General features: G+C 41.5%; 11 protein-coding genes, 1 long non-coding RNA gene and 3 pseudogenes across 14 annotated transcripts; 4 read left to right on the forward strand and 11 right to left on the reverse strand.

Annotated features, from left to right (window-relative positions):
- Positions 1-11,965: 11,965 nt before the first annotated feature.
- LOC106592463 (E3 ubiquitin-protein ligase TRIM21-like) lies at positions 11,966-14,249 on the reverse strand (annotated as a pseudogene). Its single transcript, XR_014392115.1, has 2 exons — positions 14,102-14,249; positions 11,966-13,844 (listed from the first exon to the last, which is right to left on the reverse strand). The product of XR_014392115.1 is annotated as an E3 ubiquitin-protein ligase TRIM21-like (transcript).
- A 3,818-nt stretch (positions 14,250-18,067) lies between these two features.
- LOC106592461 (choline transporter-like protein 1) lies at positions 18,068-18,939 on the forward strand. Its single transcript, XM_014183811.3, has 3 exons — positions 18,068-18,130; positions 18,305-18,442; positions 18,650-18,939. The coding sequence occupies exons 1-3, from the start codon at positions 18,068-18,070 to the stop codon at positions 18,902-18,904; spliced, it is 456 nt and encodes a 151-aa protein (XP_014039286.3). The 3' UTR covers positions 18,905-18,939.
- Positions 18,940-26,060: 7,121 nt separating this feature from the next.
- Positions 26,061-28,352, reverse strand: LOC106602569 (E3 ubiquitin-protein ligase TRIM21). Its single transcript, XM_014195271.3, has 2 exons — positions 28,199-28,352; positions 26,061-27,941 (listed from the first exon to the last, which is right to left on the reverse strand). The coding sequence occupies exon 2, from the start codon at positions 27,937-27,939 to the stop codon at positions 26,305-26,307; it is 1,635 nt and encodes a 544-aa protein (XP_014050746.3). The 5' UTR covers positions 27,940-27,941; positions 28,199-28,352; the 3' UTR covers positions 26,061-26,304.
- A 5,439-nt stretch (positions 28,353-33,791) lies between these two features.
- Positions 33,792-34,707, forward strand: LOC106602570 (choline transporter-like protein 1). Its single transcript, XM_082973895.1, has 3 exons — positions 33,792-33,898; positions 34,073-34,210; positions 34,418-34,707. The coding sequence occupies exons 1-3, from the start codon at positions 33,836-33,838 to the stop codon at positions 34,670-34,672; spliced, it is 456 nt and encodes a 151-aa protein (XP_082830021.1). The 5' UTR covers positions 33,792-33,835; the 3' UTR covers positions 34,673-34,707.
- A 7,129-nt stretch (positions 34,708-41,836) lies between these two features.
- On the reverse strand, positions 41,837-44,124 carry ro52 (52 kDa Ro protein). Its single transcript, NM_001140573.2, is given in 3 exon segments — positions 41,837-42,943; positions 43,412-43,715; positions 43,973-44,124. Coding segments are annotated over 2 exon segments (1,167 nt in total). The 5' UTR covers positions 43,714-43,715; positions 43,973-44,124; the 3' UTR covers positions 41,837-42,078.
- A 4,448-nt stretch (positions 44,125-48,572) lies between these two features.
- LOC123742555 (choline transporter-like protein 1) lies at positions 48,573-49,428 on the forward strand. Its single transcript, XM_082973788.1, has 3 exons — positions 48,573-48,605; positions 48,829-48,966; positions 49,174-49,428. Exons 1-3 carry the CDS (start codon positions 48,573-48,575, stop codon positions 49,426-49,428), a joined length of 426 nt encoding a protein of 141 aa, XP_082829914.1.
- A 3,230-nt stretch (positions 49,429-52,658) lies between these two features.
- Positions 52,659-55,143, reverse strand: LOC106602567 (E3 ubiquitin-protein ligase TRIM21-like; annotated as a pseudogene). Its single transcript, XR_014392116.1, has 2 exons — positions 54,978-55,143; positions 52,659-54,570 (listed from the first exon to the last, which is right to left on the reverse strand). The product of XR_014392116.1 is annotated as an E3 ubiquitin-protein ligase TRIM21-like (transcript).
- A 608-nt stretch (positions 55,144-55,751) lies between these two features.
- Positions 55,752-60,614, reverse strand: LOC106602568 (E3 ubiquitin-protein ligase TRIM21-like). The gene is made up of 2 exons (XM_014195270.3): positions 60,455-60,614; positions 55,752-60,057 (listed from the first exon to the last, which is right to left on the reverse strand). The coding sequence occupies exon 2, from the start codon at positions 60,053-60,055 to the stop codon at positions 58,424-58,426; it is 1,632 nt and encodes a 543-aa protein (XP_014050745.1). The 5' UTR covers positions 60,056-60,057; positions 60,455-60,614; the 3' UTR covers positions 55,752-58,423.
- A 15,523-nt stretch (positions 60,615-76,137) lies between these two features.
- Positions 76,138-79,175, reverse strand: LOC106602571 (E3 ubiquitin-protein ligase TRIM21-like). Its single transcript, XM_045716654.2, has one exon. The coding sequence runs from the start codon at positions 79,173-79,175 to the stop codon at positions 77,544-77,546; it is 1,632 nt and encodes a 543-aa protein (XP_045572610.2). The 3' UTR covers positions 76,138-77,543.
- An 11,664-nt stretch (positions 79,176-90,839) lies between these two features.
- On the reverse strand, positions 90,840-92,252 carry LOC106602523 (zinc finger protein RFP). The gene has a single exon (XM_014195200.3). The coding sequence runs from the start codon at positions 92,250-92,252 to the stop codon at positions 90,849-90,851; it is 1,404 nt and encodes a 467-aa protein (XP_014050675.3). The 3' UTR covers positions 90,840-90,848.
- Positions 92,253-103,787: 11,535 nt separating this feature from the next.
- On the reverse strand, positions 103,788-105,411 carry LOC145850374 (E3 ubiquitin-protein ligase TRIM21-like; annotated as a pseudogene).
- A 1,043-nt stretch (positions 105,412-106,454) lies between these two features.
- LOC145878619 (uncharacterized) lies at positions 106,455-107,043 on the forward strand. The gene is made up of 3 exons (XR_014392117.1): positions 106,455-106,589; positions 106,716-106,796; positions 106,927-107,043. It is a non-coding gene; the product is annotated as an uncharacterized LOC145878619 (long non-coding RNA).
- Positions 107,044-118,634: 11,591 nt separating this feature from the next.
- Positions 118,635-120,951, reverse strand: LOC106602565 (zinc finger protein RFP). Its single transcript, XM_082974220.1, has 2 exons — positions 120,796-120,951; positions 118,635-120,523 (listed from the first exon to the last, which is right to left on the reverse strand). Exon 2 carries the CDS (start codon positions 120,519-120,521, stop codon positions 118,905-118,907), a length of 1,617 nt encoding a protein of 538 aa, XP_082830346.1. The 5' UTR covers positions 120,522-120,523; positions 120,796-120,951; the 3' UTR covers positions 118,635-118,904.
- Positions 120,952-125,430: 4,479 nt separating this feature from the next.
- Positions 125,431-133,659, reverse strand: LOC106602566 (pleiotropic regulator 1). Its single transcript, XM_014195268.3, has 15 exons — positions 133,518-133,659; positions 133,087-133,193; positions 130,340-130,470; positions 130,170-130,223; positions 129,755-129,848; positions 129,384-129,477; positions 129,114-129,215; positions 128,759-128,851; positions 128,188-128,337; positions 127,967-128,068; positions 127,760-127,862; positions 127,372-127,480; positions 127,067-127,206; positions 126,236-126,429; positions 125,431-126,005 (listed from the first exon to the last, which is right to left on the reverse strand). Exons 1-15 carry the CDS (start codon positions 133,524-133,526, stop codon positions 125,946-125,948), a joined length of 1,542 nt encoding a protein of 513 aa, XP_014050743.1. The 5' UTR covers positions 133,527-133,659; the 3' UTR covers positions 125,431-125,945.
- A 3,856-nt stretch (positions 133,660-137,515) lies between these two features.
- On the reverse strand, positions 137,516-142,615 carry fgg (fibrinogen gamma chain). Its single transcript, XM_014195266.3, has 9 exons — positions 142,461-142,615; positions 142,285-142,332; positions 141,608-141,791; positions 141,121-141,205; positions 140,593-140,723; positions 140,000-140,133; positions 139,535-139,719; positions 138,349-138,626; positions 137,516-138,048 (listed from the first exon to the last, which is right to left on the reverse strand). Exons 1-9 carry the CDS (start codon positions 142,521-142,523, stop codon positions 137,861-137,863), a joined length of 1,296 nt encoding a protein of 431 aa, XP_014050741.2. The 5' UTR covers positions 142,524-142,615; the 3' UTR covers positions 137,516-137,860.
- Between the last annotated feature and the right edge of the window lie 1,564 nt (positions 142,616-144,179).

A 144,179-nucleotide genomic window follows, 5' to 3' on the forward strand; every position in this document is an offset into this window, starting at 1 on the left:
TCAGTATCTGGTGTGGCCACCAGCTGCATTAAGTACTGCAGTGCATCTCCTCCTCATGGACTGCACCAGATTTGCCAGTTCTTGCTGTGAGATGTTACTCCACTCTTCCAGCAAGGCACCTGCAAGTTCCCAGACATTTTTGGGGGGAATGGCCCTAGCCCTCACCCTCCGATCCAACAGGTCCCAGACGTGCTCAATGGGATTGAGATCCGGGCTCTTCGCTGGCCATGGCAGAACACTGACATTCCTGTCTTGCAGGAAATCACGCACAGAACGAGCAGTGTGGCTAGTGGCATTGTCATGCTGGAGGGTCATGTCAGGATGAGCCTGCAGGAAGGGTACCACATGATGGAGGAGGATGTCTTCCCTGTAACGCACAGCGTTGAGATTGCCTGCAATGACAACAAGCTCAGTCCGATGATGCTGTGACACACCGCCCCAGACCATGACGGACCTTCCACCTCCAAATCGATCCCGCTCCAGAGTAACGCTCATTCCTTCAACGATAAACGCAAATCCGACCATACCCCTGGTAAGACAAAACCGGGACTCGTCAGTGAACACCTTTTGCCAGTCCTGTCTGGTCCAGCGACGGTGGGTTTGTGCCCATAGGCAACGTAGTTGCCGGTGATGTTTGGTGAGGACCTGCTTTACAGCAGGCCTACAAGCCCTCAGTCCAGCCTCTCTCAGCCTATTGCGGACAGTCTGAGCACTGATGGAGGGATTGTGAGTTTCTGGTGTAACTCGGGAATTGTTGTTGCCATCCTGTACCTGTCCCGCAGGTGTGATGTTTGGATGTACCAATCCTGTGCAGGTGTTGTTACACGTATTCTGCCACTGCGAGGACGATCAGCTGTCCATCCTGTCTCCCTGTAGCGCTTATCTTAGGCATCTCACAGTACGGATATTGCAATTTATTGCCCTGACCACATCGGCAGTCCTCATGCCTCCTTGCATCATGCCTAAGGCACGTTCACGCAGATGAGCAGGGACCCTGGGCATCTTTCTTTTGGTGTTTTTCAGAGTCAGTAGAAAGGTCTCTTTAGTGTCCTAAGTTTTCATAACTGTGACCTTAATTGCCTACCGTCTGTAAGCTGTTAGTGTCTTAACAACCGTTCCACAGGTGCATGTTCATTAATTGTTTATGGTTCATTGAACAAGCATGGGAAACAGTCTTTAAACCCTTTACAATGAAGATCTGTGAAGTTATTTGGATTTTTGCGAATTATCTTTGAAAGACAGGGTCCTGAAAAAGGGACGTTTCTTTTCTTGCCGAGTTTATGTGAGAATTCCTCTAAAATGTGGTCCCAGAAGCCACTCAAAGATAGTGCATGACCCTAACATGTGTCCAACAGTCGCTGGACTCAGGTGGCATCTCAAACACTTGGGGTCCACATTTGGGTTTATTTTTGCCAGTCTGTCATTTGAGTAATGGAGATGGTGCAAAACTTTAAACTGAATGAGCCCATGCCTTATGCAAAATGATGAGGTGTGGATACGTTCAATACTTTGTTGCCATATATTATCGCGTAGCTCACCACCCATGACTTGCTCCCATGCAGATTTTGTATTTGCCAAGGAAGGCGGATTAATGTTCTGTATTATGTTGTATAATTTGGAGATTGTGCCCTTTAGATACAGGTTAAGACCTAAGTACGTCTCAACTAGACACTGAGTGTGCTCTAGTGGAAATGAAGGAAAATCTTTTTAAGTAAAGCTGCGAGTTTGCAGATATCTAAAAAAGTGGGTATTGGAATATTATGGTCAACCCCTCAGGGTATCGTATGAGACAAATGTGTTATTAACAAATAGATCACAGAAAAACACCAGACCGTTCCTATGCCAGAACTGGAAAGCTGTGTCAATCTGTGATGCTGGGAAGAGATGATTAGATGTTAATGGAGAGAAGCCGCTTGCTTGTCTAAAGTGATTTCGGAATTGGGACCAGATTTTATTAAGAGAGTTCTTGACAATGGGATTCAAAACATGGCTGCCAAGGTTCATGGACAGTGGGGAGCACAGGAGCGAGACAGGAGAAGTTGGAAGGCTTGGCTGTAACTCCATGATGGCCCAAGTTGGACCATCCTTGTTTTCAAATGTAGAAACCCAATAAACACATTTAGATATATTTGCTGACAAGTAGTAGTGTAAAAATTGGGAAGGCCCAGCCCGCCTGCGGGCCAAGGTCTCTCTAGATATACCTTTATCATTCGTGGATTTGACTTATTCCAAATGAAGTTGGAAATGTAGCTGTCCAGTTGTTTGAACATCGACTTTGGCAGAAAAATGGGTATCATTTGGAATAAAAGTACAAAAACCTAGGTAGTACAGTCATCTTAACAGAATTAATGTGACCTGCTAATGAAATGGGAACAGACGACCACCTTATGAAATCCTGCTTAGTGCGCTCCAGGAGTGTACTGAAGTTATGTTTAAACAGAGCCTTAAAAGAGCGCGTGACCTTTATCCACAAATTAGTAAAGACCTGATGCTCCACCAAAAATGGGAAGTTGGCATACCCAATTCCTTCTGCTAACTGATTAATCGTGAGGAGCATGCTTTTTGTTAGGTTTAACATAGAATCAGAGAATGTCCCAAAACCTTGTAGCATGTCCAAGAGATAGGGTATAGACTCCACAGGGTTAGAGATATATAAAAGATGATTGTCTGCTTATAAGGACACCATCTGAGTTATGTCGCCCCTTAGTATTCCTTTACTCTCTTTACTCTCTCTCCTCTGCCCGCAGGGCGATTGTCACAAGTGTAGAGAGGAGTAGGCAGGAGGCAGTTGCAGGTTTAGAACTACTGAAATATATCCATGCACAATCTATAAAAGCGGGACAAAACCCAAAGTGCAAAATAATAAAGTACTCAGGAAATAATAGTAGGAGAGATTCCTCTCAGGAAAAACAAGCAACATTTACAATGACTGACAAAGACAAATGACAGAGGGAGTATATATACAGTGATAGAGTAGGGATTGGAACCAGGTGTGTGTAATGATGATGAGACAAGTCCAGGGTTGATGAGTGAAGGGCGTTTGCCAGCAACAGGTTTGGCAGCAGCTAGAATGTCGGAAACGCAGAACGCCTGAGCTGAACAGGAGGGGGAGCCAAAATGAAGGCTGGTGTGACAGTACCCTCCACCCCCACCCACCCCAAAGACACAGTGCGGGTCGGCGGGACGACGCCTGTGGAAGTCCCGAATGAGAGAACGGTCCAGGTACGTCCTGCGCCGGAACCCATCACCGCTCTTTGGGACCGTACCCCTCCCAGTAAACCAGGTACTGGAGAGACCCCCCATGATGCCATGAGTCCAACAGCCTGCGGACGGAGTACACCGCGGCCTCCTTGACATCCAAGGGAGGGGGAGGTGCATTGTGGGGTCCAGCACTAGCCCAGGGACCAGATGCCACCGACCTGAGGAGAGATACATGAAATGAGGGTGAGATACGGTAATTGATGGGGAGATGTAATCTGTACGTCACCTCATTGACTCTCCTCAGGACTTTGAACGGCTTGACAAAACGTGGGCTCAGCTGCCGGCAGGGCAAGCAGAGGGGCAGGTCCTTCGTAGAAAGCCAGATCCTGTCACCGGGGTGAAAGACCTTCTGCCGGAAGACGACGCGCTGGAGACGTGTGTGCGCTGTGTTCCATAACTCCTCAGCGCCGGAACCAATCATCCTCTGCAGGACCCTCGATCTGACTCCGGTGCCAGGGTGCCAGGGCTGGTTGATAGCCTAGAACACACTGAAAGGGTGTGAGGTTAGAGGAAGAGTGACGGAGGGAGTTTTGTGCATATTCTGCCCAAGGCAGAAACGCAGCCCACTCCACCGGCCGGTCCTGACAGTAACAACGAAGGTACCTACCCAGTTCCTGATTTACCCTTTACACCTGCCCATTTGATTGGGGACGGTTCCCGGAGGTGAGGCTGACCGTGACCCCCAGTCGTTCCATGAAGGCCTTCAAGACACGGGAGGTGAACTGAGGACCACGGTCAGTCATGATGTACTCTGGGATCCCATAGTGCAGGAAGACGTGAGAGAAGAGAGCCTCTGTGGTGCATGACCATAGGGAGACCAGGCAGAGGAATAAAACGACAGGCTTTGGAAAACCGGTCCACAACGACCAGGATGGTGGTGTACCTCTACGAAGGTCTGTGACAAAGTCCAAGGAGAGATGGGACCAGGGTCGTTGTGGAACCGGCAGTGGGTGGAGTTTGCCATAAGGGAGGTACTAGGTGCTGCTCACATAAACCCGGACATCCTGGGCCAAGGTGGGCCACCTGTACTTGGTGGAGAGACAGACGATAGTACGGGCTATACCCGGGTGCCCCGACACAGATGCTGTGTGTGCCCAGGCGAAGAGACTGTCCCGCACATCAGAAGTTTGAATTTGAGTCCCTGGTGGTAATTTCCACGACACTGCGCCATTTTGTAATTGTTTATTGTCAGTTCGTCATTTGTGTGTATTTTACAAGCATAATATTGCAATTCAATCTATCACTCTCTCTATCTTTGTCTCTTTCTCTTTCCTCTTTTTTCCATTTCCCACCTTCCTTTCTCTCCATCTTTTCCTTCATATGTGTGTGTCCAGGTACTGACCGTCTCCTGCACGGCGTTCGCCGGTGTGTTGGCGCTCAACTACCAGCGGGACTACATGGTGTAGGTCCTGTCCCTGCTCATCGTCTGCCGGTTCTCCTGGCTGGTGGCCTCCTGTCTATCTTTGAGATTGTGGTTGACGTGTTCTTCCTCTGCTTCGCGGTGGACACCAAGCACAATGACGGCAGCCCCGGCCGAGAGTTATACATGGACAAGTCCCTCATGGTGAGGGAAAGGGAGGCAAGGCTGCATGGGAGGCTATAGGTGCGTCCCGATTCTCCACCTGTCATGGACTTAAAAGCAATGGATTGGGGTAATCATTTTCTAGAGGGAGTTTCCGCCATTGTTAAATTAATGTTGTGCTCACTTTGGGGAAGGGTGGAGAATCGTGACGCAGCCTTATATACACTACCGTTCAAAAGTTTGAGGTCACTTAGAAATGTCCTTGTTTTTGAAAGAAAAGCTCATTTTTTGTCCATTAAATAACATAAACTTCATCACAAATACAGTGTAGACATTGTTAATGTTGTAAATGACTATTGTAGCTGGAAACGCCTGATTTTGTTAATGGAATATCTACATAGGCGTACAGAGGCCCATTATCAGCAACCATCACTATTGTGTTCCAATGGCATGTTGTGTTAGCTAATCCAAGTTTATCATTTTAAAAGGCTAATTGATCATTAGAAAATCCTTTTGCAATTATGTTAGCACAGCTGAAAACTGTTGTTCTGATTAAAGAAGCAATAAAACTGGCCTTCTTTAGACTAGTTCAGTATCTGGAGCATCAGCATTTGTGGGTTCGATTACAGGCTCAAAATGGCCAGAAATAAAGACCTTTCTTCTGAAACTCGTCAGTCTCTTCTTGTTCTGAGAAATGAAGGATATCCCATGTGAGAAATTGCCAAGAAACTGAAGATCTCGTGTAACACTGTGTACTACTCCCTTCACAGAACAGAGCAAACTGGTCCTAACCAGAATAGAAAGAGGAGTGGAAGGCCCCGCTGCACAACTGAGCAAGAGGACAAGTACATTAGAGTGTCTAGTTTGAGAAACAGACGCCTCACAAGTCCTCAACTGGCAGAGGCGACTCCGGGATGCTGGCCTTCTACGCAGAGTTCCTCTGTCCAGTGTTTGTGTTATTTTAACCATCTTAATCTTTTATTTTTATTGGCCAGTCTGAGATACGGCTTTTTCTTTGCAACTCTGCCTAGAAGGCAAGCATCGCGGAGTCGCCTCTTCACTGTTGACGTTGAGACTGGTGTTTTGCAGAGTACCAATCCATTTATATATGGCGAATAGCGTTTTTTGCACATTTTAAACAGAGCTCACCTTGTTATCTCGTCAACCAACACGCTTTTCACATTATCTTTTCTCTCTCTCTCTCTCTCTCTCTCTCTCTCTCTCTCTAGGAGTTTGTAGAGAACAGTTGAGAGAGAGATGAAGTCCACAGTGAGTTAACCGAACTTTTACAACAGAGAATTCATTCATTTACCTCCATAATCTAGAGTCATGTACACAAAATGATGATGCTGATGAAAACAATAGTAAAGATTAACACTCCATTTGTTTATTGTTGTAGACTCATGGAGGAGGGACTTTTGCTTGAAAAACCAAACCTGAAGACAGAAACCAAAAGCCATTCCAGAGGTTTTCTTGAATCCATGTGCAATCACTCCAGTCCCAGAGACTACAATATTTTTGATAACCTGTTTATTAATTTATGGCACACTTAGTTTAAAAAAAAAAGCACGATTTGTTTTTGTAACAAATATTTTATGTAACATAAGTACATCCGTCAAGAATATTGTAGTATAGTTTGGTGCTATTTTATAGGCTGTAGAGTTGATGTTTTTTAGTTAAGCTTTTTCTGGGTCAAAGTACTGTGAGAGAATATTCAAATGCATTCCATGTCACCACTGTTATTTTGTAAATACTACTACGGTACACTACAAGTGTTTTGTATCTCAAATGACTTTTGGGATTGTGGTAATGATGATCATGGTCACTTCTTGTCTTGTATTTGTACATCTAATACAATTTTGAGAAATACAACTGACTAGCATAACAGAAAAGTTCTTTCATGGACATTTTTGAAAGTTTGTGATTTGTGATTTTTTGATTTGTGAAAAGGTGTTTGTCCTCGCCTGTTAACAGGATAATTTTACTACAGTGGATGAAATATGAAAGAGCCATTAACTCTGATGAGGAAGTTATTTATTAGTTGAACATATTAAATGCACGTCCTACAAGTGCTTAGTTTGCCTTATGTCAAAGGCAATGAATGATCATAACTGACAATCCCAAAATGATGGCTTGAGTTTGTAATACTCTGTAGAAAAAGGAATTGCCTAGAAGTGTATATTTATTCATAAATGAAAGCAGAGTTCAACCCAGAATATGTTTTATAACATTTTAATGCAGAGGACTTCATTGATCTCGCCTGATGCGGTTGAACCAATGGAATAGTCCCTAAAGTACAGACCCCGCCCATCTGGCACTCCATACCGGCTCAATCAAACGGCAAAAGTATTTGAAAGAAAACAAATACTATTTGAACCCAGGTTTGTAATGTACCACTTATACTATTCCAACCCCTCTTTTCCTGTACCCTGTGTTGAACATCAGGAATAAACCTCAGCTGGCCCTGACCCCATATTTCCTCTATGATGCATCTGGCCCACTACAACCTGGGCAACGTGGCCAAAGGCGCCTTCATCATCACCTTTGTGAAGATCCCTGGCCTCATCCTCACCTATATCCACAACCAGCTCAAAGGAAAAGTATGTCCTTTATTACATTCCCTGTCATAGACCAATAACCATCTCAAAGGCAAGTATTTTCTCACATTCAACTACATCCACGGTCAGGAGGAAAAGCTTTATTTCCAATAGTTCCAAGTGGTCAAAATCATTTGTTTTTGAGACAGTGGGTGACATCAAAGCTGTGTTGTATTCATTAGGTGTATCTTAGCAAATTTTCAAAGATGCATTATGGTACATTACAAGCTCAAAACATGTTTCAACACAAATGACAATTTAGGACAATAACCAAAAAATTATTCTCTCTCCATCGTTTAATCAGCCTGTGTGATTGACAGGAGAGATGATGAGAGGAGCCGAGTTTTTTCCATCATCATTATTACAGGGGACGAAGAAGGGAAAGAGTTTATCTTTAAAGGTGCAGACAGTGAAATAGTAGATATGAGACCTGGCCTCCACATCATAAAAGGAGACCAGACCCTCCTCATAATCCACAAACACCCCCACCTTCTGGGGCTTCTTTCTCAGGAACAGGATGACTTGGGGGGAGGCACAGGCTGTGTATTGATTCCCATCCATTAAGACCAGTGTCCAGACTCCATATTCAGGGCTAGGTGATACATACCCCTTCCTGTCAGTGGACTCTCTGACCACTCCTAAAGTCTATCTAGCCTTACCCTTAACCGTCACCTCATAGTAAAATCTCCCTGAGGAGAAGCCATCCTTTCCAAGGACAATTAAATAGTGATTCAACCTTTTTGGAATGTCAGGAAGATTCTGTTCTGTGTCTCCACATCTTACTTGTTTCCCATCCTTAGATAGGATGAGTTTGGGATGTGCTGTATCAGGGTACAGAGTCACATCCACCGCATACTGCTGAATCCTCTTCAGTTTGACATCAGGCAGATTCTCCATCTCTTTATTCAGTGTCTCCTCCAGCTGAGACACTGCTCTCCTCACAGTCCCAACACACAGATCACTGTGAACACTGATCTCAGACCAGTTCTTGGTGGGTGGAGGGGTAAACACTAGTGATGGGTAGTTCTGGAGAAGTTGGAGGTGGTCCTCAGTGTGTGAGAGCTGCTTCAGATCAGTGCTTCTCCTCTTTAGCTCAGTGATTTCCTGCTCCAGATCTTCAATGATCCCTTCAGGCAGAACAGTTGAAACTGGAGCAGCAGCACGGCCAGGTGGACTGGGGACAGCAAGGAGTCATCATGCCAGGTAATCCTGAGGCATGGTCCTAGGGCTCAGGTCCCCCGAGAGAGAGAAAGAGAGAAAGAGGAAATTAGAGAGAGCATACTTAAATTCACACAGGACACTGGAGAAATACTCCAGATATAACAGACTGACCCTAGCCCCCCGACACATAAACTACTGCAGCATAAATACTGGAGACTGAGACAGGAGGGGTCAGGAGACACTGTGGCCCCATCCGATGATACCGGACAGGGCCAAACAGGCAGGATATAACCCCACCCACTTTGCCAAAGCACAGCCCCCACACAACTAGAGGGATACCTTCAACCACCAACTTACCATCCTGAGTCAACATGCTTTTGAGGCATCAGAGAGAATGCTAAAATGTAAAGTGCTTTAGGTGAAAGATACATATTTCACACACTGTGCATCTCTAGAGTAAGCATGTGTCCCTCATCCATTGGTCTAAGTAGGCCTACTGTGCTCCCTGGGAAACCAAGCCACACACAGCGTATGCATTGTCTAAGCCACATTCTCATACTACCTACCTCTTAAAAGACAACCATCAGGGGATACAGCCAACATTGCCAGAATGTCCTAACTTTGCCTGTGTCAACTGCATTCTATCTGGAGAGGAGAAGATGCCATCTCATGTGATGCTGTCATACCAGTGGCACGACCAGGCCCTGGTGGAAAGGATCTTTGATCGTCCCTAAGAAGACGGCCTGCCAGTGTGGATGGATGTTGAAAGAGGGGTGACAGGGAACATCAATGATGTGAAAATATGGCCCTGTGGATCAATCAATCATATATAATGCAGACAGTGTAAAGTGATATTGTCCAAACATGTGTGTAAAATACAATCGGTGCACATTAGGCTCAATCAAACACAAATAGTTTTATTAGAAAACAAATATGTGAATCCAGGAACCCTGTCCTCACCCACATCCACAACCAGCTCAAAGGAAAAGTATGGATTTTATCAAATTGACCCACATCCACAACTAGCTCAAAGAAAAGTATGTATTGTATGTACTTGCACAGTATCAACACCCAGCTTAAAGGCCCTGTGCAGTCAACATTTTAAATCCAGAGGAGCAACTTCGAGAGATTTCCAAAAGGCTTGCGAAACAGACCAAGTAGACCAGGCCGGGGTTTTGGGTTTGAAAGTCAATGAGGGAAGTGAACAATGCTTCCCTACCTGTCCATTTTCTCTAACTCTAAAGTCACAACCTCGATTCACACCAATGTCTTCAGTCTTTGAACATGTTATTGCTCCAACCTCGTGAAAGTGACAAATTGACACGTTTTCATTTGTCAAATACAACTTCATATCGAAGGACTGCCTTTGATTTTACGGCCTCCAAAGGCGCAATTCGGCACGAAACGACCGGTAGACCTGATGACGTGCTTCTACACTGTGGATCTGATTAGCTAGCCAACATCACCATGATGTCGCCTACAAGTGTGACGGGGATTTCATTGGAGAAGCAGTTTCTGCCTATCTTCATACTCTACTGTCTTTGCTAACATAGTAAAAGTGTGAAAGAATTTGATCAGTGTTATTTCCTGATAGTTTCTGGTTATAAATACAATCTACACAGGACCTTCTAATCAGCAGGTGTTGCATGGGTGGACTTATAGCCTGCCTGGTGACATCACCAGCCGATATAAATTAATAGACCAATAACAGAGAGTTACAAACCTCTCTGCCAGTAACAGCTAGATTTCAGGTTACATCTCCCTCCCATTAGGCCCTTCCAATTAGGTCCCTCACTCAGACCACTCCCAGACAGTCCTAGCAAAATTCTTGATTGAGCAATCGTTTTTTTGCTAAATATAAATAAATAAATATTTGTTTTACCATTTTATTGGAAACTATTACAGTAATGTTATCCAGCAATGATTTGATATTGAGATGAAAACGGCTACATTGGGCCTTTAAAGGCACAGTATGTCCCTTGTCATATTCAGTGTCTTAGATCCAGAGCCAGCGCAAAGGCTGAGTATGTCCCTTATCACATTCACTTAGATTATCAATAACCAGCTTTAAGGCAGACTAAGTCCCTTGTCACATTCATCCACAAACAGTTCAAAAGCTTAGTACGTCCTTTATCATCAACTAGATTCAGCAGCGGGACATTTTGTTTTCAGTGGATGGTTGAGGGCCAGAACATAATTACACATAATTTCTAGATTGTACATTTTTAGAATGGGTGGCCAGTAATAATCTGGTCCTGATCATCTCTAAAACTAAGAGCACTATATTGGGTTCAAATCATTCCCTAAATTCTAGACTTCAGTTGAATCTGGTAATGAATGGTGTGGCTGTTGAGCAAATTGAGGACATGAAATGACTTGATGTTACCTCATGGTAAAAACATATAGATTCAATGGTTGTAAAGAGGGGGAAAGGTCTGTCCGTAATAAATAGATGCTTTGCGTTTAAGACACCACACTCCACATAGCAAGTTCTGCAGGCTCTAGTTTTATCTTATCTTGATTAGTGTCTAGTCATATGGTCAAGTGCTGCAAGGACGGACCTAGTTTAGTTGTAGCTGGCCCAGAATAGTGTGGCACGTGTTGCTCTTCATTGTAATCAGAGGGTTAATATTAATACTAGGCATGCCAGTCTCTCTTGGCTAAGAGTTGAGGACAAACTGACTGCATCACTTCTTGTTTGTATAAGAAACATATGTTGGAAATTCCAAATGGTTAGCATAGTCAACTTATACACAGCTCTGACACATACACTTACCCCACCAGACGTGCCACCAGGGGTCTTTTCACAGTCCCTAGTTCCAGAACAAATTCAAGGAATCGAACAGTATTATACAGAGACATGAATGTATGGAACTCCATTCCATCTCATTAGCCCAAGTATTGAAGAGCAAACCTGGTTTCAAAAAACAAATAAAGCAACACCTCATGACACAACGCCTCTCCCCCATGTGACCTACTTTTTGTGTGTATGTAGTGACATGTATATGTAACTGATAGATGAGCATTAGATGTTAATATTTTAAATGTATGTACATTTTCAAGTATTTTGTCTGTAATGTATTTTTTGTTATGTGTTGGACCCTAGTAAAACTAGCTGTTGCCATTGACGTCGGCTAATGGGGATCCTAATAAATTAAATAAAAAATGACTGCACAAAGCACAAACAGATATAACATTTGATGGAAACGTAATAATTTCAATCCTTGCTTACATTTGTATACGATCACGTGTCTCTATTATGCGTTGGAATACTTTGGAACAGGTTTCCAAAATGTAAATAAATTGGAGATTATTTCCTGGTGTTTTTACACTCTTATATGTCCAACACTTGGTGAACCCTGCTTTAAAGGAAAATTTTCCCTAAAATAATTGTGGGTAAATTATATAAATAATCAAAGCAACATACCTTGTATAACTTTTATTTAAATTCATTCCAGTTGATAGTCTTCGTTTTCAGCAAATACAAGCATTTATTATCCGTGGTTTAGATGTACAAAACAGTTTCCATTTTCATTTGTTGATACTATTTCAGAGGACATCTGTGGATATTCTAATCGTGTGCCATGTCACATGAATAAATATACTATTTTGTAAATATATTGATATATTTCATGATTTGTAAGTTATAAGTTAGTTCCATTGTTTAATCAGTGTGTGTGATTGACAGGAGATATGATGAGAGGAGCTGAGTTTTTACCATCATCATTATCACAGGGGCTGAAGTATGGGTAGAGCTTCTCAGTGAAAGTGCAGCCAGTGAAAGAGTAGATATGAGACTTGGCCTCCACATCATAAAAGGAGACCTGACCCACCTCATAGTCCACAAACACGCCCACCTTCTGGGGTTTCTCTATCAGGGAGAGATAAACTTGGGGGGAGGCACAGGCTGTGTACTGATTCCAATCCCTCAGGACCACAGTCCAGACTCCATCCTCAGAACTAGGTGATATAATCCCCTTCCTGTCAGTGGACTCTCTGGCCACTCCTAAATCCCAGTCAGTCTTCCCCTTAACTGTCACCTCATAATAAAATCTTCCTGAGGAGAAGCCATCCTTTCCAAGGACAATTAAATACTGATTAAACCTTTTTGGATTGTCAGGAAGATTCTGTGGTGTATTTTGAAGTCTTACTTGTTTCCCATCCTCAGACAGGATGAGATAGAGATTTGCTGTATCAGGGTCCAGAGTCACATCCACTGCATACTGCTGAATCCTCTTCAGTTTGACTTCAGGCAGCTTCTCCATCTCTTTATTCAGTGTCTCCTCCAGCTGAGACACTGCTTTCCTAACAGTCCCCACACACAGATCACTGTGAACACTGATCTCAGACCAGTCCTTGGTGGGTTGAGGGTAGCACACTATGGATGGGAAGCTCTGGAGAAGTTGGAGGTGGTCCTCAGTCTGTGAGAGCTGCTTCAGATCAGTGCTTCTCCTCTTTAGCTCAGTGATTTCCTGATCCAGTTCTTTAATGAGCCCTTCAGCCTGCCTCTCTACTGCTTTCTGCTTCTCCTCAATCACCTCAATCAGTTCCGCCTGGCTTTTCTCAATGGAGTGAACCAAAGCAGTGAAGACCTGTATGCTGTCTGCTCTCTCCCTCTCTGCATCTCTCTTGCTGAGATCTACTGAGAGTTTGATCTCTTTAACCTTCTTCAGTCTCTCCTGGATTATCTGCTGCACTTCTGCCTCAGTTTTCCCCAGCTGAGCCTTCCTCTCTCCACACTCTTCCTCTATAGGGACAGTGTCATGAGTCTTGTGGTCTGCTTGACACACATGTTTGACACACACATGTCTGGTCAGTCCTACAGAACAGCTCCAGGAGTCTGTCATGCTTCTTGCAGATCCTGTCTTCCAGGTTCTCCACAGGGTCGACCAGTTTGTGCCTCTTGAAGGCTGGGGCTATATGATGAGGATCCAGGTGAGTCTCACAGTAAGAAGCCAGACACACCAGGCAGGACTTCAGGGCCTTGCGCTTCGTCCCAGTGCAGACGTCACAGGGCACTTTTCCAAGTTTGGCAGGGGACTCATCTTTGCCTCTGTCTCTCAAGCTTTTAAAATTCCCTACAACTTCTCTTAACATTGTGTTGACACGAAGTTTAGGTCGTTTGGAGAATTTCTCCTTACACAGCGGACAGTGACACAGGTCCTTGCTATTCCAGTACTTTGTGATACAGTCAATGCAGAAGTTGTGTCCACAAGAAGTGGTGACTGGCTCAGTGAACACATCCAGACAGATAGAGCACAGGAACTGCTCTTCAGACAGGAGAATACTGGAGGAAGCCATATCTAGACAAAGGTGGAACTATAAATTATTTCCTGGAATGATTCAGCTCTTGATAGTTTCAGTGCCACTGTCAACATGGCATTTAGAGACACTAACCAATGTTGATTAAAGTTGTTTCACCATACAACATACAGTTTAAATTAGTCATGGTACAAAATTAAGTTAAACATAGGTACTGTAGTCGATAAAGCAAACAAGAGAATACAAGAATTCACACAGTAGAATGTATCTTCACCTGCCCTTGTTAATCTCTACTCACCTGTATCTGTGTGTGTGAAAGAGTGTGGGCGCTTTCTCTGATTTTTTAGTACTATATAGTGTAGTATAAAAAAAAGAGCTGCCTTAGCATTTGTTTCAGAAGAGTTAGAACGTTTGCTTGTGTGCGCAACATACAGTACGTCTACACACTTCAGTTTCACTTCAGTAAAGTGATGTTGACATGCTGCTCCCCACCCAGTGCGAATCTGTGCTCTGGAACAGAATTAACCCTTCACATGTCTGATCTCTCTTCATTCTTGATACATTCTTGATACAAAAGTGTGAATCAGAAATGCTAAACAAGGAATTACTGCAGATGTATTGAAGTTTTTCTTTAAAGACATCAACTACAATAGAATTCACAGGGGATAAACAAATACTGTCAGTCTAGGTACTTATATTTAACCTTTATTTAACTAAACAAGTCAGTTAAGAACAAATTCTTACTTACAATGACGGCCTACCAAAAGACAAAAGGCCACCTGCGGAGACAGGGGCTGGGATTAAAATGTGTAAATAAATTAAATGTAAATATAGGACAAAACGTACATCACGACAAGAGAGACAACACAACACTACATAAAGAGAGACCTAAGACAATACCATAGCAAAGCAGCAACACATGGCAACACAGCATGGTAGCAACACAACATAGCAACAACATGGTAGAAACACAACATGGTAGCAGCACAAAACATGGTACAAACATTATTGGGCACAGACAACAGCACAAAGGGCATGAATGTTGAGACAACAAACAATACATCACTCAAAGCAGCCACAACTGTCAGTAAGAGTGTCCATGATTGAGTCTTTGAATGAAGAGAATGAGATAAAACTGTCCAGTTTGAGTGTTTGTTGCAGCTCGTTCCAGTCGCTAGCTGCAGCGAACTGAAAAGAGGAGCGACCCAGGGATGTGTGTGCTTTGGGGACCTTTAACAGAATGTGACTGGTACAACGGGTGTTGTATGTGGAGGATGAGGGCTGCGGTAGATATTTCAGATAGGGGGGAGTGAGGCCTAAGAGGGTTTTATGAATTAGCATCAACCAGTGGTTCTTGCGATGACCAGTTTACAGAGATGACCAGTTTACAGAGGAGTATAGAGTGCAGTGATGTGTCCTATAAGGAGCATTGGTGGCAAATCTGACGGCCGAATGGTAAAGAACCGCTCGAGAGCACCCTTACCTGCCGATCTATAAATTACATCTCTGTAATCTAGCATGGGTAGGATGGTCATCAGAATCAGGGTTAGTTTGGCAGCTGGGGTGAAAGAGGAGCGATTATGATAGAGGAAAAATCTAGATTTAACTTTAGCCTGAGAAAGCTTGTTGGACACTAAGAAAGCTTTGTTGTAGAGCATTTAACACAAAATCCGGGGAGGGGCCAGCTGAGTATAAGACTATCATCTGCATATAAATGGATGCTTCCTACTGCCTGAGCTATGTTGTTGATGTAAATTGAGAAGAGTGTGGGGCCTAGGATCGAGCCTTGTGGTACTCCCTTGGTGAGAGGCAGTGGCTTAAACAATACATGCATGTTTTGTTCAATCAAGTTCATATTTATATCAAAAAACAGCTTTTTACATTAGCATGTGATGTTCAGAACTAGCATACCCACCGAAAACTTCCGGTGAATTTAATAAATTACTCATGATAAACGTTGACAAAATACATAACAATTATTTTAAGAATTATAGATACAGAACTCCTTTATGCAATCGCGGTGCCAGATTTTAAAATAGCTTTTCGGCGAAAGCACATTTTGTAATATTCTGAGTACATTGCTCGTCCATCACAGGCTAGCTATTCAGACACCTGCCAACGTCGGGGCTCAATAAACTCAGAATTACTATTAGAAAATTTGGATTACCTTTGCTGTTCTTCGTCAAAATGCACTCCCAGGACTTCTACTTCAACAACAAATGTTGTTTTGGTTCCAAATAATCCATAGTTATATCAAAATACCTCAGTTTTGTTCGTGCGTTCGGGTCACTATCCAAATGGTAACGTGCGAGCGCATTTCGTGACAAAAAAATGTCAAAATATTCCATTACCGTACTTAGAAGCATGTCAAACGCTGTTTAAAAGCAATTTTTATGCTACTTTTCTCGTAAAATAGCGATAATATTCCAACCGGGCAACGTAGTATTCATTCAAAGACTGAAAGAAAAAAATAGAGAAGTCTCGTGAATGCGCATCTGAGTCTCACTGTCCCCAGGCTGACCACTTACAAACTCTGCTGCTGTACTTTGCCCAGAGACAGCAGACACCCCATTCCACTTTCTGGCGGGTTTAGAGAGCCAATGGAAGCCTTAGAAAGTGTCATGTTACAGCACAGATGCTGTATTTTTGATAGAGATGCAACAGAAGGACAACAAATTGTCAGACAGGGCACTTCTTGTATGGAATCTTCTCAGGTTTTGGCCTGCCATATGAGTTCTGTTATAGTCACAGACACCATTAAAACAGTTTTAGAAACTTTAGAGTGTGTTCTATCCAAATCTACTAATTATATGCATATTCTCATTTCTGGGCAAGAGTAGTAACCAGTTTAAATAGGGTACGTTTTTTTATCCGGCCGTGAAAATACTGCCCCCTAGCCCAAACAGGTTAAACAGCAGATTTTCTGACTTTATACATACATAGAGGAAGTTAGCAAACTAGGCCAAAGACCCCTCAGATACACCAATACTCCTTAGCCGGCCCACAAGAATGGAATGGTCTACCGTATCAAAAGCTTTGGCCATGTCAATAAAAATAGCAGCACAATATTGCTTAGAATCAAGGGCAATGGTGACATCATTGAGGACCTTTAAGGTTGCAGTGACACATCCATAAACTGAGCGGAAACCAGATTGCATACCCGAGAGAACACTATACGAGAGCCAGTCAGCTTGATTATGCGTGTGCTGAGCCTTTTGCCAAATGCAATTCTTGAGGTGGAGTAACTCTGGAAGATCACGGTCGAACCAGGGGCTGAACCTGTTTTTAATTATAATTTTCTTTACGGGGGCGTGTCTGTTAACAATACCACTGAAAATATTTAAAAAAGAAGGTCCAAGCGTCTTCAACAGAGCTGATTCTAAACCATTTTACAGAGGCCAGTTCATGGAGGAAGGCTTGCTCATTAAAGTTTTAGAGCAAGCGTCTATGACAAATCAGGACAGGTGGTTTCACTGAGCAGCCATTACGAACACAGGCTGTAAAACAGTGATCACTAAGGTCACTACAGAAAAAAACAGACTGATACCTATTAGGATTATTTGTGAGGATAACATCGAGGAGAGTAGCCTTTTCTGGGTGTTTGGAGTCATACGTGGTGGGATTGGTAATAATCTGAGAAAGATTTAGGGAGTCCCATTGCTGTAGGACTTGGTCAGGTGGTTTAAGCATGTCCCAGTTTAGGTCACCCAGCAGGACAAATTCATACTTAGTGTGAGGTACAATTGATCATTAATGAACCTTTTACTGCAGTGGGCTATATCAGGGTCACAGAGTTATTCTTGGTAGACTTAACAAATCTTCTTTGAAACAAAAGTATACACCTCACACACATGGTTATGGGCTTAACAAAAATAATACACTTATACCATGTCAAATATAGAGTTGAAATGTAATACATTTTGAGTTTACATTCCAATATTACACTTTATATACATCACAGAAGACTGAAATATAACAAAACTGTTTGACATAGAAAAACCAGAATTTCGGCTTATTTAAAAAAATAATGTTTATTCATTCTGAAATTCTGAGAGATATTTATAACATTCCACCCATGAAGCCATTAGGTAATTTGACTGCAGGAAGGGCTACATTAGCAGCATGAAATATCCCAGATTGTGCCTTTAAATATACACATTTTCACGTATGACAACTACCAGTTTGTCAAGTCAAGCCAGACAATGGGTGGAGAACTAAAGCTCAATGTCTTTACTGTTTGTAGTTAAATGACTGTACTCGCTGTATGCTGAAAACCTGCATCTGCTGCTTGTGGTGCCTGAAGAAGTTTCTAATGTACCTGAATCAAGTAAGTGTTCGATCAGAATCAGATTGATTGTCATCTGAGATGTTGATTATTCTTACTATTACACGTAATATCATTGACAACAATCTATTTGATAAGCGAGACTCATTCCAAGATGACAGCAATCACAAATGGCTATTGATGATACTTCTGTCTCTTTGTCTGTTTTCACCACAGAACGCGTACACGGCGACAGGTTTCAACATCAGCAGTTTCTGTATGTCGACATGTGACACCTTCATCCTCCTGGTAGAGAATGCCCTCAGATTGGCCACCATCAACACCGTGAGGGACTTTGTCCTCTTCCTGGGAAAGGTAACGGCCGCACAGCGATGCCAATTTTGGATTGTTTATTGTCAGTTCCTTATTTGTGTTTATTTTTCTAGTATAATAATACTAATCGTTGTCTCTCTTTTCTCTATGTCTATCTTTCTTTCTCTTTCCTCTTTTCTCCCTTTCCCACCCCCCTTTCTCTCCATCTTTCCTTTCATCCATGAGTGTGTCTGTGTGTTGTAAGTCCAGGTACTGATCATCTCGTGCACGGCGTTCGCTGGCGTGCTGGAGTTCAACTTCCAGCGGGACTACACGGTGTGGGTCCTGCCCCTGCTCATCATCTGCCTGTTCTCCTGGCTGGTGTCCCACTGCTTCCTGTCTGTCTTTGAGATCGTGGTAGATGTGCTCTTCCTCTGCTTCGCCGTGGACACCAAGAACAACGACGGCAGCCCCGGCCGTGCTCACTTTGGAAGAAGGATGGAGAATCGGGACGCTGCCTTATAAATGCAGAGGTGGAAAAAGTACCCAATCGTCATACTTGAGTAAAAGTAAAGATACCTTAATAGAAAATGACTAAAGTAAAAGTGAAAGTTACCCAGTAAAATACTACTTGAGTAAAAGATAAAAGTACTTGGTTTTAAATATACTTAAGTATCAAAAGTAAATGGAATTGCTAAAATGGATTTAAGTATCAAAAGTATAAATAATTTAAAAAAAATCCTTATATTAAGCAAACAAGACGGCACAATTTTCTTTATTTTTTTATTGATGGATAGCCAGGGGCACACTCCAACACTCAGACATAATTTACAAACAAAGAATTTGTATTTCGTGAGTCTGCCAGATCAGAGGCAATAGGGATGACCGGGGATGTTCTCTTGAATAGTGTGTGAATTAGACCATTTTCCTGTCAAAATGTAACGAGTACTTTTGGGTGTCAGGGAAAATGTATGGAGTAAAAAGTACCTTATTTTCTTTAAGAATGTAGTGAAGTAAAAGTAAAAGTTGGCAAAAGTATATATAGTAAAGTACAGACACCTAAAAAAACAACTTAAGTAGTACATTAAAGTATCTTTGCTTAAGTACTTTACAACACTGTATATATGTCTCTGTTCCATTATCCACACTAGCATTCCAATGTATCACACTGTACATTCTTAGTGGTTTGTTAATGTGGATAATGGAACATAGCCTTTGTTTTTACCGAGTACCACTTTTACTCCATTTCCAAATGGCGATTAGCGTTTGTGCACATTTTACACCAAACTTACCCTGTTATCTCACTCTTTCTCTCTCCCTCTTTAGGAGTTTGTACAGAACAGTAAGAATATGGCGGGAAGGGATCGGCCGGAGGCAGATGGAGACGGTCGTGAGATGAAGCCCATGGTGAGTTAAAAAAACTTTTCCAACAGAGAATACATTCATTTACCTCCATTATCTAGAGTCAGATTTCATATTTTTAACTAGGCAAGTGTGTTAAGAACAAATTCTTATGTACAATGGCAGCCTGTGAACAGTGGGTTAACTGCCTTGTTCAGGGACAGAACAACAGATTTTTACCTTGTCAGCTCAGAGATTGGAGCCACCAACCTGTCGATTACTGGCCCAACACTCTAACCACTAGGCTACCTGCCGCCTCGGATGTAGGTGAGGATATACCCAAAACGATGACGCTGATGAAGACGGTAGTAAAGTTTAACACTCCATTTGTTTATTGTTGTAGACTCATGGAGGTGGGACTTTTTCTTGACCAAACCAGAAGACGCAAACCAAAAGGCATTCCAAATGTTTCCATGATATTACACCACTTCCAGGGACTACAATATTTTTGGTAACCTGTTTTTTAAGTTATGGAACACGTTACATGAAAGCTTTGGATTTTTTTAAAAGCACAATGTGTTTTTGTGACAAATGTTTTAGCTAACAGAAGTACATCCATCAAGAATATTGTTTGTGTAGTTTCATGCTATTTTACAGGCTGAGAGGTGATGTTTGTAAGTTAAGCCTTTTGAGTCAAAGAATTGTGATTGATTTTGAAAATGCATTCCATGTCATCACTGTTATTTTGTCACCACTACCACGGTACACTACAAGTGTTTTGTATCTCAAATGAATTCTTGGATTGTGGTAATGATGATCATGTTCGCATCTTGTCTTGAATTGGTAAATCTAATACAATTTTGACAAATATAACTGACTAGCATAACAGAAACGTTCTTACATGGACATTTTTTTAAGTTTGTGATTTTTGATTTGTGAAAAGTTGTTCGTCCTCACCTGTTAACAGGATCATTTTAATATGGTGGATCAAATATGAAAGAGCCATTTACTCTGATGAGGATGTTTTATATTAGTTTAATATATGAAATGCAGGTCCTACAAATATTGAGGTTGTCTTATGCCAGAGGCAATGAATGATCATAACTGACAATACTTAAATTGTGGAAACATTGGGTCATTACTGCTTATTGAGGTGTAATACTGCATCGATGAACAAAGGGATCGTATATGACTATCTCTATTCCCTTCATACGTTTTAATCAATCGTATTTTTGATAACATTTTTGTGCAGGGTAATAAAAGAAAGGAAAACAAGCTATGTCCATCTGTGTTTGTGAGAGTTGTGAGGCAGGAGAGGATCCGTTCAATGGGGGACATGGGTTTGTGTCAGGATGTCCTAAAAACAATATATATATAATATATATATATATATATATATATATATATATATATATATATACCCACCCAACAAAACAGTATATTTAATTAATACTATTAAATATTTGTGTTAAATAGGATAGTTTTCAGTCTGTAATAATTATGGGTAAATTATATGAATAATCAAAGCAACATAACTTTAATTCCAGTTAATAGTCTCATATCTACTCTTTCACTGGCTGCACCTTTACAGAGAAACTCTTTCCATACTTCAGCCCCTTTGATGATGATGATGGTCAAAACTCAGCCCCTCTCATCATCTCTCCAGTCAATCACACATGCTGATTCAACGATGGAAAGGAAATGGTTTTTTCCAGATATTTTAAAATGCACATTTACAAATTGTAAACATACTGACAGGTCACATGATTTGAATATCCACGTTGTCCTCTGAAATTGTATCCTCAAATGAGAATGTAAAGTATTCTGTATATCTTAACATGGATAATAAATGCTTTACTGTTTGTAGGAAAATGCCTGTGCTCGCTGTATGCTGAAAGCCTGCATCTGCTGCTTGTGGTGCCTGAAGAAGTGTCTAATGAAATGCAGGTCCTACAAATATTGAGGTTGTTTTATGTTAAAGGCAATGCATGATCATCACTGACAATCCCTAAATTGTGGCAACATTGGGTCATTACTGCTTACTAAGTTTGTCTCTTTCATATATTTTATTGGAGTTTATAAAACATAAATGCAGGACATAACAAAACATGCCACTTGGTGGCAGACAACCCACACAGCATCCATAAACAACAACAGATAAAACACTGACAGACAATTGACAACAAAAACAAAGAGCAATAATGGTAATACAGTTATGGTCCTTTACGATGCCAAGACTGCGATCTTGAGCTTTGGTTAAAATACAATCAAATGGGTGCATCGTTCCGGACCTGAATAGGGCGTAAATTCCTTATTTGTGGCAACATTGGGTCATTACTGCTTATTGAGTTTGTAATTCTGTATTCATAGAACAAGGGACGTCTAAGCCACAAATTCCCCCTTTGCTGTGCACATTACCATCATCAGTCAAATCAAATCAAATGTATTTATAGAGCCCTTCTTACATCAGCTGATATCTCAAAGTGCTATACAGAAACCCAGCCTAAAACCCCAAACAGCAAGCAATGCAGGTGTAGAAGCACAGTGGCTAGGAAAAACTCCCTAAAAAGGCCAAAACCCAGGAAGAAACCTAGAGAGGAACCAGACTATGAGGGGTGGCCAGTCCTCTTCTGGCTGTGCCGGGTGGAGATTATAACAGAACATGGCCAAGATGTTCAATTGTTCATAAATTACCAGCATGGTCAAATAATAATAATCACAGTAGTTGTCGAGGGTGCAACAGGTCAGCACCTCAGGAGTAAATCTCAGTTGGCTTTTCATAGCCGATCATTGAGAGTATCTCTACCGCTCCTGCTGTCTCTAGAGAGTTGAAAACAGCAGGTCTGGGACAGGTAGCACGTCCGGTGAACAGGTCAGGGTTCCATAGCCGCAGGCAGAACAGTTGAAACTGGAGCAGCAGCACGGCCAGGTGGACTGGGGACAGCAAGGAGTCATCATGCCAGGTAATCCTGAGGCATGGTCCTAGGGCTCAGGTCCCCCGAGAGAGAGAAAGAGGAAATTAGAGAGAGCATACTTAAATTCACACAGGACACTGGAGAAATACTGCAGATATAACAGACTGACCCTAGCCTCCCGACACATAAACTACTGCAGCATAAATACTGGAGACTGAGACAGGAGGGGTCAGCAGACACTGTGGCCCCATCCGATGATACCCCCGGACAGGACCAAACAGGCAGGATATAACCCCACCCACTTTGCCAAAGCACAGCCCCCACACCACTAGAGGGATACCTTCAACCACCAACTTACCATCCTGAGTCAACATGCTTTTGAGGCATCAGAGAGAATGCTAAAATGTAAAGTGCTTTAGGTGAAAGATACATATTTCACACACTGTGCATCTCTAGAGTAAGCATGTGTCCCTCATCCATTGGTCTAAGTAGGCCTACTGTGCTACCTGGGAAACCAAGCCACACACAGCGTATGCATTGTCTAAGCCACATTCTCATACTACCTACCTCTTAAAAGACAACCATCAGGGGCTACAACCAACATTTCCAGAATGTCCTAACTTTGCTTGTATCAACTGCATTCTATCTGGTAGGGAGAAGATTCCATCTCTTGTGAAGCTGTCATACCAGTGGCACGACCATGCCCTGGTGAAAAGGATCTTTGATCGTCTCTAAGAAGATGGCCTGCCAGTGTGGATTGATGTTGAAGGAGGGGTGACAGGGAACATCAATGACGTGTAAATACGGCCCTTTGGATCAATCAATCATATATAATGCAGACAGTGTTAAGTGATATTGTCCAAAAATGTGTGTAAAATATAATCGATGCACATTAGGCTCAATCAAACACAATTTTTTTTGTTTTTTTTAAACAAATATGTGAATCCAGGAACCCTGTCCACACCCACATCCACAACCAGCTCAAAGGAAAAGTATGGATTTGATCATATTCACCCACATCCACAACTAGCTCAAAGAAAAGTATGTATCGTATGTACTTGCCCAGTATCAACACCCAGCTTAAAGGCCCTGTGCAGTCAATATTTTAAATCCAGAGGAGCAACTTCGAGAGACTTCCAAAAGGCTTGCGAAACAGACCAAGTAGACCAGGCCAGGGTTTTGGGTTTGAAAAGTCAATGAGAGAAGTGAACAATTCTTCCCTACCTGTCCATTTCCTCTAACTCTAAAGACACAACCTCAATTCAAACCAATGTCTTCAGTCTTTGAACATGTTATTACTCCAACCTCGTGAAAGTGACAAATTGACACGTTTTCATTTGTCAAAAACAACTTCATATCGAAGGACTGCCTTTGATTTGACAGACTCCAAAGGCGCGTTCCGGTGCGAAACGACCGTTAGACCTGATGACGTGCTTTGACGCTGTGCATGAGATTAGCTAGCCAATGTCACCATGACATCGCCTACAAGTGTGATGGGGATTTCTATTGGAGAAGCAGTTTCTGCCTATCTTCATACTTTACTGTCTTTGCTAACATAGTAAAAGTGTGAAAGAATTTGATCTATGTTATTTCCTGATAGTTTCTGGTTATAAATACAATCTACACAGGACCTTCTAATCAGCAGGTGTTGCATGGGTGGACTTATAGCCTGCCTGGTGATATCACCAGCCGATATAAGTTAATAGACCAATAACAGAGAGTTACAAACCTCTCTGCCAGTAACAGCTAGTTTGCAGGTTACATCTCCCTCCCATTAGGCCCTTCCAATTAGGTCCCTCACTCAGACCACTCCCAGAGATTCCTAGCAAAATTCTTGCTTGAGCAATCGTTTTTGCAAATATAAATAAAAAAATATATATTTGTTTTACCATTTTAATGGAAACTATTAAAGTAATGTTATCCAGCAATCATTTGATATTGAGATGAAAACGGCTACATTGGGCCTTTAAAGGCACACTACGTCCCTTGTCATATTCAGTGTCTCAGATCCAGAGCCAGCGCAAAGGCTGAGTATGTCCCTTATCACGTTCACTTAGCGTATCAATAACCAGCTTTAAGGCAGACTAAGTCCTTTGTTACATTCACCTACATCAACAAACAGTTCAATAGCTGAGTACATCCTTTATCATCAACTACATTCAGCAGCGGGCCATTTTGTTTTGAGTGGATGGTTGAGGGCCAGAACATAATTACACATAATTTCTAGATTGTACATTTTTAGAATGGGTGGCCAGTAATAATCTGGTCCTGATCATCTCTAAAACTAAGAGCACTATATTGGGTTCAAATCATTCCCTAAATTCTAGACTTCAGTTGAATCTGGTAATGAATGGTGTGGCTGTTGAGCAAATTGAGGACATGAAATGACTTGATGTTACCTCATGGTAAAAACATATAGATTCAATGGTTGTAAAGAGGGGGAAAGGTCTGTCCGTAATAAATAGATGCTTTGCGTTTAAGACACCACACTCCACATAGCAAGTTCTGCAGGCTCTAGTTTTATCTTATCTTGATTAGTGTCTAGTCATATGGTCAAGTGCTGCAAGGACGGACCTAGTTTAGTTGTAGCTGGCCCAGAATAGTGTGGCACGTGTTGCTCTTCATTGTAATCAGAGGGTTAATATTAATACTAGGCATGCCAGTCTCTCTTGGCTAAGAGTTGAGGACAAACTGACTGCATCACTTCTTGTTTGTATAAGAAACATATGTTGGAAATTCCAAATTGTTAGCATAGTCAACTTATACACAGCTCTGACACATACACTTACCCCACCAGACATGCCACCAGGGGTCTTTTCACAGTCCCTAGTTCCAGAACAAATTCAAGGAATCGAACAGTATTATACAGAGACATGAATGTATGGAACTCCATTCCATCTCATTAGCCCAAGTATTGAAGAGCAAACCTGGTTTCAAATAACAAATAAAGCAACACCTCATGACACAACGCCTCTCCCCCATGTGACCTACTTTTTGTGTGTATGTAGTGACATGTATATGTAACTGATAGATGAGCATTAGATGTTAATATTTTAAATGTATGTACATTTTCAAGTATTTTGTCTGTAATGCATTTTTTGTTATGTGTTGGACCCCAGTAACATTGACGTCGGCTAATGGGGATCCTAATAAATTAAATGAAAAAATGACTGCACAAAGCACAAACAGATATAACATTTGATAGAAACGTAATAATTTCAATCCTTGCTTACATTTGTATACGATCACGTGTCTCTATTATGCGTTGGAATACTTTGGAACAGGTTTCCAAAATGTAAATAAATTGGAGATTATTTCCTGGTGTTTTTACACTCTTATATGTCCAACACTTGGTGAACCCTGCTTTAAAGGAAAATTTTCCCTAAAATAATTGTGGGTAAATTATATAAATAATCAAAGCAACATACCTTGTATAACTTTTATTTAAATTCATTCCAGTTGATAGTCTTCGTTTTCAGCAAATACAAGCATTTATTATCCGTGGTTTAGATGTACAAAACAGTTTCCATTTTCATTTGTTGATACTATTTCAGAGGACATCTGTGGATATTCTAATCGTGTGCCATGTCACATGAATAAATATACTATTTTGTAAATATATTGATATATTTCATGATTTGTAAGTTATAAGTTAGTTCCATTGTTTAATCAGTGTGTGTGATTGACAGGAGATATGATGAGAGGAGCTGAGTTTTTACCATCATCATTATCACAGGGGCTGAAGTATGGGTAGAGCTTCTCAGTGAAAGTGCAGCCAGTGAAAGAGTAGATATGAGACTTGGCCTCCACATCATAAAAGGAGACCTGACCCACCTCATAGTCCACAAACACGCCCACCTTCTGGGGTTTCTCTATCAGGGAGAGATAAACTTGGGGGGAGGCACAGGCTGTGTACTGATTCCAATCCCTCAGGACCACAGTCCAGACTCCATCCTCAGAACTAGGTGATATAATCCCCTTCCTGTCAGTGGACTCTCTGGCCACTCCTAAATCCCAGTCAGTCTTCCCCTTAACTGTCACCTCATAATAAAATCTTCCTGAGGAGAAGCCATCCTTTCCAAGGACAATTAAATACTGATTAAACCTTTTTGGATTGTCAGGAAGTTTCTGTGGTGTATTTTGAAGTCTTACTTGTTTCCCATCCTCAGACAGGATGAGATAGAGATTTGCTGTATCAGGGTCCAGAGTCACATCCACTGCATACTGCTGAATCCTCTTCAGTTTGACTTCAGGCAGCTTCTCCATCTCTTTATTCAGTGTCTCCTCCAGCTGAGACACTGCTTTCCTAACAGTCCCCACACACAGATCACTGTGAACACTGATCTCAGACCAGTCCTTGGTGGGTTGAGGTGTGCACACTATGGATGGGAAGCTCTGGAGAAGTTGGAGGTGGTCCTCAGTCTGTGAGAGCTGCTTCAGATCAGTGCTTCTCCTCTTTAGCTCAGTGATTTCCTGATCCAGTTCTTTAATGAGCCCTTCAGCCTGCCTCTCTACTGCTTTCTGCTTCTCCTCAATCACCTCAATCAGTTCCGCCTGGCTTTTCTCAATGGAGTGAACCAAAGCAGTGAAGACCTGTATGCTGTCTGCTCTCTCCCTCTCTGCATCTCTCTTGCTGAGATCTACTGAGAGTTTGATCTCTTTAACCTTCTTCAGTCTCTCCTGGATTATCTGCTGCACTTCTGCCTCAGTTTTCCCCAGCTGAGCCTTCCTCTCTCCACACTCTTCCTCTATAGGGACAGTGTCATGAGTCTTGTGGTCTGCTTGACACACACATGTTTGACACACACATGTCTGGTCAGTCCTACAGAACAGCTCCAGGAGTCTGTCATGCTTCTTGCACATCCTGTCTTCCAGGTTCTCCACAGGGTCGACCAGTTTGTGCCTCTTGAAGGCTGGGGCTATATGATGAGGATCCAGGTGAGTCTCACAGTAAGAAGCCAGACACACCAGGCAGGACTTCAGGGCCTTGCGCTTCGTCCCAGTGCAGACGTCACAGGGCACTTTTCCAAGTTTGGCAGGGGACTCATCTTTACCTCTGTCTCTCAAGCTTTTAAAATTCCCTACAACTTCTCTTAACATTGTGTTGACACGAAGTTTAGGTCGTTTGGAGAATTTCTCCTTACACAGCGGACAGTGACACAGGTCCTTGCTATTCCAGTACTTTGTGATACAGTCAATGCAGAAGTTGTGTCCACAAGAAGTGGTGACTGGCTCAGTGAACACATCCAGACAGATAGAGCACAGGAACTGCTCTTCAGACAGGAGAATACTGGAGGAAGCCATATCTAGACAAAGGTGGAACTATAAATTATTTCCTGGAATGATTCAGCTCTTGATAGTTTCAGTGCCACTGTCAACATGGCATTTAGAGACACTAACCAATGTTGATTAAAGTTGTTTCACCATACAACATACAGTTTAAATTAGTCATGGTACAAAATTAAGTTAAACATAGGTACTGTAGTCGATAAAGCAAACAAGAGAATACAAGAATTCACACAGTAGAATGTATCTTCACCTGCCCTTGTTAATCTCTACTCACCTGTATCTGTGTGTGTGAAAGAGTGTGGGCGCTTTCTCAGATTTTTTAGTACTATATAGTGTAGTATAAAAAAAAGAGCTGCCTTAGCATTTGTTTCAGAAGAGTTAGAACGTTTGCTTGTGTGCACAACAGACAGTACGTCTACACACTTCAGTTTCACTTCAGTAAAGTGACGTTGACATGCTGCTCCCCACCCAGTGCTAATCTGTGCTCTGGAACAGAATTAACCCTTCACAAATCTGACCTCTCTTCATGCTTGATACATTCTTGATACAAAAGTGTGAATCAGAAATGCTAAACAAGGGATTACTGCAGATGTATTGAAGTTTTTCTTTAAAGACATCAACTACAATAGAATTCACAGGGGATAAACAAATACTGTCAGTCTAGGTACTTATATTTAACCTTTATTTAACTAAACAAGTCAGTTAAGAACAAATTCTTACTTACAATGACGGCCTACCAAAAGACAAAAGGCCTCCTGCGGAGACAGGGGCTGGGATTAAAATGTGTAAATAAATTAAATGTAAATATAGGACAAAACGTACATCACGACAAGAGAGACAACACAACACTACATAAAGAGAGACCTAAGACAACACCATAGCAAGGCAGCAACACATGGCAACACAGCATGGTAGCAACACAACATAGCAACAACATGGTAGAAACACAACATGGTAGCAGCACAAAACATGGTACAAACATTATTGGGCACAGACAACAGCACAAAGGGCATGAATGTTGAGACAACAAACAATACATCACTCAAAGCAGCCACAACTGTCAGTAAGAGTGTCCATGATTGAGTCTTTGAATGAAGAGAATGAGATAAAACTATCCAGTTTGAGTGTTTGTTGCAGCTCGTTCCAGTCGCTAGCTGCAGCGAACTGAAAAGAGGAGCGACCCAGGGATGTGTGTGCTTTGGGGACCTTTAACAGAATGTGACTGGTACAACGGGTGTTGTATGTGGAGGATGAGGGCTGCGGTAGATATTTCAGATAGGGGGGAGTGAGGCCTAAGAGGGTTTTATGAATAAGCATCAACCAGTGGTTCTTGCGATGACCAGTTTACAGAGATGACCAGTTTACAGAGGAGTATAGAGTGCAGTGATGTGTCCTATAAGGAGCATTGGTGGCAAATCTGACGGCCGAATGGTAAAGAACCGCTCGAGAGCACCCTTACCTGCCGATCTATAAATTACATCTCTGTAATCTAGCATGGGTAGGATGGTCATCAGAATCAGGGTTAGTTTGGCAGCTGGGGTGAAAGAGGAGCGATTATGATAGAGGTAAAGTCTAGATTTAACTTTAGCCTGAGAAAGCTTGTTAGACACTAAGAAAGCTTTGTTGTAGAGCATTTAACACAAAATCCGGGGAGGGGCCAGCTGAGTATAAGACTATCATCTGCATATAAATGGATGCTTCCTACTGCCTGAGCTATGTTGTTGATGTAAATTGAGAAGAGTGTGGGGCCTAGGATCGAGCCTTGGGGTACTCCCTTGGTGACAGGCAGTGGCTTAACCTCTCCAGGGGAGGTGGGACGAAATCGTCCCACACTATTCAACAGCCAGTGAAAAATCAGAGCGCCAAATTTAAAACCACATAATGTCATAATTCAAAGTTCTCAAACATAGGACTATTTTACACCATTTTATAGATACACTTCTCCTGAATCGAACCACGTTGTCCGATTTCCAAAAGGCTTTACAGCGAAAGCAAAACATTAGATTATGTTAGGAGAGTACATAGACACAAAAATCCACACAGCCATTTCCAAGCAACTAGCATGCATCACAAATACCCAAAACACAGCTAAATGCAGCACTAACCTTTGATGATCTTCATCAGAGAAAATATTTTCTATTTTACACCATTTTAAAGACAAGACTCTCCTTTATCTAACCACATTGTCCGATTTCAAAAAGGCTTTACAACAAAAGCAAAACATTAGATTATGTCAGGAGAGTACCGAGCCAGAAATAATCACACACCCATTTTTCAAGCTAGCATATAATGTCACAAAAACCAAAACCACAGCTAAATGCAGCACTAACCTTTGATGATCTTCATCAGATGACACTCCTAGGACATTATGTTATACAATACATGCATGTTTTGTTCAATCAAGTTCATATTTATATAAAAAAACAGCTTTTTACATTAGCATTTGATGTTCAGAACTAGCATACCCACCGAAAACTTCCGGTGAATTTACTAAATTACTCACGATAAACGTTGACAAAAAACATAACAATTATTTTAAGAATTATAGATACAGAACTCCTTTATGCAATCGCTGTGTCCGATTTTAAAATAGCTTTTCGGTGAAAGCACATTTTGCAATATTCTGAGTAGATAGCCCGGCTATCATGGCTAGCTATTTTGACACCCACCAAGTTTGGCACTAACCAAACTCAGATTTACTATAAGAAAAATTGGATTACCTTTGCTGTTCTTCGTCAGAATGCACTCCCAGGACTTCTACTTCAACACCCAATGTTGTTTTGGTTCCAAATAATCCATAGTTATATCCAAATAGCTCCGTTTTGTTTGTGCGTTCAAATCACTATCCGAAGGGTGACGCGCCGGCGCGTTTCGTGACAAAAAAATTCAAAATATTCCATTACCGTACTTCGAAGCATGTCAAACGCTGTTTAAAATCAATTTTTATGTGATTTTTCTCGTAAAATAGCGATAATATTCCAACCGGGAGACATATCCGTTCAAACACTGAAAGAAGAAAATGGAGTCATCACATGCACGCGTGCGCCATTGCCATTGTTCTCAGGAGTACCACTCTCCTAAACCCATACTGTTTTTCGCCCAGAGACTGCAGAGTTATCATTCCACATTCTGGTGCCTTCTGAGAGCCAATGAAAGCCTTAGAAAATGTCACGTTACAGCAGAGATCCTGTATTTTCGATAAAGAGGCTACAGAAGGCCAAGAAATGGTCAGACAGGGCACTTCCCATATAGAATATTCTCAGGTTTTGGCCTGCCATATGAGTTCTGTTATACTCACAGACACCATTCAAACAGTTTTAGAAACTTTAGGGTGTTTTCTATCCAAATCTACTAATTATATGCATTTTCTAGTTTCTGGGCAGGAGTAATAACCAGATTATATCGGGTACGTTTTTTATCCGGCCGTGAAAATACTGCCCCCTATCCCAAACAGGTTATACAATACATGCATGTTTTGTTCAATCAAGTTCATATTTATATCAAAAACCAGCTTTTTACATTAGCATGTGATGTTCAGAACTAGCATACCCACCGAAAACTTCCGGTGAATTTACTAAATTACTCATGATAAACGTTGACAAAATACATAACAATTATTTTAAGAATTATAGATACAGAACTCCTTTATGCAATCGCGGTGCCAGATTTTAAAATAGCTTTTCGGCGAAAGCACATTTTGTAATATTCTGAGTACATTGCTCGTCCATCACAGGCTAGCTATTCAGACACCTGCCAACGTCGGGGCTCAATAAACTCAGAATTACTATTAGAAAATTTGGATTACCTTTGCTGTTCTTCGTCAAAATGCACTCCCAGGACTTCTACTTCAACAACAAATGTTGTTTTGGTTCCAAATAATCCATAGTTATATCAAAATACCTCCGTTTTGTTCGTGCGTTCGGGTCACTATCCAAATGGTAACGTGCGAGCGCATTTCGTGACAAAAAATGTCAAAATATTCCATTACCGTACTTAGAAGCATGTCAAACGCTGTTTAAAAACAATTTTTATGCTACTTTTCTCGTAAAATAGCGCTAATATTCCAACCGGGCAACGTAGTATTCATTCAAAGACTGAAAGAAAAAAATGGAGAAGTCTCGTGAATGCGCATCTGAGTCTCACTGTCCCCAGGCTGACCACTTACAAACTCTGCTGCTGTACTTTGCCCAGAGACAGCAGACACCCCATTCCACTTTCTGGCGGCTTTAGAGAGCCAATGGAAGCCTTAGAAAGTGTCATGTTACAGCACAGATGCTTTATTTTTGATAGAGATGCAACAGAAGGACAACAAATTGTCAGACAGGGCACTTCCTGTATGGAATCTTCTCAGGTTTTGGCCTGCCATATGAGTTCTGTTATAGTCACAGACACCATTCAAACAGTTTTAGAAACTTTAGAGTGTGTCCTATCCAAATCTACTAATTACATGCATATTCTCATTTCTGGGCAAGAGTAGTAACCAGTTTAAATAGGGTACGTTTTTTTATCCGGCCGTGAAAATACTGCCCCCTAGCCCCAACAGGTTAAACAGCAGATTTTCTGACTTTATACATACATAGAGGAAGTTAGCAAACTAGGCCAAAGACCCCTCAGATACACCAATACTCCTTAGCCGGCCCACAAGAATGGAATGGTCTACCGTATCAAAAGCTTTGGCCATGTCAATAAAAATAGCAGCACAATATTGCTTAGAATCAAGAGCAATGGTGACATCATTGAGGACCTTTAAGGTTGCAGTGACACATCCATAAACTGAGCGGAAACCAGATTGCATACCCGAGAGAACACTATACGAGAGCCAGTCAGCTTGATTGTGCGGGTGCTGAGCCTTTTGCCAAATGCAATTCTTGAGGTGGAGTAACTCTGGAAGATCCCGGTCTAACCAGGGGCTGAACCTGTTTTTAATTATAATTTTCTTTACGGGGGCGTGTCTGTTAACAATACCACTGAAAATATTTAAAAAAGAAGGTCCAAGCGTCTTCGACAGAGGGAATCAAGCTGATTCTAAACCATTTTACAGAGGCCAGTTCATGGAGGAAGGCTTGCTCATTAAAGTTTTAGAGCAAGCGTCTATGACAAATCAGGACAGGTGGTTTCACTGAGCAGCCATTACGAACACAGGCTGTAAAACAGTGATCACTAAGGTCACTACAGAAAAAAACAGACTGATACCTATCAGGATTATTTGTGAGGATAACATCGAGGAGAGTAGCCTTTTCTGGGTGTTTGGAGTCATACGTTGTGGGAATGGTAATAATCTGAGAAAGATTTAGGGAGTCCCATTGCTGTAGGACTTGGTCAGGTGGTTTAAGCATGTCCCAGTTTAGGTCACCCAGCAGGACAAATTCATACTTAGTGTGAGGTACAATTGATCATTAATGAACCTTTTACTGCAGTGGGCTATATCAGGGTCACAGAGTTATTCTTGGTAGTCTTAACAAATCTTCTTTGAAACAAAAGTATACACCTCACACACATGGTTATGGGCTTAACAAAAATAATACACTTATACAATGTCAAATATAGAGTTGAAATGTAATACATTTTGAGTTTACATTCCAATATTACACTTTATATACATCACAGAAGACTGAAATACAACAAAACTGTTTGACATAGAAAAACCATAATTTCGGCTTATTTAAAAAAAATAATGTTTATTCATTCTGAAATTCTGAGAAATATTTATAACATTCCACCCATGAAGCCATTAGGTAATTTGACTGCAGGAAGGGCTACATTAGCAGCATGACATATCCCAGATTGTGCCTTTAAATATACACATTTTCACATATGACAACTACCAGTTTGTCAAGTCAAGCCAGACAATGGGTGGAGAACTAAAGCTCAATGTCTTTACTGTTTGTAGTTAAATGACTGTACTCGCTGTATGCTGAAAACCTGCATCTGCTGCTTGTGGTGCCTGAAGAAGTGTCTAATGTACCTGAATCAAGTAAGTGTTCGATCAGAATCAGATTGATTGTCATCTGAGATGTTGATTATTCTTACTATTACACGTAATATCATTGACAACAATCTATTTGATAAGCGAGACTCATTCCAAGATGACAGCAATCACAAATTGCTATTGATGATACTTCTGTCTCTTTGTCTGTTTTCACCACAGAACGCGTACACGGCGACAGGTTTCAACATCAGCAGTTTCTGTATGTCGACATGTGACACCTTCATCCTCCTGGTAGAGAATGCCCTCAGATTGGCCACCATCAACACCGTGAGGGACTTTGTCCTCTTCCTGGGAAAGGTAACGGCCGCACAGCGATGCCAATTTTGGATTGTTTATTGTCAGTTCCTTATTTGTGTTTATTTTTCTAGTATAATAATACTAATCGTTGTCTCTCTTTTCTCTATGTCTATCTTTCTTTCTCTTTCCTCTTTTCTCCCTTTCCCACCCCCCTTTCTCTCCATCTTTCCTTTCATCCATGAGTGTGTCTGTGTGTTGTAAGTCCAGGTACTGATCATCTCGTGCACGGCGTTCGCTGGCGTGCTGGAGTTCAACTTCCAGCGGGACTACACGGTGTGGGTCCTGCCCCTGCTCATCATCTGCCTGTTCTCCTGGCTGGTGGCCCACTGCTTCCTGTCTGTCTTTGAGATCGTGGTAGATGTGCTCTTCCTCTGCTTCGCCGTGGACACCAAGAACAACGACGGCAGCCCCGGCCGTGCTCACTTTGGAAGAAGGATGGAGAATCGGGACGCTGCCTTATAAATGCAGAGGTGGAAAAAGTACCCAATCGTCATACTTGAGTAAAAGTAAAGATACCTTAATAGAAAATGACTAAAGTAAAAGTGAAAGTTACCCAGTAAAATACTACTTGAGTAAAAGATAAAAGTACTTGGTTTTAAATATACTTAAGTATCAAAAGTAAATGGAATTGCTAAAATGGATTTAAGTATCAAAAGTATAAATAATTTAAAAAAAATCCTTATATTAAGCAAACAAGACGGCACAATTTTCTTTATTTTTTTATTGATGGATAGCCAGGGGCACACTCCAACACTCAGACATAATTTACAAACAAAGCATTTGTATTTCGTGAGTCTGCCAGATCAGAGGCAATAGGGATGACCGGGGATGTTCTCTTGAATAGTGTGTGAATTAGACCATTTTCCTGTCAAAATGTAACGAGTACTTTTGGGTGTCAGGGAAAATGTATGGAGTAAAAAGTACCTTATTTTCTTTAAGAATGTAGTGAAGTAAAAGTAAAAGTTGGCAAAAGTATATATAGTAAAGTACAGACACCTAAAAAAACAACTTAAGTAGTACATTAAAGTATCTTTGCTTAAGTACTTTTCAACACTGTATATATGTCTCTGTTCCATTATCCACACTAGCATTCCAATGTATCACACTGTACATTCTTAGTGGTTTGTTAGTGTGGATAATGGAACATAGCCTTTGTTTTTACCGAGTACCACTTTTACTCCATTTCCAAATGGCGATTAGCGTTTGTGCACATTTTACACCAAACTTACCCTGTTATCTCACTCTTTCTCTCTCCCTCTTTAGGAGTTTGTACAGAACAGTAAGAATATGGCGGGAAGGGATCGGCCGGAGGCAGATGGAGACGGTCGTGAGATGAAGCCCATGGTGAGTTAAAAAAACTTTTCCAACAGAGAATACATTCATTTACCTCCATTATCTAGAGTCAGATTTCATATTTTTAACTAGGCAAGTGTGTTAAGAACAAATTCTTATGTACAATGGCAGCCTGTGAACAGTGGGTTAACTGCCTTGTTCAGGGACAGAACAACAGATTTTTACCTTGTCAGCTCAGAGATTGGAGCCACCAACCTGTCGATTACTGGCCCAACACTCTAACCACTAGGCTACCTGCCGCCTCGGATGTAGGTGAGGATATACCCAAAACGATGACGCTGATGAAGACGGTAGTAAAGTTTAACACTCCATTTGTTTATTGTTGTAGACTCATGGAGGTGGGACTTTTTCTTGACCAAACCAGAAGACGCAAACCAAAAGGCATTCCAAATGTTTCCATGATATTACACCACTTCCAGGGACTACAATATTTTTGGTAACCTGTTTTTTAAGTTATGGAACACGTTACATGAAAGCTTTGGATTTTTTAAAAAGCACAATGTGTTTTTGTGACAAATGTTTTAGCTAACAGAAGTACATCCATCAAGAATATTGTTTGTGTAGTTTCATGCTATTTTACAGGCTGAGAGGTGATGTTTGTAAGTTAAGCCTTTTGAGTCAAAGAATTGTGATTGATTTTGAAAATGCATTCCATGTCATCACTGTTATTTTGTCACCACTACCACGGTACACTACAAGTGTTTTGTATCTCAAATGAATTCTTGGATTGTGGTAATGATGATCATGTTCGCATCTTGTCTTGAATTGGTAAATCTAATACAATTTTGACAAATATAACTGACTAGCATAACAGAAACGTTCTTACATGGACATTTTTTTAAGTTTGTGATTTTTGATTTGTGAAAAGTTGTTCGTCCTCACCTGTTAACAGGATCATTTTAATATGGTGGATCAAATATGAAAGAGCCATTTACTCTGATGAGGATGTTTTATATTAGTTTAATATATGAAATGCAGGTCCTACAAATATTGAGGTTGTCTTATGCCAGAGGCAATGAATGATCATAACTGACAATACTTAAATTGTGGAAACATTGGGTCATTACTGCTTATTGAGGTGTAATACTGCATCGATGAACAAAGGGATCGTATATGACTATCTCTATTCCCTTCATACGTTTTAATCAATCGTATTTTTGATAACATTTTTGTGCAGGGTAATAAAAGAAAGGAAAACAAGCTATGTCCATCTGTGTTTGTGAGAGTTGAGAGGCAGGAGAGGATCCGTTCTATGGGGGACATGGGTTTGTGTCAGGATGTCCTAAAAACAATATATATATATATATATATATATATATATATATAATATATATATATATATATATATATACCCACCCAACAAAACAGTATATTTAATTAATACTATTAAATATTTGTGTTAAATAGGATAGTTTTCAGTCTGTAATAATTATGGGTAAATTATATGAATAATCAAAGCAACATAACTTTAATTCCAGTTAATAGTCTCATATCTACTCTTTCACTGGCTGCACCTTTACAGAGAAACTCTTTCCATACTTCAGCCCCTTTGATGATGATGATGGTCAAAACTCAGCCCCTCTCATCATCTCTCCAGTCAATCACACATGCTGATTCAACGATGGAAAGGAAATGGTTTTTTCCAGATATTTTAAAATGCACATTTACAAATTGTAAACATACTGACAGGTCACATGATTTGAATATCCACGTTGTCCTCTGAAATTGTATCCTCAAATGAGAATGTAAAGTATTCTGTATATCTTAACATGGATAATAAATGCTTTACTGTTTGTAGGAAAATGCCTGTGCTCGCTGTATGCTGAAAGCCTGCATCTGCTGCTTGTGGTGCCTGAAGAAGTGTCTAATGAAATGCAGGTCCTACAAATATTGAGGTTGTTTTATGTTAAAGGCAATGCATGATCATCACTGACAATCCCTAAATTGTGGCAACATTGGGTCATTACTGCTTACTAAGTTTGTCTCTTTCATATATTTTATTGGAGTTTATAAAACATAAATGCAGGACATAACAAAACATGCCACTTGGTGGCAGACAACCCACACAGCATCCATAAACAACAACAGATAAAACACTGACAGACAATTGACAACAAAAACAAAGAGCAATAATGGTAATACAGTTATGGTCCTTTACGATGCCAAGACTGCGATCTTGAGCTTTGGTTAAAATACAATCAAATGGGTGCATCGTTCCGGACCTGAATAGGGCGTAAATTCCTTATTTGTGGCAACATTGGGTCATTACTGCTTATTGAGTTTGTAATTCTGTATTCATAGAACAAGGGACGTCTAAGCCACAAATTCCCCCTTTGCTGTGCACATTACCATCATCAGTCAAATCAAATCAAATGTATTTATAGAGCCCTTCTTACATCAGCTGATATCTCAAAGTGCTATACAGAAACCCAGCCTAAAACCCCAAACAGCAAGCAATGCAGGTGTAGAAGCACAGTGGCTAGGAAAAACTCCCTAAAAAGGCCAAAACCCAGGAAGAAACCTAGAGAGGAACCAGACTATGAGGGGTGGCCAGTCCTCTTCTGGCTGTGCCGGGTGGAGATTATAACAGAACATGGCCAAGATGTTCAATTGTTCATAAATTACCAGCATGGTCAAATAATAATAATCACAGTAGTTGTCGAGGGTGCAACAGGTCAGCACCTCAGGAGTAAATCTCAGTTGGCTTTTCATAGCCGATCATTGAGAGTATCTCTACCGCTCCTGCTGTCTCTAGAGAGTTGAAAACAGCAGGTCTGGGACAGGTAGCACGTCCGGTGAACAGGTCAGGGTTCCATAGCCGCAGGCAGAACAGTTGAAACTGGAGCAGCAGCACGGCCAGGTGGACTGGGGACAGCAAGGAGTCATCATGCCAGGTAATCCTGAGGCATGGTCCTAGGGCTCAGGTCCCCCGAGAGAGAGAAAGAGGAAATTAGAGAGAGCATACTTAAATTCACACAGGACACTGGAGAAATACTGCAGATATAACAGACTGACCCTAGCCTCCCGACACATAAACTACTGCAGCATAAATACTGGAGACTGAGACAGGAGGGGTCAGCAGACACTGTGGCCCCATCCGATGATACCCCCGGACAGGGCCAAACAGGCAGGATATAACCCCACCCACTTTGCCAAAGCACAGCCCCCACACCACTAGAGGGATACCTTCAACCACCAACTTACCATCCTGAGTCAACATGCTTTTGAGGCATCAGAGAGAATGCTAAAATGTAAAGTGCTTTAGGTGAAAGATACATATTTCACACACTGTGCATCTCTAGAGTAAGCATGTGTCCCTCATCCATTGGTCTAAGTAGGCCTACTGTGCTACCTGGGAAACCAAGCCACACACAGCGTATGCATTGTCTAAGCCACATTCTCATACTACCTACCTCTTAAAAGACAACCATCAGGGGCTACAACCAACATTTCCAGAATGTCCTAACTTTGCTTGTATCAACTGCATTCTATCTGGTAGGGAGAAGATTCCATCTCTTGTGAAGCTGTCATACCAGTGGCACGACCATGCCCTGGTGAAAAGGATCTTTGATCGTCTCTAAGAAGATGGCCTGCCAGTGTGGATTGATGTTGAAGGAGGGGTGACAGGGAACATCAATGACGTGTAAATACGGCCCTTTGGATCAATCAATCATATATAATGCAGACAGTGTTAAGTGATATTGTCCAAAAATGTGTGTAAAATATAATCGATGCACATTAGGCTCAATCAAACACAATTTTTTTTGTTTTTTTTAAACAAATATGTGAATCCAGGAACCCTGTCCACACCCACATCCACAACCAGCTCAAAGGAAAAGTATGGATTTGATCATATTCACCCACATCCACAACTAGCTCAAAGAAAAGTATGTATCGTATGTACTTGCCCAGTATCAACACCCAGCTTAAAGGCCCTGTGCAGTCAATATTTTAAATCCAGAGGAGCAACTTCGAGAGACTTCCAAAAGGCTTGCGAAACAGACCAAGTAGACCAGGCCAGGGTTTTGGGTTTGAAAAGTCAATGAGAGAAGTGAACAATTCTTCCCTACCTGTCCATTTCCTCTAACTCTAAAGACACAACCTCAATTCAAACCAATGTCTTCAGTCTTTGAACATGTTATTACTCCAACCTCGTGAAAGTGACAAATTGACACGTTTTCATTTGTCAAAAACAACTTCATATCGAAGGACTGCCTTTGATTTGACAGACTCCAAAGGCGCGTTCCGGTGCGAAACGACCGTTAGACCTGATGACGTGCTTTGACGCTGTGCATGAGATTAGCTAGCCAATGTCACCATGACATCGCCTACAAGTGTGATGGGGATTTCTATTGGAGAAGCAGTTTCTGCCTATCTTCATACTTTACTGTCTTTGCTAACATAGTAAAAGTGTGAAAGAATTTGATCTATGTTATTTCCTGATAGTTTCTGGTTATAAATACAATCTACACAGGACCTTCTAATCAGCAGGTGTTGCATGGGTGGACTTATAGCCTGCCTGGTGATATCACCAGCCGATATAAGTTAATAGACCAATAACAGAGAGTTACAAACCTCTCTGCCAGTAACAGCTAGTTTGCAGGTTACATCTCCCTCCCATTAGGCCCTTCCAATTAGGTCCCTCACTCAGACCACTCCCAGAGATTCCTAGCAAAATTCTTGCTTGAGCAATCGTTTTTGCAAATATAAATAAAAAAATATATATTTGTTTTACCATTTTAATGGAAACTATTAAAGTAATGTTATCCAGCAATCATTTGATATTGAGATGAAAACGGCTACATTGGGCCTTTAAAGGCACACTACGTCCCTTGTCATATTCAGTGTCTCAGATCCAGAGCCAGCGCAAAGGCTGAGTATGTCCCTTATCACGTTCACTTAGCGTATCAATAACCAGCTTTAAGGCAGACTAAGTCCTTTGTTACATTCACCTACATCAACAAACAGTTCAATAGCTGAGTACATCCTTTATCATCAACTACATTCAGCAGCGGGCCATTTTGTTTTGAGTGGATGGTTGAGGGCCAGAACATAATTACACATAATTTCTAGATTGTACATTTTTAGAATGGGTGGCCAGTAATAATCTGGTCCTGATCATCTCTAAAACTAAGAGCACTATATTGGGTTCAAATCATTCCCTAAATTCTAGACTTCAGTTGAATCTGGTAATGAATGGTGTGGCTGTTGAGCAAATTGAGGACATGAAATGACTTGATGTTACCTCATGGTAAAAACATATAGATTCAATGGTTGTAAAGAGGGGGAAAGGTCTGTCCGTAATAAATAGATGCTTTGCGTTTAAGACACCACACTCCACATAGCAAGTTCTGCAGGCTCTAGTTTTATCTTATCTTGATTAGTGTCTAGTCATATGGTCAAGTGCTGCAAGGACGGACCTAGTTTAGTTGTAGCTGGCCCAGAATAGTGTGGCACGTGTTGCTCTTCATTGTAATCAGAGGGTTAATATTAATACTAGGCATGCCAGTCTCTCTTGGCTAAGAGTTGAGGACAAACTGACTGCATCACTTCTTGTTTGTATAAGAAACATATGTTGGAAATTCCAAATGGTTAGCATAGTCAACTTATACACAGCTCTGACACATACACTTACCCCACCAGACGTGCCACCAGGGGTCTTTTCACAGTCCCTAGTTCCAGAACAAATTCAAGGAATCGAACAGTATTATACAGAGACATGAATGTATGGAACTCCATTCCATCTCATTAGCCCAAGTATTGAAGAGCAAACCTGGTTTCAAATAACAAATAAAGCAACACCTCATGACACAACGCCTCTCCCCCATGTGACCTACTTTTTGTGTGTATGTAGTGACATGTATATGTAACTGATAGATGAGCATTAGATGTTAATATTTTAAATGTATGTACATTTTCAAGTATTTTGTCTGTAATGCATTTTTTGTTATGTGTTGGACCCCAGTAACATTGACGTCGGCTAATGGGGATCCTAATAAATTAAATGAAAAAATGACTGCACAAAGCACAAACAGATATAACATTTGATAGAAACGTAATAATTTCAATCCTTGCTTACATTTGTATACGATCACGTGTCTCTATTATGCGTTGGAATACTTTGGAACAGGTTTCCAAAATGTAAATAAATTGGAGATTATTTCCTGGTGTTTTTACACTCTTATATGTCCAACACTTGGTGAACCCTGCTTTAAAGGAAAATTTTCCCTAAAATAATTGTGGGTAAATTATATAAATAATCAAAGCAACATACCTTGTATAACTTTTATTTAAATTCATTCCAGTTGATAGTCTTCGTTTTCAGCAAATACAAGCATTTATTATCCGTGGTTTAGATGTACAAAACAGTTTCCATTTTCATTTGTTGATACTATTTCAGAGGACATCTGTGGATATTCTAATCGTGTGCCATGTCACATGAATAAATATACTATTTTGTAAATATATTGATATATTTCATGATTTGTAAGTTATAAGTTAGTTCCATTGTTTAATCAGTGTGTGTGATTGACAGGAGATATGATGAGAGGAGCTGAGTTTTTACCATCATCATTATCACAGGGGCTGAAGTATGGGTAGAGCTTCTCAGTGAAAGTGCAGCCAGTGAAAGAGTAGATATGAGACTTGGCCTCCACATCATAAAAGGAGACCTGACCCACCTCATAGTCCACAAACACGCCCACCTTCTGGGGTTTCTCTATCAGGGAGAGATAAACTTGGGGGGAGGCACAGGCTGTGTACTGATTCCAATCCCTCAGGACCACAGTCCAGACTCCATCCTCAGAACTAGGTGATATAATCCCCTTCCTGTCAGTGGACTCTCTGGCCACTCCTAAATCCCAGTCAGTCTTCCCCTTAACTGTCACCTCATAATAAAATCTTCCTGAGGAGAAGCCATCCTTTCCAAGGACAATTAAATACTGATTAAACCTTTTTGGATTGTCAGGAAGTTTCTGTGGTGTATTTTGAAGTCTTACTTGTTTCCCATCCTCAGACAGGATGAGATAGAGATTTGCTGTATCAGGGTCCAGAGTCACATCCACTGCATACTGCTGAATCCTCTTCAGTTTGACTTCAGGCAGCTTCTCCATCTCTTTATTCAGTGTCTCCTCCAGCTGAGACACTGCTTTCCTAACAGTCCCCACACACAGATCACTGTGAACACTGATCTCAGACCAGTCCTTGGTGGGTTGAGGTGTGCACACTATGGATGGGAAGCTCTGGAGAAGTTGGAGGTGGTCCTCAGTCTGTGAGAGCTGCTTCAGATCAGTGCTTCTCCTCTTTAGCTCAGTGATTTCCTGATCCAGTTCTTTAATGAGCCCTTCAGCCTGCCTCTCTACTGCTTTCTGCTTCTCCTCAATCACCTCAATCAGTTCCGCCTGGCTTTTCTCAATGGAGTGAACCAAAGCAGTGAAGACCTGTATGCTGTCTGCTCTCTCCCTCTCTGCATCTCTCTTGCTGAGATCTACTGAGAGTTTGATCTCTTTAACCTTCTTCAGTCTCTCCTGGATTATCTGCTGCACTTCTGCCTCAGTTTTCCCCAGCTGAGCCTTCCTCTCTCCACACTCTTCCTCTATAGGGACAGTGTCATGAGTCTTGTGGTCTGCTTGACACACACATGTTTGACACACACATGTCTGGTCAGTCCTACAGAACAGCTCCAGGAGTCTGTCATGCTTCTTGCACATCCTGTCTTCCAGGTTCTCCACAGGGTCGACCAGTTTGTGCCTCTTGAAGGCTGGGGCTATATGATGAGGATCCAGGTGAGTCTCACAGTAAGAAGCCAGACACACCAGGCAGGACTTCAGGGCCTTGCGCTTCGTCCCAGTGCAGACGTCACAGGGCACTTTTCCAAGTTTGGCAGGGGACTCATCTTTACCTCTGTCTCTCAAGCTTTTAAAATTCCCTACAACTTCTCTTAACATTGTGTTGACACGAAGTTTAGGTCGTTTGGAGAATTTCTCCTTACACAGCGGACAGTGACACAGGTCCTTGCTATTCCAGTACTTTGTGATACAGTCAATGCAGAAGTTGTGTCCACAAGAAGTGGTGACTGGCTCAGTGAACACATCCAGACAGATAGAGCACAGGAACTGCTCTTCAGACAGGAGAATACTGGAGGAAGCCATATCTAGACAAAGGTGGAACTATAAATTATTTCCTGGAATGATTCAGCTCTCGATAGTTTCAGTGCCACTGTCAACATGGCATTTAGAGACACTAACCAATGTTGATTAAAGTTGTTTCACCATACAACATACAGTTTAAATTAGTCATGGTACAAAATTAAGTTAAACATAGGTACTGTAGTCGATAAAGCAAACAAGAGAATACAAGAATTCACACAGTAGAATGTATCTTCACCTGCCCTTGTTAATCTCTACTCACCTGTATCTGTGTGTGTGAAAGAGTGTGGGCGCTTTCTCAGATTTTTTAGTACTATATAGTGTAGTATAAAAAAAAGAGCTGCCTTAGCATTTGTTTCAGAAGAGTTAGAACGTTTGCTTGTGTGCACAACAGACAGTACGTCTACACACTTCAGTTTCACTTCAGTAAAGTGACGTTGACATGCTGCTCCCCACCCAGTGCTAATCTGTGCTCTGGAACAGAATTAACCCTTCACAAATCTGACCTCTCTTCATGCTTGATACATTCTTGATACAAAAGTGTGAATCAGAAATGCTAAACAAGGGATTACTGCAGATGTATTGAAGTTTTTCTTTAAAGACATCAACTACAATAGAATTCACAGGGGATAAACAAATACTGTCAGTCTAGGTACTTATATTTAACCTTTATTTAACTAAACAAGTCAGTTAAGAACAAATTCTTACTTACAATGACGGCCTACCAAAAGACAAAAGGCCTCCTGCGGAGACAGGGGCTGGGATTAAAATGTGTAAATAAATTAAATGTAAATATAGGACAAAACGTACATCACGACAAGAGAGACAACACAACACTACATAAAGAGAGACCTAAGACAATACCATAGCAAGGCAGCAACACATGGCAACACAGCATGGTAGCAACACAACATAACAACAACATGGTAGAAACACAACATGGTAGCAGCACAAAACATGGTACAAACATTATTGGGCACAGACAACAGCACAAAGGGCATGAATGTTGAGACAACAAACAATACATCACTCAAAGCAGCCACAACTGTCAGTAAGAGTGTCCATGATTGAGTCTTTGAATGAAGAGAATGAGATAAAACTGTCCAGTTTGAGTGTTTGTTGCAGCTCGTTCCAGTCGCTAGCTGCAGCGAACTGAAAAGAGGAGCGACCCAGGGATGTGTGTGCTTTGGGGACCTTTAACAGAATGTGACTGGTACAACGGGTGTTGTATGTGGAGGATGAGGGCTGCGGTAGATATTTCAGATAGGGGGGAGTGAGGCCTAAGAGGGTTTTATGAATAAGCATCAACCAGTGGTTCTTGCGATGACCAGTTTACAGAGATGACCAGTTTACAGAGGAGTATAGAGTGCAGTGATGTGTCCTATAAGGAGCATTGGTGGCAAATCTGACGGCCGAATGGTAAAGAACCGCTCGAGAGCACCCTTACCTGCCGATCTATAAATTACATCTCTGTAATCTAGCATGGGTAGGATGGTCATCAGAATCAGGGTTAGTTTGGCAGCTGGGGTGAAAGAGGAGCGATTATGATAGAGGTAAAGTCTAGATTTAACTTTAGCCTGAGAAAGCTTGTTAGACACTAAGAAAGCTTTGTTGTAGAGCATTTAACACAAAATCCGGGGAGGGGCCAGCTGAGTATAAGACTATCATCTGCATATAAATGGATGCTTCCTACTGCCTGAGCTATGTTGTTGATGTAAATTGAGAAGAGTGTGGGGCCTAGGATCGAGCCTTGGGGTACTCCCTTGGTGACAGGCAGTGGCTTAACCTCTCCAGGGGAGGTGGGACGAAATCGTCCCACACTATTCAACAGCCAGTGAAAAATCAGAGCGCCAAATTTAAAACCACATAATGTCATAATTCAAAGTTCTCAAACATAGGACTATTTTACACCATTTTATAGATACACTTCTCCTGAATCGAACCACGTTGTCCGATTTCCAAAAGGCTTTACAGCGAAAGCAAAACATTAGATTATGTTAGGAGAGTACATAAACACAAAAATCCACACAGCCATTTCCAAGCAACTAGCATGCATCACAAATACCCAAAACACAGCTAAATGCAGCACTAACCTTTGATGATCTTCATCAGATGACACTCCTAGGACATTATGTTATCCTGTTAGGGACAGATGTTCCGCTAGCGGAACGCCTCACCAATATCCAATGGTATAGAGTGGCGCGAATTATAAATACCCCAAAAATGCAAAAAAAAAATATTTTCTATTTTACACCATTTTAAAGACAAGACTCTCCTTTATCTAACCACATTGTCCGATTTCAAAAAGGCTTTACAACAAAAGCAAAACATTAGATTATGTCAGGAGAGTACCGAGCCAGAAATAATCACACACCCATTTTTCAAGCTACCATATAATGTCACAAAAACCAAAACCACAGCTAAATGCAGCACTAACCTTTGATGATCTTCATCAGATGACACTCCTAGGACATTATGTTATACAATACATGCATGTTTTGTTCAATCAAGTTCATATTTATATAAAAAAACAGCTTTTTACATTAGCATTTGATGTTCAGAACTAGCATACCCACCGAAAACTTCCGGTGAATTTACTAAATTACTCACGATAAACGTTGACAAAAAACATAACAATTATTTTAAGAATTATAGATACAGAACTCCTTTATGCAATCGCGGTGCCAGATTTTAAAATAGCTTTTCGGCGAAAGCACATTTTGTAATATTCTGAGTACATTGCTCGTCCATCACAGGCTAGCTATTCAGACACCTGCCAACGTCGGGGCTCAATAAACTCAGAATTACTATTAGAAAATTTGGATTACCTTTGCTGTTCTTCGTCAAAATGCACTCCCAGGACTTCTACTTCAACAACAAATGTTGTTTTGGTTCCAAATAATCCATAGTTATATCAAAATACCTCCGTTTTGTTCGTGCGTTCGGGTCACTATCCAAATGGTAACGTGCGAGCGCATTTCGTGACAAAAAATGTCAAAATATTCCATTACCGTACTTAGAAGCATGTCAAACGCTGTTTAAAAACAATTTTTATGCTACTTTTCTCGTAAAATAGCGCTAATATTCCAACCGGGCAACGTAGTATTCATTCAAAGACTGAAAGAAAAAAATGGAGAAGTCTCGTGAATGCGCATCTGAGTCTCACTGTCCCCAGGCTGACCACTTACAAACTCTGCTGCTGTACTTTGCCCAGAGACAGCAGACACCCCATTCCACTTTCTGGCGGCTTTAGAGAGCCAATGGAAGCCTTAGAAAGTGTCATGTTACAGCACAGATGCTTTATTTTTGATAGAGATGCAACAGAAGGACAACAAATTGTCAGACAGGGCACTTCCTGTATGGAATCTTCTCAGGTTTTGGCCTGCCATATGAGTTCTGTTATAGTCACAGACACCATTCAAACAGTTTTAGAAACTTTAGAGTGTGTCCTATCCAAATCTACTAATTACATGCATATTCTCATTTCTGGGCAAGAGTAGTAACCAGTTTAAATAGGGTACGTTTTTTTATCCGGCCGTGAAAATACTGCCCCCTAGCCCCAACAGGTTAAACAGCAGATTTTCTGACTTTATACATACATAGAGGAAGTTAGCAAACTAGGCCAAAGACCCCTCAGATACACCAATACTCCTTAGCCGGCCCACAAGAATGGAATGGTCTACCGTATCAAAAGCTTTGGCCATGTCAATAAAAATAGCAGCACAATATTGCTTAGAATCAAGAGCAATGGTGACATCATTGAGGACCTTTAAGGTTGCAGTGACACATCCATAAACTGAGCGGAAACCAGATTGCATACCCGAGAGAACACTATACGAGAGCCAGTCAGCTTGATTGTGCGGGTGCTGAGCCTTTTGCCAAATGCAATTCTTGAGGTGGAGTAACTCTGGAAGATCACGGTCGAACCAATGGCTGAACCTGTTTTTAATTATAATTTTCTTTACGGGGGCGTGTCTGTTAACAATACCACTGAAAATATTTAAAAAAGAAGGTCCAAGCGTCTTCAACAGAGCTGATTCTAAACCATTTTACAGAGGCCAGTTCATGGAGGAAGGGTTGCTCATTAAAGTTTTAGAGCAAGCGTCTATGACAAATCAGGACAGGTGGTTTCACTGAGCAGCCATTACGAACACAGGCTGTAAAACAGTGATCACTAAGGTCACTACAGAAAAAACCAGACTGATACCTATCAGGATTATTTGTGAGGATAACATCGAGGAGAGTAGCCTTTTCTGGGTGTTTGGAGTCATACGTTGTGGGAATGGTAATAATCTGAGAAAGATTTAGGGAGTCCCATTGCTGTAGGACTTGGTCAGGTGGTTTAAGCATGTCCCAGTTTAGGTCACCCAGCAGGACAAATTCATACTTAGTGTGAGGTACAATTGATCATTAATGAACCTTTTACTGCAGTGGGCTATATCAGGGTCACAGAGTTATTCTTGGTAGTCTTAACAAATCTTCTTTGAAACAAAAGTATACACCTCACACACATGGTTATGGGAAAAACAAAAATAATACACTTATACCATGTCAAATATAGAGTTGAAATGTAATACATTTTGAGTTTACATTCCAATATTACACTTTATATACATCACAGAAGACTGAAATATAACAAAACTGTTTGACATAGAAAAACCAGAATTTCGGCTTATTTAAAAAAATAATGTTTATTCATTCTGAAATTCTGAGAAATATTTATAACATTCCACCCATGAAGCCATTAGGTAATTTGACTGCAGGAAGGGCTACATTAGCAGAATGAAATATCCCAGATTGTGCCTTTAAATATACACATTTTCACGTATGACAACTACCAGTTTGTCAAGTCAAGCCAGACAATGGGTGGAGAACTAAAGCTCAATGTCTTTACTGTTTGTAGTTAAATGACTGTACTCGCTGTATGCTGAAAACCTGAATCAAGTAAGTGTTCGATCAGAATCAGATTGATTGTCATCTGAGATGTTGATTATTCTTACTATTACACGTAATATCATTGACAACAATCTATTTGATAAGCGAGACTCATTCCAAGATGACAGCAATCACAAATTGCTATTGATGATACTTCTGTCTCTTTGTCTGTTTTCACCACAGAACGCGTACACGGCGACAGGTTTCAACATCAGCAGTTTCTGTATGTCGACATGTGACACCTTCATCCTCCTGGTAGAGAATGCCCTCAGATTGGCAACCATCAACACCGTGAGGGACTTTGTCCTCTTCCTGGGAAAGGTAACGGCCGCACAGCGATGCCAATTTTGGATTGTTTATTGTCAGTTCCTTATTTGTGTTTATTTTTCTAGTATAATAATACTAATCGTTGTCTCTCTTTTCTCTATGTCTATCTTTCTTTCTCTTTCCTCTTTTCTCCCTTTCCCACCCCCCTTTCTCTCCATCTTTCCTTTCATCCATGAGTGTGTCTGTGTGTTGTAAGTCCAGGTACTGATCATCTCGTGCACGGCGTTCGCTGGCGTGCTGGAGTTCAACTTCCAGCGGGACTACACGGTGTGGGTCCTGCCCCTGCTCATCATCTGCCTGTTCTCCTGGCTGGTGTCCCACTGCTTCCTGTCTGTCTTTGAGATCGTGGTAGATGTGCTCTTCCTCTGCTTCGCCGTGGACACCAAGAACAACGACGGCAGCCCCGGCCATGCTCACTTTGGAAGAAGGATGGAGAATCGGGACGCTGCCTTATAAATGCAGAGGTGGAAAAAGTACCCAATCGTCATACTTGAGTAAAAGTAAAGATACCTTAATAGAAAATGACTAAAGTAAAAGTGAAAGTTACCCAGTAAAATACTACTTGAGTAAAAGATAAAAGTACTTGGTTTTAAATATACTTAAGTATCAAAAGTAAATGGAATTGCTAAAATGGATTTAAGTATCAAAAGTATAAATAATTTTAAAAAATCCTTATATTAAGCAAACAAGACGGCACAATTTTCTTAATTTTTTTATTGATGGATAGCCAGGGGCACACTCCAACACTCAGACATAATTTACAAACAAAGAATTTGTGTTTCGTGAGTCCGCCAGATCAGAGGCAATAGGGATGACCGGGGATGTTCTCTTGAATAGTGTGTGAATTAGACCATTTTCCTGTCAAAATGTAATGAGTACTTTTGGGTGTCAGGGAAAATGTATGGAGTAAAAAGTACCTTATTTTCTTTAAGAATGTAGTGAAGTAAAAGTAAAAGTTGGCAAAAGTATATATAGTAAAGTACAGACACCTAAAAAAACAACTTAAGTAGTACATTAAAGTATTTTTGCTTAAGTACTTTACACCACTGTATATATGTCTCTGTTCCATTATCCACACTAGCATTCCAATGTATCACACTGTACATTTTTTGTGGTTTGTTAGTGTGGATAATGGAACATAGACTTTGTTTTTACCGAGTACCACTTTTACTCCATTTCCAAATGGCGATTAGCGTTTGTGCACATTTTACACCAAACTTGCCCTGTTATCTCATTCTTTCTCTCTCCCTCTTTAGGAGTTTGTACAGAACAGTAAGAATATGGCGGGAAGGGATCGGCCGGAGGCAGATGGAGACGTTCGTGAGATGAAGCCCATGGTGAGTTAAAAAAACTTTTCCAACAGAGAATACATTCATTTACCTCCATTATCTAGAGTCAGATTTAATATTTTTAACTAGGCAAGTGTGTTAAGAACAAATTCTTATGTACAATGGCAGCCTGTGAACAGTGGGTTAACTGCCTTGTTCAGGGACAGAACAACAGATTTTTACCTTGTCAGCTCAGAGATTGGAGCCACCAACCTGTCGGTTACTGGCCCAACACTCTAACCACTAGGCTACCTGCCGCCTCGGATGTAGGTGAGGATATACCCAAAACGATGACGCTGATGAAGACGGTAGTAAAGTTTAACACTCCATTTGTTTATTGTTGTAGACTCATGGAGGTGGGACTTTTTCTTGACCAAACCAGAAGACGCAAACCAAAAGGCATTCCAAATGTTTCCATGATATTACGCCACTTCCAGGGACTACAATATTTTTGGTAACCTGTTTTTTAAGTTATGGAACACTTTACATGAAAGCTTTGGATTTTTTAAAAAGCACAATGTGTTTTTGTGACAAATGTTTTAGGTAACAGAAGTACATCCATCAAGAATATTGTTAGTGTAGTTTGATGCTATTTTACAGGCTGAGAGTTGATGTTTTTAAGTTAAGCCTCTTGAGTCAAAGTATTGTGATTGATTTTGAAAATGCATTCCATGTCATCACTGTTATTTTGTCACCACTACCACGGTACACTACAAGTGTTTTGTATCTCAAATGAATTCTTGGATTGTGGTAATGATGATCATGTTCGCATCTTGTCTTGAATTGGTAAATCTAATACAATTTTGACAAATATAACTGACTAGCATAACAGAAACGTTCTTACATGGACATTTTTTAAAGTTTGTGATTTTTGATTTGTGAAAAGTTGTTCGGCCTCACCTGTTAACAGGATCATTTTAATATGGTGGATCAAATATGAAAGAGCCATTTACTCTTATGAGGATGTTTTATTTTAGTTTAATATATGAAATGCAGGTCCTACAAATATTGAGGTTGTCTTATGCCAGAGGCAATGAATGATCATAACAGACAATACTTAAATTGTGGAAACATTGGGTCATTACTGCTTATTGAGTTTGTAATACTGCATCGATGAACAAAGGGATCGTATATGACTATCTCTATTCCCTTCATACGTTTTAATCAATCGTATTTTTGATAACATTTTTGTGCAGGGTAATAAAAGAAAGGAAAACAAGCAATGTCCATCTGTTTGTGAGAGCTGTGGGGCAGGAGAGGATCCGTTCTATGGGGGACATGGGTTTGTGTCAGGATGTCCTAAAAACAATATATATATATATATATATATATATATATATATATATATATATATATATATACACACCCAACAAAACAGTATATTTAATTAATACCATTAAATATTTGTGTTAAATAGGAAAAATCCCCGTATCAGCCCAGGGTTCAAAGTATTTGTTTTTCTGTGAAATTCGTTAGCTGCACTTGATTGAGCTCTCCTGATGCAACAGAAGAAATGAAATAGTCCCAAAAGTACAGACTCTGCTCATCTGGCACGCCATACCTACTCAATCAAACGCTCAAAGTATCTGAAAGAAAACAAATATATTGTGAACCCAGGTCTGTCCTGTATGAGTTTGTCTATTTCTAACTCTGATTTTCATGTACCCTGTGGTGGACATCAGGAATAAATCCCACCTGCCACTGACCCTCATCCTGTCGTCTATGCTGCGTCTGGCCCACTACAACCTGGGCAACGTGGCCAAAGGCTCCTTCATCATAACCCTGTTTAAGATCCCTGGTCTCAACCCAACCTACATCCACCACCAGCTCAAAGGAAAAGTATGTGTTTTATCAAAATCACTATCCTAAACCAACAACCTACTGAAGACAGGTTATATTATATTCACGGTCTTGGATCCACAGCCAGCTCAATGGAAAAGTATGTCCTTTATCGAAGTGCAGAACTGTGTAACCAGCTCGAAGGCTGAGTAAGTATTTTACCACATTCACTTATACAGTAGCAACAACAAGCTAGAACGGGTAATCTGTAGTTTCAAAATCCATTTTTGGACTTCTAAATGAATGATATACACCTATTGATTCTTGAAAAATATGACTTATAAATGCCTCATCAGCTTAGTTCAACTGTCACACCCCATTTGATCCCAAAATGTAAGCTTGTTTCTCTCCAAATTTTGTGAACATTTTAAATGTAAAAATAAACTGTATTGCCTCAAAACATGGTTAAAACTATAATTTTGATATAATGGATGGTCAGTCCTTGCATCCATAGCTCTGTCTATTAATCTGAGAGTGGTTAATTATATCCAGGCACATCCCTCAGCTTTTTACCAAAGCACTTTGTTACTGTTTCAACGGTGGATTTGCGCTTTAAAGTCCTTTGTCACATTCACCTACATCCAAAACAAGTTTAAAGGCTGAGTACGTCCTTAATCACCACATTCACTTAGAGAGAGAATAAGAGGTTGAGAGAAACATTACATTCTCATTTGAGGATACAATTTCAGAGGACAACGTGGATATTCAAATCATGTGACCTGTCAGTATGTTTACAATTTGTAAATGTGCATTTTAAAATGTCTGGAAAAAACAGTTTCCTTTCCATCGTTGAATCAGCATGTGTGATTGACAGGAGAGATGATGAGAGGGGCGGAGTTTTTACCATCATCATCATCAGAGGGGCCGAAGTATGGAAAGAGCTTCTCTGTAAAGGTGCAGCCAGTGAAAGTGTAGATATGAGACTTGGCCTCCACATCATAAAAGGAGACCTGACCCTCCTCATAGTCCACAAACACCCCAACCTTCTGGGGCTTCTCTCTCAGGGAGAGGAGGACAGGGAGGGAGGTGCAGCCTTGGTACTCATTCCCATCACTTAGTATCACAGTCCAGAGTCCATGTTCAGGGCTCAATGTGATAGTCCCCTTCCTGTCAGTGGACTCTCTGGCCAGTCCTAAACTCCAACTAGTCTTCCCCTTAACCATCACCTCATAGTAAAATCTTCCTGAGGAGAAGCCATCCTTTCCAAGGACAATCCAATACTGATTAAACCTTTTTGGATTGTCAGGAAGATTCTGTGTTGTTTCTCCAAATCTTACTTGTTTCCCATCTTCAGACAGGATGAGTTTGGGATGTGATGTATCAGGGTCCAGAGTCACATCCACTGCATACTGCTGAATCCTCTTCAGTTTGACTTCAGGCAGATTCTCCATCTCTTTATTCAGTGTATCTTCCAGCTGAGACACTGCTCTCCTCACAGTCCCCACACACAGATCACTGTGAACACTGATCTCAGACCAGTCCTTGGTGGGTGGAGGGGTGCACACTATGGATGGGAAGTTCTGGAGAAGTTGGAGGTGGTCTTCAGTCTGTGAGAGCTGCTACAGATCAGTGCTTCTCCTCTTTACCTCAGTGATTTCCTACTCCAGCTCTTTAATGAACCCTTCAGCCTGCCTCTCTACTGCTTTCTGCTTCTCCTCAATCACCTCAATGAGCTCAGCCTGGCTTTTCTCAATGGAACGAACCAGAGCAGTGAAGACGTGCACGCTGTCTGCTATCTCTCTACCTACATCTCTCTTGCTGCGATCTACTGAGAGTCTGATCTCTTCAACCTTCTTCAGTCGCTCCTGGATAATCTGCTGCACTTCTGCCTCAGTTTTCCCCAGCTGAGCCTTCCTCTCTCCACACTCTTCCTCTATAGGGACAGTGTCATGAGTCTTGTGGTCTGCCTGACACACACATGTTTGACACACACACGTCTGGTCAGTCCTACAGAACAGCTCCAGGAGTCTGTCATGTTTCTTACAGATCCTGTCTTCCAGGTTCTCCACAGGGTCAACAAGTTTGTGTCTCTTTAAGGCTGGGGCTATATGATGAGGCTCCAGGTGAGTCTCACAGTAAGAGGTTAGACAGAGCAGGCAGGACTTCATGGCACTGAGCTTCTTCCCAGTGCAGACGTCACAAGCTACTTTTCCGGGTTTGGGAGGGGACTCATCTTTACCTCTGTCTCTCATCTTTTTAAAATTCTCTACAACCTGTCTTAACGTTGTGTTGACACGAAGCTCAGGTTGTCTGTAGAATTTCTCCTTACACAGAGGACATTGGCACAGGTCCTTGCTATTCCAGTACTTTGTGACACAGTCAATGCAGAAGTTGTGTCCACATGAAGTGGTGACTGGCTCAGTGAACACATCCAGACAGATGGAGCACACAAACTGCTCTTCAGAAAGTAGAATGCTGGAGGAAGCCATATCTAGAGAGAGACAGAGCAAAGTCGAAACTGTAAAGCATAGTTAAAGTTTAACATTTTTATTTAGCAAATTGCTGCAAACCTTCGGATCAAAATAATAATAGACTCCAGCTCCAGATTATAATCAATCATTCATTAATACAATATTTATATTTTTAACAGAGCCTATTCCATTTCCTGGAAAAGGTCAGCTCTCGATAGTTTCAGTGTCATTGTCAACACGGCATTAAGAGACATTAACCAATCTTGATTAAAGTTGTTTAGCCGTACTACATATAGTATAAATTTGACAATGTACTAAATATAGTTAAACATATGTAACGTTACTGTAGATGAAGAAAACAGGAGATTACCATAGAATAATTATACAAGGTAATATTTCTTCCTGATCGTTGTAAATCTCTACTCACCTGTCTGTCTAAAATAGTGTGAACCTGTTCTCTGATTTTGCTCTAGTATTTACTGTAGTTTAAAAAACATAGGAGGCTGTGTAGCCGTTTAAGAGAGATTTCTGAAGAGTTTGAGAGAGGTTATTAATGTGTGCAACATACAGCATATCTAGCAACTTCAGTTTCACTTTAGCAAAGTGACATCAACCTGCTCCTCCCCACCCAGTGTTGCTCTGTGCTCTGGAACAGAATTAACCCTTCACATGGTTACTCTCTCTTCATTCTTGATACATTGTTTTACCTTCTCAATACAAACATGGTTAACAGTTTAAACAGGAGTGTTATAATTGTTTTACTGATCTAGGTAGAATAAGTGTGAATCAGAAATGTGAAACAAGGACCTATTGCAGGTGTATGGAAGGTTTTCAGACATCAACAACAGAATTCTAATTCCACATTGGAATGAAGAGGTAATGGCTGTCTTGGCAGATTTTACCATTCATTATGAAGCAAGAAATGTCACAGATTGTGCCTTTAAACATACTCACTTTGACTTATACCAACTATCAGTTTATCAAGTCAAGCCAGACAATGGGTGAAAGGAGAAAATGCAGAATGTCTTTACTGTTTGTAGGAAAATGCCTGTGCTCGCTGTATGCTGAAAGCCTGCATCTGCTGCTTGTGGTGCCTGAAGAAGTGTCTAATGAAATGCAGGTCCTACAAATATTGAGGTTGTTTTATGTTAAAGGCAATGCATGATCATCACTGACAATCCCTAAATTGTGGCAACATTGGGTCATTACTGCTTACTAAGTTTGTCTCTTTCATATATTTTATTGGAGTTTATAAAACAAATCTGCAGGACATAACAAAACATGCCACTTGGTGGCAGACAACCCACACAGCATCCATAAGCAACAACAGATAAAACACTGACAGACAATTGACAACAAAAACAAAGAGCAATAATGGTAATACAGTTATGGTCCTTTACGATGCCAAGACTGTGATCTTGAGCTTTGGTTAAAATAAAATCAAATGGGTGCATCGTTCCAGACCTGTACAGGCCGTAAATCCCTAAATCGTGGCAACATTGGGTCATTACTGCATCATGAGATTGTAATTCTGTATTAATATATTCATGGACCAAGAGAAAAATGAAAACATATAAAATAATTGATCTATCGTCTCTCTTAGTTTCATCATTTTCCTTCAATTCGCAAGAGGCTGAATGTATCTCACCGGAGAAACATCAGCACGAGCGAAACAGCGTCGCTCTGTCTCAGTATGTGTAGGACATCTATCTGATGCTGTCTGGTCCAAAAGAGTATAACATTGTTGCCGCCCATAGCATTGAATGCAAGGGAAGCCAGCGAGCATTTGGCCTCCCTTGATAAAAAAGTATGAAATAATAGCCAATCAGTGCTAAACTGAGTGAGCTCAACTGTGAATGGTCCTGGCGCACCAAAAAAAAGTGTCAATAGAAGCTGATTTGGATTTGGCTTCTCTCCAATCGCATCGAGAGCATACGTCATTGACAGAAACAACTTGAATTCTTGCATCTCTTTGTGTTGTTGTACTCCGGTGGCTAGCTCACTAGATAAAATTGTCTCTTTCCTAAATTAACCATGGATGGAGATAGGGATTTGGACTTGTGGTTTTACTTAATTCTCCATACTGGACACTGATTTTAATGGCGATTCTGATCCAACCATAAATACATACATAGTGCCCCTGGCCTGAGAGGATGGAAGTTCAATATGTAGCTTGATGTAGAAGGCTAATGTTACTGTAACTAGCTAACGTTGCCCATGAAATGAAGTTAAACTAGCGAGCAAGCATTGTAGCCAAGTAGCCTAGGACAACAAAAAACAATGTGTGTACCGTATGACAGAGTGATAGACCGTTTCACCTCCATGAAAGAAAGGATAGCATTGGAGTTTCTGTACATACACACATAAACACATACAGAAATTAGAACCATGGACAGCCACATCATATTTAGCTTATGTTGATTGGACTAAATTGTTTTTGGTATCTTTTAGTTGTCACTGTATTAGACTAAACATAAGATGATGTTGAAATGTTGAAGTTGAAATGGTGCTGGAATAGTGGAGGCAGCTCCTGTTGTCTTTGCGTCTTGCTGTAACTCTCCGTGGTTCTAAATCATTAGTGGTCCGAAAATGTCAGAAATGCTAACTTGCTGTAGGTCATGTAGCTGTTTGTTCCATGCAATATGCTTTGGGGACTTCACTGGACAAAGGTTTCTCTCCGGTTTTGTGATGAAACAAAGGTTTGTTTGAATTTATTCTAAAACCTTTTTCAATGTGCCATTTCTGGCGCTGGACAACATGACAGGAAAATGTTTAATTTACCAGACATTTGAGAAATGTAACATCTATATGCATTCAAATCCAACCTGGACAGCCAGCGCCTTCAATAAATGAGGAAAGTTGGCTAATTAAACCATATTTACGTGTAATTAAAACCAGACTATAACAATTTACAGAACACTATTTGTTGTGTTTCGATGTGTAGCATGTGCAAAACTTTATAGCCAATTCATTTTTTATTTTTGGGAGGTACTTTCCTAAAAAAATTGTTGTCCACCTTACGGTTCAGCTGTCAGAGATTTGATTACTAAATGTATCAGGGCATTGCAAAGGCTTAGGTGTCCACTGTATGATATTAACATTTAAATAAATATATATATATATACACGCAGCATATATATAGGAAAATAAGCTTAGGCCTAACCCCAGAGAGAGATATGCTGGTGGCATGCTACGACACTGACATGCATTTTTTTATGGCAGATGGCTACTGCATCTGCTACACGGATATAGACACACAGAAGGGGGGCAAATGTATAGGCTTTCAATCTGAATATTTTGTATAATGATGAGCATTATATTGGTAGATTAATGGAGTAACTCTGGTAGGCCTGAAACTGTCTCCCTCACCTCAAGTTCAACTGTCGGAGTCAGCTGGAGCACCGGGGGGCACTGCCTTCATATCACAGGCCTGCAGTAGCTAAGGCTTAATAAGAGCTACACCATACCAAACCTTCCCCAAATATTTCTAAACTTTATTAGAGTAATATCAAAAGTAAGTCAAGCCACTGTTTGTAGGGAAAATACGAGCAGAATGGTGAATGTAAACCCGGGAAAAAAATACACTACCCTCCCCTGTAACCCCCAAAGCCCACACAACCCTCTCCAAAGCAATAAAAAATGTTTGACAAACCTCCCATATTTTGGATGACCCCTTAACAAGTAATACTCAATCTGTCCCTAACAGAGTAAAGAAGTTTCAATTTTCATTTGATGATGAGATTACAGAGGACATCCATGGAAATTCTAATCATGTGTCATGTAAACTGGATAAATATGATCATTTCTAAACTGATATATTCAATGATTTGTGAATGTAATTAGTTAATTATCTGTTCCCTCCCCATCGTTCAATCAGTGTGTGTGATTGACAGGAGAGATGATGAGAGGGGCTGAGTTTTTACCATCATCATTATCAGAGGGGCCGAAGAATGGAAAGAGTTTCTCAGTAAAGGTGCAGCCAGTGAAAGAGTAGATATGAGACCTGGCCTCCACATCATAAAAGGAGACCAGACCCTCCTCATAGTCCACAAATAACCCCACCTTCTGGGGCTTCTCTCTCAGGGAGAGGACGACGGAGGGGGAGGTACCAGCTTTGTACACATTCTCATAGATCCGGGACACAGTCCAGAGTCCATCTTCAGTTCTCATTTTCATTTTCCCCTTCCTGTCAGTGGACTCTCTGGCCACTCCTAAATTCCATCTAGTCTTACCCTTAACCGTCACCTCATAGTAAAATCTTCCTGAGGAGAAGCCATCCTTTCCAAGGACAAACCGATGACCATCAAACCTTTTTGAATTGGGAGGAAGATTCTGTGGTGTGTTTCCACGTCTTACTTGTTTCCCATCCTCAGACAGGATGAGGTAGAGATTTGCTGTATCAGGGTCCAGAGTCACATCCACTGCATACTGCTGAATCCTCTGCAGTTTGACTTCAGGCAGCTTCTCCATCTCTTTACTCAGTGCTTCTTCCATCTGGGACACAGCTCTCCTCACAGTCCCCACACACAGATCACTGTGAACACTGATCTCAGACCAGTCCTTGGTGGGTTGAGGGGTGCACACTAGAGATAGGAAGCTCTGGAGAAGTTGGAGGTGGTCCTCAGTCTGTGAGAGCTGCTTCAGATCAGTGCTTCTCCTCTTTAGCTCAGTGATTTCCTGCTCCAACTCTTTAATGAGCCCTTCAGCCTTCCTCTCTACTGCTTTCTGCTTCTCCTCAATCACTTTAAGAAGCTCAACCTGACTTTTCTCAATGGAGCGCACCAGAGCAGTGAAGACCTGCAAGCTCTCTGCTATTTCCCTCTCTGCATCTCTCTGGCTGAGATCTACTGAGAGTTTGATGTCTTTAACCTTCTTCAGTCGCTCCTGGATAATTTGCTGCAGTTCTGCTTCAGATTTCCCCAGCTGAGCCTTCCTCTCTCCACACTCTTCCTCTATAGGGACAGTGTCATGAGTCTTGTGGTCTCCCTCAGTGCAGAACTGACACACACATGTCTGGTCAGTCCTGCAGAACAGCTCCAGGAGTCTGTCATGCTTCTTACACATCCGGTCTTCTAGGTTCTCCACAGGGTCGATCAGTTTGTGTCTCTTTAAGGGTGGGGCTATCTGATGAGGCTCCAGGTGAGTCTCACAGTAAGAGGTCTGACACACCAGGCAAGACTTCAGGGCCTTGCGCTTCGTCCCAGTGCAGACGTCACAGGGCACTTTTCCAGGTATGGCAGGGGACTCATGTTTACTTCTGTCTCTCATCTTTCTATAATTCTCTACAACCTCTCTGAACGTTGTGTTAACACGAAACACAGGTTGTCTGTAGAACTTCTCCTTACACAGTGGACATTGGTACAGGTCCTTGCTATCCCTGTACTTTGTGATACAGACCATGCAGAAGTTGTGTCCACATGAAGTGGTGACTGGCTCAGTGAACACATCCAGACAGATGGAGCACAGGAACTGGTCTTCAGAAAGTAGAATGCTGGATGAAGCCATATCTAGAGAGAGAGAGAACAAAGTCGAAACTGTAAAGCATAGTTAAAGTTCAACGTTTTCATTTAGCAAATTGCAGCAAACCTTCAGATCAAATTAATAATTGACTCCAGATCCAGATTATAATCAATCAGTCATTAATACAATATTTATGTTTTTAACTGAGACTATTCCATTTCCTGGAATAGGTCAGCTGTCAATAGTTTCAGTGCCATTGTCAACACGGCACTAAGAGACATTAACCAATCTTGATTAAAGTTATTTATCCGTACTACATACAGTATCATTTTTAAAATGTAATAAATATAGTTTAACATAGGTACCGTAGATAAACAAAACAGGAGATTAAAATAAATGTACACAGTAGTATTTCTTCACCAATCCTTGTAGATCTCTACTCACCTGTGCCTGTGTAAAAGAGTGTAAGCGTGTTCTCAGATTTTTCTCTAGTATTTTCTGTAGTTTAAAAAACATAGGAAGCTGTGTAGCGGTTTAAGAGAGATTTCTGAAGAGTTTAAGAGTTTATTCATGTGTGTGACATACAGCATGTTTAGTAACATATGTTTCACTTTAGCAAAGTGACATCAACCTGCTCCTCCCCACCCAGTGTTGCTCTGTGCTCTGGAACAGAATTAACCCTTCACATGGCTGCTCTCTCTTCATTCTTGATGCATTGTTTTAGCTTCTCAATACAAACCTGGTTAGCAGTTTCAACAGGAGTGTTATAATTGTTTCACAGATTTAGGAAGAATAAGTGCGAATCAGAAATGTGAAACAAGGACCTATTGCATGTGTATTGAAGGTTTTCAGACATCAACAACAGAATTCTAATTCAACATTGGAATGAAAAAGTAGTGGCAGTCTTGTTAGATTTTACCATTCATTAAGAAGCAAGAAATTTCACAGATTGTGCCTTTAAACATACTCACTTTGACTTATACCAACTACCAGTTTATCAAGTCAAGCCAGACAATGGGTGAAAGGAGAAAATGCGCAATGTCTTTACTGTTTGTAGGAAAATGCCTGTGCTCGCTGTATGCTGAAAGCCTGCATCTGCTGCTTGTGGTGCCTGAAGAAGTGTAATGAAATGCAGGTCCTACAAATATTGAGGTGGTCTTATATTAAAGGCAATGCATGATCACAACTGACAATCCCTACATTTTGGCCACATTGGATCATTACTGCTTACTAAGTTTGTCTCTTTCATATATTTAATTGGAGTTTAAAAAATATATCTGTAGGACATAAAACATGCCACTTGGTGGCAGACAACCCACACAGCATCCATAAACAACAACAGATAAAACACTGACAGACAATTGACAACAAAAACAAAGAGCAATAATGGTAATACAGTTATGGTCCTTTACGATGCCAAGACTGCGATCTTGAGCTTTGGTTAAAATACAATCAAATGGGTGCATCGTTCCGGACCTGTACAGGCTGTAAATCCCTAAATTGTGGCAACATTGGGTCATTACTGCATCATGAGATTGTAATTCTGTATTAATATATTCATGGACCAAGAGAAAAATGAAAATATATCAAATAGATCTATCATCTCTCTTCGAATCATAATTTTCCTTCAATTCACAAGAGGCTGAATGTATCTCACTGGAGAAACATCCGCACCAGCGAAACAGCGTCGCTCTGTCTCAGTATGTGTAGGTGTTACAAGGGTCGTATAAAGGGGACCAAGGCGCAGCGTGTAGAGTGCTCATATTTACTTTTAATGAATATTCTTAAACAAAATAACAAAACGACCGACAACAGTTCCGTCAGGTGACATACACTAAACAGAAAACAACTACCCACAAAACCCAGGAAGAAAAACCCCTACTTAAATATGATCTCTAATCAGAGGCAACGAGGATCAGCTGCCTCCAATTAGAGATCAACCCAAACAATCCCAACATAGAAATAGAAAAACTAGAACTTAAACATAGAAATAGAAAACATAGAACAACCCAAAACACCCCCTGTCATGCCCTGACCTACTCTACTATAGAAAATTACATCTTACCAGGATCAGGACGTGACAGTACCCCCCCCCCCCCCCCCCCCCCCCCAAAGGTGCAGACTCCAAATGCAACATAATCAAAACCCAACAAAACACAAAGGGAGGGTAGGGGGGTGACAAAAGTCTATGGCGGCTCAAATGCAGTCCACATAACCTTAACTTCCAGCATAGGAGGCGGCTCTGGTTCTGGGCGTACTCTCCGCTTCACCCGCTGATCCTTCTGCTTTATTACCACCTGACCGTGGATCGTCGTGAAAGGAACCGGACTGTAGATCATTGCTGGAGGCTCCGGGCTGCAGGCCGCCGCTGGAGGTGAAGGCTCCGGGCTGCGGACCGGGAGGCTCCGGACTGGGGAGCGTAGCTGGAGGCTCCGGACTGGGGAGCGTAGCTGGAGGCTCCGGACTGAAGAGCGTAGCTGGAGGCTCCGGACTGAAGAGCGTCGCTGGAGGCTCCGGACTGAAGAGCGTCGCTGGAGGCTCAGGACTGAAGAGCGTCGCTGGAGGCTCCGGACTGAAGAGCGTCGCTGGAGGCTCCTGACTGAAGAGCGTCGCTGGAGGCTCCGGACTGAAGAGCGTTGCTGGAGGCTCCGAACTGAGGAGTGTCGCTGGAGGCTCCGGACGGAAAAAGCGTCGCAGGAGGCTCCGGACTGGGAGGCGTCATAATAGGTTCCGGACTAGTGACCGTTGCTGCTGGCTCCATGCCATGGATCATCTCTACAGGTTCCGCACCAGGGATCATCACTGGAGGCTTCTTACCATGGATTATCTCTACAGATGCCGGGCCATGGATTATTCTTACAGGCTTCGTGCCATGGTTTATCCCTACACGCTCCGGACCATTTATAATCCCTCAAGGCTTTTTGCCAAGGATTACTTCTTCAGGTTCCGGGCCATGGATTACCTCTTCAGGCTTCGTGCCATGGAATATCCCTACAGGCTCCGGGCCATGGATCATCACTAGAGGCTTAGCGCCATGGAACATCCTACAGGCGTCGGACCATCGATTATCACTGGAGGCTTTGTACGAGGAGCAGGAACCGGTCTCACCGGACCTGGGAGATGCACTGAGGACCGAGTGCTCAAAGCAGGTACCGGCCGTACTGGGTTATGGATGCGCACTGGAGGGAGAGTGCGAAGAACAGGCAGAGGACATACTGGATTCTGGAGGCGCGCTGGAGGGAGAGCGCGAGGAGGAGGCACAGGACGTACTGTGCTATGGAGGCGCACTGGAGAGAGAGTGCGAGAGGCAGGCACATGCTCACCACAAAAAGCACGGGGAATTGGCTCAGGTCCCAGTCCTGGCCGAGCCAAACTACCAGTGTGCCCCCCCCAAAAAGTTTTTGGGGCTGCCTCTCGTTCTTCCCAGGTAGGCTCCGATATCGCTCGATTACCTGGCCCCAAGTCCAGTCTCTCCTCTCAATCCACTCCTGATGTGACCAGGTGTCCATTTCTGCCCGGGCACACCGCTTGATCCAATCATGGTGGGTAGTTCTGTAACAAAGGTCGTATAAAGGGGACCAAGGCGCAGCGTGTAGAGTGCTCATATTTACTTTTAATGAATATACTTAAACAAAATAACAAAACGACCGACAACAGTTCCGTCAGGTGACATACACTAAACAGAAAACAACTACCCACAAAACCCAGGAAGAAAAACCCCTACTTAAATATGATCTCTAATCAGAAGCAACAAGGATCAGCTGCCTCCAATTAGAGATCAACCCAAACAATCCCAACATAGAAAGAGAAAAACTAGAACTTAAACATAGAAATAGAAAATATAGAACAACCCAAAACACCCACTGCCCTGACCTACTCTACTATAGATAATTACATCTTACTAGGATCAGGATGTGACAGTAGGCCATCTATCTGATGCTGTCTCGTCCAAAAGAGTATAACATTGTTGCCGCCCATAGCATTGAATGCAAGGGAAGCCAGCGAGCATTTGGCCTCCCTTGATAAAAAAGTATGAAATAATAGCCAATCAGTGCTAAACTGAGTGAGCTCAACTGTGAATGGTCCTGGCGCACCAAAAAAAAGTGTCAATAGAAGCTGGTTTGGATTTGGCTTCTCTCCAATCGCATCGAGAGCATACGTCATTGACAGAAACAACTTGAATTCTTGCATCTCTTTGTGTTGTCCTCCGGTGGCTAGCTCACTAGATAAAATTGTCCCTCTCCTCAATTAACCATGGATGGAGATAGGGATTTGGACTTGTGTTTTTACTTAATTCTCCATACTGGACACTGATTTTAATGGCGATTCTGATCCAACCATAAATACATACATAGTGCCCCTGGCCTGAGAGGATGGAAGTTCAATATGTAGCTTGATGTAGAAGGCTAATGTTGCTGTAACTAGCTAACGTTGCCCATGAAATGAAGTTAAACTAGCGAGCAAGCATTGTAGCCAAGTAGCCTAGGACAACAAAAAACAACGTGTGTACTGTATGACAGAGTGATAAAACATTTCATCTCCATGAAAGAGAGGATGGCATTGGAGTTTCTGTACATACACACATAAACACATACAGAAATTAGAACCATGGACAGCCACATCATATTTAGCTTACATTCATTGGACTAAATTGTTTTTGGTATCTTTTAGTTGTCACTGAATTAGACTAAGCATAAGATGATGTTGAAATGTTGAAGTTGAAATGGTGCTAGAATAGTGGAGGCAGCTCCTGTTGTCTTTGCGTCTTGCGGTAACTTTCCGTGGTTCTAAATCATTAGTGGTCCGAAAATGTCAGAAATGCTAACTTGCTGTAGGTCATGTAACTGTTTGTTCCATGCAATATGCTTTGGGGACTTCACTGGGCAAAGGTTTCTCTCCGGTTTTGTGATGAAACAAAGGTTTGTTTGAATTTATTCTGCCACTGTGTCTTCTTATTGTCTCGGCCTTACATCTATATATCATGGTGGCAAGGCATATGATCAAACATTATTGAGCAAATAACGCAATTAACACAACACATAGGTTGTAATATGGCTGTTTTTCTGGCTTCCCCGGTGATTTTACCCACACACAGCTACTGTGCACCACACAACCAATAAACAAAGCATACCAACTTTGGACACTTCTACATCATGGTTATGACAATCTCTGAATGTCATAACAAAAATGTTTTTTTTGTAACAGATGTCTCTTTCCATTCATCAATTGGACGCTGCAGAGATCAGATTGATTATATTTGTCAGTAAAAAAAATCCTTGTATACACAAAGATTTTCTTAAGTGACCGGGATTGAACAATAAAGTCAGGGTCGTGCATTATTTCCATTGTGGTCCCTATTTATTTATTTTTTTACATAAATACATATACAATTACAGAGATACAGACACATTGCATAGATACAGACACATTACATAGATACAACCTCTAGATGAGTATGAGGGGGGAGTTTAAGTACAATTATTACAAGCTTGTTTAGCTGGTAGCTTATTCTTTAGATGTTTGGGGCTGCTGGTGAACCATGATGTGCAGACATAATCAAAGTGACACTGGACTATCGCCCTTCAAATCAAATCAAATGTATTGGTCACATACTCGGGTTATTGCGTGTGTAGCGAAAATGCTTGTGTTTCTAGCTCCGACAGTGCAGTAATATCTAACAATGAATATCTAACAGCTTCACAACATATACCCAAAATACACGTAAATCTAAGTAAGGAATGGATTAAGAATGAATACATATACACTACCATTCAAAGGTTTGGGGTCACTTAGAAATGTCCTTATTTTTGAAAGAAAAGCACATTTTCTATCCTTTAAAATAACATCAAATTTATCAAAAATACAGTGCAGACATTGTTAATGTTGTAAATGACTATTGTAGCTGGAAAAGGTTTGTTTTTTATGGAATATCTACAAAGGCGAACAGAGGCCCATTATCAGCAACCATTACTCCCATGTTCCAATGGCACGTTGTGTTAGCTAATCAAAGTTTTTAATTTTAAAAGGCTAATTGATCATTAGAAAACCCTTTTGCAATTATGTTAGCACAGCTGAAAACTGTTGTCCTGATTAAAGAAGCAATACAAGTGGCTTTCTTTAGACTAGTTGAGTATCTGGAGCTTTAGCATTTGTGGGTTCGATTACAGGCTCAAAATGTCCAGAAACAAAGTACTTTCTTCTGAAACTCGTCAGTCTATTTTTGCTCTGAAAAATAAAGGCTATTCCAAGAAATTGCCAAGAAACTGAAGATCTCGTACAATGCGGTGTACTACTCCCTTCACAGAACAGCTCAAACTGGCTCTAACCAGAATATAAAGAGGAGTGGGAGGCCCCGGTGCACAACTGAGCAAAAGGACAAGTACATTAGAGTGTCTGGTTTGAGAAACAGACGCCTCACAAGTCCTCAACTGGCAGCTTCATTAAATAGTACCCGCAAAACACCAGTCTCAACGTCAATAGTGAAGAGGCAACTCTGGGATGCTGGCTTTCTATGCAGAATTGCAAAGAAAAAGCCATATCTCAGACTGGCCAATAAAAAGAAAATATTAAGATGGGCAAAAGAACACAGACAAAGGAACTCCGGGAACAGCATCCTCACTGTTGATGTTGAGACTGGTGTTTTGAGGGTAGCATTTAATGAAGCTGTTCTGTGAAGGGAGTAGTACACAGCATTGTACAAGATCTTCAGTTTCTTGGCAATTTCTCGCATGGAATAGCCTTCATTTCTCTGAACAAGAATAGACTGACAAGTTTCAGAAGAAAGATAATTGTTTCTGGCCATTTTGAGCCTGTAATCGAACCCACAAATGCTGATGCTCCAGATACTCAACTAGTCCAAAGATGGACAGTTTATTTGCTTCTTTAATCAGGACAACAGTTTTCAGCTGTGCTAACATAATTGCAAAAGGGTTTTCTTATGATCAATTCGCCTTTTAAAATGATAAACCTAGAATAGCTAACACAACGTGCCACTGGAACACAGGAGTGATGGTTGCTGATAATGGGCCTCTGTACGCCAATGTAGATATTCCATACAAATTCTGCCGTTTCCAGTCATTTACAACATTAACAATTTGATGTTATTTTAATGGACAAAAATGTGTTTTTCTTTCAAAAACAAAGACATTTCTAAGTGACCCCAAACTTTTGAACGGTAGTGTATGTCAGAGCGGCATTGGACTAAGATACAGTGGCGTAGTATAGAATAAAGTATGTACAGTGAGGGAAACATTATTTGATCCCCTGCTGATTTTGTACGTTTGCCCACTGACAAAGAAATGATCAGTCTATAATTTTAATGGTAGGTTTATTTGAACAGTGAGAGACAGAATGACAACAAAAAAATGCAGAAAAACTCATGTCAAAAATGTTATAAATTGATTTGCATTTTAATGAGGGAAATAAGTATTTGACCCCTCTGCAAAACATGACTTAGTACTTGGTGGCAAAACCCTTGTTGGCAATCACAGAGGTCAGACGTTTCCTGTAGTTGGCCACCAGGTTTGCACACATCTCAGGAGGGATTTTGTCCCACTCCTCTTTGCAGATCTTCTCCAAGTCATTAAGGTTTCGAGGCTGACGTTTGACAACTCGAACCTTCAGCTCCCTCCACAGATTTTCTATGGGATTAAGGTCTGGAGACTGGCTAGGCCCTCCAGCTGCCTTGAGATCATTGACAAGATCCTCCCGTGTGGTTCTGGCTGATTCCTCACCGTTCTCATGATCATTGCATCTCCACGAGGTGAGATCTTGCATGGAGCCCCATGCCGAGGGAGATTGACAGTTCTTTTGTGTTTCTCCCATTTGCGAATAATCGCGCCAACTGTTGTCACCTTCTCACCAAGCTGCTTGACGATGGTCTTGTAGTCCATTCCAGCCTTGTGTAGGTCTACAATCTTGTCCCTGACATCCTTGGGGAGCTCTTTGGTCTTGGCCATGGTGGAGAGTTTGGAATCTGATTGATTGCGTCTGTGAACAGGTGTCTTTTATACAGGTAACAAACTGAGATTAGGAGCACTCCCTTTAAGAGTGTGCTTCTAATTTCATCTCGTTACCTGTATAAAAGACACCTGGGAGCCAGAAATCTTTCCGATTGAGAGGGGGTCAAATACTTATTTCTCTCATTAAAATGCAAATCAATTTATAACATTTGTGACATGTGTTTTTCTGGATTTTTTTGTTGTTATTCTGTCTCTCACTGTTCAAATAAACCTACTATTAAAATTATAGACTGATCATTTCTTTGTCAGTGGGCAAACGTACAAAATCAGCAGGGGATCAAATACTTTTTTCCCTCCCTGTACATATGATGTGGGTGATGCAATATTTACAAACAATTAAAGTGCCTAAGATACCGTAGAATATCATGGAGTACAGTATTTACATATAAGATGGGTAATGCAAGATACAAAGACATTATTAAAGTGGCTAGTGTTTCATTTTGTCACGTCCTGACCAGTAAAAGGGGTTATTTGTCATTGTAGTTTGGTCAGGGCGTAGCAGGGGGTGTTTGTTTTGGTGTTTTTGGTTTAGGTTCTATGTTTTATATTTCTATGTTTAAATCTAGTTTTCTATTTCTATGTTGGGTTTTTGGCAATGACCTCCAATTAGAGGCAGCTGGTTGTCGTTGTCTCTAATTGGAGGCCATATTTAGTTGTGTTTGTTTCCCTTGTGTTTTGTGGGTGGTTGTTTCCTGTATAGCCTGTGTTGCGTTACGGAACTGTTTCGTCGTTTTGTTTATTTTGTTTAAGTGTTATCTTTAAATAAATTAAGAAGATGAGCACTATACCCGCTGCGCCTTGGTCCAATCCTTATGACGCCTATGACATATTTCCTTAAAGTGGCCAGTGATTCTTAATCTATGTCTTTAGGCAGCAGCCTTTGATGTGCTGGAGATGGCTGTTTAACAGTCAGTGGTGTAGTATAGAATACAATACAGTATAAACATATGAGATGGGTGACGCATTATGTAAACAATTTAAACGTGACTAAGATACCGTAGAATAGTTTGGAGTGCAGTTTATACATATGAGATGAGTAATGCTAAATACGGAACCATTATTAAAGTGGCTAGTGATCCATTTCTAAAAGTGGCCAGTGATTCCTAATCTGTCTATAGGCAGCTCTAGCCATTGCTGATGTGCTAGTAATGGCTGATTAGCAGTCTGATGGCCTTGAGATAGAAGCTGTTTATCAGTCTCTCAGTCCCAGCTTTGTGCACCTGTACTAGCCTCGCCTTCTGAATGATAGCAGGGTGAACAGGCAGTGGCTTGGGTGGTTGATGTCCTTGATGATCTTTTTGGCCTTCCTATGGCATCGGGGGCTGTAGGTGTCCAGGAGGGCGGGAAGTTTGCCCCCGGTAATGTGTTGGGCAGACCGCCCCTCCCTCTGGACAGCTTTGCGGTTGTGGGCGCTGCAATTGCCGTACCAGGTGGTGACACAGCCCGTCAGGATGCTCTCAATTGTGCATCTGTAAAGGTTTGTGAGGGTTTTAGGTGTTAAGCCAAATTTATTTAGCCTCCTGAGGTTGAAGAGGCGCTGTTGTGCCTTCTTCACCACACTGTCTGTGTGGGTGGACCATTTCAGTTTGTCAGCGATGTGTATGCCAAGGAACTTGAAGCTTTCCACCTTCTCCACTGCGGTCCCATCGACGTGGATAAGGGGGTGCTCCCTCTGCTGTTTTCTGAAGTCCACGATCATCTCCTTAGTTTTGATGATGTTGAGTGAGAGGTTATTTTCCTGACACCACACTCCCAGAGCCCTCACCTCCTCCCTGTATGCTGTCTCATCGTTGTTGGTAATCAAGCCTACTACTGTGTGTCGTCTGCAAACTTGATGATTGAGTTGGAGGCGTGCGTGGCCACGCAGTCATGGGTGAACAGGGAATACAGGATGGGGCTGAGCATGCACCCTTGTGGAGCCCCAGTGTTGAGGATCAGCGAAGAGGAGGTGTTGTTGCCTACCTTCACCACCTGGTGGCGACCCGTCAGGAAGTCCAGTACCCAGTTGGTCAGGGTGGGGTTCAGACCAAGGGCCTCGAGATTGATGATGAGCTTGGTGGGTACTATGGTGTTGAATGCTGAGCTGCAGTCAATGAAGTGGAAGTTGGAATAGTTATATTTGAGTGTTTCAGCAAATGGATAGTGAGGGAGGCCCTGCTCTCTCGCTTCCCCAGTTGTTTAGTTAATTTTCTTTCCAATCTCCTTTGCATTAGCATAGCCTCTCCTGTAGCCTGTCAACTATGTGTCTGTCTATCCCTGTTCTCTCCTCTCTGCACATGCCACACAAACGCTTCACACCGCATGGCCGCTGCCACTCTAACCTGGTGGTCCCAGCGTGCACGACCCACGTGGAGTTCCAGGTCTCCGGCAGCCTCTGGAACTGCCGGTCTGCGGCCAACAAGGCAGAGTTCATCTCAGCCTATGCTACCCTTCAGTCCCTCAACTTCTTGGCGCTGACGGAAACATGGATTACCACAGAAAACACTGCTACTCCTACTGCTCTCTCCTCGTCTGACCATGTGTTCTCGCATACCCCGAGAGCATCTGGTCAGCAGGGTGGCGGGACTGGAATCCTCATCTCTCCCATGTGGACATTCTCTCTTTCTCCCCTGACCCATCTGTCTATCTCCTCCTTTGAATTCCATGCTGTCACAATCACTAGCCCATTCAAGCTTAACATCCTTATCATTTATCGCCCTCCAGGTTCCCTTGGAGAGTTCATCAATGAGCTTGACGCCTTGATAAGTTCCTTTCCTGAGGATGGCTCACCCCTCACAATTCTGGGTGACTTTAACCTCCCTACATCTATCTTTGACTCATTTCTCTCTGCCTCCTTTCCACTCCTCTCCTCTTTTGGCCTCACCCTCTCACCGTCCCCCCTACTCACAAGGCAGGCAATACGCTTGACCTCATCTTTACTAGATGCTGTTCTTCTACCAATCTCACTGCAACTCCCCTCCAAGTCTCCGACCACTACCTTGTATCCTTTTCCCTCTCGCTCTCCTCCAACACTACTCACTCTGCCCCTACACAGATGGTATTGCGCCGTCGCAACCTTCGCTCTCTCTCTCCTGCTACTCTCTCCTCTTCCATCCTATCATCTCTTCCCTCTGCTCAATACTTCTCCAACCAATCTCCTGATTCTGCCTCCTCAACCCTCCTCTTCTCCCTTTCTGCATCCTTTGACTCTCTATGTCCCCTATCCTCCCGGCCGGCTCGGTCCTCCCCTCCTGCTCCGTGGCTTGATGACTCATTGCGAGCTCACAGAACAGGGCTCTGGGCAGCCGAGCGGAAATGGAGGAAAACTAGCCTCCCTGCGGACCTGGCATCTTTTCACTCCCTCCTCTCCACATTTTCTTCCTCTGTTTCTGCTGCTAAAGACACTTTCTACCACTCTAAATTCCAAGCATCTGCCTCTAACCCTAGGAAGCTCTTTGCCACCTTCTCCTCCCTCCTGAATCCTCCTCCCCCTCCCCCCTTCTCCCTCTCTGCGGACGACTTTGTCAACCATTTTAAAAAGAAGGTTGACGACATCCGATCCTCGTTTGTTAAGTCAAACGACACCGCTGGTCCTGCTCACATTGCCCTACCCTATGCTTTGACCTCTTTCTCCCCTCTCTCTCCAGATGAAATCTTCGACTTGTGACGGCCGGGCCGGCCTCCCAACAACCTGCCCGCTTGACCCTATCCCCTCCTCTCTTCTCCAGACCATTTCCAGAGACCTTCTCCCTTACCTCACCTCGCTCATCAACTCATCCTTGACCACTGGCTACGTCCCTTCCGTCTTCAAGAAAGCGAGAGTTGCACCCCTTCTCAAAAAACCTACGCTCGATCCCTCCGATGTCAACAACTACAGACCAGTATCCCTTCTTTCTTTCCTCTCCAAAACTCTTGAGCGTGCCGTCCATGGCCAGCTCTCTTGCTATCTCTCTCAGAATGACCTTCTTGATCCAAATCAGTCAGGTTTCAAGACTGGTCATTCAACTGAGACTGCTCTTCTCTGTGTCACGGAGGCTCTCCGCACTGCTAAAGCTAACTCTCTCTCCTCTGCTCTCATCCTTCTAGACCTATCTGCTGCCTTTGATACTGTAAACCATCAGATCCTCCTCTCCACCCTCTCTGAGTTGGGCATCTCATGCGGCTCACTCTTGGATTGCGTCCTACCTGACAGGTCGCTCCTACCAGGTGGCGTGGCGAGAATCCGTCTCCGCACCATGTGCTCTCACCACTGGTGTCCCCCAGGGCTCAGTTCTAGGCCCTCTCCTATTCTCGCTATACACCAAGTCACTTGGCTCTGTCATATCCTCACATGGTCCCTCCTATCATTGCTACGCAGACGACACACAATTAATCTTCTCCTTTCCCACTTCTGATAACCAGGTGACGAATCGCATCTCTGCATGTCTGGCAGACATATCAGTGTGGATGACGGATCACCACCTCAAGCTGAACCTCGGCAAGACGGAGCTGCTCTTCATCCCGGGGAAGGACTGCCCGTTCCATGATCTCGCCATCACGGTTGACAACTCCATTGTGTCCTCCTCCCATAGTGCTAAGAGCATTGGCGTGACCCTGGACAACACCCTGTCATTCTCCGCTAACATCAAGGCGGTGACCCGGACCTGTAGGTTCATGCTCTACAACATTCACAGAGTACGACCCTGCCTTACACAGGAAGCGGCGCAGGTCCTAATCCAGGCACTTGTCATCTCCCGTCTGGATTACTGCAACTCGCTGCTGGCAGGGCTCCCTGCCTGTGCCATTAAACCCCTACAACTCATCCAGAACGCAGCAGCCCGTCTGGTTTTCAACCTTCCCAAGTTCTCTCACGTCACCCCACTCCTCCGCACACTCCACTGGCTTCCAGTTGAAGCTCGCATCTGCTACAAGACCATGGTGCTTGCCTACGGAGCTGTGAGGGGAACGGCACCTCCATACCTTCAGACTCTGATCAGTCCCTACACCCAAAGAAGGGCACTGCGTTCATCCACTTCTGGCCTGCTCGCACTCCCTACCTCTGCGGAAGCACAGTTCCCGCTCAGCTCTGTCAAAACTGTTCACTGCTCTGGCACCTCAATGGTGGAACAAGCTCCCTCACGACGCCAGGACAGCGGAGTCAATCACCACCTTCCGGAGACACAATGAAACCCCACCTCTTTAAGGAAAACCTGGGATAGGATAAAGTAATCCTTCTAACCCCCCCACCCAAAAAAAGATATAGATGTACTATTGTAAAGTGGTTGTTCCACTGGATATCATAAGGTTAATGCACCAATTTGTAAGTTGCCCTGGATAAGAGCGTCTGCTAAACGACGTAAATGTAAATGTATATGTCAGACAATGGGTGGAGTACTAAAGCTGAATGTATTTTCTGTTTGTAGGAAACTGCCTGTGTTTGTTGAAATCCTGCATCTGCTGCTTGTGGTACCTGAAGAAGTGTCTAACGTACCTGAATGGTTTTACAGAATACCACTTTAATCCATTTCTATACGGTAAATAGTGTTTATGCACATATTTCACAGAACTCGCCTTGTTAGCATTTACGATACTTGCCCGCTATTGTCTCAACATCCAACACACATTCACCGTCTCTTCTTTCTCTCTCGCTCTCTCTTTAGGAGTTCATAGGGAACAGTAAGAATATGGAGGGATGGGATCGGCCCGAGGCAGATGAAGACGGTCGTGAGATGAAGCCCACGGTGAGTTAACAATACTTTTCCAACAAAGTTTAACACTCCATTTGTTTATTGTTGTAGACTCAAGGAGGGACTTTTGCTTGACCAAACCAGAAGATGGAAACCAAAAGACATTCCAAGCGTTTTCTTAAATCCATGTATAACAGGTTTACCATGATATCACTCCAGTCACAGAGACTACAATATTTTTGATAACCTGTTTATTAATTTATGGCACACTTTACATGAAAGCTTTGTTATTTTTAAAAGCAAAATGCCTTTTTGATACACCTTTTTATATAACAAAAGTACTTAATTAAAAAATACTGTTAGTGTAGTTTGGTTCTAGTTTACAGGTTGTAAAGTATGTTTTGTTTAGCCTCTTGTGGGTGAAAGTATTGTTAGATTATTGGAATGCATTCCATGTCACCACTGTTATTAAGCACTATTTCCGTACACTACAAGTGTTTGTACATCAAATGTATTTTTAGATTGTGGTAATGACGATCATGGTTGCTACTTGTGCCGCGTTGCTCCTTTTATAATACAGTTTTGACAAATACAACTGACTAGCATAACAGATGATTAACAGGTGCTTTTCTGTCTGAAATAACTCCATCACACCTTGTTCAAAGTCTTCTTGCATGGACATTCTTTTTATTCTAAATTTGTGCAAGATCTTGTCCCACGCCTGATAACAGGATCATGTTACTACGGTGGATCAAATATGAACGAGCCTCTTACTCTGAGGATGTTTTATATTACTATAATGTATGAAATGCAGGTCCTACAAGTACTAAAGTTGTCATGTCAGAGGCAATGCGTGATCATAACTGACAATCCCTAAATTGTGGCAACATTGACTCATTACTGCTTACTAAGCTTGTAAAACTCTATCCATAGAAAACAGGATTCCCTATGACTGTATGTCTATTCCCTTTATGAGTTTTTGATATATAACAGAATTGTTATACCTTTTTTTGCATTTTAATAAAAGAAAACAAAAACAATCAATGTCCTCTTGTCTTTGTGAGAGCTGTGGGGCAAGAGAGGATCAGATCAGATCAATCTTGAACATCGGTTTGTGTCTGTATGCCACTAAGATATCCACTAAGAGGGAGAAAAAATAAAACAATATACCCAAATATAAACAATTTTAAACAAATTTAACCAGAAACCATGCATAGTGTACATTCACTAACAATGACCAACCTCCCCTATTCCACTGATTAGTACTTGTATAAGTGTGCCCTTTGGTTTTCATTGGGCCGTCCATTATTGTTACAATGTCCATTGGTGCGTGTGAGTACCTGACCTGTGGGTTTTGGCTTTCGTGCCATTGTGGATTGCGCAGTTAATCATTGTGCGCGTGTGTTTTTATTTGAGGTACTCCTCGCTCTTTTGTTTTGGGTTTCTACCCTGTGTTTTGTTACGTGTATGTTTGGTCTTCATCCCCGTGCCTTTACACGGCACGCAGTAATTTGGGCTGAATAAAAACCCCTATTACGCATTCCTGCACCTGTCTCCCGAATCATTTATGCCATCGTGACAAATACCTTACGAGGCTTCTTCTCTCTAAGCTGAGATCTTGAATCTGAGATATATTTCGTTCTCAAATTGCCAAATTGAAGCTACTGATAGTGAGGATTTGTTCAGTCAGTCACTTGCATGAACACATACATTTGTTATTAGAAAAGCACAAACATAAATTTCCAGCACAGTGGTCACAGCAGTAATTATTTATCATGAGAGGACAAACAATAACTAATAATGCTGCATACTCCAAGAAAGGTTCAAATTTAACTGGTAAAAATAATTATAAATTGCTGAATATTGTCACTTTTGAGGACACAAGCTCAAATACACGTCGTAACGTTGGTCATTAATCTGACGACTGATATTCATCGAACAATTAACTGTGTTTATAATTACGTGATTAGATTAATCAGGAAACCATTAACTCAGTAACCTGGGGCACCATGAGAAAAGTTTGTTTAATGAGTTACCGTTTCCAAAATTAACTCAAAGAATATCAGAATATCGATTTCATAGCAGCCGGCAATTAATTCATTTCCTCTTAAGGCTCATTCTGAACGTCGCATAATTCTTAAATCTGCACAAACCCTGGGTCTCGCTAAATCATTCCGTACCACACAAATTAAGTTGATTATTTATTTACTAACAAGCTAAATGATAATATAAGATACACATACACAAACAGTCTAGGCCATTGATTAGAACTTAATACAATGAAACCGATCCCTAGCGGACCAACACCAATAGAGAGAGAGAGAGAGAGAGAGAGAGAGAGAGAGAGAGAGAGAGAGAGAGAGAGAGAGAGAGAGAGAGAGAGAGAGAGCGAACAAGAGAAAAGCACACATGGATACATTTTTAACCTGCTTAGTTTAGCCCTAACACCTTGCCCCGAACTACCGCTCTTATGGGTCAGAATTATAATGAATGTATTTACTTGTTGAAAGTCTCTTTTGGGTATATTTACGTGGACCGAGTTCCGCTTATTGGGATAGGATGGCCGAAGCCCTTTTCATCTGATGGCTGTCTCCTTCGTTACCGGGTGTAAGTCTCTGATTGTCCACACGATGTCACAATGTCCTTTCTGTTGGTTGTCTGTTTCCTTGCACTCGTTCTGTGAGAGTAGTCTTATTCGGAGGATAATCAACCGTGTCGACGCTCCCAGCTTTGGTAGGAGGGCCGTGTAGACAACCGAGGATTTGAAGAGAATAACTAGCTGGTTCTTCTTGAATTCCCCTTTCTTAGATACAGTAAGCAACCGTAGCCTTGATTGTTAAGAGGTTCCTTTGTCCTCTTCCTCATATTGAGTTTGTGGGGTTGTGACTATCTTAGATCACGCTGCAGCTGTGGTCCGTTTTATTGTGGTATGTACATTCTTATACCCCCGGGTCACAAAGGGGCATTTCGGTCTATATGGCAAGTTCTCTGGGGCGTATCTAGTTACGAGGCAAGGTATCACAATGTACTATGGTCTCGTTAGACAATTAAATAATAGTTAATTGTTACAAAAATATTCTCTTTGATCTGGATATTTTCTACACAGCGCACAGTTTGTAAACATCACGTACATATTATGAAAACCTGTCAAGTTACAATCTTTCCGTTATAATGTCGTCATTTAACTTTTAATAACATAACAAAAACAACATTCATTTTCATATGTCATCTAGCATTGTTACCATCATTTCAGCTGATAAAATATGTACCAAAGTCCATTTATTCCATGTTACAGCTCTGCGGTAGGTTCTCCATAGGCCAACCATACATTCCAATCCTCCACTGACAGGACAAAGGATTTGTCTGCTGCCTTAAGATTTACAATGGCTTGAGGTGTCATGTATTCCTGCGCCTGTCTCCAATCATTTTTACAACGTGACAGGGGTGCACTGCCTTCATATCATAGGCCTGCAGTAGCTAAAGCTTAATAGCCACACCATACCAAACCTTTCCCAAATGTTTCTAAACTTAATTAGGGTAATATCAAAAGTAAGTCAAGCCAATGTTTACAGAGAAAATATGAGAAGAATGGCGAATGTAAACCAGGGAAAAAACGCACTACCCTCACCTGTGCCCTACCCAAAGAAATAAAAAAGGTTTGACAACCCTCCCCTATGTTGTGGCACCCCTCCCCTAGTAATATTTAATCTGTCCCTAAAGAGTAAAGAAGTTTCAATTTTAATTTCATTATGAGATTTCAGAGGATATCCATGGAAATTTTATTCACATTTCATGTCAACTGACTAAATATATTTAATGATATGTAAATGTAATTAGTTAATTAACTGTTCGCACTGCATTGTTTAATCAGTATGTATGATTGACAGGAGCAATGATGAGAGGGGCTGAGTTTTGACCATCATCATTATCAGAAGGGCCAAAGTATGGAAAGAGTTTCTCTGTAAAGGTGCAGCCAGTGAAAGAGTAGATATGAGATTTGGCCTCCACATCATAAAAGGAGACGAGACCCTCCCCATAGTCCACAAAGACACCCACCTTCCGGGGCTTCTTTCTCAGGGAGAGGACGACAGGGGGTGAGGTACAGTTAAGGTACACATTCTCATCCCTTCGGGACACAGTCCAGAGTCCATCCTCAGGTCTCAGTGTGATAATCCCCTTCCTGTCAGTGGACTCTCTGGCCACTCCTAAATTCCATCTAGCCTTACCCTTAACCGTCACCTCATAGTAAAATCTTCCTGAGGAGAAGCCATCCTTTCCAAGGACAAACGGATCACAATCAAACTTTTTTGGATTGTCTAGAAGATTCTGTGGTGTGTCTCCATGTTTTACTTGTTTCCCATCCTCAGACAGGATGAGCCAAGGGTTTGCTGTATCAGGGTCCAGAGTCACATCCACTGCATACTGCTGATTTCTCTTCAGTTTGACTTCAGGCAGCTTCTCCATCTCTTTATTCAGTATATCCTCCAGGTGAGACACAGCGCTCCTCACAGTCCCCACACACAGATCTCTGTGAACACTGATCTCAGACCAGACCTTGGTGGGTGGAGGTTTGTACATTAGGGATGGGTAGTTCTGGAGAAGTCGGAGGTGGTCCTCAGTGTGTGGGAGCTGCTTCAGATCACTGCTTCTTCTCTTTAGCTCAGTGATTTCCTGCTCCAGTTCTTTAATGAACCCTTCAGCCTGCCTCTCTACTGCTTTCTGCTTCTCCTTAATTACCTGAACAAGCTCAACCTGGCTTTTCTTAACGGAGCGCACCAGAGCAGTGAAGACCTGCACGCTCTTTGCTGTCTCCCTCTCTGCATCTCTCTTGCTGAGATCTACTGAGAGTCTGATCTCTTTAACCTTCTTCAGTCTCTCCTGGATAATCAGCTGCACTTCTGCCTCAGTTTTCCCCAGCTGAACCTTCCTCTCTACACACTCTTCCTCTATAGGGACAGTGTCATGAGTCTTGTGGTCTCCCTCAGTGCAGAACTGACACACACATGTCTGGTCAGTCCTACAGAACAGCTCCAGGAGTCTTCCATGCTTCTTACACATCCGGTCTTCCAGGTTCTTCACAGGGTCGATCAGTTTGTGTCTCTTTAAGGGTGGGGCTATCTGATGAGGATCCAGGTGAGTCTCACAGTAGGAAGCCAGACACACCAGGCAGGACTTCAGGGCCTTGCGCTTCGTCCCAGTGCAGACATCACAGGACACTTTTATACGTTTGGCAGGGGACTCATCTTTACCTCTGTTTCTCATCTTTTTAAAATTCTCTACAACCTCTCTGAAAGTTGTGTTGACACGAAGCTTAGGTCGTCTGGAGAATTTCTCATTACACAGTGGACATCGACACAGGTCCATGCTTTTCCAGTACTTTGTGATACAGGCAATGCAGAAGTTGTGTCCACATGAAGTGGTGACTGGCTCAGTGAACACATCCAGACATATAGAGCACAGGAACTGCTCTTCAGATTGGAGAATGCAGGATGAAGCCATATCTAAACAGAGAAGGTGGAACTCTGAATTATTCCCTGGAATTATTCGGCTCTTGATCATTTCAGTGTCATTGTCAACACGGAATTTAGAGACACCAAGCAATGTTGATTCAAGATGTTTAACCATACAATATAAATTAGTCTAAGTACAAAATAAAGTTAAACATAGGTACTGTAGTCAAACACAGGAGAAAAGAAAACCGGAGAATACAGGAATTCATTAAAATACAATAATTCACACAGTAGCATTTATCTTCACCTGCCCTTGTAAATATCTACTCACCTGTATCTATGTGTTTGCGGCAGAGTGTGGGGTGCTTTCTCAGATTTATTGGTTCTATATACTGTAGTATAAAAAAACGACTGTCGTAGCAGATTTTTCAGAAGAGTTTGAGACCGTTTGCTTGTGTGGGCACATATAGTATGTCTATATACTTCAGCTTCACTTCAGTAAAGTGACGTTGACATGCTGCTCCCACCCAGTGCTAATCTGTGCTCTGGAACAGTTAACTGTTCACATGTCTGATCTCTTTTCATTTTTGATGCATTCTTGATACAAAAGAAGGAATTACTGCAGATGTAATGAAGGTTTTCTAAAGGCATCAACTACAATAGAATTCACAGGGGATGAACAAATACTGTCAGTCTAGGTAGATTTGATCCTTAATTAACCTTTTACTGCAGTGGGCTAAATCAGGGTCGCAGAGTGTTTCTTGTTAGTCTTTAACAAATCTATTTTGAAACGAAAGTATACACCTCACACACATGGTTATGGGCTTAACAAAAATAATACACTTATACCATGTCAGATATAGAGTTGAAATGTAATACATTTTGAGTTTACATCCCAATAGTACACTTTATATACATCACAGAAGACTGAAATACAACAAAACTGTTTGACATAGCAACACCGGATTTTGGGCTTGTTGAAACATATGAATAACATTCCAACCATGAGGTCACGAGGTCATTTGACTTCAGGAAAGGGCTACATAAAGAGCAGGAAATATTATTTTCAGATTATTCCTTTAAACATACTCACTTTCGATTCTACCAAGTCAAGTCAGAAAATGGTTGGAGAACTAAAGCTGAATCTATTTTCTGTTTGTAGGAAACTGCCTGTGTTTGTTGAAATCCTGCATCTGCTGCTTGTGGTACCTGAAGAAGTGTCTAACGTACCTGAATGGTTTTACAGAATATCACTTTAATCCATTTCTATATGGTAAATAGTGTTTTTATGCACATATTACATTGAACTCGCCTTGTTAGCATTTACGATACTTGCCCGCTATTGTCTCAACATTTAACACACATTCACCGTCTCTTCTTTCTCCCTTTCTCTCTCTTTAGGAGTTCGTAGAGAACAGTAAGAATATGGAGGGATGGGATCGGCCCGAGGCAGATGGAGACGGTCGTGTGATGAAGCCTATGGTGAGTTAACAATACTTTTCCAACAGAGAATACATTCATTTATCTCCATAATCTAGAGTCATGTACTCAAAATGATGATGCTGATGAAGACAATAGTAAAGTTTAACACTCCATTTGTTTATTGTTGTAGACTCAAGGAGGAGGGACTTTTGCTTGACCAAACCAGGAGACTGAAACCGAAAGGCATTTGATGATTAACAGGCACTTCTCTGTCTGAAAAAACTCCATTGTGCAAGGTGTTCTCCCACGCCTGCTTATAGGATCATGTTACTACGGTGGATCAAATATGAAATATCCATTTACTCTAATAAGAACATTTTATATTACTCTAATGTATGACATGCAGGTCCTACAAGTACTGAGGTTGTCTTATGTCAGAGGCAATGCATGATCATAACTGACAATCCCTAAATTGTGGCAACATTGAGTCATTACTGCTTACTGAGTTTGTAATACTCTATCCATAGAAAACAGGATTCCTTATGACTGTATCTCTATTCCCTTCATGAGTTTTTGTTATATAACAGAATTGTTATACTTTTGTTTTGCATATTAATAAAAGAAAACGAAAACAATCATGGTCCTCTTGTCTGTGTGAGATCTGTGGGGCAAGAGAGAATCAGTTCAATCTTGAACATGGGTTTGTGTCTGTATGCCACTAAGATATCCACTAAGAGGGAGAAACAATAAAACAATACACCCAAATATAAAAACAATAATGTACATTTACCCAACAATAAAGTATTGAATTAAATTAAATGCTTGTAATTATGATGTGTTGAAATGGAAATTTCCCTGTATCATACCAGGTTTCAAAGTGTATTTTGTATTCTGTCTAGTACGTTAGCTGCACTTGATTGAGCTTCCCTGGTGCATTATAACCAATAGAATAGTCCCAAAAGTACAACCCCACCAATCTGGCACCATAGAAATATAATTTTTAAATGTCAATGTCTGGCACTCCATATACAGGCTCAATCAAATGGTCAAAGTATCTGAAAGAAAACAAATACTATTGGAATCCAGGTCTGTCCTGTATCAGTTTGACTATTTCCTAACTTAATTTTCCTCTACCCTGTGGTGGATATCAGGAATAAATCCCCGCTGACCCTGACCCCCATCCTGTCCTCTATGCTGCGACTGGCCCACTACCACCTGGGTACGTGGCCGTCCTTACTTAGATCCACAACCAGCTCAAAGGAAAAGTACCTCCTTTATCACATTCACCTACATCCACAACCATCTCAAAGGCTAAGGATGTGCCATATCATTAGCTTCCCTTTGAGAGCGAATAATAGTTAGGAGAGAAAAATAGTATCACTTTCTGTCAAAGGTCAGCATTAGACCTAAATGATATTAATAATTAAAGCAAAATAACTTGGATTACTTTTTAATTTCATTTGAGTTGAATGAAGTGACGCAGCATGACAACGTGAATGTTCAAGAATCCCAAATCGCATTATGCATTTCCTCCTTTCTAGAGTAGCTTTGATGACAGTTGTGTTTGTGATGCTAACGTTATCTCACAAATGTGAGGATGTTTGAGATGGAAAAACCTAAGCATTTTATAATGAACAAGTCTCGTTCTTTCAACATTACATTGGCGACCATGTCTTGTATGAATGTAAACAAGTCTGAGGCACGCATGCCAATGGTTAATTCTGCTGTCTGTAAGGAAATGGGCAGGCTATAGGTTGACTCTGATGCTACGATTAAATAGAGCACACTCAGCGCACCTTTTCTTCCATTCACTCTTCCCTTGTTACAATTCTCCCTAGAAATTACCATCCCGTGTTAGAGGCCAAGTGGGCATGACTGGGCATGATTGAAATCATACTCAACTCTCACATTTCCAAGGAACGTCATACATTTCACAGAATCTCGCAAATCTCTGTTTTGAAAGATACTGACTTTATGACAAATTATCCTATGTACCCTTGGTAGTCAATTTTGGAATACTAATAAATGCCACGTAGGCCGCTTTCAACCAGAGAAGTTGTTTTTTTGGTTTAGCTCCCCTTTGAGGGATAGTTTTCCTTCTGTCAAAGAAGGTCAGCATTGTGGGTCGATGAAAAGCTATGATCCCTAATTGATATCACTTATTAAATCCACTTCAATCACTGTGGATGAAGGGGAGGAAACATGTTAAAGAAGGATTTTTAAACCTTGAGACAGTTGAGACATGGATTGTGTACATGTGCCATTCAGAGGGTGAATGGGAAAGACGCAAGATTTCAGTGCCTTTGAACAGGGTATGGTAGTAGCTGCCAGGCGCACCGGTTTGAGTGTGCTAAGAACTGCAATGCTGCTGGGTTTTTCACGCTCAACAGGGGGGGTGGGTCCTAATGTTTTGTGAAATCAGTATATTACGATGTAAAGAAAGGTTTTCATTTTAATTTCATTATAATATTTCAGAGGAGACGTGGCACATCAAAACTCACTCAATTTGTGCAAATATGTACAAAAAGTATTTCAGCAGATTTTGTGCATTTTCCTGCGTTTTTGTGCGGCTTAATTCGTGTGACAATTTATTTGTGCCACTTCATTCGTAGGAAAATACACACAGTTTTGTGCTACGTCAATCATAGGAAAACACATTGTTTTGGGGAAAACTTAGGAACAATTTTTAAATTGTCTAGCTCCCATCCCATTACGTGATCTAGAGGTGAGAAGCGTTCTGAAAGTGCTATGCCCTGACCTGTTATTCAGAAGAACAACCTCTGTGTCTGTCTAATTTACATAAGTTAACCTACCAGCGTGGACCCAAAACAAACACATTCAACACATTTACAAGCAACCTGTTATTACAACCATGGTGTTATTTTGTTACTGAAGCTTATATCTGATAACCTGGGTTAGACAAATAATGTAAGTGTGTTATGCAGCAAAACGCAACTATCCTTTTTTTAGGATGCAAACCTGTAATATTAATTGCTGTTGATCCATCTAATGAAATGGAAGTAGGATTTTTTACGACCTTGAATCGAGGCCTTTCCCAGTCATGAAGGACGAAGCTAGGCCCCTCTTGGTTCTCATTGGTGAAGACTGAACTCAAGTTAGGTTTTATATGTCAGACTCTCCTACACCACTTTGCCCAACATGTTATACCCCAGAGGTTGTAATTAAACCCATTTTAAGGGGATATAACTTGTATCATTGTTATAGGGCTGTGAAGCCCATAGCCGAATGTCTTCAGACTGAGCATTTCTCTCTGGAAATTGCTGCTGACATTGAACACAGCATAGGGTTGAGGGTATTTAATTAATTTCTGACTCTCCTATACTCCTATTCCCAACCTCTTATACCCCATAGTTCGTAAATAAACACTTTTTTAGCTGATATAACTTGTATAATTATTACAGGGCTGTGAAGCCCATAGCCGAATGTCTTCAGACTGAGCATTTCTCATCTTTTATTTACTGTAACGGGCGTCGTAAGGATTGGACCAAGGTGCAGCGGGAACGTGTATACTCATCTTCTTTATTTTTATTAAAAGAAGGAAAAACTAAAGAAACACGTATACAAAACAACAAACGACACTAAACAGTCCTGTCAGGTGCACAGACACAAAACAGGAGATAACTACCCACAAACCCCCATAGCACAAACACCCCTATACATAGGACCTTCAATCAGAGGCAATGAGGAACAGCTGCCTCCAATTGAAGGTCAATCAACAAATCCTAAACATAGAAGTAGAAAAACTAGACTGAACATAGAAAAACACTAACCTAGAACATAGACCAAAAACCCCGGAACACTCTAAACAAACACCCCCTGCCGCGTCCTGACCAAACTACAATAACATATAACCCCTTTACTGGTCAGGACGTGACATTTACGGAGAGCAATTTCCATTCTATAACAGGTAGTGTCCATTTATTTACAGTAGTGTGTTGATTAATTATTGCTTTCTTCAGTAGAAAAACTGATTATGTATAAAAATGCCAAATATACCAAAAGCTAAATCAAGCAGAGATGTACGACTATTTAACCATCTTAATCATTACTGAAACATACAAACTACAAACATTTAACCAGTTAAAGATAATGAATGCATGACAACTAGAAACAAAGATTTGATAAAAAATAATTCATACAAAAGTCATGAGTTGGCTATAACATGACTACAAACAACGTGAGTGTATGCATGTGTGTGCGTGTGTGTGTATTATGGTGTGTATTATAATTTCCCATCATAAAAAAATATATATCCCCATTCCCAAATCAAATACCTTCATCGATAACCCCCTCAAAAAAATCCTTATTTTTTTCTCCATTCTGGCAACCCTCATAAAATTTGACATAGCCTTATAGAAAATGCATTCTGAAAGAAATGGTGTAATGTAAAAGAAAAAGTGGAGCCTTGTATTAAATGCATTATGAAGAAAATTGTGTAATGTAGGCGCCACAAAATATGAATATGCATTTTGAAGAAAATCCTTTAGGCCTAGTATTGCCTACATGAAAAAGGGCCTTTCTGACTACCAGTATCCGAAAGTATTAGAAAAGCATAGAAAACAGTATTGGCATTAATAATAAAAAAAACTACGTAAGGCTACAATTACATTATCATTATTTCAGTGACACCTTGGTTGATTAGCAATATTGGGTTGTTAACACGTTTCGTTTTATTATATAAATAATTGTGGGACATAAAAAAAGGCAGTGTGGAATACCATTGCCCATCATGCATTGCTTTAATAACTTTCAAAAGATTGTTCCGAAGTTTGCCCCCAAAAAATGTATTTTCCTATGAATGAAGTCTCACAAAAATGTGTCTTTTCCTACAAATGAAGTCGCACAATTTTTGGGGTCTTTTCACATGAATTAAACCACACAAAAACGCATGAAAATTGCTAAAATATTTTTTGTACATATTTGCACAAATTGAGTGTGAGATTGTGTTGCTTCTGTCAGATCTGACAATTAATCTTGATGGTTGTACAGTCGTCTCAAATAAAACTGTGAAGGACCACGCTGTTACTCAGGACCCTGATCTCTCTTCTGATGAACATATCAAGACTTTCAAAGACAGCTTTTTTCCATCTACGTAACATTACAAAAATCTGAAACTGAATGTCCAAAAATTACGCAGAAAAGTCAATCCATGCTTTTGTCACTTCTAGATTAGACTTCAGCAATGCTCTATTTAAATAAACTTCAGTTAGTGCTAAACACAGCTGCTAGAATCTTGACCAGAACCACATTTTGTATCATACTACTCCAGTACTAACCTCTCTACACTGGCTTCCTGTTAAGGCAAGAGGTGATTCCAAGGTTTTACTGCTAACCTAGAAAGCATTACATGGGCTTGTTCCTACCTATCACTCTGATTTGGTCCTGCCGTACATACCTACCTATCGCTCTGATTTGGTCCTGCCGTACATACCTACACATACGCTACGGTCACAAGACGCAGGCCTCATTACTGTCCCTAGAATTTCATATCTTCAGTATTTAGTTTTATTATGTATTATTTCTTACACTGTTACCCCAGGAAATCTTAAGTCTCATTACATACAGCCGGGAGGAACTATTGGATATAAGAGCAACGTCAACTTACCAACGTTACGACCAGGAATACGACTTTCTCGAAGCGGATCCTCTGTTTGTTCCACCACCTAGGACAATGGGTCGGATCCCAGCAGGCGACCCAAAACAACGGCGCGGCAGACGGAGCGGTCTTCTGGTCAGGCTCCGTAGACGGGCACATCGCCCACCGCTCCAAAGTATACTACTAGCCAACGTCCAGTCTCTTGACAACAACGTAGACGAAATCCGAGCAAGGGTTGCCTTCCAGAGAGACATCAGAGATTGTTTCACGGAAACATGGCTCACTCGGGATACATTGTCAGAGTCGGTACAGCCACCTGGTTTCTTCATGCATTGCGCCGACAGAAACAAACATCTCTCTGGCACGAAGAAGGGCGGGGGTGTGTGCCTTATGATTAACGAGTCGTGGTGTGATCATAACAACATACAGGAACTCAAGTCCTTTTGTTCACCTGACCTAGAATTCCTTACAATCAAATGCCGACCGCATTATCTACCAAGAGAATTCTCTTCGACTATAATCACAGTCATGTACATCCCCCCCCAAGCAAACACCTCGACGGCCCTGAAATAACTTCATTGGACTCTATGTAAACTGGAAACCACATATCCTGAGGCTGCATTTATTGTAGCTGGGGATTTTAACAAGGCTAATCTGAAAACAAGGCTCCCTAAATTTGATCAGCATATCGAATGAGCAACCCGGGCTTGGAAAATTCTGGATCATTGTTACTCTAACTTCCGCAACGCTTACAAAGCCATCCCTCACCCTCCTCTCGGCAAATCTGACCACAACTCCATTTTGTTGCTCCCAGCCTATAGACAGAAACTTAAAGAGGAAACGCCTGTGCTCAGGTCTGTTCAACGCTGGTCCGACCAATCTGATTCCACGCTTCAAGACTGCTTCGATCACGTGGACTGGGATATGTTCCGGATAGCTTCGAACATCAACGTTGATGTATACGCTGATTCAGTGCACGAGTTTATTAGCAAGTGCATCAGTGATGTTGTACCAACAGCGACTATTAAAACCTTGCCCAACCTGAAACCGTGGATTGATGGCAGCATACGCGCAAAACTGAAAGTGCGAACCCCGTCTTTTAATCAGGGCAAGGCGACCAGAAACATGACCGAATACAAACAGTGTAGCTATTCCCTCCGCAGGGCAATCAAACAAGCTAAGAGTCAGTATATAGACAAAGTAGAGTCGCAAAACAACGGCTCAGATATGAGAGGAATGTGGCACGATTTACAGTCAATCATGAACTATAAAAAGAAAACCAGCCCCGTCGCAGACCCCGATGTCTTGCTCCCAGACAAACTAAACAACTTCTTCGCTCGCTTTGTGGACAATACAGTGCCACCGACAAGGCCCGCTACCAAAACCTGCGGACTATCCTTCACTGCAGCCAACGTTAGTAAAACATTTAAACTTGTTAATCCTCGCAAGGCTGCCCCCCCAGACGGCATCCCTAGCCATGTCCTCAGAGCATGCGCAGACCAGCTGGCTGGTGTGTTTACGGACATATTCAATCAATCCCTATCCCAGTCTGCTGTTCCACATGCTCAAAGGAGGCCACCATTGTTCCTGTTCCCAAGAAAGCTAATGTAACTGAGCTAAAAGGAAAACAACCTCACACTCAACGTCAACAAAACAAAGGAGATTATCGTGGACTTCAGGAAACAGCAGAGGGAGCACCCCCCTATTAACATCGACAGGACAGTAGTGGAGAAGGTGGAAAGTTTTTAAGTTCCTTGGCGTACACATCACGGACAAACTGAAATGGTCCACCCACACAGACAGCGTGGTGAAGAAGGCGCACCAGCACCTCTTCAACCTCAGGAGGCTGAAGAAATTTGGCTTAACATCAAAAACACTCATAAACTTTTACAGATGCACAATCGAGAGCATCCTGTCGGGCTGTATCACCATCTGGTATGGCAACTGCTCCGCCCACAACTGCAAGGCTCTCCAGAGGGTAGTGAGGTCTGCACAACGCATCACCGGGGGCAATCTACCTGCCCTCCAAGACACCTACACCACCCGATGTCACAGGAAGTCCAAAAAGATCATCAAGGACAACAACCACCCGAGCAACTGCCTGTTCACCCCGATAATCATCCAGAAGGCAAGGTCAGTACAGGTGCATTCAAAGCTGGGACCAAGAGACTGAAAAACAGCTTCTATCTCAAGGCCATCAGACTGTTAAACAGCCATCACTAACATTGAGTGGCTGCTGCCAACATACTGACTCAAATCTCTAGCCACTTTAATAATTAAAAATTGGATGTAATAAATGTATCACTTGTCACTTTAAACAATGCCACTTTATATAATGTTTACACACTCTACATTACTCATCTCAAATATATATACTGTACTCTATACCATCTACTGCATCCTGCCTATGCCGTTCGGCCATCCCTCATCCATATATTTATATGTATATATTCTTATTCATTCCTTCACACTTGTGTGTACAGGGTAGTTGTTGTGAAATTGTTAGATTACTTGTTAGATATTACTGCATGGTCGGAACTAGAAGCACAAGCATTTCGCTACACTCGCATTAACATCTGCTAACCATGTGCATGTGACCAATAACATTTGATTTGATTTTTAGTGTCCTAAGTTTTCATAACTGTGACCTTAATTGCCTACCGTCTGTAAGCTGTTGGTATCTTAATGACCGTTCCACAGGTGCATGGTCATTAATTGTTTATGGTTCATGGGGAAACAGTGTTTAAACTCTTTACAATGAAGATCTGTGAAGTTATTTGGATTTTTACGAATTATCTTTGAAAGACAGGGTCCTCAAAAAGGGACGTTTCTTTTTTTGCTGAGTTCATGAAATGCAGGTCCTAAAAGAAAAGAGGTTGTCTTATGTCAGCCCAGGGTTCATAGCATTTGTTTTTCTGTGAAACACATTAGCTGCACTTGATTGAACTCTCCTGATGCAATGGGAACAATTAAATAGTCCCAAAAGTACAGACTGCACTCATCTGGTACTCCATACCTTGGGGTTGGCAGGTAGGCTAGTGGTTAGAGCGTTGGGCTAGATCAGTTGCTAGATCGGAGGTTGCTAGATCAAATCCCTGAGCTGACAAGGTAAACATAATTTGTTCTGCCCCTGTTCCTAGGCTGTCATTGTAAATACGAATTTGTTCTTTACTGACTTGCCTAGTTAAAAGGTTAAAAAAAAAAATTAATACCTGCTCAAAGTAATTGAAATAAAACAAATATCTTGTGAACCCAGGTCTGTCCTGTATCACTTATAATATTCCAACCCCTCTTTTCCTGTACCCTGTGGAGGACATCAGGAATAAATCTCAACTGGCCCTGATCCCATCCTCTCCTCCATGATGCAACTGGCCCACTACAACCTGGGCAATGTGGCCAAAGGCTCCTTCATCATCACCCTGGTGGAGATCCCTGGACCTCATCCTCACCTACATCCACAACCAGCTCAAAGACAATCTGTTCCATCAATTTTTTTTACTTATAAATTAATGATATATCAATTGATTCTTAAAGAATATAACAGAAATGCCTCATGAGCTCAGTTCAACTGTCACACCCCATGAGAACCTGTCACAGCTGTCGAAGAGATGAGACCAAGGCGCAGCGGGTACCTGAATACTCATACTTTAATATTATTATTTAAAGTGAGTAACGGGAAAAAACAAGAGACAGACCAACAGCTAACAGATTTGCAGGCTAAACAAACAGCAGTGCAAATACAACTACCCACAAAAACCCAATCCAAACACACACCTATATATAGGACTCTCAATCAGAGGCAACTAGAAACACCTGCCTCCAATTGAGAGTCCAACCCCCGAACCTAAACATAGAAAAACTAAACTAGACAGAACATAGAAATACATACAAAACACAAACCCTCTGCCACGTCCTGACCAAAACGAATACAATTACTCCCTCTGCTGGTCAGAGCGTGACAGAACCCAAAATATAAGCTTGTTTGTCTCCAATGTCTGTAAACATGGTTAATGTAAACAAACACTGTATAGCCTCAAAACACAGTTAAAACAATAATTGTGATATCATGGACGCTCAGTCCTTGTAACCATAGCTCTGTCTATTAATCTGAGAGTGGTTACATTTCTCCAGGCCCATCCCTCAGCTTTTTACCAAAACAGAAGCGGGGAGCCCACGTTGTTATTATTTCAACTGTAGATTCGCTCTTTAAAGTCTTTTAAAGTCCTTAAAGGACTTTGTCACATTCACACACATCCACAACCAGTTCAAAGGCTGAGTATGGCCTTTATCATCATATTCACTTGGAGAGAGAATAAGATAAAAACTGAGAAAAAGGAATATCACTTTAAAGGATAATCTTCCTCTGTAAAATAAATATGGGTAAATTACATGAATAATTGAAGCAACACGACTTGTATTAATTATTTTATATAAGTTAATTCCAGTTGATAGTCTTCATTTTCAGTAAATACAAACATTTACTATCCATGTTAAGATGTACACAACAGATTACCTTTTAATTTGATGATACAATTTCAGAGGACATCAGTGGATATGCTAACCATATGACATGTCAACCTGATTAAATGAACTAATTCGTAAACATATTGATACATGTAATGATTTGTAAATGTGCATTTTAAAATACCTGTTAGGAAAAACTGTTTGCTTTCCAATGTTTAATCAGTGTGTGTGATTGACAGGAGAGATGATGAGAGGGGCTGAGTTTTGACCATTATAAGAAAGGCTGAAGTGTGGATAGAGTTTCTCTGTAAAGGCACAGCCAGTGAAAGAGTAGATATGAGACTTGGCCTCCACATCATAAAAGGAGACCTGACCCTCCTCATTGTCCACAAACACCCCCACCTTCTGGGGCTTCTTTCTCAGGTAGAGGAGGATAGAGTGGGAGGTAAAGGCATGGTACACATTCCCATCCCTTAGTATCACAGTCCAAAGTCCATGTTCAGGGCTCAATGTGATAAACCCCTCTCTGGCCACTCCTAAATTCCATCTAGTCTTCCCCTTATCCGTCACCTCATAGTAAAATCTTCCCGAGGAGAAGCCATCCTTTCCAAGGACAAATCGATGACGGTCAAACCTTTTTAGATTGGGAGGAAGATTACGTGGTGTGTCTCCACATCTTAGTTGTTTCCCATCTTCAGACAGGATGAGTTCAGGATGTGATGTGTGAGGGTCCAGAGTCACATCCACTGCATACTGCTGAATCCTCTTCAGTTTGACTTCAGGCAGCTTCTCCATCTCTTTATTCAGTGTCTCCTCCAGCTGAGACACTGCTTTCCTAACAGTCCCCACACACAGATCACTGTGAACACTGATCTCAGACCAGTCCTTGGTGGGTTGAGGTGTGCACACTATGGATAGGAAGCTCTGGAGAAGTTGGAGGTGGTCCTCAGTGTGTGAGAGCTGCTTCAGATCAGTGCTTCTCCTCTTTAGCTCAGTGATTTCCTGCTCCAGCTCTTTAATGAACCCTTCAGCCTGCCTCTCTACTGCTTTCTGCTTCTCCTCAATCACCTCAATGTGCTCAGCTTGGCTTTTCTCAATGGAGAGCGCCAGAGCAGTGAAGACGTGCACGCTCTCTGCTATTTCCCTCTCTGCATCTCTCTGGCTGAGATCTACTGAGAGTTTGATCTCTTTAACCTTCTTCAGTCTCTCCTGGATAATCTGCTGCACTTTCGCCTCAGTTTTTCCCAGCTGAGCCTTCCTCTCTCCACACTCTTCCTCTATAGGGACAGTGTCATGAGTCTTGTGGTCTCCCTCAGTGCAGAACTGACACACACATGTCTGGTCAGTCCTACAGAACAGCTCCAGGAGTCGGTCATACTTTGTACAGATCCTGTCTTCCAGGTTCTCCACAGGGTCGATCAGTTTGTGTCTCTTTAAGGGTGGGGCTATCTGATGAGGCTCCAGGTGAGTCTTACAGTAAGAGGTCTGACACACCAGGCAGGACTTCAGGGCCTTGCGCTTCATCCCGGTGCAGACATCACAGGCAACTTTTCCAGTGAACACATCCAAACATGTAGACCACAGGAACTGCTCTTCAGACAGGCGACTGCTGGAGGAAGCCATATCTAGACAGAGAAGGTGGAACTATAAATTATTTCCTGGAATGAGTCAGCTCTAGATAGTTTCAGTGCCACTGTCAACGCGGCATTTAGAGACTCTAACCAATGTTAATTCAAGTTGTTTAACCATACAGCATACAGTATAAATTAGTCAATGTACAAAATAAAGTTCAACATAGGTATTGTAGTCGAAACAGGAGAAAAGAAAACCAGAGAATAAAGGAATTCATTAGAATACAAGAACTCACACAGTGGAATGCATCTTCACCTGTACTTGTAAATCTGTACTCACATGTGTCTATGTGTGTGAAAGAGTGTGGGCGCTTTCTCCAATTTATCAGTACTATATACCGTAGTATAAAAAAAATAGACTGAGAAGATGTCTTCACAGATTTTCCAGAAGAGATTGAGACTGTTTGCTTGTGTGGGCAACGTACAGTACGTCTAGACACTTTAACTTCACTTCAGTAAAGTGACTTTGACATGCTGCTCCCCACCCAGTGCTAATCTGTGCTCTGGAACAGAATTAACCCTTCACATGTCTGACCTCTCTTCATGCTTGATACAAAAGTGTGAATCAGAGATGTTAAACAAGGAATTACTGCAGATGTATTGAAGGTTTCCTAAAGTCATCAACTACAATAGAATTCACAAATACTGTCAGTCTAGGTAGATTTGATCCTTAATTAACCTTTTATTGTAGTGGGCTAAATCAGGGTCTTTCTTGTTAGTCTTAAACATATCCACTTTGAAACACAACTATACACCTCACACACATGGTTATGGGCTCAACAAAAAGAAGACATGTGTACCATGTCAGATATAGTTGAAATGTATTCCATTTTGAGATTGCATCCCAATATTAAACTTTATGTACATCACAGAAGACTTAAATATAACAAAACTCTTTGACAAAGAAACATTGGATTTACGGCTTGTTTTTGGAAATAATTTGTATTATTAATTGTGAAAATATGAATAACATTCCACCCATGAGGCCACTAGGTCATTTGACTCCAGGAAAGGGCTACATAAGCAGCAGGAAATATCCCAGATGTTGCCTTTAAACATACTCCCTTTCACTTATCTTATGACTACCATTTTACCAAGTCACGCCAGACAAAGGGTGGAGGACCAAAGCTGAAAGTATTTTCTGTTGTAGGAACATGTCTGTGGACGCTGAATGCTGAAAGCCTGCATCTGCTATTTGTAGTGCCTGAAGAAGTGTCTAACGTACCTGAATCAAGTATGGGTTTGATTAGAATCAGATTTATTGTCATCTGAGTTGTTGATTATCTTTACTATTACACATTATATAATTGACAACAATGTATTTTACTATACAATGGAGTCTCGTTCCAAGATGACAGCAATAACACATTGTTATTGATGATACTTCTGTCTCATGTTTGTCTGTTTTCACCACAGAACGCGTACACGGCGACAGCGATCAACAGCACTAGTTTCTGTACGCTGGCGCATGACGCCTTCGTCATCCTGGTAGAGAATGCCCTCAGATTGGCCACCACCAACACCGTGAGGGACTTTGTCCTCTTCCTGGGAAAGGTAACGGCCGCACAGCGACGCCATTTTAGGATTGTTTATTGTCTGTTCATTATTTGTGTGTATTTTACAAGCATACCAATGCTATTCAATCTATCACTGTCTCTCTCTATCTTTGTCTCTTTCTTTCTCTTTTCTCCCTTTCCCTCCCTCCTTTCTCTCCATCTTTCTCTTCATCAGTGTGCGTGTGTGGCCAGGAACTGATTGACTCCTGCACTGCGTTCACTCCTGCACTGCGTTCACTGTTGTGTTGGCACTCAACTACCAGCGGGACTACACGCAGAGTACGACCCTGCTTTACACAGGAAGCGGCGCAGGTCCTAATCCAGGCACTTGTCATCTCCCGTCTGGATTACTGCAACTCGCTGTTGGCGGGGCTCCCTGCCTGTGCCATTAAATCCCTACAATTCATCCAGAACGCCGCAGCCCGTCTGGTGTTCAACCTTCCCAAGTTCTCTCACGTCACCCCGCTCCTCCACACACTCCACTGGCTTCCAGTTGAAGCTCGCATCTGCTACAAGACCATGGTGCTTGCCTACGGAGCTGTGAGGGGAACGGCACCTCCGTACCTTCAGGCTCTGATCAGTCCCTACACCCAAAGAAGGGCACTGCGTTCATCCACCTCTGGCCTGCTTGCCTCCCTACCTCTGCGGAAGCACAGTTCCCGCTCAGCTCAGTCAAAACTGTTCGCTGCTCTGGCACCCCAATGGTGGAACAAGCTCCCTCACGACGCCAGGACAGCGGAGTCAATCACCACCTTCCGGAGACACCTGAAACCCCACCTCTTTATCCTGTTGGGGCTACAGGTTAGCAATGAACCCCGAGCCGGGATTGCTAACAAGGCTGGAAATTCAAAACATCAAAAATCTAATAATTTCAATTTCTCAAACAATCAACTATTTTACACAATTGAAATGATAAACATCTCCTTAATCTAACCACATTGTTCGATTTTCAAAGAGGCTTTACGGCAAAAGCATAAAGTTAGATTATGTTAGGACAGTACATAGCCACAAAAGTACAAACATCCATTTTCAATTCAAGGTCAGGCGTCACCAAAAGCAGAAACCAGCTTGAATTATGCACTAACTTTTGTCAATCTCCATCAGATGACACTCCTAGGACATTATGTTATACAATACATGCATTTTTTGTTCCATCAAGTTCATATTTATATCCAAAAACAGCATTTTACAGTAGCGTGAAATTCAGATTTTTTTCTTCTCTGAAATGCTTCCGGTGAACATAACAAAATTACTATTCGAAAACATTGGTAAATTATAATATTGTCATTCAAAGAATAATATATTATCATCTCGTAATTGCTACCGAATGGCCAGATCTCAAAATAACTTTACTGGGAAATCACATTTTGCAATAAACGGGGTGCTATGTTAAGAACAAGAGGCTATGCTATACAGTTAGCATCATCTAAAATCGATAATAACATTGTAAATATCCCCTTACCTTTGATTATCTCCATCAGAAGGCAGGCATCCCAGGTCCGGAAGGCATCCCAGGTCCGGAACAAATGTGGTTTCTTTTGACAAAGTTCATAATTTATGTCCAAATAACACCAAGTACTTAGCGTTCATTATGCTCCCACAAAACGTGGTGGGGGGACTGTAAAATCACGCCGAAAAGCTAAAAAAACCTAGTAAATAATCTATTTATGTTCGTTCAAACATGTCAAATGTTGTTTAGCATTAATCTTTTGGTCCATTTTTAACGTTAAACATCAGTAATATTTTCACACAACCTATCCTATGTCTAGATAAAAAATGATGACAAACTCACGTTTCTCAGATTTATGCGCAGGCGCAAAAAAATGAAGTGATGACATGTCAACTTCCTTGGATTCTAATTTGCTCTCTGTTTATCATAGACGCTTCAAACAACTTTATAAAGATCGTTGACATCTAGTGGAAGCCGTAGGTGTTGCGAAATGAATCCTTTCTCACTATGGTATCTATAAAACAATGACACTAAATAGTACAGTCACAAAATTCACATTTTTTTGGATCTATTTTTCACAGGTTTTTGCCTGCAATATGAGTTTTGTTATACTTACAGACACCATTCAAACTGTTTTAGAAAATTCAGAGTGTTTTCTATCCGAATGTGTTAATAATATGCATATCCTAGCTTCTGAGTTGGTGTAGGAGGCAGTTAAAAATGGGCATCATATTTTTTTCAAAATGTCTCAATACTGCCCCCGAGCCCCAACAGGTTTTAAGGAATACCTGGGATAGGATAAAGTAATCCTTCTTTTTACAGTGTACCACTAATACATTTCTATATGGTGAACAGTGTTTATGCACATATTACACTAAATTAGACTTGCCCCCTATTATTTCAACACACAACACACACGGTCACTCTCTCTCTCCCTCTTCTCTCTCTCTCTCTCTCCTCTCTCTCCCTCTCTCCAGGAGTCTGTAGAGAACGGTATGCAAATGTTGTGAAGGGATCAGCCCGAGACAGTTATGAGTTGAAACCCATGGGGAGTTAACTAAACCATTTCAACAGAGAATACATTGTTTTTTAGGTGTTAAGCCTGTGGTAGACCTTTATATTCGGTACCCGTATACAGGTTGAACATTTAAGCTCTGATAAGCACTTCTGACGTTAAACACGCAACAAGAAGTTTTCCCCATCCCTCCTGTTAATTGGGAAACATTTGGTCGTTTGACAGAGGGAAATGCTGTAAATTAAGAGGACTCAATGTATTTTGAAAAATCAGATGTTGAGAATTTTAATAAATACTGCTTTGAGTAAGCCAAACAGCTGTGAGTCCAAATGTGCACTTTATATCTCCATATCATAAAACTCATGTCTATTTAAGTGATAATGCCCGAGAAGCCGGTGTTTGTTGGGGCCGGCAAACCATGCCAATATATCCAACAAACACCGGCTTCGAGGGCATTATCACTTTTATACAACGGGTTACCAACATATTCAAATAAACATGACATGTTTTCATAAAACTGTTATTTTTATTAATTTATTCTAACAATTTCATCCTTCCACAAGATATAGTCCCGACACACATCTAAGGTTGCTGGAGACGTGACCCAGTCATTCGTTATTTTGTTTATGTGTCTATGGACGCGACCCAGTCATTCGTTCTAAATGTTCCATTGCCATACTTGCTGGTTCTTATCCCTTGCTTAATAGCTAGCCAACTATGGCTAACTAACAGTCACGTCAAACAGTGTGGAGAGAATAACAAAAGTAGCTGCATTTGTTTAAGCTGTTTTCTAGTGACATTTATTTGGATACATCCATAACAATGAGCTAATGAGGAACAATTTCGCCTGGCATAGAAAATGTGCTCTCTCGTTAGCTCCTCTGAACAACAGTGTCCTAACAACACAGCTAACACAATAACTTCAAACTGAAGCTGGAAAGACTGCAAACTAGCTGCACTTCGTTTCGTTTTACCTTTTTTCAATTTACCTTTTTTTTCTGGCTGAGAAACGTTGCCTGCCTCTCTCTCTCGTCCCAACTCCCAACCAGTACACGTTCCTTACTATGGGACAGTTTGAGATCGAATTTGAATATTGAAACAATGTTGCAAATGTCGGAGAGATAGACAGTAAGTTTTAAGCCCCATGGGTTTAACGGAGCTCCACGATATAGAACGATAAGTACCGGAGTTGTAACTCCAATTCTGAGTGGAGTCACATAGGACTTAATTAAAGGTCCTCTCGCTGTAGTCTCGCTGAAGATAATTTTTCAGGAGGCTGATTGAGGGGAAGCATCCCCTCATATAGCATCCCCCCATCACCTCATATACCTGTACTCCCATTGGCTGCAGGTGTGTGCATAATTTTCTCTCAGGCTGTTCATTGCCTAGGCAGCGGGGTAAACCACTAGGAGCAGAGCTCCCCTATGGGGCTCAGTTCCACTCATAGAACTGGAGTTACAACTCCGGTAACTACCGATTTAGCCGGTGGTAACTTGTGGAATAGAAACTAGCTGGAATGCGCTTTTAACCAATCAGCATTCAGGATTAGACACACCCATTGTATAAACAGTGTCAATGTTTATGATCACTATGTGTGATGTACAGTTACAAGACGACATGGCGTCATACCCTGTTCTGATCAGAATCTATTTGTCTATTGTGAAGGAAATTCACAGCAGGAGAAGCACCTGAACGCACTCATGGCTCGTTTCTATGCTCACCAAAAATACAACCTGTTTCTCTGAATTGCCTTGTAAAAGCCTAACACTGCAAGTTTATATTTTATAACCTAGCTAGTCATGTAGGCAATAGAACAAGCTTTTCTTGGACTGCGTAAACAACAGTAATTGTGTGATGGCGACGATGCAGGGTTGCGTTCCAAACAAAACAACTACAAGTGCGCTTGCTCTAGTTCCTCAACAACACAGCTAGGAGAGCTCAAAAAAAGCACCTTATAGTTAAATACTTTTCTTTGGGTCCTAAAAGTGCATTGAAATGACTTTGGAGATGTGTGTGGCCACTTAGGGACATCAGTTAGTCCTCTCATTCAAACCCTTGTCATTTTTTTTGTCTTATGTTGCACCTACCCTACATTTTCCAGGAATATTCTTGTCATGATACTGAATGTAACAAATTGGGCGAAAAATACAGTAAATGTAAAATGCACATAAAAATTAAACAGTGTAATGTTTGGATTCAGTCTTGTGTCAGGTGACCTGTGGTGTCCTCAACTTTGGTCTAATCATTTTCCCATAATCTCCAAACTGTTCCCCGTTTAATTGCTACCATGCCTACGGATATGCATTTCATATTTCTTCTATAAGAACCATTTCAATTTTGCCCTATCCATATAGGCCAATTCATCATTACGTTAAAGGGAAAATCCACTCAACTATCATTTGATATTTTTTCATTAGTCCACTGTTGATACAGTCCCTAAATATGTTGCATTTTCCATCATCATGATGATGTGGAAGGTGACACTTTGCTTCTTGAAAGTCCAATATCTTGAAAACTTGACTGCTGTTGTCACGATTGTAGCCGTGTTGAAGTGACCAAAATGCAGCCGGGATGTGAATACTCATCTTTTAATGATGATGATGATGATGAATAAAGCAAACACAGAAAACAATAAACAAGACCGACTAAAGACAGGTTAACAGGCTATACTTACAATAATAGCAGTGCTAACAAAAACAACCCACAAACCCAGATGACAAACACACTCCTAATATATGACTCCCAATCAGGAACAACGATAACCAGCTGTCCCTGATCGGGAGCCACACAGACCAACATAGAAACAGACATCCCAGAACACACATACACAGACTTCTTCTGCCACGTCCTGACCAAAATACTACACAACTACTCCCTCTGCTGGTCAGGACGTGACAGCTGTCTTGGCAAACATTTTGGGACTGTATCAACAGTGGACTAATAAAAAAAAGACCAAAATATTGTTTTTGACTGGATTTTCCCTTTAACTCCATAATCTAGAGCCATACACCCAAAATGAAGATGAAGACAATAGTAAAGTTTAACACTTGTTTATTGTTGTAGACTCAAGGAGGAGGACTTCGTTTTGACCAAAACAAAATGGAAGACTGAAACTAAAAGGCATTCCTAACGTTTTCTTTATTCCATGTCTAATAGGTTTACCATGATATCACTCCAGCCCCAGTGACTACAATATTTTTGATAGCCTGTTTATTAATTTATGGCACACTTTACATGAAATTCAATGCGTTTTGTAATATATATATAGTACCAGTCAAAAGTTTGGAGACACCTACTCATTCCAGAGTTTTACTTCATTTTTACTATTTATACATTGTAGAATAATAGTGAAGACATGCAAACTAGGAAATAACACATCTGGAATCATGTAGTAACCAAAAAAGTGTTAAACAAATCAAAATATATTTTATATTTGAGATTCTTCAAAGTAGCAACCCTTTTCCTTGATGACAGCATTGCATACTCTTGACAACACTTTTTTGGTTACTAGATGATTCCATATGTGTTATTTCATAGTTTTGATGTCTTCACTATTATTCTACAATTTGAAATAATGAAATAGCACATATGGAATCATGTAGTAACCAAAAAGGTCTTGCCAAGAGTGTGCGCAATATTTTATCGATGGCAATTTGAATGCACAGAGATACCGTGATGAGATCCTGAGGCCTACTGTCGTGCCATTCATCCACCGCCATCACCTCATGTTTCAGCATCATCATGCACGGCCCCATGTTGCAAGGATCTGAACAGAATTCCTGGAAGCTTACAATCCCAGTTCTTCCATGGCCTGCATACTCACCAGACATGTCACCCGTTGAGCATGTTTGGGATGCTCTGGATTGACGTGTACAACAACGTGTTCCAGTTCCTGCCAATAGCCAGCAACTTCGCACAGCCATTGAAGAGAAGTTGGACAACATTCCACAGGCCACAATCAACAGCCTGATCAACTCTATGTGAAGGAGATGTTGCGCTGCATGAGGCAAATGGTGGTGTCATGGAAATACTACACAACGTGTCGTGGAAATGACCACCAGGGACACTCAAAGTCAATCTTAAATGAATGATATTTTATTATCAGCATTCTGGAGAAGTTCCAACCTACTCTACGCACCACAATACACATGTCAATCAGGAGCTCTGCTGGGGCAGTTCCAGTAGTTGTCTTATACAAAGCTATAGACAGACATATATTTTCATGATTCTGCATAATTAAGTCATCATTACCATTTTTTTCATACATGTGACCGACCAAAACTGGTTCATAACATGCGACAGACCAATACTGTCACGGATCCCTATGGAACTTTCATTACGCACACTGGTCCCCTATTCCACTGATTAGTACTTGTATAAGTGTGCCCTTTGGTTTCCATTGTGCTGTCCATTATTGTTACAATGTCCGTTGGTGCGTAGGAGTACCTGTGCTGTGTGTTTTGGCTTTCGTGCCATTGTGGATTGTACAGATGATTACGGGTCCTGTCCCGTGTGTTAATCGTTGTGCGCATGTTTTTTATTTAAGGTACTCCTCGCTCCTTTGTTTTGGGTTTCTACCCTGTGTTTTGTTATGTGTTTGTTTGGTCTTCGTCCCCGTGCCTTTACACGGCACGCTGTAATTTGGGCTTAATAAAAAAGAAATATTACGCATTCCTGCGCCTGTCTCCCAAATAATTTATGCCAAGGTGACAAATACCTTACAAGGATTCTTCTCTCCAAGCTGAAATCTTGAATCTGAGATATATTTCATTCTCAAAACAAATTTCTGGGCATACTGCCAAATTTCAGCTACTGATAGTGAGGATTTGTTCAGTCAGTCACTTGCATGAACACAGAAAATGGTTATTAGAAAAGCACATGAATAGAACACATAAATTAATTATTAGAAAGCACAAACATACAAAATGTTCAGCATAGTGGTCAGAGCAGTAATTATTTATCATGAGAGGACAAACAACAACTAATTATGCTGCATACTCCAAGAAAGGTTCAAATCTAACTGGTAAAAATAATAATACATTGCTGAAGTATTGTCACTTTTGAGGACACAAGCTCAAATACAAATGTCCTAACGTTGGTCATTAATCTGACGACTGATATTCATTGAATAATTAACTGTGTTTATAATTACGTGATAAGATTAATCAGGCAACCATTAACTCAGTAACCTGGGGCACCATGAGAAAAGTTTGTTCAATGAGTTACCGTTTCCCAAATTAACTCAAAGAATATCAGAATAACGATTTCATAGCAGTCGGCAATTAATTCATTTCTACTTAAGTCTCATTCTGAACGTTACATAATTCTTAAATCTGCACAAACCCGGGTCTCACTAAATCATTCCGTACCACACAAATTGAGTTGATTATTTATTTACTAACAAGCTATATAATAATATAAGATACACATACACAAACACACAGTCCAGGCTATTGATTAGAACTTAATACAATGAAACAGGTCCCTAGCGGACCAACACAAAATGACACATGTTACACAAGATGGAGGTTTAAAGAAAGAGAGAGAGAGAGAGAGAGAGAGAGAGAGTGCACGAGAGAAAAGCACACTTAGATACATTTGTAAACTATGCTTAGTTTAGCCCTGACACCTTGCCCTGAACTGCCGCTGTTATGGGTCAGAATTATAATGATGTAATTACTTGTTGAAGGTCTCCGTTGAGTATCTCTTCGTGGACCGAGTTCCGCTTATTGGGCAGTTCGACGAGGCCTCCTCCGATGGCGGCGTCTCCTTCATTACCAGGTGTAAGTCTCTGATTGTCCACATGATGTCAGTCCACATGATGTATGTCCTCTTAGTGGTCTGTTCCCTTGCACTCATTCTGTGAGAGTGGACTTCTGAGGAGGCTAATCAGCTGTGTCGACTCTCCCAGCTTGGGTAGAAGGGCCATGTAGACAACCGATGATTTGAAGAGAAAAACTAGCTGGTTCTTCTTGAATTCGACCCTTTTTTAGATACAGTAATCAACCGTAGCCTTGATGGTTAAGAGGTTCCTTTGTCCTCTTCCTCGTGTTGCATTTGTGGGGTTGTGACTATCTTAGATCACGCTGCGGCTGTGGTCCGATTTAGTCTGGTAAATTCTTAACTCACATGTTTTATACCCCCGGGTCACAAAGGGGCATTTCCAAAGGGGTTTTTATGGCAAGTTCTCTGGGGCATATCTAGTTACGAGGCAAGGTATCCCAATGTACTATGATCTCGTTAGACAACTAAAAAAATAGTTAATTGTTACAAAAATATTCTCTTTGATCTGAATATTTTCTACACAACGCACAGTCCTACAGAGACACCCCTCACTCCCGCAGAGGGGGAGAGGTAGAGAGGGATTGATGGGGGGAGGGTTATGACACCTCAAGCCATTGTAAATCTTAAGGCAGCAGACAAATCCTTTGTCCTCTCAGTGGAGGATTGGAGTGTATGGTGGGCCTATGGAGAATCTACCTCAGATTTAAATTTACCGGACATTTGAGGAATTTTGCTACATCCAAATATTTTGTATTAAGATGAGCATTATATTGTTAGATTAAAGGAGTAACTCTGGTAGGCCTGAATCAGTCTTCCTCACCTCAAGTTCAACCGTTGAAGTCAGTTGGAGCACTGGAGCTGTCAGTGTCCCCCTGGTGCTGCTGCTCATTCCGTGCACCAGTTCCAGAGGTCAACGTTGCTGGCCTCTAGGCTTCACTGAACTGTCTCATTACGCACACCTGGTTCCCATTCCCCCTGATTAGTGATTGTTTATATGTGCCCTCTGTTCTCCATTGTCCTGGTCGATTAATGTTCCCATGTCCGTTGGTCTTGTGAGTACCTATGCTTTGTTGTTTTCGGCTTTCACGCTGCGGAAGGTGCACTTGTTATTTCGGGTCTCATCCCATGTAGTGTATAACGGGTCTCGTCCCGTGTATTTATTAGAGGTTTAACCTCGGTCTTTTGTTTGGTCTGTGTTTTGTATAAGTGTGTGTTTTGGGCTTCGCTCCGTGCATTTGAATGGCAATTTTGGGTGGCGTATTAAAAAGCCCTATTACGTATTCCTGCGCCTGTCTCCAATCATTTATACAATGTGACAGGGGCGCACTGCCTTCCTATGATAGGCCTGCAGTAGCTAAAGCTTAACAGCCAAACCATACCAAACGTTTCTAAACTTTATTAGGGTAATAAAAAGTAAGTCAAGCCATTGTTTATAGAGAAAATATGAGAAGAATGGCGAATGTAAACCAGGGCAAAAATACATTACCCTCCCCTGTGCCCTACCCAAATAAATAAAAAAGATTTGATAACCCTCCCCTATATTGTGGCACCCCTCCCCCAGTAATATTCACTCTGTCCCTAAAGAGTAAAGAAGTTTCACTTTTAATTTCATTATGAGATTTCAGAGGACTTCCATGAAAATTCTAACTACATGTCATGTGACTAAATGCATTTAATGATTTGTGGATGTAATTAGTTAACTGTTCCCACTGCATTGTTTAATCAGTATGTATGAATGACAGGAGCAATGATGAGAGGGGCTGAGTTTTGACCATCATAATTATCAGATGGGCCAAAGTATGGAAAGAGTTTCTCTGTAAAGGTGCAGCCAGTGAAATAGTAGATATGAGACCTGGCCTCCACATCATAAAAGGAGACCAGACCCTCCTCATAGTCCACAAACACCCCCACCTTCTGGGGATTCTTTCTCCGGGAGAGGAGGACAAGGGGGAAGGTCCAGCTATCATGCTCATCCATTCGGGTCACAGTCCAGAGTCCATCCTCAGGTCTCAGTATTATAATCCCCTTCCTGTCTATGGACTCTCTGGCCACTCCTAAATTCCATCTAGTCTTCCCCTTAACCGTCACCTCATAGTAAAATCTTCCTGAGGAGAAGCCATCCTTTCCAAGGACAAATCGATGACCAACAAACCTTTTTGGATTGTCAGGAAGATTCTGTGGTATGCCTCCCGTTCTCACTTGTTTCCCATCCTCAGACAGGATGAGAATGGAACTTGCTGTATCAGGTTCCAGAGTCACATCTACTGCATACTGCTCAATCATCTTCAGTTTGACTTCAGGCAGCTTCTCCATCTCTTTATTCAGTATCTCCTCCAGGTGAGACACAGCTCTCCTCACAGTCCCCACACACAGATCACTGTGAACACTGATCTCAGACCAGTCCTTGGTGGGTTGAGGGTTGCACGCTAGGGATAGGAAGCTCTGGAGAAGTTGGAGGTGGTCCTCAGTGTGTGAGAGCTGCTTCAGATCAGTTCTTCTCCTCTTTAGCTCAGTGATTTCCTGATCCAGTTCTTTAATGAGCCCTTCAGCCTGCCTCTCTACTGCTTTCTGCTTCTCCTCAATCACCTCAATCAGCTCAGCCTGGCTTTTCTCAATGGAGTGAACCAGAGCAGTGAAGACTTGTACACTGTTTGCTATCTCTCTCTTTGCATCTCTCTTGCTGCAATCTACTGAGAGTCTGATCTTTTTAACTTTCTTCAGTCGCTCCTGGATAATTTGCTGCAGTTCTGCCTCAGTTTTCCCCAGCTGAGCCTTCCTCTCTCCACACTCTTCTTCTATTGGGACAGTGTCATGAGTCTTGTGGTCTCCCTCAGTGCAGAACTGACACACATGTCTGGTCAGTCCTACAGAACAGCTCCAGGAGTCTGTCATGCTTCTTACACATCCTGTCTTCCAGGTTCTCCACAGGGTCGATCAGTTTGTGTCTCTTTAAGGGTGGGGCTATCTGATGAGGCTCCAGGTGAGTCTCACAGTAAGAGGTCTGACACACCAGGCAGGACATAAGGGCCTTGCGTTTCATCCCGGTGCAGACGTCACAGGCCACTTTTCCAGGTTTGGGAGGGGGCCCATCTCTACCTTTATCTCTCCTCTTTTTAAAATTCTCTACAATCTTTCTGAAGGTTTTGTTGACACAAAGCTTACGTCGTCTGGAGAATTTCTCCTGACACAGTGGACATTGACACAGGTCCTTGCTTTTCCAGTACTTTGTGATACAGGCCATGCAGAAGTTGTGTCCACATGAAGTGGTGACTGGCTCAGTGAACACATCCAGACATATAGAGCACAGGAACTGCTCTTCAGACAGGAGACTGCTGGAGGAAGCCATATCTAGACAAAGGTGGAACTATAAATTAATTCCTGGAACGAGTCAGCTCTCGATTGTTTCAGTGCCACTGTCAACATGGCATTTAGAGAAGCTAACCAATGTTGATTAAAGTTGTTTAACCATACAACATGCAGTATAAATTTGTCAATGTATTAGTCAATGTTCAAAATAAAGATGAATGTAATGTAGAAGAAAACAGGATAAAAGACAATGCATCTTCACCTGCCCTTGTAAATCTGTACTCACCTCTAACTGTGTGTGCGGGCGCTTTCTCCAATTTATCGGTACCGTAGTATAAAAAAAAAAAAGACTGCGTAGCCGTCCTCACAGATTTTCCAGAAGAGTTTGAGACCGTTTGTTTGTGTTGGCAACGTATAGTACGTCTATATACTTCACCTTCACTTCAGTAAAGTGACGTTGACATGCTGCTCCCCACCCAGTGCTGCTCTGTGCTCTGGAACAGTTAACTGTTCACATGTCTGATCTCTTTTCATTTTTGATACATTCTTGATACAAAAGAAGGAATTACTGCAGATGTATTGAAAGTTTTCTAAAGTCATCAACTACAATAGAATTCACAGGGGATGAACAAATACTGTCAGTCTAGGTAGATTTGATCCTTAATTAACCTTTTACTGCAGTAGGCTAAATCAGGGTCGCAGAGTGTTTCTTGTTAGTCTTTAACAAATCTATTTTGAAACGAAAGTATACACCTCACACACATGGTTAAGGGCTTAACAAAAATAATAGTTATACCATGTCAGATATAGAGTTGAAATGTAATACATTTTGAGTTTACATCCCAATATTACACTTTATATACATCACAGAAGACTGAAATACAACAACTGTTTGACATAGCAACACCAGATTTTGGGCTTGTTGAAACATATGAATAACATTCCACCCATGAGGTCACGAGGTAATTTGACTTCAGGAAAGGGCTACATAAAGAGCAGGAAATATTATTTTCAGATTATTCCTTTAAACATACTAACTTTCGATTCTACCAAGTCAAGTCAGACAATGGGTGGAGAACTAAAGCTGAATGTATTTTCTGTTTGTAGGAAACTGCCTGTGTTTGTTGAAATCCTGCATCTGCTGCTTGTGGTACCTGAAGAAGTTTCTAACGTACCTGAATTGTTTTACAGAATACCACTTTAATCCATTTCTAAATGGTAAATAGTGTTTATGCACATATTACACTGAACTCGCCTTGTTAGCATTTACGATACTTGCCCGCTATTGTCTCAACATCCAACACACATTCACCGTCTCTTCTTTCTCCCTTTCTCTCTCTTTAGGAGTTCGTAGAGAACAGTAAGAATATGGAGGGATGGGATCGGCCCGAGGCAGATGGAGACGGTCGTGAGATGAAGCCTATGGTGAGTTAACAATACTTTTCCAACAGAGAATACATTCATTTACCTCCATAATCTAGAGTCATGTACTCAAAATGATGATGCTGATGAAGACAATAGTAAAGTTTAACACTCCATTTGTTTATTATTGTAGACTCAAGGAGGAGGGACTTTTGTTTGACCAAACCAGGAGACTGAAACCGAAAGGCATTTGATGATTAACAGGCACTTCTCTGTCTGAAAACTCCATTGTGCAAGGTGTTCTCCCACGCCTGCTTATAGGATCATGTTACTACGGTGGATCAAATATGAAATATCCATTTACTCTAATAAGAACATTTTATATTACTCTAATATATGACATGCAGGTCCTACAAGTACTGAGGTTGTCTTATGTCAGAGGCAATGCATGATCATAACTGACAATCCCTAAATTGTGGCAACATTGAGTCATTACTGCTTACTGAGTTTGTAATACTCTATCCATAGAAAACAGGATTCCTTATGACTATCTCTATTCCCTTCATGAGTTTTTGTTATATAACAGAATTGTTATACTTTTGTTTTGCATATTAATAAAAGAAAACGAAAACAATCATGGTCCTCTTGTCTGTGTGAGATCTGTGGGGCAAGAGAGGATCAGTTCAATCTTGAACATGGGTTTGTGTCTGTATGCCACTAAGATATCCACTAAGAGGGAGAAACAATAAAACAATACACCCAAATATAAAAACAATAATGTATATTTACCCAACAATAAAGTATTGAATTAAATTAAATGCTTGTAATTATGATGTGTTGAAATGGAAATTTCCCTGTATCAGACCAGGGTTCAAAGTGTATTTTGTATTCTGTCTAGTATGTTAGCTGCACTTGATTGAGCTTCCCTGGTGCATTATAACCAATAGAATAGTCCCAAAAGTACAACCCCACCAATCTGGCACCATAGAAATATAATTTTTAAATGTCAATGTCTGGCACTCCATATACAGGCTCAATCAAATGCTCAAAGTATCTGAAAGAAAACAAATACTATTGGAATCCAGGTCTGTCCTGTATCAGTTTGACTATTTCCTAACTTAATTTTCCTCTACCCTGTGGTGGATATCAGGAATAAATCCCCGCTGACCCTGACCCCCATCCTGTCCTCTATGCTGCGACTGGCCCACTACCACCTGGGTACGTGGCCGTCCTTACTTAGATCCACAACCAGCTCAAAGGAAAAGTACCTCCTTTATCACATTCACCTACATCCACAACCATCTCAAAGGCTAAGGATGTGCCATATCATTAGCTTCCCTTTGAGAGAGAATAATAGTTAGGAGAGAAAAATAGTATCACTTTCTGTCAAAGGTCAGCATTAGACCTAAATGATATTAATAATTAAAGCAAAATAACTTGGATTACTTTTTAATTTCATTTGAGTTGAATGAAGTGACGCAGCATGACAACGTGAATGTTCAAGAATCCCAAATCGCATTATGCATTTCCTCCTTTCTAGAGTAGCTTTGATGACAGTTGTATTTGTGATGCTAACGTTATCTCACAAATGTGAGGATGTTTGAGATGGAAAAACCTAAGCATTTTATAATGAACAAGTCTCGTTCTTTCAACATTACATTGGCGACCATGTCTTGTATGAATGTAAACAAGTCTGAGGCACGCATGCCAATGGTTAATTCTGCTGTCTGTAAGGAAATGGGCAGGCTGTAGGTTGACTCTGATGCTACGATTAAATAGAGCACACTCAGCGCACCTTTTCTTCCATTCACCCTTCCCTTGTTACAATTCTCCCTAGAAATTACCATCCCGTGTTGGAGGCCAAGTGGGCATGACTGGGCATGATTGAAATCATACTCAATCCTCACATTTCCAAGGAACGTCATACATTTCACAGACCTCGCAAATCTCTGTTTTGAAAGATACTGACTTTATGACAAATTATCCTATGTACCCTTGGTAGTCAATTTTGGAATACTAATAAATGCCACGTAGGCCGCTTTCAACCAGAGAAGTAGTTTTTTTTGGTTTAGCTCCCCTTTGAGGGATAGTTTTCCTTCTGTCAAAGGTCAGCATTGTGGGTCGATGAAAAGCTATGATCCCTTATTGATATCACTTATTAAATCCACTTCAATCACTGTGGATGAAGGGGAGGAGACATGTTAAAGAAGGATTTTTAAGCCTTGAGACAGTTGAGACATGGATTGTGTACATGTGCCATTCAGAGGGTGAATGGGAAAGACGCAAGATTTCAGTGCCTTTGAACAGGGTATGGTAGTAGCTGCCAGGCGCACCGGTTTGAGTGTGCTAAGAACTGCAATGCTGCTGGGTTTTTCACGCTCAACAGGGGGGGGTGGGTCCTAATGTTTTGTGAAATCAGTATATTACGATGTAAAGAGAGGTTTTCATTTTAATTTCATTATAATATTTCAGCGGAGACGTGGCACATCAAAACTCACACTCAATTTGTGCAAATATGTATAAAAAGTATTTCAGCAGATTTTGTGCATTTTCCTGCGTTTTTCTGCGGCTAAATTCGTGTGACATGAACAAACTCAGCTCGTGGCATTTTGGCGATTTCACCTCATATATATATAACCTCATATATTTATACCTCATAAATATATAAATATATTTTTCATGTTTAAAAAAGACAAACTGTTTTAGTGTGGAAAACAACCAGGTTCTATTTTGTATTAGTAATTTGTAATATCTTCCAACAAGGAGATAAGTAGAGGAAAATAAGAAACTAGAAACAAAGATTTGATAAAAAATAATTCATACAAAAGTCATGAGTTGGCTATAACATATATAACATAGACCTAGTACTGCCTACATGAAAAAAGGGCCTTTCTGACTACCAGTATCCCAAAGTATTAAGTGAAAACAAGCATAGAAAAGAGTATTGGCATTAATAATAAAAAAAACTACGTAAGGCTAATTATATTATCATTATTTCGGTGACAACTTGGTTGATTAGCAATATTGGGTTGTTAACACGTTTCGTTTTTTTTATATAAATAATTGTGGAACATTAAAAAAAGGCAGTGTAGAACACCATTGCCCATCTTGCATTGCTTTAATAACTTTCAAAAGATTGTTCCTAAGTTTGCCCCCCAAAAATGTATTTTCCTATGAATGAAGTCACACAAAAATGTGTCTTTTCCTACAAATGAAGTCGCACAATTTTTGGGGTCTTTTCACATGAATTAAACCACACAAAAACGCATGAAATCTGCTAAAATACTTTTTGTCCATATTTGCACAAATTCAGTGTGAGATTGTGTTGCTTCTGTCGGATCTGACAATTAATCTTGATGGTTGTACAGTCGTCTCAAATAAAACTGCGAAGGACCTCGCCGTTACTCTGGACCCTGATCTCTCTTTTGACGAACATATCAAGACTATTTGAAAGACAGCTTTTTTCCATCTACGTAACATTACAAAAATCTGAAACTGTCTGTCCAAAAATGACGCAGAAAAGTTAATCCATGCTTTTGTCACTTCTAGATTAGACTATAGCAATGCTCTATTTAACCTGTTGGGGATAGGGGGCAGTATTTGCACGGCCGGATAAAAAACGTACCTGATTTAATCTGGTTACTACTCCTGCCCAGAAACTAGAACATGCATATAATTGTTTGATTTGGATAGAAAACACCCTAAAGTTTCTAAAACTGTTTGAATGGTGTCTGTGAGTATAACAGAACTCATATGGCAGGCCAAAACCTGAGAAGATTCCAAACAGGAAGCGCCCTCTCCGACCATTTCTTGGCCTTCTTTGTCATCTCTATCCAAAACAAAGGATCTCTGCTGTAACGTGACACTTTCTAAGGCTCCCATAGGCTCTCAGAAGGCGCCAGAACGTTGAATGATGACTCTGCAGTTACTGGCTGAAAAACAGTAGCGCATTTGGTATGTGGTCGATCTGAGAACAATGAGACGGGCGCACGCGTGCACGAGACGACTCCATTTTCAACTTTGAGTCTTTGAACGAAAACAACTTCTCCCGGTCGGAATATTATCGCTATTTTACGAGAAAAATCGCATAAAAATTGATTTTAAACAGCGTTTGACATGCTTCGAAGTACGGTAATGGAATATTTTTACATTTTTTGCGTGTCACCCTTCGTTACCCTTCGGATAGTGTCTTGAACGCACGAACAAAACGCCGCTATTTGGATATAACTATGGATTATTTGGAACCAAAACAAGATTGGGTGATGAAGTAGAAGTCCTGGGAGTGCATTCTGACGAAGAACAGCAAAGGTAATCCAATTTGTCTTATAGTAAATCTGAGTTTGGTGAGTGCCAAACTTGGTGGGTGTCAAAATAGCTAGCCTGTGATGGCCGGGCTATCTACACAGAATATTGCAAAATGTGCTTTCACCGAAAATCTATTTTAAAATCGGACACCGCGATTGCATAAAGGAGTTCTGTATCTATAATTCTTAAAATAATTGTTATGTTTTTTGTGAACGTTTATCGTGAGTAATTTAGTAAATTCACCGGAAGTGTTCGGTGGGAATGCTAGTCACATGCTAATGTAAAAAGCTGTTTTTTGATATAGATATGAACTTGATTGAACAAAACATGCATGTATTGTATAACATAATGTCCTAGGAGTGTCATCTGATGAAGATCATCAAAGGTTAGTGCTGCATTTAGCTGTGGTTTTGGTTTTTGTGACATTATATGCTAGCTTGAAAAATGGGTGTCTGATTATTTCTGGCTGGGTACTTTGCTGACATAATCTAATGTTTTGCTTTCGTTGTAAAGCCTTTTTGAAATCGGACAGTGTGGTTAGATTAATGAGAGTCTTGTCTTTAAAATGGTGTAAAATAGTCATATGTTTGAGAAATTGAAGTAATAGCATTTGTAAGGTATTTGAATATCGCGCCACGGGATTCCACTGGCTGTTGACTAGGGTGGGACGCAAACGTCCCACCTAGCCCATAAACTTCAGTTAGTGCTAAACATAGCTGCTACAATCTTGACCAGAACCACATTTTTATATCATACTACTCCAGTACTAAACTCTCTACACTGGCTTCCTGTTAAGGCTAGGGGTGATTTCAAGGTTTTACTGCTAACCTACAAAGCATTATATGGGCTTGCTCCTACCTATCACTCCGATGTGGTCCTGCCGTACATACCTACACATACGCTACGGTCACAAGACGCAGGCCTCCTTACTGTCCCTAGAATTTCTAAGCAAACAGTTGGACGCAGGGCTTTCTCTTATAGAGCTAAATTTTTATGGAATGGTCTGCCTATCCATGTGAGAGATGCAGACTCGGTCTCGACCTTTAAGTCTTTATTGAAGACTCATATCTTCAGTAGGTCCTATGATTGAGTATAGTCTGGCCCAGGGTTGTGAAGGTGAACGGCCAGGCACTGGAGCGACGAACCGCTCTTGCAGTTTCTGCCTGGCCGGTAACCCCTCTCTCCACTTGGATTCTCTGCCTCTAACCCTATTACGGGGGCTGTGTCACTGGCTTACTGGTGCTCTTCCATGCCGTCCCTAGGAGGGGTGTCACTTGAGTGGGTTGAGTCAATGACGTGATCTTTCTGTCCAGGTTGGCACCCCCCTCGGGTTCATGCCGTGGGGGAGATCTTCGTGGGCTATATTCAGTCTTGTCTCAGGGTAGTAAGTTGTGGTTGAAGATATCCCTCAAGTGGGTGGGGTTATATCCTGCCTGGTTGGCCCTGCCCGGGGGTATCGTTGGATGGGGCCACAGTGTCTCCCGACCCCTCCTGTCTCTGCCTCCAGTATTTATGCTGCAATAGTTTATGTATCGGGGGTTAGGGTCAGTCTGTTATATCTGGAGTATTTCTCCTGTCTTATCCGGTGTCGTGTGTGAAGTTAAGTATGCTCCCTCTAATTCTCTCTCCCTCTCCCTTCCTCTCCCTCCCCTCTCAGAGGACCTGAGCCCTGGGAACATGCCTCAGGACTACCTGACCTGATGACTCCTTGCTGTCCCCAATCCACCCGGTCGTGCTGCTGCTCCAGTTTCAACAGTTCTGCCTGTGGCTATGGAACCCTGACCTGTTCATCGGATGTGCTACATTGTCGTGGACCTGCTGTTTTCGACTCTCTCTCACTACCGCACCTGCTGTCTCTAACTCTGAATGCTTGGCTATGAAAAGCCAACTGACATTTACTCCTGAGGTGCTGATCTGTTGTACCCTCTACAACCACTGTGAATATTATTATTTGACCCTGCTGGTCATCTATGAACGTTTGAACATCTTGGTCATGTACTGTTATAATCTCCACCCGGCTCAGCCAGAAGAGGAGTCGCCACCCCTCAGAACCTCATTCCTCTCTAGGTTTCTTCCTAGGTTGCTGCCTAGGAACATCTGCAGTCCTCATGCCTCCTTGCAGCATAACAAAGGCACGTTCACGCAGATGAGCAGGGACAATGGGCATCTTTCTTTTGGTGTTTTTCAGAGTCAGTAGAAAGGCATGCTGCACTGACAGAGATGGCCGCCTCGCTTCGCATTCTTAGGAAACTTTGCAGTATTTTGTTTTTTTATGTATTCTTTCTTACACTGTTACCCCAGGAAATCTTAATTCTCATTACATACAGCTGGGAGGAACTATTGGATATAAGAGCAACGTCAACTTACCAACATTACTACCAGGAATACGACTTTCCCGAGTTGGATCCTCTGTTTGGCTACCACCCAGGACAATGGATCGGATCCCAGCAGGCAACCCAAAACAAAGGCGCCGCAGAAGGGGCAGACGGAGTGGTCTTCTGGCCAGGCTCCGTAGACGGGCACATCACCCACCGCTCCCGAGTATGCTACTAGCCAACGTCCAGTCTCTTGACAACAAGGTAGACGAAATCCGAGCAAGGGTTGCCTTCCTGAGAGACATCAGAGATTGTAACATTCTCTGTTTCACGGAAACATGGCTCACTCGGGATATGTTATCAGAGTCTGAACACCCACCTGGTTTCTTCACGCATTGCGCCGACAGAAACAAACATCTCTCTGGTACGAAGAAGGGCGGGGGTGTATGCCTTATGATTAACGAGTCGTGGCGTGATCATAACAACATACAGGAACTCAAGTCCTTTTGTTCACTTGACCTAGAATTCCTTACAAACAAATGCCGACCGCATTATCTACCAAGAGAATTCTCTTCGATTATAAACACAGTCGTGTACATCCCCCCCAAACAGACACCTCGACGGCCCTGAAAGAACTTCATTGGACTCTATGTAAACTGTAAACCCCATATCCTGAGGCTGCATTTATTGTAGCTGGGGATTTTAACAAGGCTAATCTGAAAACAAGGCTCCCTAAATTTTATCAGCATATCGAATGCTTGACCCAGGCTGGGAAAATTCTGGATCATTGCCATCCCTCGCCCTCCTTTGGGCAAATCTGACCACAACTCCATTTTGTTGCTCCCAGCCTATAGACAGAAACTAAAACAGGAAACGCCATTGCTCAGGTCTGTTCAACGCTGGTCCGACCAATTTTATTCCACGCTTCAAGATTGCTTCATTCACGTGGACTGGGATATGTTCCGCATTGCGGCGAACAACAACATTGACGAATACGCTGACTCGGTGTGCGAGTTCATTAACAGGCACGGTGATGTTGTACCCACAGCGTCTATTAAAACATTCCCCAACCAGAAACTGTGGATTGATGGCAGCATTCGCGCAAAACTGAATGCGCGAACCACTGCTTTTAATCAGGGCATAGTGACCGGAAACATGACCGAATACATGACTGAATACAAACAGTGTAGCTATTCCCTCCGCAAGGCAATCAAGCAAGCTAAGCGTCAGTACAGAGACAAAGTGGAGTCGCAATTCAACGGCTCAGATACGAGAGGTATGTGGCAGGGTCTACAGTCAATCACGGACTACAAAAGAAAAACCAGCCCTGTCGCGGATCACGATGCCTTGCTCCCAGACAGACTAAACATGTTTTGCTCGCTTTGAGGACAATACAGTGCTACTGACACGGCCCGCTACCAAAACCTGCGGGCTCTCCTTCACTGTAGCCAACGTGAGTAAAACATTTAAATGTGTTAACCCTCGCAAGGCTGCAGGCACAGACGGCATTCCCGGCCGCATCCTCAGAGCATGCGCAGACCAACTGGCTGGTGTGTTTACAGACGTATTCAATCAATCCTTGTCCCAGTCTGCTGTCCCCACATGCTTCAAGAGTGCCACCATTGTTCCTGTTCCCAAGAAAGCTAAGGTAACTGAGCTAAATGACTACCACCCTGTAGCACTCATTTCCGTCATCATGAAGTGCTTTGAGAGACTAGTCAAGGACCATATCACCTCCACCCTACTTGACACCCTAGACCCACTCCAATTTGCTTACCGACCCAATAGGTCCACAGACGACGCAATCGCCATCACACTGCACACTGCCCTAACCCATCTGAACAAGAGGAATACCTATGTAAGAATGCTATTCATCGATTACAGCTCAGCATTTAACAACATAGTACCCTCCAAACTCGTCATTAAGCTCGAGACCCTGGGTCTCGACCCCGCCCTGTGCAACTGGGTCCTGGACTTCCTGACGGGCCGCCCCCAGGTGGTGAGTGTAGGTAACAACATCTCCACGCCGCTGATCCTCAACACTGGGTCCCCACAAGGGTGCATTCTCAGCCCTCTCCTGTACTCCCTGTTCCCCCATGACTGCGTGGCCATGCACGCCTCCAACTCAGTCATCAAGTTTGCAGACGACACTACAGTGGTAGGCTTGATTACCAACAACGACGAGACGGCCTACAGGGAGGAGGTGAGGGCCCTCAGAGTGTGGTGTCAGGAAAATAACCTCACACTCAATGTCAACAAAACAAAAGAGATGATCGTGGACTTCAGGAAACAGCAGAGGGAGCAGCCCCCATCTACATTGACGGGACAGTAGTGGAGAGGGTGGAAAGTTTTAAGTTCCTCGGCGTACACATCACGGACAAACTGAAATGGTCCACCCACACAGACAGCGTGGTGAAGAAGGCGCAGCAGCGCCTCTTCAACCTCAGGAGGCTGAAGAAATTTGGCTTAACACCAAAAACACTCATAAACTTTTACAGATGCACAATCGAGAGCATCCTGTCGGGCTGTATCACCGCCTTGTATGGCAACTGCTCCGCCCACAACCGCAAGGCTCTCCAGAGGGTAGAGAGGTCTGCACAACGCATCACCGGGGGCAAACTACCTGCCCTCCAAGACACCTACACCAACCGATGTCACAAGAAAGCCAAAAAGATTATCTAGGACAACAACCACCCGAGCCACTGCCTGTTCACCCCGCTATCATCAAGAAGGCGAGGTCAGTACAGGCGCATCAAAGCTGGGACCGAGAGACTGAAAAACAGCTTCTATCTCAGGCCATCAGACTGTTAAACAGCCATCACTAACATTGAGTGGCTGCTGCCAACATACTGACTCAAATCTCTAGCCACTTTAATAATAAAAAATTGGATGTAATAAATGTATCACTAGTCACTTTAAACAATGACACTTTGTATAATTTTTACATACCCTACATTATTTATCTCATATGTATATACTGTACTCTATACCATCTACTGCATCCTGCCTATGCCGTTCAGCAATCGCTCATTCATATATATTTTTATGTACATATACTTATTCATTCCTTTACACTTGTATGTATAGGGTAGTTGTTGTGAAATTGTTAGATTACTTGTTAGATATTACTGCATGGTCGGAACCCGAAGCACAAGCATTTCGCTACACTTGCATTAACATCTGCTAACCATGTGTATGTGACCAATACAAATTGATTTGATTAGATTTTTAGTGTCCTAAGTTTTCATAACTGTGACCTTAATGCCTACCGTCTGTAAGCTGTTGGTGTCTTAACGAGCGTTCCACAGGTGCATGTTCATTAATTGTTTATGGTTCATTGAACAAACATGGGAAACAGTGTTTAAACTCTTTACGATGAAGATCTGTGAAGTTATTTGGATTTTTATGAATTATCTTTGAAAGACAGGGTCCTGAAAAAGGGACGTTTCATGAGTTCATGAAATGCATGTCCTAAAAGAAAAGAGGTTGTCTTATGTCAGCCCAGGGTTCATAGTATTTGTTTTTCTGTGAAATATATTAGCTGCACTTAATTGAGCTCTCCTGATGCAATGGAAGCAATTAAATAGTCCCAAAAGTACAGACTCCGCTCATCTGGCACTCCATACCTTGTGGGGCCAGTAACCGAAAGGTTGCTAGATCGAATCCCTGAGCTGACAAGGTAAAAATCTGTCGTTCTGCCCATGAACAAGGCAGTTAACCCACTGTTCCTAGGCTGTCATTGTAAATAAGAATTTGTTCTTAACTGACTTGCCTAGTTAAATAAAGGTTAAAAAATGATAATTAAATACCTGCTCAAAGTAATTGAAAGAAAACAAACATCTTGTGAACCCAGGTCTGTCCCGTATCACTTATAATATTCCAACCCCTCTTGTCCTGTACCCTGTGGAGGACATCAGGAATAAATCTCAGCTGGCCCTGACCCCATCCTGTCCTCCATGATGCAACTGGCCCACTACAACCTGGGCAACGGGCCAAAGGCTCCTTCATCATCACCCTGGTGGAGATCCCTGGGCCTCATCCTCACCTACATCCACAACCATCTCAAAGACAATCTGTTCCATCCATTTTTTTGTTACTTATAAATTAATGATATATACCCATTGATTCTTAAAGAATATAACTTATAAATGCCTCATGAGCTCAGTTCAACAACTGTCACACCCCATGAGAACCCAAAATATAAGCTTGTTTGTCCCCAATGTTTGTAAACATGGTAAATGTAAACAAACACTGTATAGCCTCAAAACACAATTAAAACAATAAATGTGATATCATGGATGCTCAGTCCTTGTAACCATAGCTCTGTCTATTAATCTGAGAGTGGTTACATTTCTCCAGGCCCATCCCTCAGCTTTTTACTAAAACAGAAGCGGGGAGCCCACTTTGTTATTGTTTCAACTGTAGATTCGCTCTTTAAAGTCTTTTAAAGTCTGTCTCAGCCTCCAGTATTTATGCTGCAGTAGTTTATGTGTCGGGGGGCTAGGGTCAGTCTGTTACATCTGGAGTATTTCTCTTGTCTTATCCGGTGTCCTGTGTGAATTGAAATATGCTCTCTCTAATTCTCTCTTTCTCTCTTTCTGTCTTTCTCTCGGAGGACCTGAGCCCTAGAACCATGCCTCAGGACTACCTGGTATGATGACTCCTTGCTGTCCCCAGTCCACCTGGCCGTGCTGCTGCTCCAGTTTCAACTGTTCTGCCTGCGGCTATGCCTGTTCTGCCTGTGGCTGTTGCACCCTCGACAACTACTATGATTATTATTATTTGACCATGCTGGTCATTTATGAACATTTTAACATCTTGACCATGTTCTGTTATAATATCCACCCTGCACAGCCAGAAGAGGACTGGCCACCCCTCATAGCCTGGTTCCTCTCTAGGTTTCTTCCTAGGTTTTTGGCCTTTCTAGGGAGTTTTTCCTAGGGAGTTTTTCCTAGCCACCGTGCTTCTTTCACATGCATTGCTTGCTGTTTGGGGTTTTAGGCTGGGTTTCTGTACAGCACTTTGAGATATCAGCTGATGTACGAAGGGCTATATAAATAAATTTGATTTGAATTTGATTTGATTTTATAGTCCTTAAAGGACTTTGTCACATTCACACACATCCACAACCAGTTCAAAGGCTGAGTATGGCCTTTATCATCAGATTCACTTGGAGAGAGAATAAGATAAAAACTGAGAAAAAGGAATATCACTTTAAAGGATTGTTTTCCTCTGAAAAATAAATATGGCTAAATTACATGAATAATTAAAGCAACACAACTTGTATTACTTATTTTGTTTAAGTTTATTCCAGTTGATAGTCTTCATTTTTTGTAAATACAAACATTTACTATCCATGTTAAGATGTACAGAACAGATTACCTTTAATTTGATGATACAATTTCAGAGGACATCAGTGGACATGCTAACCATATGACATGTCAACCTGATTAAATGAACTCATTTGTAAACATATTGATACATGTAATGATTTGTAAATGTGCATTTTCAAATACCTGTTAGGAAAAACAGTCTGCTCTTCATTGTTTAATCACTCTGTGTGATTGACAGGAGAGATTTTGAGATTTTTACCATTATCAGAATGGCCGAAGAATGGATACAGTTTCTCTGTAAAGGTGCAGCCAGTGAAAGAGTAGATATGAGACTTGGCCTCCACATCATAAAAGGAGACCTGACCCTCCTCATAGTCCACAAACACCCCCACCTTCTGGAGTTTCTTTCTCAGGGAGAGGACGACAGAGGGGGAGGTACAGGCACGGTACACATTCCCATCCCTTAGTACCATAGTCCAGATTCCATGTTCAGGGCTCAATGTGATAATCCCCTTCCTGTCTATGGACTCTTTGGCCACTCCTAAAGTCCACTTAGTCATCCCCTTAACAATCACCTCATAGTAAAATATATCTGAGGAGAAGCCCTTCTTTCCAAAGACAATGTGATAACGATCAAACCTTTTTGGATTGGGAGGAAGATTCTGTGTTGTGTCTCCACATCTTAGTTGTTTCCCATCCTCAGACAGGATGAGATAGAGATTTGCTGTATCAGGGTCCAGAGTCACATCCACTGCATACTTCTGAATCCTCTTCAGTTTGACTTCAGACAGCTTCTCCATCTCTTCATTCAGTGTCTCCTCCAGCTGAGACACTGCTTTCCTCACAGTCCCCACACACAGATCACTGTGAACACTGATCTCAGACCAGTCCTTGGTGGGTTGAGGGTTGCACACTATGGATGGGAAGCTCTGGAGAAGTTGGAGGTGGTCCTCAGTGTGTGAGAGCTGCTTCAGATCAGTGCTTCTCCTCTTTAGCTCAGTGATTTCCTGCTCCAGCTCTTTAATGAACCCTTCAGCCTGCCTCTCTACTGCTTTCTGCTTCTCCTCAATCACCTCAATCAGCTCAGCCTGGCTTTTCTCAATGGAGCGAACCAGAGCAGTGAAGACCTGTATGCTGTCTGCTATCTCCCTCTCTGCATCTCTCTTGCTGCGATCTACTGAGAGTCTGATCTTTTTAACCTTCTTCAGTCTCTCCTGGATAATCAGCTGCACTTCTGCCTCAGTTTTCCCCAGCTGAGCCTTCCTCTCTCCACACTCTTCCTCTATAGGGACAGTGTCATGAGTCTTGTGGTCTCCCTCAGTGCAGAACTGACACACACAAGTCTGGTCAGTCCTACAGAACAGCTCCAGGAGTCTGTCATGTTTCTTACAGATCCTGTCTTCCAGGTTCTCCACAGGGTCGATCAGTTTGTGTCTCTTTAAGGCTGGGGCTATTTTATGAGGCTCCAGGTGAGTCTCACAGAAAGAGGTTAGACACACCAGGCAGGACTTTATGGCACTGAGCTTCTTCCCAGTGCAGATGTCACAGGGCACCTTTCCAGGTTCGGGAGGGGGCCCATCTCTACCTCCATCTCTCATCTTTTTAAAATTCTCTACAACCTCTCTGAACGTTGTGTTGACAGAAAGCTTAGGTCGTCTGGAGAATTTCTCCTTACACAGTGGACAGTGACACAGGTCCTTGCTATTCCAGCACTTTGTGATACAGGCCATGCAGAAGTTGTGTCCACATGAAGTGGTGACTGGCTCAGTGAACACATCCAGACATATAGAGCACAGGAACTGCTCTTCAGACAGGAGACTGCTGGAGGAAGCCATATCTAGACAGAGAAGGCGGAACTATAAATTATTTCCTGGAATGAGTCAGCTCTCGATAGTTTCAGTGCCACTGTCAACACGGCATTTTGAGAATCTAACCAAAGTTAATTCAAGTTGTTTAACCATACAACATACAGTATGAATCAGTCAATGTACAAAATAAAGTTAAACATAGGTACTGTAGTTGAAAACCAGAGAATAAAGGAATTAATTAGAATACAAGAATTCACACAGTAGAATGTATCTTCACCTGCCCTTGTTAATCTCTACTCACCTATATATGTGTGTGAAAGAGTGCGGGCGCTTTCTCAGATTTATCGGTACTGTAGTGTAAAAAAAACAGACTGCTTAGCTGTCTTAGATTTTCCAGAAGAGTTAGAACGTTTGCATGTGTGGGAAACGTACAGTACGTCTACACACTTCAGTTTCACTTCAGTAAAGTGACGTTGACATGCTGCTCCCCACCCAGTGCTAATCTGTGCTCTGGAACAGAATTAACCCTTCACATATCTGACCTCTCTTCATGCTTGATACATTCTTGATACAAAAGTGTGAATCAGAGATGTTAAACAAGGAATTACTGCAGATGTATTGAAGGTTTCCTAAAGTCAACAACTACAATAGAATTCACAAATATTGTCAGTCTAGGTAGATTTGATCCTTAATTAACCTTTTACTGCAGTGGGCTAAATCAGGGTCGCAGAGTGTTTCTTGTTAGTCTTTAACAAATCTATTTTGAAACAAAAGTATACACCTCACACACATGGTTATGGGCTTAACAAAAATAATACACTTATACCATGTCAGATATAGAGTTGAAATGTAATACATTTTGAGTTTACATCCCAATATTACACTTTATATACATCACAGAAGACTGAAATACAACAAAACTGTTTGACATAGCAACTCCGGATTTTGGGCTTGTTGAAACATATGAATAACATTCCACCCATGAGGTCAAGAGGTCATTTTACTTCAAGAAAGGGCTACATAAGGAGCAGGAAATATTATTTTCAGATTATTCCATTTAAACATACTCACTTTCAATTCTACCAAGTTATGTCAGACAATGGGTGGAGAACTAAAGCTGAATGTATTTTCTGTTTGTAGGAAACTGCCTGTGTTTGTTGAAATCCTGCATCTGCTACTTGTGGTGCCTGAAGAAGTGTCTAACGTACCTGAATGGTTTTACAGAATATCACTTTAATCCATTTCTAAATGGTAAATAGTGTTTTTATGCACATATTACACTGAACTCGCCTTGTTAGCGTTTACGATACTTGACCCCTATTGTCTCAATTCCAACACACATCCACCCTCTTCTTCCTCTCCCTCTCTCTTTAGGAGTTTGTAGAGAAGAGTAAGAATACGGAGGGATGGGATCGGCCCGAGGCAGATGGAGACGGTCGTGAGATGAAGCCCACGGTGAGTTAACAAAACATTTCCAACAAAGTTTAACACTCCATTTGTTTATTGTTGTAGACTCATGGAGGAGGGACTTTTGCTTGACCAAACCAGAAGACGGAAACCAAAAGACATTCCAAGCATTTTCTTAAATCCATGTGTAACAGGTTTACCATGGTATCACTCCAGTCACAGAGACTACAATATTTTTGAAAACCTGTTTATTAATTTATGACACACTTTACATGAAAGCTTTGTTGTTGTTTTTAAAGCACAATGCCTTTTTGATACACCTTTTAATATAACAAAAGTACTTCATTCAAAAATACTGTTAGTGCAGTATGGTTCTAGTGTCACGTCCTGACCTTAGAGATCCTTTTATGTCTCTATTTTGGTTGGTCAGGGCGTGAGTTGGGGTGGGCATTCTATGTCCTTTTTTCTATGTTTGGTATTTCTTTATTTCGGCTGGGTATGGCTCTCAATCAGGGACAGCTGTATATCGTTGTTGCTGATTGGGAGCCATACTTAGGCAGCCTGTTTTCCTTTGGGTTTTGTGGGTGGTTATTTTCTGTTTAGTAATTTGTTACCTGACAGAACTGTTTGGCTGTTGTCTTTTGTTGCTTTGTAGAGTGTTCTCTTTTTCCATTAAATTACAAAGATGAGCACTAACCACACTGCGCCTTGGTCTACTCCATTCAACAGCCGTGACATCTAGTTTACAGGTTGTAAAGTATGTTTTGTTTAGCCTCTTGTGGGTGAAAGTATTGTTAGATTATTGTAATGCATTCCTTGTCACCACTGTTATTAAGCACTATTTCCGTACACTACAAGTGTTTGTACATCAAATGTATTTTTAGATTGTGGTAATGACGATCATGGTTGCTACTTGTGCCGCGTTGCTCCTTTTATAATACAGTTTTGACAAATACAACTGACTAGCATAACAGATTATTAACAGGTGCTTTTCTGTCTGAAATAACTCCATCACACCTTGTTCAAAGTCTTCTTGCATGGACATTCTCTTTATTCTAAATTTGTGCAAGATCTTGTCCCACGCCTGATAACAGGATCATGTTACTACGGTGGATCAAATATGAACGAGCCTCTAACTCTGAGGATGTTTTATATTACTATAATGTATGAAATGCAGGTCCTACAAGTACTGAAGTTGTCATGTCAGAGGCAATGCGTGATCATAACTGACAATCCCTAAATTGTGGCAACATTGAGTCATTACTGCTTACTAAGCTTGTAAAACTCTATACATAGAAAACGGGATTCCCTATGACTGTATCTCTATTCCCTTCATATGCTTTTGTTTTATAACATTTGCATATTAATAAAAGAAAACAAAAATAATCAATGTCCTATTGTTTCTGAGAGCTGTGGGGCAAGAGGATCAGTTCAATCTTGAACATGGGTTTGTGTCTGTATGCCACTAAGATATCCACTAAGAGGGAGAAAAAATAAAACAATATACCCAAATATAAACAATTTTATACCCAAGAATAAAACCATATATTGAATTAAATGCTTGTGATTGATGTGGTGAACTGGAAATTGCCCTGTATCAGACCAGGGTTCAAAGTTTTTTTTTTTTCCTGTCAAATGCATTAGCTGCACTGATTGAGCTTCCCTGGTGCATAATATCCAATAGAATCGTCCCAAAAGTACAACCCCACCAATCTGGCACCATTGAAATATAATTTTTAAATGTCTGTCTGGCACTCCATATACAGGCTCAATCAAATGCACAAAGTATCTGAAAGAAAACAAATACTATTTGAATCCAGGTCTGTCCTGTATAAGTTAGACTATTTCCTAAATCAATTTACACTTTTTCTGGTTACTACATGATTTCATATGTGTTATTTAATAGTTTTGATGCCTTCAGTATAATTGTACAATGTAGATAATAGTAAAAAAACAGCACTTGAATGAGTAGGTGTTCTAAAAGTTTTCACCAGAAGTGTGTGTGGATATATATCCATTGATTCTTGAAGAGTAACTTATAAATGCCTCATGAGCTCAGTTCAACTGTCACACTCCTTGAAAACCCAAAATATAAGCTTGTTTGTCTCCAATGTTTGTAAACATTGTAAATGTAAACAAACACTGTATAGCCTCATATCATGGTTAAAACAATCATTTTTTTTATATCATTGATGGTCAGTCCTTGTAACCATAGCTGTCTAATCTGAGAGTGGTTACATTTCTCCTTGCCCATCCTTCAGCTTTTTACCAAAACAGAGGCGGGGAAATCGTTTTGTTTCATCTGTGGATTTGCCCTTTAAAGAGCTGCATATTATCAAGATATCAAAGTGGACTGAATCTAACCGTTAACCATGTTGAGGCTATACAGTGTTTCTTTAAGATTACTATAGTGTTTATTATTACATTATTTACAAACAATGGAGTAAAAAAATATATTCTGGGTTCCGATCAGGTACGACGGTTGAACTAAACTCACAAGGCATTTATGAGTTAAATTCTTCAAGAATTAATGGGTATTTATAATTAATTTATTGCCACCTTTAATGCACGTTGGCGAGTTAATTAACACTGTAAAGGGGTTGCTGAGAATCTGACACTAATTTACAGGCAGCTGTGACAAGTAAATTCTGTAATATAAATACAGTATCAAAGCAAGTACTGTGTAATGACAGTACAATACTGTAATATTTATTATACTGTTAAAAAAGTGAATACTAGCGTAATCGTAATGAATGAAAAAAATGGTTTACTGTAATTACAAGGGGTTGGTGCTAGCAGGTTGGCTGCTAGGTAAAGTGTTTACACATTACAGCATATTAATGAATATTCGGTGTCTTATAACACTTGCACTTCTGGAAGCTTCCAAACTGGCAGCGACTACAGGGGAAAACAGAGCAAAAGGACATGGCAAAATGTGCAACCATTCTAGGTTTAAGACTTGACCCAGTCCAATCTATCCCCTATACATTTTAAATTAAATGGGGCACTATAACCACATAGGACTTAAATTGGTACAGCATTCTCACTCACAGGTGCAATATAGCCTCTTACAAAGCACGCCTCAAAATATGTTAATAAGCCAGAAACAACAATACCATTTTTGGCACTCCCAATGATACAGTACGGGTACTGTATTCTGTGGGTTGGAATTACAGTACCACTCAAAATAGAACAATTATTTCCCCGCCCACACCATTTTCCCACAATGGCCCATAAATTACAGTATGCTACAGTAAAACAGAGTATTTTACTGTTGATAATACCCCAAATTACCGTATAAAGTAGTTTTGTTACAGTGTACATATGCTTTGTCTAACAGGTGAGCAGAAGTTCCATGTTATCAGTGAAACCAGGAATACGGTTTAGATCCAGGACCACCCAGGAGATAACGGATACTGGGAGATCAATAGAAACAGCTGCAAACACTATGGGAATGTTGTCACCAATGGTTACATGGGTGAGTCACGCTTCACGGGAATTCAAAATGAGATGCAACATGGTTTTTTTTATGGTTCTGTTAATCATACAGTGATTTATTTCATACACCAGATTGCACAACAAATTACATTTCTCTTGTATATACAGTTGGTGTTTCTGAAATAAAGAAATAAAAGAAAATCTTTCTAATGATGAGAAAATCTTGAATTTTCCACATATTTACTGGATTTGACCCGAGTGGGGACTATGTGTAAGCTAAGGCGAGCTCTTACGGAGCTGAGAAGTGGCTTCTTATGGTGGATGAGAGTGACCAGAGATATGAGAGAGCATTCATCATCAAGAACAAACATTCTGGAAGGCTATTGGCTGTCCAAAATGGCTGCTTTGTTGGACTTACATTGTACATTGAAGATTGCAAAATGGTACTTAGAATAAGGAGTACATTGAAAACCCCCAAAATTATAGTAAAAATAAAAGCCAACTAGTTTTTGTGCGAATATTCTTCTTTAAAAAATTATGGGAGTTCTATTGATGGGAATATTGACAACAGAAATGAATTAATGTATTTTTTTGTTTGTTGCAAAACTAGAATCTTTTCCTCTTGAGGATCTCCGGTTTCCAGTTTATTGGGTGGCTTTCCTCGGTCTGAAAGAAAAAAACAATCCCACCCTAGTCAGAAACAAGAACTTATGATGTACTCAAAGTAATACTACAGTTTCATTAGCTCAGCAATATTTTAGTGACTGTCATTTTCCCTGACTGAATAAACATCCACTTTGTATGAGGTTGTAAATAACACATCCATTATTGAATCACATCTCAAATCAACAAAAACTTGTGTAGCTATACAGCACAGGATAAAAGTATTTCCCTACCGCCGTGTCGTCCTCTTTGTACACCTTGATGGTCTTGTCGGCCTCGGCCGTGATCAGCCTGCTCTCCGAGTTGTCGAACATGCAGGCGAAGATCCCCGATTCGCTGTCCAGTGAGCCGGGCTGCACGGCGGCGTGGATACGCTGGAAGTTGTAGCCTGTCCGCCAGTCCCACAGGTGAATGGTGCCGTTGTCAGCTAATGGAGACAATAAAAAGATGTAAGGATTAGCTGTATCTAGATCAAGACATCGGTATAGATAGAAAGCAGTGTCTAGGTTCTAGCCGTATATACGATTTCCTATGACTTAGCCATTCAATATATTTTCCTCCAGCCTCTGCAGTTACCACTTCCCTTTCATTTGTTGCCCATCTTTAGTAGTGCGCTTTCGAAGCAACAAAGCCCTTCAGAGTCATTGAAAGTACTATGGCTAGAAATAATCTGACCCAATCATCCTGACAGAGGCTCAAAACTGTCTATTTCCATCGCAACATATATACAAGATATTTTTTGTTCAATTTTTTTGGACCCCTTTTCCTCCCCAATTCCGTGGTATCCAATTGGTAGTTCCAGTCATGTCTCATCGCTGCAACTCCCGTACGGACTTGGGAGAGGCGAAGGTTGAGGGCCGTGTATCCTCTAAAACACAACCCAGCCAAGCCGCACTGCTTTCTGACACAATGCCCACTTAACCCGGAAGCCAGCCGCACCAATGAAAACACCGTACACCTGGCAACCGTGTCAGCGTGCACTGCGCCCGGCCCTCCACAGGAGTCGCTAGTGGGCGATGGGACAAGGATATCCCTGTTGGAAAAAGTAAAGGACGTTTTCATACCTCCTGATACCAGCACGCCGTCTGAGTTGACCGCCATTGCGTTGATGATGGCGTTGTGTCCAGAGAGGTTCTGGATGAAGTTGCCATCTGGGAACGTCCACTGCTTGATGTTGTCGGCAGAGCCAGAGGCTAAGGTATACCTGTAACATTCAGCCAACGAATGGTTCAGTGCCATAATTCAAAACGCACAAATAAAATGAACGAGCCTATCAACCCTATCATTAACTACAACTAGATAACAGAAGATGACTAACTTGGGTGCATCATATGCATCATCGTTTACTACGTATGAGGAAGTGACGTACTGTCTGGGATGTAGGGCCAGTGCTCTGACAGACTTCTTGTGGTTGGTGAGAGTGGCTCTGGTCTTCCCAGCTATCAGATCCCATAGCCTGATGGTGGAGTCGTGGCTCCCTGGAACAGAAAGAGCCGGGTCGTGTTCAGAAGGTCACACCGTAGCAAAACGTGAAACTAACAATAAAACGCTGCGTTCTTATATGGACATGTTCAAGTGGTCTCTCCTATTTTCTCCCTACTGAACATGACCCAGGAGAAAATCATGATTTCTCCACGCGCCAGCTCATAATAGAACATAACAAGATGATAAGCCATTGATGGTACTTTGGAGTGGGTCAACTAGCCAATATATGAACACAGCAAGGCAAAGCAGTTGTAACATATCCGTGTCCGTACCTGTGATGATCTGCGGTTCGGCGGCCTGGCATCTGACTGTGGCCACTGTGTTGGTGTGTCCGGACAGGGTGTGCACGTTGGCTTTGCTCCTGATATCCCACACCTATAGACGTAGAGATTTCATATTGACCTCCCAATACACTCCAAAATGTTCCACTAAAATAACATTTTTCAAAGTCAAGACAACTAGTCATTAGCAAGACTTACCCTGGCTGTGGCATCTCGACTGCATGTGACCAGCACGTCGATGGTTGGGTGCAGGTCCAAGTCGTACACGGCACTGAGGTGGCCGTGGTAGTGCCTGATAACCTATAAAAGTGAGGTAGGCGTAACTATACTAATTACTTAACTAAATAATAATGGACCAACAGTCCATTGAAACACGTCATATAAAGTAAAGCAGAAATGAAAGGGTACTAGTACAATACCTTGTTGTACTCCAGATCCCAGCACTTGACCTGCTTGTCCTCGCCGCAGGAGAACAGGTAGGGGCTCCGGGTGCTCACGGCCACGCCGCGCACCGTGCTGATGTGTCCCGTCAGGGAGAGCTTTAGCTTCCCACTGGCCAGGTCCCAGATCTGTCAGGAGAATGAGAAACAATGGGGATTTGACGTCACGGTCGAACTTATAGCCGACGTATTACGAGATACATGACTAAATGCCACCAGTTGACAGACATTGAGTAGATCAAATGGATGCCCCAAAACCCTTATGATGTCACTTCTTATTATCATATCTACTGTTTCACTGGCTGCACCTTTACAGAGACGATCTACACATTCTTCAGTCCCTGTAGTGATGATAGTGGTAAAAACGTAGCCCCTCATCATTTTATTTTTTATTTTACCTTTATTTAACTAGGCAAGTTAGTTAACAACAAATTCTTATTTTCAATGATGGCCTAGGAACAGTGGGTTAACTTACTTGTTCAGGGGCAGAACGACAGATTTTGTACCTTGTCAGCTCAGGGATTTGATCTTGCAACCTCTCTGTACTCACCTTAATGGTTCTGTCGCCAGCGCCGGTCACAAACCACTGGTTGCCGGGCTCTACGGCAATGGACCTCACCCAGCCAAGATGACCACTGATGACCTGGAAGGGATAAAGTAAACCTGTATCAGCTACCACACAAAACAGAGAGCAAGTCAATACCCCTGAAGTTATCTTAAAACGCATAGGCCTTACATGAAGATATTCTAAGATTATTGTAGTACGTCCGAAGGACTAGGGACAGTTCCTTGCAAAACATCCAAGCTTTTTGTAAGTGTGCCACGTGCATTTGATAAAGTGTGTGGACTGTAGAGGAAGTAAGTGTATTCAGAAGCCCTTGACATGACAAAACGACGTCCTTTACCCGAAACAGCTTCCATGGAGCGTGCCACTGGGGCTTGGGCATAGTGGGGGCTTTTCTGGCAACGAGGGACGAGTTTTTGGTGCCGCCTCCTTCCAAAAGAGACTAGAAAGAAGACAGAAAATTATTATTATTCATAGTGGTAGCATTATATCATACAAGACTGATGTCACGTTAGTGGAATGTTGGTGCAGAAATGCATGCGAAGTGTTAGCAGACGCAAAAAAAAAGGTGTGTAGGGCTAATGATACGTATCAGAGAGCATTACCCCACCATAGCGTGTGAGTGAGGAGCGGGAGACCTCTCTGCCCCCCCCGCGTGTCTGTGAATGTCCCCGACACTGGCTGCAGTGCGACTGGCGTCCAGCCTGCAATTACACACACAAAAAGAATGGATGCTGGATGGTCTTAAAGTGCACTCTACTAAGATAGGCAACCCCGATTGTAGTCCCGTGTTGCTTGGATACAATAACACTTTGTTCATGTCTCTAACATCTGGGGTCTGTACAGGAGGTTGTGGTGCTAAGGAATTGCGGGGAAGTACTGCGTCAAACAGACGAATGTCTGACATGGACTATTGAATTCCGTTTGCTCTGGTGTCTTCTCACTTCGACACATCTACCGTGCATCATCTGAAGGAAGTACCTGGCTTGTGATGGCGGCAGGGCAAGAGCCATGGCGTGAACTCCCCCCTTACTGGGGTTCCTATGTATCTGAGTGTCCGCCGTCAGAGCCACCCCTGTGGACGACAATACACAGCGTTATAAAAGTCACGTAACACCCCCGAGGACACAATATGAATGAATGTGGTTTTACATGCAACAGTAGCATTGCATGGTGTTAGAGGGAGGGTCCTCCAAGTCTGGTCCTGGAGAGATACTGGGTGTGCAGGGTTTTGTTCCGGCCCATCATTTAACACACCAGATTCAAATAAGCATGATCTTCAGCCATGATTCGCTGAAATCAGGTGTGTTAGGATAGGGCTGGAACGAAAGCCTGCACCCCCAGTACCTCTCCAGGACCAGAGTAAGGGAACCCTGGGTAAGAGTGTTGTAATTACCAGGTCCTGAGGGGTATGCGTGGGTCCCAGTTATCAAGTACTCTGGATCATCACCTGGAAGACCAGAGGGTTATAAATGAGAAATACTTGGGAGGTTTTGCTCTCATTCATTGCCCATGAAATCAATAATGATTTGTCAATGATTGATGTTGAAGTGATGGCATTCTTACCAGGTTGGGCATAGTTCTGATTGCCATGCATGTTGGAGCCCAGTGGCCTGTCCTTGCCCTCTTTCAGAACGGGCATGTGTAGAACGGCACTGTAGTCTGCCCTTAGCTTCGCTGCCATCTTCACCTTGTGACTACGAAGGGAAACGCTAGTTAACTCAATTGAACATATCAGAGCCTGAAAGTAGGGGTGGGCGATATGGCCTAAAAATCATATCTTGATCTTTTCAAAAGTATAGGTGACTCAGAATACACAGTACCAGCCAAAAGTTTGGACACCTACTCATTCAAGGGTTTTTATTTATTTTATACTATTTTCTACATTGTAGAATAATAGTGAAGACATCTTAACTGTGATATAACACATATGGAATCAAGTAGTAGCCAAGAAACTATTAAACAAATCAAAATATATTTAATATTTTAGATTCTTCAAAGTACCTTTGCCTTGATGACAGCTTTGCATACTCTTGGCATTCTCTCAACCAGCTTTACCTAGAACGATTTTCCAACAGTCTTGAAGGAATTCCCACTTATGCTGAGCACTTGTTGGCTGCTTTTCCTTCACTCTGCGGTCCAACTAATCCCAAACCATCTTAATTGGATTGAGGTCGGGTGATTGTGGAGGCCAGGTCATCTGACGCTACACTCCATCACTCCCCTTCTTGGTCAAATAGTCCTTACACAGCCTGGAGGTGTGTTGGGTTATTGTCCTGTTGAAAAACAAATGATAGTCCCACTAAACCAAAACCAGATGGGATATCGCTGTAGAATGCTGTGGTAGTCATGCTGGTCAAGTGTACCGCGAATTCTAAATATTCACCAACAGTGTCACCAGCAAAGCACCATCACACCTCCTCCTCTATGCTTCACGGTGGGAACTACACATGCGGAGATCAGAAATCTCAAATTTGGACTCATCAGACCAAAGGACAGATTTCCACCGGTCTAATGTTCATTGCTCGTATTTCTTGGCCCAAGCAAGTCTTTTTTTCTTATTGGTGTCCTTTAGTAGTGGTTTGTTTGTAGAAATTCGACCATGAAGGCCTGATTCACAGTCTCCTCCGAACAGTTGATGTTGAGATGTGTCTGTTACTTGAACTCTGTGTAGCATTTATTTGGGCTGCAATTTCTGAGGCTGGTAACTCTAATGAACTTATCCTCTGCAGCAGAGGTAACTCTGGGTCTTCCTTTCCTGTGGCGGTCCTCATTAAAGACAGTTTCATCATAGTGCTTGATGGTTTCTGCGACTGCACTTGAAGAAACGTTCAAAGTTCTTGACATTTTCCGGATTGACTGACCTTCATGTCTTAAAGCAATGATGAACTGTAATTTCTCTTTGCTTATTTGAGCTGTTCTTGACCTAATATGGACTTAGCCTTTTACCAAATAGGGCTATCTTCTGTATACCACCCCTACCTTGTCACAACACAACTGAATGGCTCAAACGCATTAAGGAAAGAAATTCCACAAATTAACTTTTAACAAGGTACACCTGTTAATTGAAATGCATTCAAGGTGACTACCTCATGAAGCTGGTTGAGAGAATGCCAAAAGTGTGCAAAGCTGTCATTAAGGCAAAGGTTGGCTACTTTGAAGAATCTCAAATCTTTTGGTTACTACATGATTCCATGTGTTATTTCATAGTTTTGAAAATAGTAAATATAAAGAAAAACCCTTAAACTTGTGTCCAAACTTTTGACTGGCACTGTATACTTTTTTTAAAGCTTTGTCGTACAATTAAAGGTAAAATATGTCAGCCAATCAGCTCCTATGTTGTTCAATGAGACGTGCCATTCCATAATGGCTGTGTGGCTACTGCTATCTAGCATAATGAAAACATCAGTTTACTTTAAAACGAGTTGTTCAATCTTCTGCACCCAAGTGGCGCTGCATCTCAGTGCTAGAGGCGCCACTACAGACCCTAGTTCGATTCCAGGCTGTATCACAACCGGCCATGACTGGGAGTCCCGTAGGGCGGTGCGCAATTGGCCCAGCATGGTTCGGGTTTGGCCGGGGTAGGCCGTCATTGTAAATAAGAATTTGTTCTTAACTGACTTTCCTAGATAAATAAAGGTTAAATAAAAAGTGTAACTCGCATACGTATTACACTGACACCCCAACACACACATACTTGTTTTCAATAACTCCCCTAAGAGCCCACAGTGGACTCTACCTAATCACATGCATACTGAACCACACACTTTCACACTGCTACTACTGTCTATCTATCCTTTTGCCTAGTCCCTACCTATATGTACATAGATCTCAACCTTGTATCCCTGCACATTCTACTCTGTACTGGTACTCCCTGTATATAGCCATGTTATTTTTACTCGTTATTGTTATTCACTGTGTATTTATTCCTCGTGTTACTATTTCTATCTTTAATTCTGCATTTTTGGAAAAGACCTGTACGTAAGCATTTCACTACACGTGTTGTTTACGAAGCATGTGACAAATAACATTGTATTTTATTGGATGATGGGACAATTCGGAGTACAACGAATTTCTCATCCCTGGGTGGAGGTAGGTTTTCCAAGATGCGCTGGGTCCCGGTATCTTAATCTAAACAGAAAGCCTGTCCGACCCCTGCGCAGCTGTAAGCAAGTGTAGGGTCGGAAACTATTATGTCTATCCTGAACACACAGACAGGACTCACCCACACACAGCTTATCTTTATCTCACACAGAAACGAGTAGCTAGATGGGAAAACAAAGACAGCATATTGTTTTACAAAACACGAGTACCTTGTTTCATCCAAGGAGACTGGTTTGGCATGGTCAGCTACAAACATATCATGAGTTCTCTTGAGGGACCTGAACACGAGCGTGTGCACAGAGTGCTTTTGCACATCCTGAAAAATGAAATAGACGGAAACATTACTTTCGACAACAGCAATATTTGTCATTGCTAGTTACCTACTGTAGCTACATAGACATGAGGCACTTGCCAAGTATATCTCAACTTCACGATACCACATCCGCGGATGTTACTTGGGCTAGATGTGTATATATAAAGTTAATCCGACTAATATTAATTTCCCAAATGGAATTATTTTACGTGTGCTTCAAATAGGCTAGGCATAATTTAACGTTGCTAACGTTAGGTAGTGGCGCGTCAGCTACACCTATTGTTATTTCAGCTTTACTGACATAAAGATGCACGAAAGAGCACACACCTCAGTCATTTCTGATGTTATTTAGCCAGATACCTTGACGATCTGTAAAAAAAAAAACTTTACATAAAACAGGTGTAGAAATGTAGCTAGGTCCAGCTTGCTAAACAAACGCAGATGCTGTTCCGATGCACCGGATGCAAACAATACGGTTGTGTTCATTTCCGGGTCAAATTTGTTTTTCTCCCCCTGACGATGAGCGCCACTCCGTGGCCACATCTAGTAACCTTTCCCATACAAGTATTTGATGAATTCTGCAGCGCTGCTTAACCCTACATAACAATTCAGGCCTTATTTTCAAGATACATTTTAAGCCCTGATCACATGTAAAGCCTAGGCCCGTTGTTGTTGTTGTGGCTTTCGGACACTTCAAATTGTCTATTTGGATTTCATCCTGCCTTTATCAAATCAAATGTTATTGGTCACATACACGTGATTAGCAGATGTTATTGCGAGTGTAGCGAAATGCTTGTGCTTCTAGCTCCAACAGTGCAGTAATATCTAACAAGTAATAGCTAACAAATTGCACAACATATACCCAATACACACAAATCTAAGTAGGAATGAATTAAGACTATATACTGTACAGTATATGGACGAACAGTAGAATGGTATAGAATACAGTATATACATATGAGATGAGTAATGCAAGATATGCAAACATTATTAAGTGAATGAGATATCGTAGAATAGTATAGAAAACAGTATAAATATCAGATGAGTAATGCCAGATATGTAAACATTAAGTGGCTAATATACCATAGAATAGTATAGAATGCAGTATATAAATATGAGATGAGTAATGCCAGATATGTAAACATTATTGACTAAGATACCATAGAATAGTATAGAATACAGTATATACATATGAGATGAGTAATGCAAGATATGTAAACATTATTGACTAAGATACCGTAGAATAGTATAGAATGCAGTATATACATATGAGATGAGTAATGCCAGATATGTAAACATTATTGACTAAGATACCGTAGAATAGTGTAGAATGCAGTATAAACATATGAGATGAGTAATGCCAGATATGTAAACATTATTGACTAAGATACCGTAGAATAGTGTAGAATGCAGTATATACATATGATATGAGTAATGCCAGATATGTAAACATTATTGACTAAGATACCGTAGAATAGTATAGAATAGAGTATATACATATGAGATGAGTAATGCAAGATATGTAAACATTATTGACTAAGATACCGTAGAATAGTATAGAATACAGTATATACATATGAGATAAGTAATGCCAGATATGTAAACATTATTGACTAAGATACCGTAGAATAGTATAGAATACAGTATATTCACATGAGATGAGTAATGCAAGATATGTAAACATTATTGACTAAGATACCGTAGAATAGTATAGAATACTGTGTATATATATATATATATATATATGAGATGAGTAAGGCCAGATATGTAAATATTATTAAAGTGACTAGTGTTCCATTCCTTAAAGTGGCCAGTGATTTCTAGTCTATGACTATAGGCAGCAGCCTCTAATGTGCTAGTGATGGCTGTTTCACAGTCTGATGGCCTTGAGATAGAAGCTGTTTTTCAGTCTCTCGGTTCCAGCTTTGATGCACCTGTACTGACCTCGCCTTCTGGATTATAGCGGGTGAACAGGCAGTGGCTCGGGTGGTTGATCTTTTTGGCCTTCCTGTGACATCGTGTGCTTTATGTTCTGAATACGTCAACACTGCCTTTTGAAAACCTCTGGAAACTATGGTACTTGGGCAATGTTTGCCAAGGAAAGTGCATTGATTAATATGTGTCTAATACTCTCAATTCTAAATTACCCCCATTCAAGACCCACCTCTGCATTTGGCCATTTTCAATGTGTATTTCAAATCAAATCAAATGTCATTGGTACAATACACATATTTAGCAGATGTTATTGTGGGTGTAGCGAAATGCTTGTGTTCTTAGCTCCAACAGTGCAGTAATATCTATCAATTCACAAAAATACACACAAATCTAAAAGTAAAAGAATGGAATTAAGAAAATATAAATATTAGATTGAGCAATGTCGGAGTGGCATTCACTAAAATACAGTAGAATAGAATACAATATATACATTTGAGATGAGTAAAGCAGTATGTAAACATTATTAAAGTGACTAGTGTTCCATTATTAAAGTGGCCAGTGATTCCAAGTCTATGTATATAGGGCAGCAGCCTCTAACGTGCAGGGTTGAGTAACCGGGTGGAACCGGCTAGTGATGGCTGTTTAACAGTCTGATGGCCTTGAGATAGCCGTTTTTCAGTCTCTCGGTCCCAGCTTTGATGCACCTGTACTTACCTCGCCTTCTGAATGATAGCGGGGTGGACAGGCCGTGGCTCGGGTGATTGTTGTCCTTGATGATTTTTTTGGCCTTCTTGTGACATCAGGTGCTGTATGTGTACTGGAGGGCAGTTAGTATTTCGATCACAATCAAGAACCAAACAGAAATCTCTTAACCTCTACTGTAGATTTGAGCATATTTGTGTTATTTCCCTGGAGTCCAATGCTTCGAAAACATCATTAAGCATATTGCAGCTAACATATTTGACTCAATATGAGTAACAAGTATGGAATGTCTGTCAGAGACGTGGACTTCTATTCAACCAACATCGATACTACTATCCAAAAGTGTTGAATAAAAGTGTTCCCTGATCCCATTTATCTCCTGGATGGAAAAGTGATTGTAATTTGATGACTATTGCAGAAGTACGTTATGAAATACATTCATTTACTAATTTTGGCTTTTGGTTGACTCCATAAAAACACTGATAGGAAAATGCAGTGCATGTTGGGTAATATTGACATAAAGAGTGTTAGGGGACCTGTGCAATGTACAAACAAAGACAAATAAACACCCACACATAGCCTACTTACCAGTCAGCAGAAACCCACCCACCCACACACACACACACCTGTACACAAGGCCTTTCTGAGATCCCTATGATTGGACGGGAGAAAGAGAGAGAGCCTCAGTCTTTTTGGTCATAGTGTCACATCTACCGAATGTCATCCAAATATGGTTTTGTCCATGCACAGTCTAGTAAATCACGTGACAATGATTACAACATGTTCTTCTCAAAACAATTATGGACAACATTTGTCTTGATAATGCCACGCATCAATGGGACAACAACAGTATAGGTTCTAATTCCTGTACTGTTGGTGTTGTTGGAAAGAAAAGATTGACTGAGTCGTATGTTCAGGTAGGTATTTATTTTGTAATAGAACAGCATAAAGGACATAACAGGATTTTTAATAGTTTCACTCTGTTTCAGAACGTTTTGTCCATACTGAACATGACCCTGGATTTGGTGTGCAAAAAACACATACCCTCTTTAATATGGTAAATTCCTACTTAACATTCCTACCTAATAGCGTTAGTTTGTTTCCCCGTTGACACATCCGCTCAGAATTAAACCCAGGCCATTTGAATGTTGGTTCAAAGAACTTCCAATAGATGATTTCCAAGAACTTCTGATTAGCAGAATAATCAAAATAGCAGTGAATCAAAATAGCTTCTAAAAATCGTTGAACGAATTGATTGAGTTTGGTCCTCCCAGCACAGTGCCTTCTATTTAAAAGCCTTCCAGTGCCGCCACCAACTTCCATGGTTATTTAATTTATCATCCGATGCCTATGTGCAATTCATCATATACTGCTTGTTCGATTTCTAAATGAAATGTATATCATATAAATGTGGGTATCATTTATCATATTTAGCACAATTACAAGTGGTACCAGGAATTGATATCAGCGAAAGTACAATAAAGAAATTGGCATGTTCTTTTAAATGCTAACCGAGGTGATTCGGTACCTTGGCCTGAGACCTGAGGACTTGCGTTATCTCCCTGAGGTATTGGCTTTTAGCTCAGAGGGCTTACACAGTCTTATGGCTTTTAGACCACCCAGGTTCAAACCCTGTCTTAGATCATGTAGTCGGGGCAGGGGTATCTAAAACCAGCACAAAATACATCTTTCATGTAGAAAAATACAACATTTATTCATTGGTTAAACCAACCAGATCTAATAAATCTCCATAGACAGTAGATAAAGTTTGTTCTAACATGGTGCTAAATAGAAGAAGTCAAACCAATCTTCCAAGGTCCAACAACAGCAATTTGATTATAGACAATATTTTAGGCAAGAGGACAAAAAACGAAATTGATCGAACCAATAAAAAAAAGTTTCAAGACAGAGGGCCATTTTCCCAGACACAGATTAGGCCTAAAGTTAGCCCTGGACTACATGTTTAATAGAGATTCTCCATGTGCTTTTTAGGGACTTGGCTTAATCTGTGCCCGGAAAAGTTCAAGGAAGTTCTAGCTTAGTTGTCTCCCAAACTGTTTGACCCCTCCGGTCTGCTGTCCGTCTCCCGCCGTGATCCTGTTGGTGGGGATGATCTTCATGGTAGTCTCCTTCATGGAGTACCAGCGGCTGTGCCACGTGGCCCAGATGATGCCATTGTCGTAGCCCGACTCGCCGGCGTCCTTCTCCGTGTACTTCCCACCTAGGGATGGAAAGATGGAAAGAGAAGTGTCAATGAAAAGTGTGTTACAAGTAAGAAAATCACAGTGTTGGGCCTACTCCTAAATGTGGCCTTCTTGGAAAGGTAACAGTAAAAATGTCAGAGAACCCCCAAAACTGACGTTGGTATAGGTCGGTAGTGACTTGCATGAATGTATAACTGTAGTATGGTTCATGTTACTTGGAGAGTAGTATTCTTTAAAAGAAAAACAGAAAAACGCAAGAACGTGCATGTGTCTGTGTGTGAAAGTGCGCGCGTGTTTGTGTACGTGCGTGTCCTTACCTTGGTAGTATTTCCCGTTGAGGTGGGCGGCGTGGCATCGGTTCATCCACCAACCGGAGCCGTCCTGCTTAGCACAGTTACCCTGGAACTTGTCGTTGTCCTTGTCGCTGGTACTAAACTGCATGCCGTTGTGAGACGTGTAGAACTTGTCGCTGGGGTCATCTCCAAAGTCAAAGCCGTCAAACGCGTCACCCGCGTCACCGCCGTAGTAGAAAGCGTAGGTCAGACGGTACATGTCGACTTCCGGACCCACTTTGAACATGGCGTAGTCGGCATGCCTAAAGAAAGAAAATAAATACATTATATTTTTTATGCGTGTGGTTTTATTGAATAAATAAGACAAGAAAAGCATGAGCGGCGCAGGTCAGAAAGGCATTTGAACCCATGGCTACTGTGGTGTGTGTACCAGGGTCCGCTGCACAAAGCATTAGACCACACAGGCCACAAAGTATTTGTTTAAAATGCAGCATACTAGCCTGACGGCTTGGGTCATGGCCTTCAAAACCAGTGTCATGAAGTAGAATACGTTGTTAGCTGTGATTGTGGAGGTCAGTTCTTTCAGCTATGTAACTTGGCACCAGAAAATCTATTCCACAAACTAAAGTCCAGAGGTTTGAGATGTGTGGAAAAACATGTTATTTCTAAGTTAGACACCTCACCAAAGAAAAGGCTTACTGCTGCTTATTTCCACAATTCCTCATATAAAATAGCACTAAATGGCACTAAATATTTCACCACTAAATATATTAAAGGGGCGAATCCTAACTTCCGCTTAAGTCGAATTTCAACTTAGTCTCTTATTGACATTAATGACTAAGTGAAAATTTGACTTGCTGAAATATTTCATTAATTTAGTGGAGAGAATTGCACGAGTAAATGGGTCATATAGGCAAGACCAATGGTAATAGCAAAATCTGGTATTTATAGCATTTCTATAGCGTGAAACCTAGACACCACAGAATTGGATTGGTAAGCATCCCAATGGGTCAAGTTGGTTGCAATGATGTCATTATAACGTCCTTACAACGGGTTGCAGTGACATCACTGGAACCAGTTTTACCTGCTGGGATAAGACTTTGAGCTGTTCCCACTACATTTTGAACACCATTTTCTATTCAGGAGTGGGGAATGTAGGCCCTAAGTGTGCACTAGTAGTAGCCTTAGTAGAGAACTTAGTAGTATGTACTTCTTGTTGCCCTGCCAGTCGGTGAGCTCGATCCTCAACACGTATGGGATGGTGGACTGGGTGGAGAGCAGGTGCATCTTCTCATTGCCCAGCCAGAACTCGGTGGTGTCATCTGGGCTCAGGTAGCCGAAGCCCTCCTTATACTGGATCCAGTCCTTGTTGAAGTCCACCTTGCCATCACGTCTCTGTGGAGATATATGTTGGACGGTGGTTATGATAATAATACAATATGTGGTTCCAATCGGGTTTGGGTCGATACCATTTCACTTCAGTCAATCCGGGAACTGAAATCCCAATTGGAATGTTTACTATCTGAAATAACTTAAATAGAATTGCCCCCAACCCTGGTTCCAACTTCCAATGGCTCAGTGGGTTGGAGCATGGTGGGGTTGGGGGTTTGAATCCTGCATGGGCCAACCATAATGAATATACTATGTGTCACTTGCAAGGGAAGAACACACGTACCCGCTGCAGGACGGTAAAGCCGCGGCCGAAGCTGTCGATCTCGCAGTAGACAAGGAACTGCTCCTTAGCCTTCAGTGGCTTCACGTAGTACAGACCGCTGGTTTTGGCACCCTTGTTGGCAATATCCTGGCAATCTAACAACATGACATGACCATGTTGTTACGTGTTAATAACAAAGATTAGTGTTCCCATAAGGCAATGCGCTCCGCACAATGTTATTGTAGTGTTTTTAGACTGTTCCTGGACTACAGATGGAAATTATAAATGCCAATAAATTATCTAAACTAATTCATTAAACTAATCTAAAGTACATCCATATAACTGGATTGATACCCCTTACTTAAAGAATATCACTTGTTGGCATTTATAAGTGATATAAACAAATTAATTTATTAAACATTGCTATAGTGCATCCATTTAACTGGATTGAGACAAATCGGCTCAGCCTCTATTGATTGATGCCATTGATTCACTTCTGACTAAACAAGCAACAAGGACAAATGATGGGTACGTAGAGCGAATTCTCCAGGAGCAGGATTGAGCAACCTCTCTGATGAAATGGGGAACGACCTACAGAACGTCGTTGATTTTACCTTTCCCTGTAATGGGTTTGATTTCCACAGTATCCTTGCAGGGATCTTGGCATTTCTGATCCAGCTGAATGGACATCTGTTTGAGGTCTAACATCCTCTTCTTATTGGATTCCAGCATCGACTGGAGTTGACTGAGCAGAAGAGAGGAACAGACTGCTAATGTTTCTCAGGTGATTTGGATATAAACTTAGATTGCGGTTTATAATGTAGGTCAGCGGGTGTATGATTTGACTATCAATGTGTTTGAAGTACACAGCATTTGACACTTGTACCCTTACTTAGTCCTGGTATTTCCAATTTTAGCAGGTAATTCGTCCCCAGCAGGGAATCATTGTTTGTAATGATGTCATTGAATGGTTTCAACCAGCTTTAGCCGCTGAGAGACATACAAGCATTGGGGTCAATTCCAACTAAATCCCAGAAGTGAATTGCTCTACTAAGGAGAAGTTCCAAGTCCAATTGTAAGTGAATTGAGACCAAATTAGATTCTGATGTAAAAAAAAAAAAAAGTTTAGAAGAAGGACTTACTATATTTGCTCCTCCTGGGAGACGATGGTCTTCTCAAAGCGCAGGACATCATCCAGTATGCTCGCTGACCTTTTGTAGTAGACGTCTGTGGAACAATCACAATACCTGCTTCAGCTACAGTAACCTAAATGAGTTACCAGAGTCTATAGATCTTTTAAAATTAGCCTAACACCTGGGTGTCTCCAGTAGGGCAAACTGTAGAAAGTTCAGACACTACCTCCCGGATTCACTCTGTTTCAAAATGTTTTCTCCCTATTGAACACAACCCTGATGAAGGTTATAGACAAACTGTTTGTGAAGTGATAGAAAATAAATCCCATAGCAATGAAAAGCGGAGTGTGCCACATTAGTGTATTCCTATAAAGTTTTGACTTTTCTGCTACTGACTTCTCTACTTCTTAGCACAACTATTAATAGTGTTGATTTTTATTTTGTGTTAGCTAGTTTAACACAGTCAAGTAACCCAAGATACAGAAAAGTCAATTACCTCCACCAGACTTCTGATGTTGTGTTGCTGAATCCTTCATATAGGTGACTTTCTCTGTGGCCCCCGTGGTAAGGTTGGTTATTCTACCCAGGATATCCTCCATTTCATCAAGGTCCTTGTCCACCACTGGCTTGTACTTGTTGAGGTAGTCAGCCACTCCACATGTCGTTGGGCAGTACTTGCCCTACAACAGGCACAGAACACAGATGCTTTAATTTGAACACTCTGTGAGAGATGTGTCTGTCGCAAATGACACCCTATTCCCTTTATAGTGCACTGCCGTTTGACCAGGGTGCATTGATCTTTGGTCAAAAGTAGAGCACTTTATATGGAATAGAGTGCCATTGGGGACACATATTTACAATATATTGTTATATTGTGACAGTGGATGTGTGAGTATTGGAAAACGTCCTTGGATTCAAAGAAACTAGAAAATGTTTAATTACGTGTGTTCTTGAAGAGGCACCAACTGAATTGGTTGTAATACCCCAGAATTAACTACACATCATATGCGTGAGAGGAATATAATTTGGCAACAAATCCATCTAAATAACAATGTTAGTAAGTATACAGTACAAAGAGGATGAAATAGTAAGACGGGGAATTTCTTCCTGTACACACACCGCTTAACGAGTGGAGTAGAGTACATAGGTGCGTCCATCTACAATCATACTTACAAATCCGTCCCTTGGTGTGCAGTCCTCGGAATAGTCTCCCCTCGTTTGCTGTGGAACAGAAGCAAAACAGCACAGTCTGTTATCTCAGTAGATGCTGCTGTATCTCTTGTTGTTGCAGAACACTGTTTATGAGAACGCGTTCAATTCAAACAGGTTCATAGAAATGTGACACTTACTGCAGAGGAGAGGGAGAATAGCAATAGAACGCCTGCGGCTGTGGACAAAAGTGAAGGAGCCATGTTGCTAGCCTTTGGTACACCAGTTGTGGTGTTGTCCAGTTGGAGAATGAAGAGCCTCTGGCCCCTGATGGTATATTTATCCGATCAAGGTCCTCCTTTTTGTAGCAGATAAGGGGTCCGCGTGTAAACAGAACCGGGTCAGCCAACTCATGTCCTAGTAGATGACTCAATGTTGGGACAACGTTGTGACTCAAATGTCCTACTACTTATCATTTCCCAGAGGTGACAGGCATTGCTTAACATGTTTGGTGTGGTTCCTTCCTTGGCTTTGACAGGGAAAGTCGTGGGCAGCAGGCTCGTGTGGAGAACTTCATTGGGGTCAAAACAACACTGGGTCAATCATGCCATATCATTACCTTGCCAATTCCAATCCAGCCAGTATAAAACATACGACAAGATACTACATTACATATTATATTAGAGTGTTTTCTAAATAAAAAGGTCTATAATTAGTGCGTCCCCTTTAAGGTTCTTTTAGGACCGCAATCACTCCTCAAGTTACAGTCCTCTACCATTTGGCTGTTTTTGTGGTGAGAGTGATGCACTATATACACAAAAGTATGTGGACACCCCTTCAAATGAGTGGATTCAGCTATTTCAGCTACACCTGTTGCTGACACTTGTATACAATTGAACACACAGCCATGCAATCGCCATAGACAAACATTGGTAGTAGAATGGCCTTACTGAAGAGCTCAGTGACTTTCAACGTGGCACCGTCATAGGATGCCACCTTTCAAACAAGTCAGTTCGTCAAATTTCTGCCATGCTAGAGCTGCCCCAGTCAACTGTAAGCACTGTTATTGTGAAGTGGAAACATCTAAGAGCAACAACGCAAAGTGGTAGGCCACACAAGCTCACAGAACGGGACCGCCGAGTGCTGAAGCGCGTAGTGAGTAAAAAATAATCTGTCCTTGGATGCAACACTCACTGCCGATTTCCAAACTGCCTCTGGAAGCAATGTCAGCACAATAACTGTTCGTCGGGAGCTTTATGAAATGGGTTTCCATGGCCGAGCAGCCGCACACAAGCCTAAGATCACCATGCGCAATGCCAGGCATTGGCTGGAGTGGTGTAAAGCTCGCCGCCATTGGACTCTGGAGCAGTGGAAACGCCCTGGAGTGATGAATCACGCTCCCCAACTGGCAGTCCAATGGACGAATCAGGGTTTGGGAGATGCCAGGAGAATGCTACCTGCCCCAATGCATAGTGCCAACTGTAAAGTTTGGTGGAGGATGAATAATGGTCTGGGGCTGTTTTTCATGGTTCGGGCTAAGCCCATTAGTTCCAGTGAAGGGAAATCTTAATGCTACAGCATACAATGACATTCTAGATGATTCTGTGCTTCCAACTGCATGACAATGCCCCCGTGCACAAAACGAGGTCCATACAGAAATGGTTTGTCGAGATCGGTGTGGAAGAACTTGACTGGCCTTAGTTGTTGGAATTAGATGTTCGACGAACAGGCGTCCACATACCTTTGGTCATGTAGTGTATAAGCTTTGTTTGTAAACAATGTGATTGTAAACAAAGGCTGTATACCCTTAAAACGTGGTTAAAACTATCATTTGGATATCATGGATGGTCAGTCCTTTCATCCATAGCTCTGTCTATGAATTTGAAAGTGCCAACATTTCTTCATGCCCATCCCTCAGC

The sequence above is a fragment of the Salmo salar genome, chromosome 04 (genome assembly GCF_965601325.2).
Source record: "Salmo salar chromosome 04, fSalSal1, whole genome shotgun sequence".
In the NCBI taxonomy this organism is placed as follows: Eukaryota; Metazoa; Chordata; class Actinopteri; order Salmoniformes; family Salmonidae; genus Salmo; species Salmo salar.

Coding starts and splice junctions, on each gene's coding strand:
- LOC106592461 (XM_014183811.3), top strand. CDS start 18,068: ATGCTGAAAACCTGCATCTGCTGCTTGTGGTGCCTGAAGAAGTTTCTA. Junction 18,131..18,304: donor TTCTAATGTACCTGAATCAA/GTAAGTGTTCGA, acceptor TTTTCACCACAG/AACGCGTACACGGCGACAGG. Junction 18,443..18,649: donor TTGTCCTCTTCCTGGGAAAG/GTAACGGCCGCA, acceptor TTGTAAGTCCAG/GTACTGATCATCTCGTGCAC.
- LOC106602569 (XM_014195271.3), bottom strand. CDS start 27,939: ATGGCTTCCTCCAGTATTCTCCTGTCTGAAGAGCAGTTCCTGTGCTCT.
- LOC106602570 (XM_082973895.1), top strand. CDS start 33,836: ATGCTGAAAACCTGCATCTGCTGCTTGTGGTGCCTGAAGAAGTGTCTA. Junction 33,899..34,072: donor GTCTAATGTACCTGAATCAA/GTAAGTGTTCGA, acceptor TTTTCACCACAG/AACGCGTACACGGCGACAGG. Junction 34,211..34,417: donor TTGTCCTCTTCCTGGGAAAG/GTAACGGCCGCA, acceptor TTGTAAGTCCAG/GTACTGATCATCTCGTGCAC.
- LOC123742555 (XM_082973788.1), top strand. CDS start 48,573: ATGGGTGGAGAACTAAAGCTCAATGTCTTTACT. Junction 48,606..48,828: donor TAAAGCTCAATGTCTTTACT/GTTTGTAGTTAA, acceptor TTTTCACCACAG/AACGCGTACACGGCGACAGG. Junction 48,967..49,173: donor TTGTCCTCTTCCTGGGAAAG/GTAACGGCCGCA, acceptor TTGTAAGTCCAG/GTACTGATCATCTCGTGCAC.
- LOC106602568 (XM_014195270.3), bottom strand. CDS start 60,055: ATGGCTTCATCCAGCATTCTACTTTCTGAAGACCAGTTCCTGTGCTCC.
- LOC106602571 (XM_045716654.2), bottom strand. CDS start 79,175: ATGGCTTCATCCTGCATTCTCCAATCTGAAGAGCAGTTCCTGTGCTCT.
- LOC106602523 (XM_014195200.3), bottom strand. CDS start 92,252: ATGGCTTCCTCCAGCAGTCGCCTGTCTGAAGAGCAGTTCCTGTGGTCT.
- LOC106602565 (XM_082974220.1), bottom strand. CDS start 120,521: ATGGCTTCCTCCAGCAGTCTCCTGTCTGAAGAGCAGTTCCTGTGCTCT.
- LOC106602566 (XM_014195268.3), bottom strand. Junction 129,216..129,383: donor CTCCTCACTCACACGCTATG/GTGGGGTAATGC, acceptor TCTTCTTTCTAG/TCTCTTTTGGAAGGAGGCGG. Junction 126,006..126,235: donor ACAAAGAGGACGACACGGCG/GTAGGGAAATAC, acceptor TTTTTCTTTCAG/ACCGAGGAAAGCCACCCAAT.
- fgg (XM_014195266.3), bottom strand. CDS start 142,523: ATGGCTCCTTCACTTTTGTCCACAGCCGCAGGCGTTCTATTGCTATTC. Junction 141,792..142,284: donor GCACACCAAGGGACGGATTT/GTAAGTATGATT, acceptor TGCCTGTTGTAG/GGCAAGTACTGCCCAACGAC. Junction 138,627..139,534: donor GACTGGCAGGGCAACAAGAA/GTACATACTACT, acceptor TTCTTTCTTTAG/GCATGCCGACTACGCCATGT.